We start from the raw sequence: 143,711 nt of genomic DNA, 5'->3' as shown, positions 1-143,711 counted from the left end.
ACTAAAACAATGATAACTAACCTGAACAACAGTATACAAGGCATATTGACATTTGAGAGAGACATACAGTGAGGCATAAAGTAATCACAGGTGTTGATTGGGAGAGCTAGCTAAAACAACAGGTGAGACAACAACAGCTAATCAGCTAACACAACAACAGCAGGTAAAATGGCGATGACTAGGCAGAGAGGGTCGGATTAACTACATACAGAACCTGAGTTTGCGGCTGGGGCCGACAGATGAAAAATAAATAAACAGAATGGAGTACCGTGATTAATGGACAGTCCAGTAGGCATCAGCTATGTAGCCAAGTGATCATAGTGTCCAGGGGGCAGCAGTAGATGGCACGGTGGAGCCCCACTACGCTAGCGACACGGCGTTAGTTAGTAGTAGTTAGTAGTTAGTAGCGTCTGCTCCGACGGAGGCCAGATGAAGGCACAGCGGATGGAGTACTCGTCGGCAGACCAGTCGTGGTGGTGAAGCGGGGCGCCGTGTCGACAGAGAATCCAAGCCAGATGGCGAAAGAGGTATTGTGGAATTTAGTTTCCTAGCCGGTAGATGTGCCTGGTTCACCGCTAACTGGTGCTAGCTTCGTGGCAATGGCGTTAGCCACTATATCCAATCAGTAGCAGCGGTGATCCGGTGCCAAGGTCCAGAGTTTACAGCAAGGATCCGGTGGAGTGTTGGGCTCTAGCCGTGTATGAGTGGGTTTCGGGTGAACAGCTGAGTAGGCCGGGAGGTGGGCCTCAGGGAATAGCTTCGGTACTAGGTGACACGGTGAGTGAAAGCTAGCTGTGAAGATCAGAAGTAGTGGTCCAGGGATTGCGGCAGGAATCCGGCGTTGTTGTGGAGAGACAGTCCGATATTGGTAGACAAGCGATATTGGTAGACAGGCGAATATTATCCAGGCTAAAAACAGCGCTGGTATCTGTGCAGAAGGTAAAAGCCGCTAGCAGTGGCTAACAATGACTAAATAGCTTGTAGCTAATTAGCTGGTTAGCTTCTGGAGATTCTTGAATGTGTTCAAAAATTGAAAATAATAGCGATTCCGTATCACATTGGGTGAGGCAGGTTACCAGAAGGTATAATCGAAAAAAAAATCGAGAAGAGATTGAAACTAAATTGAAATATATATACAAAAAATACGAAAAAATACAAAAGTACACGAGAGGACAAAACAAACACGTCTTCACTGCTACGCCATCTTGGATCAGTGTGCCCCTGATGATGCTTTAAGCAGACCGCAACACCCTCTGGAAAGCCCTGCGGTTGTGGGCGGTGCAGTTGCCGTACCAGGCAGTTATACAGGCCAACAGGATGTTCTCAATTGTGCATCTGTAAAAGTTTGTGAGGATCTTAGGGTCCAAGCCAAATTTCTTCAGCCTCCTGAAGTTTTCCACCTTCTCCACTGCGGTCCCGTCAATGTGGATAAGGGCATGCTCCCTCTGCTTTTTCCTGAAGTCCACGATCAGCTCTTTCGTTTTGTTGACGTTGAGGAAGAGGTTACTTTCCTGGCACCACTCCATCAGGGCCCTCACCTCCTCCTTGTAGGCTGTCTCGTCATTTTTGGTGATCAGGTTGTGTCGTCTGCAAACTTGATAATTGAGTTGGAGGCGTGTGTGGCCACGCAGTCATGGGTGAACAGGGAGTAAATTATGGGGCTGAGCATGCACCCTTGTAGGGCCCCTGTGTTGAGGATCAGTGAAGTGGAGGTGTTGTTTCCTACCTTCACCACCTAGGGGCAACCTGTCAGGAAGTCCAGGACCCAGTTGCACAGGGCGGGGTTTAGACCCAAGGCCCCGAGCTTGATGATGAGCTTGGAGGGTACTATGGTGTTGAAGGTGGAGCTATAGTCAATGAACAGCATTCTTACATAGGTATTCCTCTTGTTCAGGTGGGATAGGGCAGTGTGCAGTGCATTGGCGATTGCATCGTCTGTTGATCTATTGGGGCGGTAAGCAAATTGAAGTGGGTCTAGGGTGTCAGGTAAGGTAGAGGTGATATGATCCTAAACTAGTCTCTCAAAGCACTTCATGATAACAGAAGTGAGTGCTACGGGGCAATAGTCATTTAGTTCAGTTACCTTTGTTTTCTTAGGTAGAGGAACAATATTGGACATCTTGAAGCAAGTGGGGACAGCAGACTGGGATAGGGAGAGATTGAATACGTCCGTAAACACTCCAGCCAGCTGGTCTGCGCATGCTCTGAGGACACAGCTAGGGATGCCGTCTGGGTCGGCAGCCTTGCAAGGGTTAACAAGCTTAAATGTCTTACTCATGACGGCCACGAAGAACGAGAGCCCACAGTTCTTGAGAGCGGGCCGCGTCGATGGCACTGTGTTATCCTCAAAGCGGGCGAATACAGTGTTTAGCTTGTCGGGGAGCAAGACGTCGGTGTCCGCAACATGGTTGGTTTTCACTTTGTAGTCCGTGATTGTCTGTAGACCCTCAAACATCTCCAATCGAAAATCAAATCAAGAGTCGGCTTTCTATTCCGCAACAAAGCCTCCTTCACTCACGCCGCCAAGCTTACTCTAGTAAAACTGACTATCCTACCGATCCTCGACTTCGGCGATGTCATCTACAAAATGGCTTCCAACACTCTACTCAGCAAACTGGATGCAGTCTATCACAGTGCCATCCGTTTTGTCACTAAAGCACCTTATACCACCCACCACTGCGACTTGTATGCTCTAGTCGGCTGGCCCTCGCTACATATTCGTCGCCAGACCCACTGGCTCCAGGTCATCTACAAGTCCATGCTAGGTAAAGCTCCGCCTTATCTCAGCTCACTGGTCACGATGGCAACACCCATCCGTAGCATGCGCTCTAGCAGGTGTATCTCACTGATCATCCCTAAAGCCAACACCTCATTTGGCCGCCTTTCGTTCCAGTACTCTGCTGCCTGTGACTGGAACGAATTGCAAAAATCGCTGAAGTTGGAGACTTTTATCTCCCTCACCAACTTCAAACATCAGCTATCTGAGCAGCTAACCGATCGCTGCAGCTGTACATAGTCTATTGGTAAATAGCCCACCCATTTTCACCTACCTCATCCCCATACTGTTTTTATTTACTTTTCTGCTCTTTTGCACACCAATATCTCTACCTGTACATGACCATCTGATCATTTATCACTCCAGTGTTAATCTGCAAAATTGTAATTATTCGCCTACCTCCTCATGCCTTTTGCACACAATGTATATAGACTCCCCCTTTGTTTTCTACTGTGTTATTGACTTGTTAATTGTTTACTCCATGTGTAACTCTGTGTTGTCTGCTCACACTGCTATGCTTTATCTTGGCCAGGTCGCAGTTGCAAATGAGAACTTGTTCTCAACTAGCCTACCTGGTTAAATAAAGGTGAAATAAAAAATAAAAATAAAACTAAAAAACATACGTCTAGTGTCTGAGCCGTTGAATTGCGACTCCACTTTGTCTCTGTACTGACGATTTGCCTGTTTGATTGCCTTACAGAGGGATTAACTACACTATTTGTATTCAACAATATTCCCAGTCACCTTACCATGGTTAAATGAGGTGGTTCGTGCTGCCCTTCTTCCCGGAGAGTTTTTTATTCCTGTCTGCACAATGTACTGAGAACCCAGCTGGCTGTATGGACGGGGAGATCCATGATTCCTTGAAACAGAGTATGCTACAGTCCCTGATGTCTCTCTGGAAGGAGACCCTCGCCCTGAGCTCATCTACTTTATTGTCCAGAGACTGAACATTAGCAAGTAATATACTCAGAAGTGGTGGATGGTGTGCCCACCTGAGTTGGACTAGAAGTCCGGCGGCATCTTGGAGCAGCCTATGGGATAAGTTCAATTGCCCGGGGGGTGCGAACATAGGATCCAATTCATAATGCCGGTGAGTTACTGCTCCTCTGATATCCAAAAGTTATTTCCAGCTGTATGTAATAACACAAAAAATGTTCCTGGCTAATAGTGTAAGACATAGCACACAAAAAATAAAATACTGCAAAGTTAGGAGGAGCTGGAAGCAGATCGGCCATGTCTGTCGGGGCCTATACCTACAGGATCCATTGCTGTAAACATATACAGTGGGGCAAAAAAGTATTTAGTCAGCCACCAATTGTGCAAGTTCTCCCACTTAAAAAGATGAGAGAGGCCTGTAATTTTCATCATAGGTACACTTCAACTATGACAGAAAAAATGTGAATTGTTTTCAAGAATTTTATGATTATAGCCAATTCTGGTGGCCTATCTATCGAAAACCACTCAGTTCTGCCTCTAGGGCAAAACTCATGACAATAAATGCCAACCTGCGTAGATTTTCCCCTGGAGCCCTCCAGGCAGAGTACCTTCCTAGAGGTTCCCGGAGATCCACCTGAAAGACATGGAATTACTCATTGGATGGGGACAGATGATAAAGATTGTTCCAATGGCATTTTCTAATTCCTTATTGTGTGATTCCTTGGTTCTGTTTCTATTTTACCAGTGTTTCAATTGAACTCAGCTTTAAACCCAATGATAGAGGGGAAAGAGACGTTTATCACAGTAACTTGAGCATTGATTGATTATTTTACGATACCTCTATTCGGGGTTGAATGACATAAACTGAGATTTTTTTTAACAATAGATTGGCTGGACATTAAATTAAACTAACACAAACTATGATGAAGTATTAAAGCATACACTTCACAATAGTAACAGATCACAGATATAGCAGATAGATATAGCTGCCATGGGTGAGTGCTTTCCATGGCAACAGGAAACAATACACTTCCAGTGAAACCTGCTGACTACTGCAGACACAACCCAGCAAACCAAAATTGATTCTGTGAAAGTTCCCAGAAATGTTTTTAAATCGCTGCAAATGTTCTCATAACACAAAAACTGACCAATCGTGCTGATGATTATAAAACATTTGCCTAATGTTGCAAGAACATTCCTAGAACACATTTAATCTGTTCTTTAAAGGTTCCCTAAATCTTTCATTAGGTTGTGGAAACAGTTTGGTGAGAACATTGTGGGGTCATCAAAAAATATATCTTCCCAAAACACCAAAACTATCCAGTTGTGCGGATTATTCTACAATGTTTATTTTAGGGTGCAAAAAGCACAAAAAAAACATTCACCTGATGTTACAAGAACGTTCCCACACATTGCGTCTGTTCTTTAAAGGTTCCCAGAATGTTTCTTTAGGTTGTGGGAACATTGTGGGTACATTACAAGAGATAGGTTCCCAAAACACAAAATATGCTCAGTTGTGATGACATTCATACCATGTTTAAGTTAGATTTCACAGGACATTCATATAATGTGGTAAGAACGTTTACAGAACACCTGGTCTAAGTTATTTAAAGGTTTCCAGAACATTGGGAGTTGTCAGAGATGTTGCAAGAAGATTATTGTGATATTCACATTCAATGCATTCAGAAAGTATTCAGACCCCTTGACCTTTTCCACATTTTCTAAAATGGATTAAATAAAACAATTCTCATCAATCTACACAATAACCCATAATGACAAAGCGAAAAGAGGTTTAGATATTTTTGCACATTTAAAAAAAAAAAAAGTACCAGTAAAAAGTTTGGACACACCTCCTCATTCAAGGGTTTTTCTTTATTTTTACTATTTTCTAAAACTTTTGACCGGTAGTGTGTCATATTTCAGTTTTTAATACATTTGCAACAAATTCTAAAAAACTGTTTTTGCTTTGTCATTATGGGATATTGTGTAGATTGATGAGGGGGAAAAACAATTTAATACATTTTAGAATAGGGTGTAAAGTCACAACATTTTGAAAAAGTCAAGGGGTCTGAATACTTTCCGAATGCACTGTAGGTTGAACAGAACGTTCCCACAATGTTGCACAATTTCCAAATAAATCTGTTTTTATGACGTTCATATACTGAACAAAAATATAAACATGACATGTAAAGTGTCTGTCCCATGTTTCATGAGCTGAAATTAAATGAAAGATTCTAGAAATGTTCCATACGCACAAAAAGAGGATGTCTTTATTTAATCCAGATTTATAAATCCAGTCAGAAATGTAGAATTTTGACTAACTGTAAAAAAATAATGCATTGTGAAAAAATGTATTGTTCAACTTCTTAACAAACACACCCAATATAATTCCTACCTTGAGACGCTTTACATGGTCCCCCGTCTTGTTTTTCATTATCTGAAAAGCAAAAGTGATGTTAGATTAGCACGCATAGTCTTGGATACCAGTATATCTCTGGGTTAGTTATGTCTAAGAAGGCTAAAAAGGAAGCGTGAAATTCCTGATTGAACATACTGCCATGGCTATATACGGGGTACCAGTAGTGAGTCGATATGCAGGGGTACGAGGTAATTGAGGTAGATATGTACATATAGGTCGGGTAAAGTGACTTGGCAACAGGATAAATAAACAAATCAAATCCAATTTATTTATATAGCCCTTCTTACATCAGCTGATATCTCAAAGTGTTGTACAGAAACCCAGCCTAAAACCCCAAACAGCAAGCAATGCAGGTGTAGAAGCACGGTGGCTAGGAAAAACTCCCTAGAAAGGCCAAAACCTAGGAAGAAACCTAGAGAGGAACCAGGCTATGTGGGGTGGCCAGTCCTCCTCTGGCTGTGCCGGGTGGAGATTATAACAGAACATGGCCAAGATGTTCAAATGTTCATAAATGACCAGCATGGTCAAATAATAATAATCACAGGCAGAACAGTTGAAACTGGAGGTTGACTGGGGACAGCAAGGAGTCATGTCAGGTAGTCCTGAGGCATGGTCCTAGGGCAAAAGGTCCTCCGAGAGAGAGAAAGAAAGAGAGAAAGAAAGAATTAGAGAGAGCATACTTGAATTCACACAGGACACCGGATAAGACAGGAGAAGTACTCCAGATATAACAAACTGACCCTAGCCCCCCGACACATAAACTACTGCAGCATAAATACTGGAGGCTGAGACAGGAGGGGTCAGGAGACACTGTGGCCCCATCCGATGACACCCCCGGACAAGGCCAAACAGGAAGGATATAACCCCACCCACTTTGCCAAAGCACAGCCCCCACACCACTAGAGGGATATCTTCAACCACCAACTTACCATCCTGAGACAAGGCAGAGTATAGCCCACAAAGATCTCCCAATAAACAGTAGCAGCAGTGTATGTGATGAGTCAAAATAGTTAGTAAATTGAGGGTCAATGCAGATAGTCCGGATAGCTGTTTAGTTAGCTATTTAGTAATCTGATGGCTTGGGGGTAGACGCTGTTCAGTGTCACTGCCTGGTATAGAGGTCCTGGATGGCAGGAAGCTTGGCCCCAGTGATGTACTGGGTCATACGCACTACCCTCTGTAGCGCCTTGCAGTTGCCATACCAAGTGGTGATGCAGCCAGTCAAATTGCTCTCAATGGTGCAGCTGTAGAACTTTTGAAGATCTTAGTGATGTGGACACAGAGGAACTTGAAGCTCTCGACCTGCTCCACTACAGCCCCGAAGATGTGGGTGGGAGCATGCTTGGCCCACCGTTTCCTGTACTCCGCAATCAACTCGTCTTGCTGATGTTTAGGGAGAGGTTATTATCCTCGCACCACACTGCCAGGTCACTGACCTCTCTATTGGCAGTCTCATCATCGTCGGTGATCAGGGCTACCAACCAACAAACTTAATGATGGTTTTGTAGTAGTGCTTGGCCACGCAGCCGTGGGTGAACAGGGAGTACAGGAGGGGACTAAGCATGCACCCCTGAAGGGCCCGCGGGTTGAGGGTCATGTGTTGTTGCCAACCCTCACCACCCGAGGGTGAGGTGGAGCGATTTCTGCATAGTGCAACGTAACTTAAACATTGTATGCATGTCATCACAACTGAGCATATTTAGGGTTTTGGAAACCTATATTTTGAAAAGTATCCACACTGTTCCCACAAGCTAATTAAATGTTCTGGGAATCTTTAAAGAACAGACGAAGTGTGTTCTTGGAACATTCTTGTAACATGAGGTGAATGTTTTTTTACACCCTAAAGTTAACATTGCATAATCATCCAAATAACTGGACAGTTTTTTTGTTATGGTAACATATCTTTTGTGATGTCCCCACAGTGTTCCCACCAGGCTGTTCCCCAAACCTAATGAAACATTCTGGGAACCTTAAAAAAACAGACAAAATGTGTTCTGGGAACGTCCTTGTAAGTAGAGGCTGCTAAGGGGAGGACGACTCCTAATGATGGCTGGAATGGAGTCGATGGAATGGCATCAAACACATGGAAACTATGTGTTTGATGTATTTGATACCATTCCACCTATTCTGCTCCAGCCATTACCACAAGCCCGTCCTCCCCAATTAAGGTGCCACCAACCTCCTGTGGTTCTTGTAAAAAAAAAAAATCAACCTAAAATACATTTTGTAGAATCATCTGCACAACTGGACAGCTTTTTGTGAACATATTGTGAAGGGCATTTTTATGTTTGTGCTTTTCTAATAACCAATAGCAATCTACCATGGCGACTGTAGAGACCATAGATACTGTAGAGAGTTAGATACTGTAGAGACTACAGACACGCAAGTCTATAGATGTAGAGAGTATAGATACTGTAGAGACCATGGCAACTGAAGAGACTATAGAGGAACTGTTGAAGATACATATGACAGAAGAAGGCTAGAGCGAGAGCAAGTAACAGCTGTCTGTAGGCATTTATTTGATGTGTATACGTGGTCTGCAGCCACTGATAATAGCACAAGGTGTTATTGAGCACAAGGTGTTATTTTATATGTATAGGAACTAGCGATAAGTAATATCACAAGGTGTTGTTGTGTACCAGGTGTTATTTTATATGTATAGGAAGATACATATGTATGAATAGGAGGTAACAACAAAATGATTGTTGTTCAGTAGTTCTTCACCCACAAGGGTGCGTTCTGAGCCCTCTCCTGTACTCCCTGTTCACCCACGACTGCGTGGCCACGCACGCCTCCAACTCAATCATCAAGTTTGCGGACGACACAACAGTGGTAGGCTTGATTACCAACAACGATGAGACGGCCTACAGGGAGGAGGTGAGGGCCCTCGGAGTGTGGTGTCAGGAAAATAACCTCACACTCAACGTCAACAAAACTAAGGAGATGATTGTGGACTTCAGGAAACAGCAGAGGGAACACTCCCCTATCCACATCGATGGAACAGTAGTGGAGAGGGTAGTAAGTTTTAAGTTCCTTGGCGTACACATCACAGACAAACTGAATTGGTCCACCCACACAGACAGCATCGTGAAGAAGGCGCAGCAGCGCCTCTTCAACCTCAGGAGGCTGAAGAAATTTGGCTTGTCACCAAAAGCACTCACAAACTTCTACAGATGCACAATCGAGAGCATCCTGTCGGGCTGTATCACCGCCTGGTACGGCAACTGCTCCGCCCACAACCGTAAGGCTCTCCAGAGGGTAGTGAGGTCTGCACAACGCATCACAGGGGGCAAACTACCTGCCCTCCAGGACACCTACATCACCCGATGTCACAGGAAGGCCATAAAGATCATCAAGGACAACAACCACCCGAGCCACTGCCTGTTCACCCCGCTATCATCCAGAAGGCAAGGTCAGTACAGGTGCATCAAAGCTGGGACCGAGAGACTGAAAAACAGCTTCTATCTCAAGGCCATCAGACTGTTAAACAGCCACCACTGACATTGAGTGGCTGCTGCCAACACACTAACTCAACTCCAGCCACTTTAATAATGGGAATTGATGGGAAATGATGTAAAATATATCACTAGCCACTTTAAACAATGCTACCTAATATAATGTTTACATACCCTACATTATTCATCTCATATGTATATGTATATACTGTACTCTATATCATCTACTGCATCTTTATGTAATACATGTATCACTAGCCACTTTAACTATGCCACTTTGTTTACATACTCATCTCATATGTATATACTGCACTCAATACCATCTACTGTATCTTGCCTATGCCGCTCTATACCATCACTCATTCATATATCTTTATGTACATATTCTTTATCCCCTTACACTTGTGTCTATAAGGTAGTAGTTTTGGAAATGTTAGCTAGATTACTTGTTGGTTATTACTGCATTGTCGGAACTAGAAGCACAAGCATTTCGCTACACTCGCATTAACATCTGCTAACCATGTGTATGTGACAAATAACATTTTATTTTATTTTATTTGATTTGAAGATGCATAAGGAGTAATAAGGGAGATTACTGAGTGTGTTTTGAAATAGTACCAAGTGAATGTGGATGTGAGTATTGTGTGATTGACTAATTGTATAGGAAGTAACGTCAAGAGAATCGTTGAAGTATAGGAAGTAGCGGCAAGATAACCCTTTCAATACAAGGTCACATGATGAACAGAGGGATTGAGCCTTGGGACTGATTATATCAGAGGCTGCCATCTGTTTTTTGGGTTAGAGATAAACTTCCTGTGGACAAATAGATAAGACACCTGTGAAAATGAATAGTACTCACTGAACTCAAACACAGGGACACAGGGATATTTGGGACAGAGGTATGAATAATTGAATAAGATACTTTTTGGACAATTTCCAATTATTATTACTTAATTATATAGTGTGGGTAACACCAAGGATTTAAGTAAGAAGATAATGTCATCCAAAACAATAATCTGTTTCCATTACGTGGAACTGTGTCCAAAATTGAAGTAGATCCAAGTAAATGTTTTTTTGCACCGAATATTGAGCTGATAAGCCAGAACCAACTTTTTGAAAGACCTAGCAGATTTGTTAAACAGGTTTCATATTTTGGCTAGTTGATGTCACAGGGACAGTCAGTAGATGACATATGTCAATGTATAGGGAAAGAAAATGGAAAAAACACTTGCTTAAATGTCACACCCTGATCTGTTTCCCCTGTCTTTGTGCTCGTCTCCACCCCCATTATTATTATTATTATTATTATTATCATATTTCAACAAGGAACACAGACCTTGACCAAGGTCTCTTTTACAGCTGGGCCCTGCATATACATGTTTACACATACAGTTTAGGTACAGTGATTAAAAAAAACTAAACAAGACAAACAAAACCATCACAGATAATATATATATTTTTTAAATAAAATAAAATACAGCAACAGATTTAATTTACACACAGGTTATTCTACTAACAGGACAAGAACTTGCATTACCCGAAACAGTTAAAAGCAATACAAAAATACAAATGCTCCAATAAATATTTAAAATGAGCAAGACAAGAGTCTCAAGTTTAAGTTTAGTCTGCAGGCTATTCCATAGGCAAGGAGCGTAACAGGAAAAGGCAGCCATACGCAACTCTGTGGAAACCGCATGGGCCTAAAGTGTAATCCATGCTTGAGACCTGGTTTTAGGAATTATAATTATAATATTGATGAGTGATGATAAGTAAGAAGGTAGCTTATTCAGAAGTGCTTTATAGACAAACACGAGAGCGAAGTCCAACCCACATTATGATATTAAACACAGTGGTGAGTTCTGTAGCTAGCACCCGTAATAAACCTAAGTGCACAATGATAAGTAGCATCCAGCGACTTAAGTGTTGATGCCGTAGCATGCATGTAAATAATATCCCCATAATCTATAACTGACATAAAAGTAACTTGCACAATTTGTCTTCTATTTGTAGAGGATAAGCATGTCCTGTTTCTATAGAGGAAGCCTAGTTTGATTTTTAGCCGTTTAAATAATTCATCAATATGCATTTTAAGACAACCATATCCCTAAGCATTTATATGCAGAGACCTGATTAATTCGAGAACCATCTAAGCTCGTAAGTGCAAGTGTATTTTCAACCAACATTTTGAACCTATTAAAAATCATAAAATTTGTTTTCTTTGCATTTAAAACAAGTTTCAGCTGTATAAAAGACCCTTGTAATATCTTAAAATCCGTCTCCAATAGTGATAATGCTTGGTCAGCCGTTGAAGCGATAGAGTACATGACATTGTCATCAGCATATAAATGAATTTGACACTTTCTTATCTCATCACCGATATTGTTTATGTAGAGTGAACAGTAATGGACCAAGTATAGAACCTTGTGGGACCCCTTAAACCAACTCCAATAGCTCTGACTGGATGCCGTCGACTCCAACAGCCTGACTTCTATCCTTTAGATAGTCATGAAACCAACAACAAGCATCCAGTCCCAGTCCTATTGACGACAGCTAACCCAAAAGTTTTGTATCGTCTACAGTGTCAAAAGCATTAGATAAATATATGAACGAGGCACAGTACTTTCTATTATCTAGGGCATTAGTAATATAATTTACAACACGTACAGTGGCTGTAATAGTACTGTGTTTAGGTCTAAAGCCAGATTGATTACTAGAAAGAATATTGTTAACAGTAAAAAAAGATTGTAGTTGCCTATTCACCAGTGACTCTAGAATTTTAGCCAAACAGGAGAGCTTAGAGATGGGCCAATAATTATCCAACTCACTACCATCACCTCCCTTGAGGAGTGGTAAAACAAAAGTGTTTTCCCAAGATTTAGGAATCTTTCCTACGACAAATGTTTGATTAAAAATATGCGTCACTATACCAGCAGTAATAGGTGCCGCACACTTGAGTAAATATGGATCCAGATTGTCAGCGCCTAATGATTTCTTAGAATCTATAGCAGATAGTGTAGATAAGACCTCATCTTCTGTGACTTTTTGAAAATGAAAAACCGGCTTACTGTTTTCCTCATCAGCTAAAGGCAGAGGGACTGAAACAATAGACCAGTCAGGATCATGTTGGCCATTTTTTCTTTCAAAAAGAAAACCAGCAGAAATAAAATGCTTATTAAAAACATCACAAATTTCAGTTCGGTCACTGATGATCCCAGATTCCGATGTAATTTGCTTCGGCAGGGATGTCAAGGAGTTTCCTGGTTTAAGTGAGTTAACAGTTTTCCAGAATTCCAGATCACCTAGGTTTTGCCATTTTTATTCCTCCAGTCCATTTATTTCTCAATTGCCTAAAAAACAGCCAATCATCTGTTTCACCAGTTTTCCTTGCCAAGGCCCATGCTTGATTCTTTTGCAGAAAAATGATTTTCAAATTACGGGAGAACCAAGGATTAGTTAGATGTTTTACCCTAAGTCGCTTTAACGGGCGTGTTGATCAGTCATGAAGGTAAAAATTGATGAAAAGAAAGAGAACGCTAAAACCAAGTCCATTATGCAGTTTACGGATAAAAGCTCTGAATAATAAAGGTCATGGATAAAGGCTTGCTCTAAGAAGTGTTTATAATTTCTCTTTAAAATTATACATGGGTCAGGGTTTTTTAGCCTAGTATCTCTGATACATGCAATAGGGCAGTGGTCACTGATGTCATTAGCAAATAACCCACTAGCTATATATTTGTGACGTGTATTTGTTAAGATAAGGTCTATTAATGTAGAGTTTTGGGGGTCTTTTGGATTAGGACGGGTAATTCAGAGTTTAATTCAGAGTTTACATAATTAGACATTAACTCAAACAATTTGCTTAGTGCAGATACCGGAGCTGAGGGTGGGCAATAAACTCCCGCTAGCGTTAATAGTGCATTATGACCAAGGACCACATTTAGAACTAAGCATTCATACTGTTTCGGAACAGAAGTTGAAATGGACACAGTGACATCTAGGTTGCATTTAACACATATGGCAATACCTCCTCCTCTACCCACTCTGTCTGCTCTGTAGACATTATACCCAGCTAACAGAACATCTGGAGTCTGGAACAGAGACACACAGCCAGGATTCAGATATAATAATTATGTCAACATGTGATTGTGAGACCAGTATTTCAATCAAATCTAGCTTTTGGATCAAGCTTCTAGCATTCAAATGAATAATTCCTAGGCCACTATTTTGAGAGCTCATATCAGATGGAGCATTCAAGGTAATATTAGATGAGTGACGCTTCCTTGTGTAACTACTGACAGACCTTGAGTTGGATGGAAATAATGTTACTTCTAACAATACCCCTCTGCCTGTGCGAGGAAGTGGCAACAAGGTACCTTGACAGTAGTGTAACAATAACATAAAGTCCATCAAAGGTTTCATCCATGTTAGCAGCACCTGTAGAGCTATTTAAAGCTATAGGGGGAGCAGTCAGTATAGCCTGATGGGGAATCGGCCAATTCCGAGTATCAACCCCCAGTGTACCTGTGTTCTGAGTTTGTCTGTTGCCAGTTCGTTTTGTTCGTCAAACTTATGGACTCTGATCTGGATTACTGACCTCTCGTTTTGCTTGCCCCCTGTTCTAGTAAAACCTTTGTTACTTCAACACTGACTGCATCTGGGTCTTCTCCTGAAACATGATATTGAATGGGGTTGAATGACCTCTGACCTCTGTTCTGACTTTCTGGTGAGGCCTGATCACCCTCACTAGAAAGGCTAGAGACAATGGGTGAGATTTAAATGTAATATGGAAACAGTAATACTTAGGAAGAAGTGTATAATTTATCAATAGTCCTATATGTGATTGAACCACGAGAAGAACAGAGAGAGAGAGAGCGCTGCCCCTAAATGAGGGACACCGGTCTCTAGTCTATTTCACAATTTCTTGAATTACCTTATGGGATACAATTATCAAGTTATCAAGGGTTGTAATTCTAATTGTATTTGTTATTTTGATTTAACTGGCAGTGTTGTTGTTTTTCTTGTCTTGCTTCAATATAAATCTCACCAGATTGGATCTGCTGGATTGGCCCTGTAACTCCCTGACCATGTAACTCTGCGGTGAGGTCACTAATGTGATAGGGGAGTTTCAACAATGTGTTGTTGGTCTCTTCCACAGATGGTATCTAGATGCATGTAAGGGATAATACGAATGAGAACAGCGTGAGCCTCACCCCCTCTAACCAGCTGAAGTGATGGCTACAATGGCGTTCACTATGGCCCTGTCCTTCACCACTTCTACCTGAGACCTGAGTCAGTCAACCTGTGCACAGCATCCAGTCGAAGCTATCCACTGCCTTTTCTCTCAGGAGTGTGACAGGAGTCCAAGTGAAGTGAGCATGGAGAAAGATCCTGTCCAAACTTCTCTCATGCTGCTGGTGTACTGGTCGGTAAATGGACAAGACATAATGGACCGTAAAGGATGGTGGCAACTCAGGTGAGATATTTGTCTGCTTGGCATATTTGTCTGCAATATTCCCCAGATATTGGAATAAGGACATTATCAAGGGCCATCCACTCTGAACATGTGCCATTGGGAGGACAAACTGAAACACTACCTGAAGAAGAAAATGAAGAAATGCCAGAAGAATGAGTGCCAGGAAGGAGGGGGATGATCAACCGTGCCCGTAATTGATTTAGGCTTGTCCAAAATTGTTTGTTTGGGGTATCAGGTTGATTGTGGAGGTCTGCACACTGAGAAATGTATAGTAATTTAGAATAAAATGCATTGAGATACCGATCTGTCATTAACAGATCGCAACAAAAGCGCCAGCTGAAATATCATTGCCAGAATCCATCAATTCAATTGTGAAATGAAGCATATGTGTAACTGTATGAGCTATGGAAATAATCAGTCTACAGATCCCTTGTGTCTATTTTAAATTGTACAACACAGAGTGAAAGGTTTGAAAGGATGAAGTGTCTGGTTTTATGTGTTGATTTCACTTACTTTAATAGAAGTACAGAACCTCCTTTTGATAGAAGCTTTAATCTAATGCTTACCTTAATATTTAACGATAATGATCACATGGTGATAAGAGGAGGGAATGTGAAGGAAAATGTCATGTTTGTGTTTTTCTAATAACCAATTTGACTGGGTTAATGCAAGTGGCTGATTGATTGTGCCTGAGAGGAATCCTCACTATCAGTATAAGCAATTTAGCAGTACACCCAAGAAATTGCTTTGAAAACCGAAAGGTGTATCTCAGTTTCAAGGTCTCAACTTGGAGAGAGAAAGCCTCGTGGGGAATTGGTTGGTCACATGAACTTTCACAGAACCAATTTTGGTTTGCCGGGAAAACATTACTGGTACATTGTGTTATTACATTACCTGGAAACCTATCTGTGGTTGTTGTTACAGATGTTGTGTACAACATTTTTGTGAATATTCCAAGGATATTTAATTTAAAACACATTTATTTATAATTTTTTTGTACTTTTCCTCCTAAATTTTGTGATAACCAATTGGTAGTTACAGTCTTGTCCGATCACTGCAACTCCCCTACGGACTTAGGAGAGGTGAAGGTAGAGACATGCGTCCTCCGAAACACAATCCTGCCAAGCCGCACTGCTTCTTGACACACTGCTCGCTTAACCCGGAAGCCAGCCGCACCAATGTGTTGGAGGAAAAATCGTCCAGCTGGCGACCGAAGTCAGATTACAGGCACCCGGCCCATCACAAGGAGTCACTAGAGCGCGATGAGACAAGGAAATCCCGGCCGGCACAGGACCAATTGTGTGTCGCCTCATGGGTCTCCCGGTCACGGCAGGCTGTAACACAGCATAGGATCAAACACAGGTCTCTAGTGATGCCTCAAGCACTGTGCCTTAGACCGCTGCGCCACTTGGGAGGCTCTTAAATCATTTTTGGGGAGAGAAAACAAGATTGTCATCCTAATGTTAGATAAAACTCTAACTAGAAATGGAAATCTTAGCTAATGTTCTGGGAATGTTCCCGGTTTGTTGGGATTACTACTGACATTAAAAAAAAAAAAAATATTTCATCTTTATTAAACCAGGTAGGCCAGTTGAGAACAAGTTCTCATTTACAACTGCGACCTGGCCAAGATAAAGCAAAGCACTGCAACACAAACAACACAGAGTTAGTTACACATGGGATAAACAAACGTACAGTCAATAACACAATAGCAAAATATATATATACAGTGTGTGCAAATGTAGTAAGATTAGGAAGGTAAGCCAATAAATAGGCCATAGTGGCGAAATAATTACAATTTAGCAATTCAACACTAGAGTGATGGATGTGCAGAAGATGATTGTGCAAATAGAGATTCTGGGGTGCAAAGGAGCAAAATAGAAATAACAATATGGGGATGAGTTGAGGGTGGGATATTTACAGATGGCCTGTGTATAAGTGCAATGATAGGTAAGCTGCTCTGACAGCTGATGCTTAAAGTTAGTGAGGGAGATATAAGGCTTCAGTGATTTTTGCAATTCGTTCCAGTCATTGGCAGCAGAGAACTGGAAGGAAAGGCTGCCAATCGAGGAGTTGGCTTTGGGGATGACCAGTGAAATATACCTGTTGGAGTGCGTGCTATGGGTGGGTGCTGCTATGCTGACCAGTGAGCGGAGATAAGGCGGGGCTTTACCTAGCAAAGACTTATAGATGACCTGGAGCCAGTGGGTTTGGCGATGAATATAAAGTGAGGGCCAGCCAACGAGAGCATACAGGTCACAGTGGTGGGTGGTATATAGGGTTTTGGAGGCTATTTTGTTAATTACATCGCCGAAGTCAAGGATCAGTAGGATAGTCAGTTTTACGAGGGTTTGTTTGGCAGCATGAGTGAAGGATGCTTTGTTGCGAAATAGGAAGCTGATTCTAGATTTCATTTTGGATTGGCGATGCTTAATGTGAGTCTGGAAGGAGAGTTTACAGTCTAACCAGAGAAGTAGGTGGTGAACCAGGCGAGGCAGTCATTTGAGAAACCAAGGCTGTTGAGTCTGCCGATAAGAATGCAGTGGTTGACAGCGTCAAAAGCCTTGGCCAGGTCAATGAATACGGCTGCAGAGTATTGTATTTTATCGATGGCAGTTATGATATCGTTTAGGACCTTGAGCGGGGCTGAGGTGCACCCATGACCAGCTCGGAAACCAGATTACATAGCGGAGAAGGTACGGTGGGATTCGAAATGGTCGGTGATCTGTTTGTTAACTTGGCTTTCGAAGACTTAAATGCTCCTTTATTAAATGTTTAACTTACATTAAACCGCATGATGACTTGCTGCTCTTGAGTTTGAATACTTTGACAACGATATAGATGACCAAGTAAGAAAATATAATAATATCAAAGGATCTCTCAGATAGCATTTGGAGGAGTATTCCACTAAAAGGATTAAGGGGTGTTGCAAAAGTTCTCCTCCTCTGGGTCAAGGAATGTCTCCTTAATACGTGGTTTGGTAACATCAGTTTTTTTAGGTGTATAAACGCCATAGTGCATTACAAGCAAGAATCGCACGATGGTGAGTTCAAAGTGGGAATCAAAAAGAACCTGTGTTTGAGTCAAGGCTATAATATTTATACAGCTGGCACAGTTTAAGGCGACATGTTCAAGTGTGTGAGAGTTTGTGGTCTTAGTTGTGTATAAAAACTCTTTGCCCTGCCTCTGCTTTAGAAACTCAACTCTGCAATGTAACGAGTCGCTCTGTAATTCTCACTCCTAAATAAAAAAGAATGAGTGTTTTTGGCAGATCCTCCAGCAATCCTGTGGTTTCGAGACAGAACGGACGGGAATCTAGAGCACTGAAATTATACGAACGCTAGCAAGTTCAACTCTAAAAAATCTCAACCCAAGCTTATGATTCCCTATTCTAATTGTTGAAACCCTTTTGCTTTCAGATTCCTTGTTCCTGTTTGTATAATAAAGACTCATGTCCGCTCCACAGTATTGCTATAATGGCTGTCCAAAACAAACTGTTGAAGTTATTGCCTTTTGACTGGATCTCAGTTCACTCTCTCTCTAGCTTTTACCTCACCATCACGGGAAACGTCTCTGGTCATTGGACGTATGAGGATCCCCTCTTTCATATTTGTGGGATAACACCATAGCATTGCGTGACCACTATGGGAGGAGTTCTCAAACAGGGCCCGAAAGAGTTCATACAGATGTGTACATTGTTGACACACAACTCTGAGAGAAAACAGAAGGAAAACAGAAAAAAGTAAGCCTGTCTGTTTTCATTATTTCAATAGAAGGCCCCTTTTCACCTTGCGATAATGAAAACATTTCCAACAGCCAGGATTACGATATGTGTCCGTGGAAGACCTGCATGATTTGGAGTTTTAACAGCTAATAAAACTGCCTTATTCTCCCCAGTGAATAACCAAACCAATTAGATCCACATGCACCCACATGCACTCTCTAAAACATGCCAATCATGCAAGGCCTTCCGTGTTGTTCTGGCACGTCCTGTTTTGAAAGGGAAGGAGGTCTCCTTAGTGTGCAGCAAAAACAGACCTACACTGTAGTGTTTATAAAAATGCCCCAGTGTTTCACTCAAGTTCAAACCAGATACACATTTCTGAATTCAGATCGAGGTGCTGTTAAATGGCTAACCCTCCTGTTGAGTTTGCAAACCCTCCTCCAGTACACTGTCCAATTATCTGGGCCTTGTATAAATGGCCTCACACCTACGCACTACATTGAGTGGCTTAGTCCAATAAAAAATCCCCCCTTTAAATACTTAATAACCTCAAATTGTTAACAGACATGTGAATCCTTAAAAACATCCCAGAGTTAAACACTATAAAAGATGACAAATGAGGGACTTTAAAAAAATATAATATGTTGTTTTGGACCAATTTCACATATGAAACCATTCACTCAACTCAGCTAATAAAAAATAGTTACCTGGGGTGGTAATAACAGAATAGAAAATACACTAGTTGATTCATTTCTAACCTGTTCGCAGAATGGGCCCCTATACATTCCTTAAAACCATGAATACAGCACTGTATAACGGTAATGAACCCATCCAGTGCAACACACTACTCTCCCTCCCATTTATTATTATGTTTTTGGACACAGAGTCTCCAGCCTGCCTCAGCAACAGTAGAGGAATCTCTCACACAGACAGACAGACAGACAGACAGACAGACAGACAGACAGACATGGCGCATGAAGGATTCCCCCAGGGACACAAAAATGTAAACAGGCGCAACCACCAGTCTGACAATTATCTGTGCCACTGTGTCAGACAGAGATACTCTGAGAGAAGTGCAATTTAAGGCCTGGAAGAGCCGCTGAGACCCGCTCTGTCAGACTCTGTACATGTGCCAGGCCAGCCTTTTGGGAAAAAATCCATCCCCCTTTTTTTCTTCTTTCTTTCCTCCTCTCGGAGCCTGGCTGTCTCAACGCTATCATTCCCTGAATCCCTTTGAATCTGCCCGCGTGTGAGCAGGATATGGAGCCAAGCGGGCTTCCTGAGCGGCCCGGAGAGGAAACGCTGTAATAAGCAAGGGGTGTGTGTTTAAAAATAACCCTCCTATATAAGAGGCGAGCAGGAAACCCACTCACTCTCAGAACTCTTGATCGCTCTCTCCGGCTCTTGGCAGTGGCTCTCTTTCGCTCTCTCTCAGTCCAGCGCTCTCCATCTCCCTCTCCCCAAAGCGCACACACAGAAAACGAGACAGCCTTCCTGCCGTGCAGAGGTAGGAGGAGAAGGAGAGCAGGTGTTTCCAAGAAGTTTAACAAAGACATAAAATATGCACCGTGGGGGCCCACTTTATCCAAACCAGGCATTCATAACTCTCAGACAGTGAGAAAGTCAGAGCTGTTTCAAATAAGAAATCAGGACACAGATAACATGATTCAGCCTTTTGTAGAAATGCTTTGACATTGATCTCATTCACTTTGTACATAACCTGAGCCTTCTTTTTTTTTTTTAAAGCTGAAGAAGATGCATGGCAGCTTAGATAGTAGACCCTAGGGCTTCCAGTCCAGAGTTGTAAATCTATGTCAAAACTATGACATGGACACTGATTACCACATGTGTAAACCATCTAGCCTTTGGAGGCTCCAACCCTTTACACGTGGAAATCAACGCTGACACAAAGTGACATCACTCAAAAACACGCAAAAACATACTAAGTCAAAACCATTGGCCATCAAGTGATGTGGTGCTGCTGCCTTGGGACACTTAAAGTGCCTAAACGTACGGACACGATTATCAGTGAGGGCTATGAGGACAGATGCAGGTGGTTCAAATAGCAAATATACTCTTTCACTTTAATGAACCACATCGTTTGGAAACACAACACGGAGGACAGAGATGGGACTCTCTTCAAGAAGATATATTGAATCTCATATGACGTGCCAGGAAACTGCCTCTATGCCAGAGCTGTAAAGCACGTGCTGCAACCTCACATTCATATGGTGACCAACTGGGAAATGGTGTTCAACATGCTATCCATTAATAATACAAAAGATAGTGTCTGGGAAGTTAATTGTACATGGGAATGTACTTTTTTTTTTTTGCTTTTACAATGCTTAGCAGAGTATGTCATGTTCTGTCCTGTTGTGCCACAGCGAAAGCAGATAATTAGCTAGAAACCCAAATGTAGCATGAATGACTGGAGATCTCCAGTCATTCATGCTACATTTGGGTTTCTAGCTAATTATCTGCTTTCGCTGGTGGATGGCACTTGAATAATTTACATTAAGACACCACTCAAGTAGCCTTCCCTCTGAAAGGTATGTGCCTACATTCATGTAATCACGCTTAAGCACCGGGCAGTGAGTCATATTCCTCCTAATCGCCAACAGTTTAGGGTTTTACCATATCAGGTCATCTATCAGAAGTTGACACTCAGGGCCAGTGAAAAAGTTCATGCTTGCTGTCTGATACTACTATGTAAGTGCTTCTGAATCTTGGACTGTATGTCGAGATTGGCTTTGTGCTCTGCAATACTGAAATTCCTTATAACCTAAATAGGTTTTCAGAGATAAAAAAAAGGTCAGACTGGACATCATTCTAAGGAAACAAGTGAAATTGGATACACATGTGGTAACAGCTGTTACCGATACCTGTTAGCTATCAACAAAAAGATTGATACCTACCCTATGTGCTCTCCTATAGTAACTTTCATGGATAGATATAAATAAGTGAAACATTTCGAGTAGCCTAGTGACCGTAATATTCTATGGGTCATACAGATGCTTTGACTTGTGAGTCACTGATACAACTGCTCATCACTAATGTTGCACATCAATCTAACCACTCTACCAATCACGAGTTGAAGGATATATCAACTTATGTCCTGGTAGACGTGCAGTTTTCACCAACCGTCTTATACACTGAAAACAATGTCTGGCCGCCAAACAAAAGTTTGTAGAACATTGTTGCGAAACCTGATTTAATAGAGACATCCTTTCTAATGACGTTGGAATGTCACACATGTACGTACAGCATATGCAAACCACATCATCCCAGCCTATAATTAATACACCAAATTTATGTTGGCCTGAGGAAAGAACACATTGTGAAGTACAGATTAAAGCCTCACCGAATTGAGGTTGGCCTGAGGGAAGAACACGTTGTAAAGCACACTCCCCAGTCCCTGCCGGTGACAAGCGCAACCATAACATGATGCTGCCATCGCAATACTTGAAAATAAAGTAAGGATGTGTGAAAGGAGCAAAGCCCAGATATAAAGGAAAACCCGCCTCATTCTTCTGAAAACCTACAGTGCCTTCAGAAAGTATTCAATACCCCTTGACTTATTCCACATTTTGTAGTGTTACAGCCTGAATTTAAAATGGATTCAATATAAAATGTTTTACCCATCTACCCATCATACCCCATAATGACAAAGTGAAAACATATTTCCAGAAATGTTTGCTAATTTATTTAAACTGAAATACAGAAATACCTTATTTACATAAGTATTTACACCCCTGAATGAATACATTGTAGGAGCACCTTTGGCGGCGGTAACAGCTTTGAGTCGTCTTGGGTATGTCTGTATCAGCTTTGCATTTTGCATCAGCTTTTGATTTTCTCCCATTCTTTCTTGACGATTTTCTTAAGTTCTAAAATTAGATGGGGATTGTCAGTGAACAGCAATATTCAAGTCTTTCCAGAGATTTTCCATGGAATTCAAGTCTGGGCTTTGTTTTGGCCACTCAAGGGATTTCACATAATTTTTCTGAAGCCATTCCAGCATTGCTTTAGCAGTATGCTTGGAGTCATTGTTTTGTTGGAACGTAAATTTTCACCCCAAGTCTAAGGTCGATTTGCACTCTTGAAGCAGGTTCTCATTAAGGATTGACCTATATTTGGCTCCATTCATTGTTTTACTCTATCCTTACCAGTCTCCCAGTCCCTGCAGCTGAAAACCATCTCCATAGCATGATGCTGCCACCACCATGCTTCACGGTAGGGATGGTGTTAGAAGGGTGATGAGCTGTGCAGTGTGTGGAGACTGTTGTTCTTCTGGCAGAGTCTGGGTAGTTCTATATTTTTTTCCTTTTCCCAATGATGGAGACCACTGCGCTCTTGGAAACTTTCAATAGTCTAGATATTGTTTTATACCCTACCCTTCTTGGAGATCTATGGACAGTTCTTTGGACTTCACGTTATAGTTTCTGTTCTGACATGCACTGTCAACTCTGGGACCTTATATAGACAGGGACGTTTCTTTCTAAACTCAGCAACAATTTTAAAAAATCAAAAAACACCCTCTCACTGTCAACTGTGTTTATTTTCAGCAAACTTAACATGTGTAAATATTTGTATGAACATAACAAGATTCAACAACTGAGACATAAACTGAACAAGTTCCACAGACATGTGACTAACAGAAATTGAATAATGTGTCCCTGAACAAAGGGGGGGTCAAAACCAAAAGTAACAGTCAATATCTGGTGTGGCGACCAGCTGCATTAAGTCCTGCAGTGCTTCTCCTCCTCATGGACTGCACCAGATTTGCCAGTTGAGAGTGTTACCCATACTCTTCCACCAAAGCACCTGCAAGTTCCCGGACATTTCTGGGGGGAATGGCCCTAGCCCTCACCCTCCGATCCAACAGGTCCCAGACGTGCTCAATGGGATTGAGATCCGGTCTCTTCGCTGGCCATGGCAGAACACTGACATTCCTGTCTTGCAGGAAATCACGCACAGAACGAGCAGTATGGCTGGTGGCATTGTCATGCTGGAGGGTCATGTCAGGATGAGCCTGCAGGAAGGGTACCACTTGAGGGAGGAGGATGTCTTCCCTGTAACGCACAGCATTGAGATTGCCTGCATTGACAACAAGCTCAGTCCGATGATTCTGTGACACACCGCCCCAGACCATGACTGACTCTCCACTTCCATATTGATCACGCTCCAGAGTACAGGTCTCGGTGTAATGCTCATTCCTTCGACGATAAACGCAAATGCAGCCATCGCCCCTGGTCAGACAGAAAACTGTGACTCGTCAGTGAAGAGCACTTTTTGCCTGTCCTGTCTGGTCCAGCGACAGTGTGTTTGTGCCCATAGGCGACGTTGTTGCCGGTGATGTCTGGTGAGGACCTGCCTTTACAACAGGCCTACAAGTCCTCAGTCCAGCCTCTCCAGCCTATTGCGGACAGTCTGAGCACTGATGGAGGGATTGTGCGTTCCTGGTGTAACTCGGGCAGTTGTTGTTGCCATCCTGTACCTGTCCCGCAGGTGTGATGTTCGGAGGTACCGATCCTGTGCAGGTGTTGTTACATGTGGTCTGGCACTGCGAGGATGATCAGCTGCCCGTCCTGTCTCCCTGTAGCGCTGTCTTAGGCGTCTCACAGTACGGACATTGGAATTTATTGCCCTGGCCAAATCTGCAGTCCTCATGCCTCCTAGCAGCATGCCTAAGGCGCATTCACGCAGATGAGCAGGGACCCTGGGCATCTTTCTTTTGGTGTTTTTCAGAGTCAGGAGAAAGACCTCTTTAGTATCCTAAGTTTTCATAACTGTGACCGTCATTGCCTACCGTCTGTAAGCTGTAAGTGTCTTAACGACCGTTCCACAGATGCATGTTCATTAATTGTTCATGGTTCATTGAACAAGCATGGGAAACAGTGTTTTAACCCTTTACAATGAAGATCTGTGAAGTTATTTGGATTTTTACGAAATATCTTTGAAAGACAGGGTCCTGAAAAGGGGAGTTCGTTTTTTTGATGAGTTTAAATCATGTCCAAACAATTGAATTGGCCACAGGCGGACTCCAATCAATTTGTAGTGATCTTTCAAGGATGATCAAAGTAATTTGGATGCACCTGGGCTCAATTTGGAGTGTCATAACAAATTGGTATGAATACTAATGTAAATTAGATATTTCTGTATTCCATTTTCAGTACATTTGCAAAAATGTCTAAAAACATGTTTTCACTTTGTCCTTATGGGGTATTGTGTGTAGATGGGTGAGACAAAAATAAATGTAATGATTTTTTAATTCAGGCTGTAACACAACAAATGTGGAATAAGTCGAAGGGGTATGAATACCTTCTTAAGAAATTGTAACCCTGGGATAAAGTTGTATTTTTCAGCGGGACAATTACACATTTTTTTATACCAAAGACACACTACAATGGCTTTCCAATGCTGAGTGTTCATAAGTGGTGCAGTCTCAATACTGTCTTAAATTTGCTTGAAAATCAGAGACAAGGTTTGAATATTGCTTGCCCATGAATGACTCCCAACCAAATTTACTGAGCTTGAGAAATTTTGACAAAACCATTGGATAAATGTTCCTCTAAAAGTTATTCAAAATGATTCACAGCTGTGATGACTACCAAAGGTGCTTCCACCAAGTATTATTAACTGTGATGACATATGTGTGACCACCAAGTGTGCTGCACCAAGTGTGATGACATATGTGTGACCACCAAGTGTGTTCCACTAAGTGTGATGACATATGTGTGCCCACCAAGTGTGTTCCACCAAGTGTGATGACATATGTGTGACCACCAAGTGTGTTCCACCAAGTGTGATGACATATGTGTGACCACCAAGTGTGTTCCACCAAGTGTGATGACATATGTGTGACCACCAAGTGTGTTCCACCAAGTGTGTTCCACCAAGTGTGATGACATATGTGTGACCACCAAGTGTGTTCCACCAAGTGTGATGACATATGTGTTCCACCAAGTGTGTTCCACCAAGTGTGTTCCACCAAGTGTGATGACATATGTGTGACCACCAAGTGTGTTCCACCAAGTGTGTTCCACCAACTGTGACGACATATGTGTGACCACCAAGTGTGTTCCACCAAGTGTGTTCCACCAAGTGTGTTCTACCAAGTGTGTTCCACCAAGTGTGATGACATATGTGTGACCACCAAGTGTGTTCCACCAAGTGTGTTCTACCAAGTGTGTTCCACCAAGTGTGACGACATATGTGTGACCACCAAGTGTGTTCCACCAAGTGTGTTCCACCAAGTGTGACGACATATGTGTGACCACCAAGTGTGTTCCACCAAGTGTGATGACATATGTGTGACCACCAAGTGTGTGACCACCAAGTGTGTTCCACCAAGTGTGTTCCACCAAGTGTGACGACATATGTGTGACCACCAAGTGTGTTCCACCAAGTGTGATGACATATGTGTGACCACCAAGTGTGTTCCACCAAGTGTGATGACATATGTGTGACCACCAAGTGTGTTCCACCAAGTGTGATGACATATGTGTGACCACCAAGTGTGTTCCACCAAGTGTGATGACATATGTGTGACCACCAAGTGTGTTCCACCAAGTGTGTTCCACCAAGTGTGATGACATATGTGTGACCACCAAGTGTGTTCCACCAAGTGTGTTCCACCAAGTGTGTTCCACCAAGTGTGTTCCACCAAGTGTGTTCCAACAAGTGTGACGACATATGTGTGACCACCAAGTGTGTTCCACCAAGTGTGATGACATATGTGTGACCACCAAGTGTGTTCCACCAAGTGTGATGACATATGTGTGACCACCAAGTGTGTTCCACCAAGTGTGATGACATATGTGTGACCACCAAGTGTGTTCCACCAAGTGTGTTCCACCAAGTGTGTTCCACCAAGTGTGTTCCAACAAGTGTGACGACATATGTGTGACCACCAAGTGTGTTCCACCAAGTGTGATGACATATGTGTGACCACCAAGTGTGTTCCACCAAGTGTGATGACATATGTGTTCCACCAAGTGTGTTCCACCAAGTGTGACGACATATGTGTGACCACCGAGTGTGTTCCACCAAGTGTGACGACATATGTGTGACCACCAAGTGTGTTCCACCAAGTGTGTTCCACCAAGTGTGACGACATATGTGTGACCACCAAGTGTGTTCCACCAAGTGTGTTCCACCAAGTGTGACGACATATGTGTGACCACCAAGTGTGTTCCACCAAGTGTGATGACATATGTGTGACCACCAAGTGTGTGACCACCAAGTGTGATGACATATGTGTGACCACCAAGTGTGTTCCACCAAGTGTGTTCCACCAAGTGTGTTCCACCAAGTGTGTTCCACCAAGTGTGTTCCAACAAGTGTGACGACATATGTGTGACCACCAAGTGTGTTCCACCAAGTGTGATGACATATGTGTGACCACCAAGTGTGTTCCACCAAGTGTGATGACATATGTGTGACCACCAAGTGTGTTCCACCAAGTGTGATGACATATGTGTGACCACCAAGTGTGTTCCACCAAGTCTGTTCCACCAAGTGTGTTCCACCAAGTGTGTTCCAACAAGTGTGACGACATATGTGTGACCACCAAGTGTGTTCCACCAAGTGTGATGACATATGTGTGACCACCAAGTGTGTTCCACCAAGTGTGATGACATATGTGTTCCACCAAGTGTGTTCCACCAAGTGTGACGACATATGTGTGACCACCGAGTGTGTTCCACCAAGTGTGACGACATATGTGTGACCACCAAGTGTGTTCCACCAAGTGTGTTCCACCAAGTGTGACGACATATGTGTGACCACCAAGTGTGTTCCACCAAGTGTGTTCCACCAAGTGTGACGACATATGTGTGACCACCAAGTGTGTTCCACCAAGTGTGATGACATATGTGTGACCACCAAGTGTGTGACCACCAAGTGTGATGACATATGTGTGACCACCAAGTGTGTGACCACCAAGTGTGACCACCAAGTGTGTTCCACCAAGTGTGATGACATATGTGTGACCACCAAGTGTGTGACCACCAAGTGTGTTCCACCAAGTGTGACCACCAAGTGTGTTCCACCAAGTGTGTTCCACCAAGTGTGTTCCACCAAGTGTGACGACATATGTGTGACCACCAAGTGTGTTCCACCAAGTGTGTTCCACCAAGTGTGTTCCACCAAGTGTGACGACATATGTGTGACCACCAAGTGTGTTCCACCAAGTGTGTTCCACCAAGTGTGTTCCACCAAGTGTGACGACATATGTGTGACCACCAAGTGTGTTCCACCAAGTGTGATGACATATGTGTGACCACCAAGTGTGTTCCACCAAGTGTGATAACATATGTGTGACCACCAAGTGTGTTCCACCAAGTGTGATGACATGTGTGACCACCAAGTGTGTTCCACCAAGTGTGATGACATATGTGTGACCACCAAGTGTGTTCCAACAAGTGTGACGACATATGTGTGACCACCAAGTGTGTTCCACCAAGTGTGACGACATATGTGTGACCACCAAGTGTGTTCCACCAAGTGTGATGACATATGTGTGACCCACCAAGTGTGTTCCACCAAGTGTGATGACATATGTGTGACCACCAAGTGTGTTCCACCAAGTGTGATGACATATGTGTGACCACCAAGTGTGTTCCACCAAGTGTGATGACATATGTGTTCCACCAAGTGTGTTCCACCAAGTGTGACCACCAAGTGTGTTCCACCAAGTGTGTTCCACCAAGTGTGTTCTACCAAGTGTGTTCCACCAAGTGTGATGACATATGTGTTCCACCAAGTGTGTTCCACCAAGTGTGATGACATATGTGTTCCACCAAGTGTGTTCCACCAAGTGTGACCACCAAGTGTGTTCCACAAAGTGTGTTCCACCAAGTGTGTTCTACCAAGTGTGTTCCACCAAGTGTGATGACATATGTGTGACCACCAAGTGTGTTCCACCAAGTGTGTTCCACCAAGTGTGTTCCACCAAGTGTGTTCCACCAAGTGTGACGACATATGTGTGACCACCAAGTGTGTTCCACCAAGTGTGACGACATATGTGTGACCACCAAGTGTGTTCCACCAAGTGTGTTCCACCAAGTGTGTTCCACCAAGTGTGACGACATATGTGTGACCACCGAGTGTGTTCCACCAAGTGTGACGACATATGTGTGACCACCAAGTGTGTTCCACCAAGTGTGTTCCACCAAGTGTGACGACATATGTATGACCACCAAGTGTGTTCCACCAAGTGTGATGACATATGTGTGACCACCAAGTGTGTGACCACCAAGTGTGTTCCACCAAGTGTGTTCCACCAAGTGTGTTCCACCAAGTGTGATGACATATGTGTGACCACCAAGTGTGTTCCACCAAGTGTGTTCCACCAAGTGTGTTCCACCAAGTGTGACTACATATGTGTGACCACCAAGTGTGTTCCACCAAGTGTGACGACATATGTGTGACCACCAAGTGTGTTCCACCAAGTGTGTTCCACCAAGTGTGTTCCACCAAGTGTGACGACATATGTGTGACCACCAAGTGTGTTCCACCAAGTGTGACGACATATGTGTGACCACCAAGTGTGTTCCACCAAGTGTGATGACATATGTGTGACCACCAAGTGTGTTCCACCAAGTGTGATGACATATGTGTGACCACCAAGTGTGTTCCACCAAGTGTGATGACATATGTGTGACCACCAAGTGTGTTCCACCAAGTGTGATGACATATGTGTGACCACCAAGTGTGTTCCACCAAGTGTGTTCCACCAAGTGTGATGACATATGTGTGACCACCAAGTGTGTTCCAACAAGTGTGACGACATATGTGTGACCACCAAGTGTGTTCCACCAAGTGTGACGACATATGTGTGACCACCAAGTGTGTTCCACCAAGTGTGATGACATATGTGTGACCACCAAGTGTGTTCCACCAAGTGTGATGACATATGTGTGACCACCAAGTGTGTTCCACCAAGTGTGATGACATATGTGTGACCACCAAGTGTGTTCCACCAAGTGTGATGACATATGTGTTCCACCAAGTGTGTTCCACCAAGTGTGACCACCAAGTGTGTTCCACCAAGTGTGTTCCACCAAGTGTGTTCTACCAAGTGTGTTCCACCAAGTGTGATGACATATGTGTTCCACCAAGTGTGTTCCACCAAGTGTGATGACATATGTGTTCCACCAAGTGTGTTCCACCAAGTGTGACCACCAAGTGTGTTCCACAAAGTGTGTTCCACCAAGTGTGTTCTACCAAGTGTGTTCCACCAAGTGTGATGACATATGTGTGACCACCAAGTGTGTTCCACCAAGTGTGTTCCACCAAGTGTGTTCCACCAAGTGTGTTCCACCAAGTGTGACGACATATGTGTGACCACCAAGTGTGTTCCACCAAGTGTGACGACATATGTGTGACCACCAAGTGTGTTCCACCAAGTGTGTTCCACCAAGTGTGTTCCACCAAGTGTGACGACATATGTGTGACCACCGAGTGTGTTCCACCAAGTGTGACGACATATGTGTGACCACCAAGTGTGTTCCACCAAGTGTGTTCCACCAAGTGTGACGACATATGTATGACCACCAAGTGTGTTCCACCAAGTGTGATGACATATGTGTGACCACCAAGTGTGTGACCACCAAGTGTGTTCCACCAAGTGTGTTCCACCAAGTGTGTTCCACCAAGTGTGATGACATATGTGTGACCACCAAGTGTGTTCCACCAAGTGTGTTCCACCAAGTGTGTTCCACCAAGTGTGACTACATATGTGTGACCACCAAGTGTGTTCCACCAAGTGTGACGACATATGTGTGACCACCAAGTGTGTTCCACCAAGTGTGTTCCACCAAGTGTGTTCCACCAAGTGTGACGACATATGTGTGACCACCAAGTGTGTTCCACCAAGTGTGACGACATATGTGTGACCACCAAGTGTGTTCCACCAAGTGTGATGACATATGTGTGACCACCAAGTGTGTTCCACCAAGTGTGATGACATATGTGTGACCACCAAGTGTGTTCCACCAAGTGTGATGACATATGTGTGACCACCAAGTGTGTTCCACCAAGTGTGATGACATATGTGTGACCACCAAGTGTGTTCCACCAAGTGTGTTCCACCAAGTGTGATGACATATGTGTGACCACCAAGTGTGTTCCACCAAGTGTGATGACATATGTGTGACCACCAAGTGTGTTCCACCAAGTGTGATGACATATGTGTGACCACCAAGTGTGTTCCACCAAGTGTGATGACATATGTGTGACCACCAAGTGTGTTCCACCAAGTGTGACGACATATGTGTGACCACCAAGTGTGTGACCACCAAGTGTGACGACATATGCAATCAATACTTTTTTTATTCAATTTGGACAGTTTATATTTCTTTCACCTTGAAAATGTGCAGTATGTTGTGTAGATCGATAGGAATTCAATTAAATGTATGCATTTTGAGATGTAATTTTGAGGCAGAAAAATGTGAGGACTGTGCAAGGAAAATGTGAAGACTGTTCATCAATGCACTCCCACTAAATGCAGTGAGGACTGGAAGTGTAGAGAGAAGTAGATGTGTCTAAAGGTGCAGGTTTACTGGGAACCTTTAGAAATATCCTACAAACCTCAAGATGAGCAGGACAATGTTTCTAGAATCTAGCAAAAGCTCAATAAACCACAACTATTGCTGTCTAGGAAAAACCTATGTATGTAGGTACAAATAAAGGTACAGATAAAGAAAATAAATACATGTTTGTTTACTCCAGTCTATTCTAAAACATTGTTGCGACACCTAATAGTGATACAATAGGTATGACATTCTTACTAATGATGTTGGAATGTCACACATGTACCTACAGCGTATGCAAACCACATCATCCTCGCCAAATGCAATGATAATCTGTACCATACAACATGTTCTTTCCTCAGGTCAAATAATATGGCCTATGGCCTGAGGAAAGAACACACTGTAAAGTACAGACTAAAGCCACACCCATGTGTCTTTATTTGTATGGTTGTTGTTCACAATATAATTTATATAATAGAAGTGTAACCGCTGCTCCTTCGTGCCACAATCAGATCATTTCTATATGTTCTTTATATCTCTCATTTGTTGAAAGACTTTATAAGGGTTTTCATGCATGGTTGACTAGGGGTGTTTAAATTGAGGAACAGAAGCAATTACCATGTTTTGGTAACTGGTTTGCTGGGAACTCTTGAATAAATAAGAATAAAGTAATTGGCCAAAACCAAACTCTGAATTGCCAATCAGTTAAGCCAAAATGTAATGGCACAAAGGAACCAACATTAGCAGGAGCACTTTGGCATTTTAAATGAGTCCTACAAGATAAACAGGCAAATAAAACTTTAAATGGCAGTGGTTACTCGTTGTAGACTTACGGCATCGGAAGGACCATATTTGGTTGGTTGATTAGGGAAACTCAGATTACTCATTACATGGTGTTTATGGTTTAGGTTTAGAGGGATGTGGATTATGTAAGAATGATGATAAGGTATTCATTTACTGACCTTCCCCAACTATTCACTGTAAACAGAAGAACAGATAGAAAGTGAGAATAGTTTTCACACATGCACACAGTTGACATTGAACCAAAAACACTTCTGCCCAATTGTGAGAAAGGAAAGGTATCATCATAGAACCAAAAAAACTTCCGCCCAATTGTGAGAAAGGAAAGGTATCATCCTGGTACACCTGCATGGATATGGATGTTACAATATTCGTAACAAAACAATTATCTGCATTTAGCTGAAGACTGTTTTGTGAAACTGGCGCAAGAAACCCGATACCAATGTGAATGCATCGCTGGACAAAGCAGGCTCAGCAGCCGCTCATTCAGCCTCATTATTTGCACATGAATGGGGCTTCATTGAGGTTAAACGCTTTATTAGCGCGTGTTTACTGGAGAGTTTGAAGAGGTGAAAAGTTTCTGATGAAGGCCTACCTGGCGCCTGGTGGCTGCGCCGTTTCGAAAAGCCTGTTGGGTAACTGGGTTTATCACAAGCTGATAATGATTGGCAAATGACCTGAGAAGACGGAGGAGTTGATCAGGTGATGAGAAGCCAACTGATCTGCCAAATTAAAGGTATTATATATAGGCCTATGAGAAAAACGAATATGGGGTTATTTTTTTATATATATTTTTTGTATATATATACTTTAAATGTGACTTTATGCAGTGTATTCATATTACAATGTTTAGTCTATTATCGACAACGCAAAACATTACCAATAGCCTATCCTGTATATGCTGCTCGGAGAACATCCATGCATATGCACCTTGGACATGTCTGTCATATGTGTTTGGAGATAAAACATGAGTCTCGGTTTTTGTGTTTGTAGATTATATTTGGTTGAATGATAATTATTTAATATGAATTTCCTAATGTTAGCCTATTTTGAAAGAAAAGCTGTGCTTAATAATATTCTATCCAAATGGGTAACTTTGTCTCTAGTGTTCATATTTTGGTTACCTTACCCTATTCGTGACACATGCATTGACATTTCATATATCGTATGCTACTCTGATTATTACCTATGCATAGTCACTTTACACCTACCTACATGTAGATATTATCTCAATTAACTCGACTAACCCGTACCCCTGCACATTCTCTCGGTATCGGTACCCCTTGTATATAGCCCCGTTATTCTTATTTTATTGTGTTACTTTTTTCCCTTGAGTTTATATAGCATTTTTTTAAAACGTTTTTTTCTAACTCGACATTGTTGGTTAAGGGCTCGTAAGTAAGCATTTCACCTGTTGTATTCGGCGCATAATATTTTATTTTATTTGCCATAATGTGTTAATTGCTTACTAGATGAAGTTCTGCAAGGGGCTGTCTTTGCCTAGCGCGTCATTACGTGTTATACTTGTTAAACTCGTTTCTATGCAGGAAGGGGCGTGTGTATATGTGGCTTTAAGACTTTAAAGCTCGCACGAGCGCATGAGGGGAAGCAAAGAGACTGCAAGGCTCACTGGCTTAATATAGGTGCCTGTTTCCTCCGCTTCGTACAATAGGTCCAGCTTTTCAGCTACAATATTTATAAGGTATATAGGAACTCCTACCAATCAAACTTGCACATGACACTGAAACACTATTTCAAGTGAGGAGATATAGTGATTTACTACTACAACTAGTTTCTCTCGTGGACTTAACATCGCTTTTGCTGATATTCATAGACAGAAAGAAGGTTTTTTATTCAAGAAAAAAACGAATTTATTTTGTCATTACAACGTATGGAAATGTCCTTAACCGGGACCATTTTACCATCCATCGACACATTTGCGAACCAAAAGGAAAAATGCTGGGAATATGTAAGTATACTGGTTTATGTATTTAGAGATTTTTGGGGTTGTTTTACCTGTAGTTGATATATGAATCTAGTATATATTTGGTGTAGTTAGAATAAAGCAATAGCATTTCAGTCCAGATGTAGAGTGAACCCATATGTTGTATCAGTTAGGTTTCTTACTTATTATTTGGTTACATATTGCTTTTACAGTTTTTTTATGTAACAAATATGAATGTTCAATTTTTTTGTACAGAGTTTTTTTTTTACATGATCTTTTCACTAATGGCATATTGTACTATTACAGAGGTGGAAGGGCGAGATGGACAGGTCGGTTCATTCCAGCTGTGCCGTGGCTGAGGGCATGGACATCTGCATGGGCATAAAAGACGAAGAGGAGCTAGATAAATTCCTGGATCTGGAGTTTATTCTCTCTAACTCCACTGGCACAGACAGCAACACTCCATCCTCCGGGACAGAGGGAGACTACAGGCTAGCAGAGCAGAACAACATGTACCACTCCGTGATGCAGTCTACCTACACGGTGCCCGAGATAAACATTCCACCTCCGCCATACAACAGCCTGATGGCTGAGCTCCTGCGCAATGAGCTTGACAGCAGCTTCTGCCACCAGCCCTCTGGCAACAGCGTCCATGGGAGATTTCTAGTCAGTTCGTCTGCTTTCCCAAATCAGGACTTTCCAGACAACATTAAGGTCGAGCAATCCATGGACAGTTACCGACCAGTTATGGAAATGGTCCCTCAGAGCTGCCCAAAAATCAAGCAGGAGGGGAATGTTTCGTGCATGATGTCCTTCGAGCATCCGAGACTAGCCAACTCTCCGCAGTCTGCGGGGAACATGACACCACCTCTCAGCCCAGACGACCTGATGAGCTCCGAGTGTCAGACCCAGATGTGCCACTCCCTGACTTTCCCGCAGAGCTACCGTTCCGCAGCGTGCTACCCTCACTCTCACCCGCCCCCACAGATGCAGCTCTCGTACCAGAGCGCACACCAGTTCGGGATGTACGAAGACGGAATGGGTATACAGCACACCAATCAGAGAGCGCTGCTCACTCCACCGTCCTCTCCGTTGGAGATGATGGACTCAAAGCCAAAAAGGGGTCGGCGTTCCTGGCCAAGGAAGCGCACAGCGAGTCACACTTGCACTTTCGCTGGATGCGCGAAAACCTACACCAAGAGCTCGCACTTGAAAGCGCACCACAGAACGCACACAGGTAAGGAACATTCCTCAATGTCTTTGTGCTTATTGGAAACTAGAAATATTTGGCTATATGTTGCAAATGACTGTATTTTCTGTCAGTATACCCATGGTATTTTCCCCTTTTGTCGTTCAACAGGAGAGAAACCATACCATTGCAGTTGGGAGGGTTGTGGCTGGAAGTTCGCCCGCTCCGACGAGCTGACGCGCCATTTCCGTAAGCACACTGGACACAGGCCGTTCCAGTGCCACCTGTGCGAGCGCGCCTTCTCCAGGTCCGACCACCTCGCGCTGCACATGAAGCGACACATGTGAGAAATCACATACGATTGAGGACTTTGCCAAATGAACCAAGAACGACATCAAGAAAGATATCTCCAAAAATATGTATTTTGTATTTTTGTTTGTTTATTTAACGTTTTTTGAGGAATAGGAAAACAGCATATGAAAATAAAACATCGTCATAGGAATTCTATATACAAATACTATTTTAAAAATATGTAGCTGGTACTACTTTGTTATTTTTTATCGAATAATATTTTGTAAAAGGCTTTAAAAAGTGCATTACACGGAGTTGGCATTTGTGAATTCAAGTCAACAAATCAGGTTGGCTCTAAGTACACCCCTGACACAACTGGAATCTTACAATAACATTGTTTAATATGATGTGTTTTGATATTCAAGATAGTGCCTTCTATTATATGCATCCTACGAGTGCCATATTTTTTACTGGCAAAAAAGCAATGTTTATCTATGTGTTATAACTGTAAACAGCACATGAAATAAGCTTTAAGACAATGTTTTGATCTAAAACTGCCTTTCAGTCTTCAGAGGCTTGAATTGAATGTTCTGTGTGTGCATTTACCTCTTGAATAACATTTCATGTCAGGGTCTTTAAAACTATGGAAATAAGAGTAACCATCTCAACATGACAAAGGGCTAAAAGTCTTGTGACTTAATGTTCTTTTTGGTTTTCTGAGTAAATGTATTATTGCCATGTAAATATATTTTATATAATGTAAATAGTTTATTTTAATGTACATATTAAACTAATTGAACAACATAATTCTTCACTTTGAGTAAAAATCCTTGTGGCTTTGGAAAATGGAGCAGCCCTGACATCTGTGTATCATTATCACACCATACTGTAACATCACACCAGTCATAAACTCCTCAACAATACATCCATATCTTTACATCAACCATGATCTTTACATGAACCATGAGCCAGCTATCCTATAGCACCAGTTCAGGCATGAGCAGTTTATAATATGATTTCTGAGTGCAGGGTTTTCCAGCTGTCACAGGGCCACTGCCAGAGTCTTGCGGCTCATGCAGCCTATAAATACAAACATTACATTTACATAATTATAGAGATTCAATATAGATGTCCCCTCTCTGGGTCTGGGCACAGGGGCACACCGCACTGAAAGAGAGAGGAATCCTGGTCGCTGCCTAAATGACAAGACCCAATGGGACAGGATGGAAAGTTCAGTGGGGATGATAAGAGAGAGTGACACAAAGGTTATACATCTGGTAGCCTGAATTTGAGTCTCACAATGAATGTATTCTGTAAAATCAAAGCTTTCACTTCAAGTAGTCCCCTGGGTTAGGTCTTATTGTCTTGTTACTTCAATGTTCATAAAGCATGAAGCAGTATTAAACAGCTATCACTTAAACATGGTTGCATATTCTTAAAAGTGCATTTTAACGTTGGTATGCTACCCAACAACAAAGTACCTCCACTGTGGAAGGAGATAGATGTTAAAAGAAGAGGCTCAGAAAACCAATATTTTACCCATGATCCATCTCATAATCAGGGGCCTTCAGCCTGTGTATCTGGGTCACATGACAGCATCCCTGCACAATAAAGTTAGGTGTAGTTGCCTTCAGAATAAACTCCTATTCACTGTGTTAGGGGCCTAATCATGTCATTTGGCTACTGTATGTGTAAAAACAGGCAGAGAGGGAGAGAGAGAATTCACTGTGTTATGGGCCTAATTATGTACTTTGGCTACTGTATGTGTAAAAACAGACAGAGAGTGAGAGAAATAGAGAACGAGAGAGAGAATTCCCTGTGTTATGGGCCTAATTATGTACTTTGGCTACTGTATGTGTAAAAACTGAGCGAGAGAGCGAGCAAGAGAGAAGAAAGGGTCCACCTTTGTGAACTCTGAAAGTCCACAACAATTTCTTCACATTGGCTCTATGGGGAAGCATAAAAGAGAACCCTTTTCTTAAAGTGTTATAACTTTTTAGGGACCGCATCATCTTCTGGATGCCCCTGCCAGTTTAGAGAAAAGAGGAAATAAGAATGCCTCTATGAATAGCCCATATACTCAAGTGAAAAATGGAACATTCTCATTTCACTTTTTGCTCTTCGTGTAATAATAACTTCTGGAAGAGAGTGTGGGAAGATTGAACCATGAGTTAGGGCTCAGAGGTAATATCATATGGTTTATCCATTCGGTCAGCCATGCCTGTCTATCTATAAACAAAACAGATAGCATGTTTTCCGCATGCATTCATTGCTATCTGGTTTCCCCTTTAGAAGTCTCAAATTACAGGCTTTACTAAATGTTTACATTTATACCTCCTCATATATACAGCACAGTAATTCAGAATAATCTCTGAATCTGAACGATCACCCTCAAGTTACTCTGCTCCCGTTTCAACCGAAGATGATCTGCATTTCCTAGTATGAAACCATTCATAATCATAACACGCAGCATTCGCTGGCTCTTTGCCATGGCACACCTGAAACTCCATGACAGAGATCAAAAATACCATTAACAGAGCCAAGACAACCAAATTCTGCTCTACCTACTTTATTTGTGAATTAAGAGGGTGTATAAAAGCTGTAAATCCAGTGGCAAGGACTGTTCTTAAAGGTCACAGGAGGTCATTATCATAGTTTGGGGACTAATGTCAACATGATATAAGCAGATATCTCTTAAAGTTACCATCTTTTGTGCAAATGTATCTAGGCCTATTCACATTTCTTTCATATTAGATATACTTTAGTCTGAAGTGAGCACATTCATCAGGTCAGAGAAACTGTCCTTATCAAGCAGAAATACTTTACACAGAGTATCTTCAAAAACAACAGCATAATTTTAAACAATTCTACAAGGACGGTTACATAAAAAGGCAATAAAGAAGTAAGTCCGTAGAGAGAACATGGAGAAGACAGCTTTTTAAAGCTCTACAGTACAAGCTAGATACGTATGTTTGAGCTTTATATGAAATCTCTGAAAGAGGTGAAAGAGTATTAACTGCTGAAAATCAAGGGAGCAGTTCAGTGTGTGTGTGTGTGTGTGTGTGTGTGTGTGTGTGTGTGTGTGTGTCTGTCTGTGTGTGTGTGTGTGTGTGTGTGTGTGTCTGTGTGTGTGTGTCTGTGTGTGTGTGTTTGTGGAGATACATATCACAGTTGGCCCCCAATGGGCAACAGAACACACACAAATGCCCAAATTTCAGTTTCCAGTAATAACGCTCAACAGGATATTCACCAAGACTTTGAGAGACACAACAAGCCTGGCCTCCATATTCAGTGTAAAGCCCCAACATCTCATACTAAGATCCTGTCTGAGTCAAATGTATAACATCGATTTAACCAGGAAAGAGTTGATCTCCTAGACTTCACGGCAGCCAGGAGCCAATTACCATGTGTGGGAAACGTGGGAATGTCAAAGGATGAGTACACCATCTACTGGAGCTGTTTGGAAGCTCCTCAGTGGAAGATACTCATCTGGTCTATGGATGAACAACATGGATTAACATTGGTACTGGCTAAATACAGTCCTATGTAGAATGATACTGTGTGGAGTGAAAGAGTGGGGTCCTTTGCCAACAGACACATGGTGAGCACAGTCACCACTATGCACTTGAGGCCGGAAATAAACAACTCAATTTCTAAGGCACTTGATATATACAGCATATTTTTGTTCATTGATAAATATGTTCATGTCTCGGTTGATTTCGGGAAAAACACTTCCATACCAACATCAACTTCGTTGTATATTTACGATACAAAAACCATCTCCCCTCCCCAGCTGTATGTAGCGCTAGTACTGCTTCAGTGCATACCACAAGATATATTTCTCAAAGATAAGCATCAGACTAATGGTGAATTATATGGAGTGACAGAGTACCAGAGAGGGTCCATCTGGACTGTTTTAGTCAGCATTCCTCCCCTGACAGTCAGTCCTATTGGAAAACATGAACACTTTCCCCTGGTCTGTACCACAACATTCATGGGTCAGCCAGGCCAGGCAGCCCTGCTCTAGAGCAGCAAGCCCCACTCCTTCCCTCACCAACAGCTGATTAAATAGACTGGGCCAACGGGACTGGGTCTGCTACTCCTCAGGTCCAGGGCAGATTATTTATTAACTATGGCAGATTGGTTAAAGGAGAGGGGGTTTTCTTATCTGTTTTCCTAGGCTTTTCTAGCATTGGGGTGGCAGGTAGCCTAGTGGTTAGAGTGTTGGGCCAGTAACCGAAAGGTTGCTAGATCGAATCCCTGAGCTGACAAGCTAAAAGTCTGTCATTTTACCCCTGAACAAGGCAGTTAACCCACTGTCCCTAGGCCGTCATTGTTCTTAACCGACTTGCCTAGTTAAATAAAGGTTCAATTAAATTCTAGCTCTTGGAACTAAGGCTGAAAAACATAATGGCCCCCAGCTAGCTGTCAGAGAGTTGGGGTCTCCATGTATCGGCCCCAACAGGGAGAAGGCATACGGGAGATCCCCTTACAGATACCTCTGACAACTATGGACCCCCAACTCCCCTTTAAGGGTGTGTGTGTGTGCACATGTGGAGTGTAAGCATTCTCCAACATCATGAAGCATTAAACTAGCACTGGAGACCCTCCACAGCTGGCAAGGGATATCCCATTATTTCCAGAAATTCTCTTTAAAGAGGGGGTAGCACAATTGTCCTAGTGAAAACACGTGCTGAAATATGCTGCTAGTGACAACATGTGCAACCTTTCTGCTCTTAACATGCCATGTTCTTGTTAAGAAAACATGTCAATTCAGTCACTCGTTGAAAAAGTAAAAGACAACACTAGTAAATACCCCAAAAAGAATGCACAAATATAGATACAAATATTGGAGGGTTCAATTTGTGAGACGAGCATATCTTCAATACGTCTCCATGTCCCATTTTCATCCTTAAAGGGAAACAGCATTTCATTTCAGTACTTCCATTAGTATAAGGTAAATACAAACTTACCTAGGAATTTCCTGTTATTTCATACGGAGACAGTTAACATTCCGAACGCAGGACTTGCTTGGGTTTCAAGTAATATGTCCAGAAATGAGTGGTCTGTTGGCACAGAATTATTTTCACACGTGCAGCTGTATCCTTGAAATATAGACGGCTGTAATTCACAGCCCATTTTATTGCCTGGTGTTGCTTTTTGGCAGGTCTGGCGTTTGGGGGACCATCAATGAGCATCTTGTCTAGAGGTTTAGATCTACAGTATTTACTAATTTGAGGGAGTTTTAATTCAAAAGGTCAAGAAGTATGAACCAACACCCCTGGGGGGTAAATTAAGTCTATGAATCTTTGGCTGGTTCATATAAAAAAGTATATTTTGTATTTCAGATTCTTCAAAGTATCCACCCTTTGCCTTGATGACTGCTCTGCACACTCTTAGTATTCTCTCAACCAGCTGCAGGAGGTAGTCACCTGGAATGCATTTCAATTAACAGGTGTGCCTTGTTAAATATTAATTTGTGGAATTTATTTCCTTCGTAATGCATTTGAGCCAATTTGAGCCAGTTGTGTTGTGACATAGCCCTATTTGGTAAAAGACCAAGTCCATATTATGGCAAGAACAGCTCAAATAAGCAAAAAGAAACGACAGGCAATCATTACTTTAAGACATGAAGGTTGGTCAATACGGAACATTTCAAGAAGTTTCTTCAAGTGCAGTCGCAAAACCCATCAAGCACTATGATGAAACTGGCTTTCGTGAGGACCGCCACAGGAAAGGAAGACCCTGTGTTACCTATGCTGTAGAGGAGTTACCAGCCTCAGAAATTGCACCCCAAATAAATTCTTCACAGAGTTCAAGCAACAGACACATCTTAACATCAACTGTTCAGAGACTGAGTGAATCAGGCCTTCATGGTAGAATTGCTGCAAAGAAACCACTACTAAACGACACCAATAAGAAGAGACTTGCTTGGGCCAAGAACACAAGCAATGGACCGGTGAAAATCTGTCCTTTGGTATGATGAGTCTAAATTTGAGATTTCTGGTTCCAACCACCGTGTCTTGTGAGACTCGGATGATCGAGATGATCTCCGCATGTGTGGTTCCCACCGTGAAGCATGGAGGAGGTGGTGTGATGGTGCTTTGCTGGACACTGTCAGTGATTTATTTAGAATTAAAGGCACACTTAACCAGCATGGCTACCACAGCATTCTGTAGCGATACGCCATCCCATCTGGTTTGCACCTGTTTTTCAACAGGACAATGACCCAAAACATACCTTCAGGCTGTGTAAGGGCTATTTGACCAAGAAGGAGAGTGATGGAGTGCTGCATCAGATAACCGACCTCCACAATCACCAGACCTCAACCCAATTAAGATGGTTTGGGATGAGTCGGACCCCAGAGTGAAGGAAAAGCAGCCAACAAGTGCTCAGCATATGTGGGAACTCCTTCAAGACTGTTGGAGGGACCGCTGAGTGCTGAAGCACGAAGCAACACTCACTACCGATTTCAAAACTGGAAGCAACGTCAGCACAAGAGCTGTTCGTCGGGAGCTTCATGAAATGAGTTTCCATAGCTGAGCAGCTTTTTTCCGGATGTCCCAATCGGAAAGGGGATTCATCAGAGAAAATTACTTTACCCCAGTCCTCAGCAGTCCAATCCCTGTACCTTTTGCAGAATATCAGTCTGTCCCTGATGCTTTGTCTGGAGAGAAGTGGCTTCTTTGCTGCCCTTCTTGACACCAGGCCATCCTCCAAAAGTCTTTGCCTCACTGTGCGTGCAGATGCACTCACTCCTGCCTGCTGCTATTCCTGAGCAAGCTCTGTTCTGGTGGTGCTAAAGTTGAATCAACTTTAGGAGACGTCCTGGTGCTTGCTGGACTTTCTTGGGCGCCCTGAAGCCTTCTTCACAACAATTGAACCGCTCTCCTTGAAGTGCTTGATGATCCGATAAATGGTTGATTTGGGTGCAATCTTACTGGCAGCAATATCCTTGCCTGTGAAGCCCTTTTTGTGCAAAGCAATGATGACGGCACATGTTTCCTTGCAGGTAACCATGCTTGACAGAGGAAGAACAATGATTCCAAGCACCACCCTCCTTTTGAAGCTTCCAGTCTGTTATTCGAACTCAATCCGCATGACAGAGTGATCTCCAGCCTTGTCCTCGTCAACACTCACACCTGTGTTAACGAGAGAATCACTGACATGATGTCAGCTGGTCCTTTTGTGGCAGGGCTGAAATGCAGTGGAACTGTTTTTTTGGGGATTCAGTTCATTTGCATGGCAAAGAGAGACTTTGCAATTAATTGCAATTCATCTGATCACTCTTTATAACATTCTGGAATATATGCAAATTGGCATCATAAAAACTGAGGCAGCAGACTTTGTGAAAATGTATATTTGTGTCATTCTCAAAACTTTTGGCCACAACTGTACTCAGTGCACGTGCAAAAGGAAAATCAATTAAATAAAAAAAAACACCACAAAAAAACATGAGACCTATTTATTTAAATGAAATGTTTATTCTAGTAAACAATGACCATGTACATAGGATTAACATTTAAAATAAATCCAAGCATTTTTTTTCTCTTAGTGTATAGTCAGTCATATATCCTCAAAATGTTTTAAGTTGTACATTTTTTCACTTCTTATGGGACAAATATAACAGACATAATATACCGTTTAAGACAGCTTTGATTATTTCTTCTCATCTACAGCGGAAAGACAATTAAAGGCAGACCAAAAGAAAAAGGAATGCATCGAGCTTCAGAAGACAGATCAGTTGTCAGAAAAACAAAAGATAAGTCCTCTACAATCTGTTTAGGCTTGTATTAGGCCTCTGCATGTACCTCTGAATGTATGATCAAACTCAGCCAAGTTGGGGCAGAGGGCACTCGTATTAAAAGCATAGACATATTAAAAGTCCAATGGGATTCACATGTGTTTTCAGCACACGAACAACGAGAAAAATACGAAATAAAATCTATTGCACGATGTAGGTATCAAAGACAAAATACAGCATGAGTGGTAAGTATGTAGAGAACACTAGGTAGTGTTGGGCCCTATTTCAATACTCTCAAAATGCATCCTTCCATCCTGCCTCCCTAATCTGACATGATTGGTTGGGTGATTGGGATACATAATGGAACCCTTTCTTTCACCAATCCAACAGTGTCAGATCAAGGGAAGACCTATTCAGTTGCACAACTGACTGATTTCAAGCTAAATGTGTCATCCGCATTTAACCCAACCCCTCTGAATCAGAGAGGTGCTGCCTTAATTGACATCATCAGCACCCGGGGAGCAGTTGTTGTTGGGGGTTAACTGTCTTACTTAAGGGCATAATGACAGATTTGTTTCCACCTTGCCGGCTCAGGGATTTGAACCAGCAACCTTTCAGTTACTGGCCCAATGCTCTTAACCGCTAGGCTAACTTCAAAGAATGGAGCAAGAAATGATGGATGTATTTTCAAGGCATACAAAAAGGGCCATGAAATGACCAATGAACAGAGAGCTGTGGCTGAGTCTCCGGCCAACCAAACACCCTCACTGTGGATTTCCCCTAACCTGAAGGTACACTACAGGGGTTCTGACATACAGCATGCTGGGTAAGGGCGGGAGTGTTGGCATCCCAAGCTTCGAGTCTGACCTGTGATTAAAACACCACAGGTAGGGCCAAAAAGGTCAAGGGTCAAATGCAGACGACCACAGGTCACATGTCATTCGATTTATGTTAAAAGTTAGGGTTAGGGGTACTCTTAACTCCTCCTCCACATTTACTGGATTGGTTGAACAGTGCAGAAGAGAACCTCCCCCAACAGTTTTTTTTCTTCTCGTCAAGACCAGTGCATCTTGTTTCAGGCATTTCTTTTACCCCTGCTTCGTTAGATTACCCTATCCCGAACCCAAAAGACCAAATTCCCTCACGTTGATTACTTTTTTCTACGTTGACTCAATGTCATCACATACATTTTTTTGTTAAAATGGAAACAACATTGATTCAACGTGGAAACAACATTGATTCAACCAGTTTTTGCCCAGTGAGTCAGCTATATACAGCAGCACAGTTAAAGGTCAGATCTGTACAAGAACAGGTTCTTCACATATAATATAATTACACTGTTTTAACCACTAGAGCAAAGAAGTTTGATATGTAAACATTAACAAATAAATGTTACAGAGAGATGGTTTCTATTTCCACCTGGTGGCAGCGTTAACGGCCCATACCACTGAATTGTAACTTAAATCATGTCCTTTCCCAACCCAAAGGGGATGTAACTTTCATAATTCATTTTCACAACATCCCATATAGTTAGGTGAGGTCTTTTCCCTCAGACTAGTACAATAGTAGGTGACAACAATGACATTACATGGAAGCTTATAAAAGTCAATGTAGGACACATACAGTTCAGTACAACAGGAAAAGACAGAACACAGGGGCAATTCATGTAAGTGTCCTTTTCATATGGTTAGGACCTCAGCTGCTATTATCATCATCTCTATTTAGTTCAATTCAAAGCTTAATTAAGGTGAAAGTGAAGTAAAACCCACAGGTGTAATGTGCTAAGCAGGCAGTACCATCAGCAAGGAGTTTCAAGTAAAAGACAAAGCAGCTATAAATAAAAGTGGTTGAGCCCAAGTTGTAACATCAAACTATGACACACTGTACCGTAAACAGCGGAATATTCCAGTTATAGCTGTGAAACTCATGTGACCTAATGAACTTGCATATTATTGATGGTTAGCTGAAGAAAACCACAGGCCATTTCTAACTTTCTTTAACCTCTCTGCAGCTTGTGCTTGTAGGTTTGTAATTTTTGGCAGCTTTTTTCAACTAGAATCGTAATAAACAAAATGTTTCTGTCTTTTAACAAATAATACCTAAAATAATAAAAATAACACATCACATAGTGAAAAAAAATATCATAAAAAAACTCCATAATAAAACTTGAAATAATTTCCCTCATCTCGCCTTTTTTGGTTGTTGTTTGATATACATCACAGCTTTGTGAACTTACTTGAACTTTCAGAGGAGGCACAGCTAAGTACCCATTCCTTCTTCCTATGTTCGCTGAAGAAGCACTGAATTATTGTCAAAACAATGCATCTACTATCTCACACTCAAAGAGAAAGAAAATATATCTGTACAGTTTGTTCTGGTCCAAACAGACCTCTCTCTCACACAACACTTACAGTAGCCAGTCAAAGAAGAACCCTGCCACTGGCTTGCCACATTCACATAATAAACCAATACTAAAATAATGTCTCAATCTTAATAAGCATTCCAGCATAACCTTTAGGTATTCCCTTTTTCACATCTGTCAGAGCTCCAGCTGCGATTCATGCTCATTCACCAAACCAACACATATTATGTTCATCTTTACATCTTTCATGTTGAGCCAGCCTCTATAGTGCATTTAAACAGTGCATCAGTTAATTCTAAAACCACGGGTCATCATCTTTTCCCCTCCCCACCTATCAATTAAAAACAGTAAGAGAGATTGTGATTGTTGGCTTCAATCTCCCACTCCAACTCCAACCTACCACCGTAAAGTCAAATCCAGTTCCATTTCCACCAGTGATGTAGTGGTAAAAAAATAGGTTGGTCAACTCTGATCACCGGTCGTGGTGAAAAAAGTTATGCATTTGTCCGCAAAAGGTGGATTAACTGTCACAAAAAAATAAAAAAGGTTGGTAAACTGCATTTACTTGCGTTTCCCCTCCACTACATCACCACACCACTGGTTTCCACAGGGCCCAGGATAACCCCTAAAGTTCTGTTTTGTATTTTTTTTTGCTTTGAGAGTTTGTCCATCCAGAGATTGTGTGGTGAGGTGTGTGTTTCTGTGTGTGCGTATCAGATGGCGTGTGTATGTGTGTTGTGGCAGTGGTGTGTGTCTGTGTGTGTGGTTAAGGAAGCGGACATGTGTTGGGCACATCGGCCCTGAGAGAAATGGCCAGCTCCAGGTCCTTCACAGTGTGATGGGGTATGGTGTGTGAGTCGTACACGCATGTGTATGTGCACAAGTAATGCTAGTAAGAGTATGTCTATCTGTGTGTTTGTCTATATGTGTCTGTATCTCTATGTGCGTGGGCATCCCACTGGGCACAGAATTCAGTTCAACGTCTAGTTTTGATTTACATTTCTTTGAGTTGTCAACTAACGTGAACTCAACATGAAATCAACAAAAAATATGTCATTGGATTGGATTTAGGTTAAAAGTTAGTTGAAAAAAAAAACTAAATACCCTTATGTTACTGACTTTTTACAAATCCAATGAGTTTTCAACGTTAATTCAATGTCATCACATGTATTTATTTTTTGTTGAAATGATGTGGAAACAACGTTGATTCAACCAGTTTTTGTGCAGTGGGATGTGTGTGTGTGTGTGTGTGTGTGGGTGTCCAGTCCAGTCCAGGTCACCCGTGGGACATCTCGGCCTTGCTGAGAGCGATGGCCAGCTCTAAGTCCTCTTGCTCCTGCTGCCGGAGCCTCTTCAGCCGCTCCCGCTCCGCTCGCTCACTCTCTCTCTTCGCCCACTCCAGTTGCTGAGCCTCATTTCCAAACTACAGAGAGAACAGGAGAGAGGCATTTAACATACAAATGATTCATCCCTCACACCATATACAAAACACATACATTAGAAGGTGTCTTGACAGATTATTGCATTATAGTGAACCTTACACTGTATATAAAGGGTAAACTTCCATGTTTGCCTGGCTACAGTAAGAGGATATAAATGACTGTAGTTTTCATAGTCACCATCTACTCTTACAACGTATACACACATATTAACACACATCAGCACACACACAAAATATACACACCACTAGACACACACTAACTGACCTATCCCTATCCTTACTTTAATATTCAATTCAAGTGTGTTCTGCTGTTGGAGGAAAGGTGCTTCTTATTGTTAAACCTAAGTGGTTGTGCTCAGAGCCTAAAGTATGAGACCAAAACACAAAACAAGCCACTATTCAATTTGACCGCATGTTCAAACATTCTTACCTTAACCTTTTCTGGTCCTGCGAGAGAAAAATGAATGATAAAACACCAAAGAAATAATTCACCAATCGCACATCACCATCCATTTTTACACCGAGCACACTTCGAAACACCACAAGATACAACTAACTATGACAAAGCAACATGGAGGACTTTTCAGTTTGGTCCCAAGTGAAAATGAACCAGCAACTAAAAGCATATTTAAGATAACATGCAACAGTGACATGCAGGGAGAAAATGGAAAGGAAGAAAGTGACATTTTCCTAATCTGTTAAAGTGATAGTATGAGATCTAGCCTGTGTAAGGATCACAGCAAAGTAGAGCTAGGAACTCTCCCATGCATACCAAAACACACATATCTGGAGACACTGCTTTACCATCCTTAGATCTGATTCAGATGTCAGACTCAAATGAGCGCCTTCAATTCTGACTCACCAAAATAAGTATGGAACAGAATCCATTGAGGCATTTAATAGATACATTACATTTGTTTCAAATGATTCATCATTCAATTCAGGGGCCAAGTTAATATATGATTATATATTATAATTATATTATTATATGATATGGTATTTTTCTAGATAATATCTTTATTGTGGAACACCATGCCTCTTTAGTTTCAATAAAATCCAGGCAGCTGATTCTGTTCAAAATGTTTTGGTTACTTTGGGAGTAATTTGGCACAAGTCAGAGATGGTAAAGTAGGATCTATGCTACCAATGTCATGCAGCAGACCAACACTAACCAGGCTGAGCAAACTAAGCCTCAAGAAAAGACAAACTGATACTGCATCTACACACTAGTAGGACACACATCACTGATACACACCATAGACATGCTGGGTAAGAACTCAGGACTGAGAGCTGAGTAGTGATACTGCTGCTTCCCATGTCAACAGATCCCACAGCCAGACCAGTGACCTGGAGCTGTCAGTCACTAAACCACACCGGATTGGCTTCCCTCTCTGGCCTAGCCTGGCATAGGGCACACTGACTGACTTACTGACTCACTGACTTACTCACTGAATTACTTAATAAGGGACTGATGACACACTGACTGACTGACTTACTGACTGAATGACTTAATAAGTGACTGACTGACTGACTGGCTGACTGAGTGACTGACTGCTGATGATTGGAGCTAAGTATTCAAATATGAGTATGCTGGATTATGGCTTCACTGAGTACATTTACATGCACACTAACCATTTTAGATTAAACTGATTATGGTAGTAGGCCGAGTATGGTAATAGTCATGTAAACACTTTACTCTGTTTATCTTAATTGGCGTAAAATAAAAAACGAAGTAAGCATACGCCGATTATAACACCTAGTGCAAGCCTCCCTCTTATCTGCAAGTGAGTTCAAAAAACTGAATTATGCATCTTAGAAACACACTACATGGCCAAATGTATGTGGACACCACCTCAAATGAGTGGATTTGGCTATTTCAGCCACACTCGTTGTTGACAGGTGTATAAAATCTAGCAGACAGCCATGCAATCTCCATAGACAAACATTGGCAGTAGAATAACCTTACTGTAGAGCTCAGTGACTTTCAATGTGGCACCGTCATAGGATGCCACCTTTCCAACAAGTCAGTTTGTTACATTTCTGCCCTGCTAGAGCTGGCCCGGTCAACCGTAAATGCTGTTATTGTGAAGCGGAAATGTTTAGGAGCAAAAAGTGGTGGTAGGCCAAACATAAGCTCACAGAACGGGACTGCTGAAGTGCGTAAAAATAATCTGTTCTCGGTTGCAACACTCTCTACCGAGTTCAAAACATTCTCTGGAAGCAATGTCAGCACAAGAACTCTTAGTCAGGAGCTTAATGAAATGGTTTTCCATTTGGCCAAGCAGCCGCACACAAGCCTAAGATCATAATGCGCAATGCCAAGCTTCGGCTGGAGTGGTGTAAAGCACCCCGCCATTGGACTCTGGAGCAGTGGAAACGCGTTCTCTGGAGTGATGAATCACGTTTCACCATCTGGAATTCTGAAGGACGAATCTGAGTTTGGCGGATGCCAGGAGAAAGCTACCTGCCCCAATGCATAGTGCCAACTGTAAAGTTTGGTGGAGGAGGTTCAGGCTCCTTATTTCCAGTGAAGGGAAATCTTAACGCTACAGTATACTATTAGATTCTAGACGACTCTGTGCTTCCAACTTTGTGGCAACAGTTTGAGGAAGGCCCTTTTCTGTTTCAGCATGACAATGCACCCGTGCAGAAAGCAAGGTCCATACAGGAATGGTGTGGAAGAACTTGACTGGCCTGTACAGAGCCCTGACCTCAATCCCATCAAACACCTTTGGGAATAATTGGAACGCCAACTGCGAGCCAGGCCTGATCGCCCAACATCAGTGCCTGACCTCACTAATTCTCTTGTGGCTGAATAGAAGGAAGTCCCCGCAGCAATGTTCCAACATCTAGTGGAAAACCTTCCTAGAAGAGTGGAGGCTGTTATAGCAGCAAAGGGGGGACCAACTCCATATTAATGCCCATGATTTTAGAATGAGATGTTTGACGAGACACTACTTTTGTCCATGTAGTGTCGTTTTCACATACAAACTTTATATGTCCGAACTCAGAATCAAATAGGCTTTGCAAAAATAACATGGTCACTGTAGTAGAACATTTATTGTGATTGCCAATTATCTGTATTTATTTAAGTCCCATGAGGTAGCCTGATTTCAGATGTGTCCATGGAAACAGGATTATTAGGGAAATTGTTCTTCTTGCACAGCATGCAAACGTTTTAAACAAAGTATTATATTAATATGACTATCCACAATAATAGTATTATTGTGTGAATGTAACTGTACTCACAGACAGCCCAGGCCATAGCACCACACTGGCTGGATTATTCAACACTGATTTTAAAGCAACCATTGGCTGGTTGAATAATAATTCACACTCTGCCAGAATCCACTTATTGAACTGCCAGAGAGGATAGCCAGAGATATAATACTTTCCAATTGCGCTTGTTTTAGCCCTCAAACTCAACTCTGGACCTCAAAGCCAGTTCAACTGCGTTTTTTTTCATTGTTCCCCTCTAATCAGGGTGTAATTATTTATCAGGTAGAACAGAAAACCAGCAGGCTCCGGATCTCATAGGACAAGAGTTGAATACCCCTGCGCTATAGCATGCTAACTAGCAGCAAACAAAATATATTTGTATTTGTTTAAATGTTCCGATCGCAGCGTACACATCAAACCACAAAAATGGCTGACACCCTTGGCTGCATGAGTACTGGGTATCACTTATTCAATGCAGCTCCTGTGCTTTACTGCACAACATCAAATGCATTGTAGGTGGTGTGCAACCAACTACAATGCATGTGTTGAGAGAAATCCCCCCCCAGAATCAGAACACAGTACAGAAAAGTGAGCCTTCTTCAACAGGAAAGAGCTAGTGTCATCATCTTAGATATGAGGTAGGGTTGGAACGCACGCTCAGATGATCAGTGATCATGAACAGTAGTTATTGCTATGGATTATGCCATAGGTCTGAACAGTTAGCCTGTTACATGGTGGTTAATATGCCATGGGTCTGATTGGACAGATGCCTGGCTCTGGTCTTTGTGTGGAGTGAAGGTAGGTTATTCACAAACAGAGACATCTGCACAGTGAAGGGAGGCCAGGATGAGATGCAGCAGAAATGTCTAGATAGACAGGCTGAGCCTTGTCGTCTGCTCTGCTCTAGTTAAACGTTGTGGGAGCTAGAAGTAGCGAGGTAGTGGCTAGGTATATAAAGACTGGTCTGGACAGAGAGAGAGTATCACTGAGCTCAACTTACAGAACTGAAGTCTGCAAAACCCAAGGAAGAGTCTTTAGAGGCTTTACTTGAGGCAGAAGGAGCAAAAGGGTCTTTGCCACTAAAGGGGTCTCCGACCACCTTTTTACTCTGAAATGGGTCGATGGCGTCACTGCCGAACGGCTGGAAGGGGTCGCAGGGCTTGGCCAAGTCACCCGCTCCTCCAGGCAAGTTGACAGGGCTGCTTTTACCTGAAGACATTGAGACAGTAAGGACACAGTCATTTCCCCAACAGATATGGTGTACTCCCATTTGAACTATAAATGTTACACTGATGTCTCAAAGATTAAATATGTGGTTACGGGGACAACTTGAGGTATTAAGTGATGGTTTGATAACTTTTACTACAGAAATGTGAAGTTTTTCTTTATCACTGTCTGCACCAAAAGCCACACGCAGCTCAACTTAAGCAAAATAGAGAGAGTAGACAAATATCACCATCGCATGCACACAAAATTGTAATGAAACAATATGTCAGCATGGTATGAATTAAACACATTAAATGAGATGGGCGATATTGCATAAACCCAGTACCAAAATACACAGCGAGAGCAATTTCCTCTTTTATGCTGGGTTTTATGGTGAGCAGATGGGTAGAGTTTCTGCCCACATAACCAACAGAGGATTCAGTTCACAAGTTCATCAGATCTCTCCTTGGTGGGTGATGACATTCCAAGGCCCTAGGGACGGCAGTGTTTTCTGACTACACTTTTTTTTAAGATTCCAAAAGGGTTATTTGGCTGTCCCCAAAGGAGAACCCTTTTTGGTTCCAAGTAGAACCCTTTTGCGTTCCATGTAGAACCCTCTGTGGAAAGCGTTTTATATGGAACCCAAAAGGGTTCTACCTGGAACCAGTAAGGTTCTCCTTTTGGGACAGCCAAATAACCCTTAGGTTCTAGATAGCAGGTTTTTTCTAAAAGTGTAGGGAAAAACTCCTGGCCTTATTTATGCCAACGTATTGTATCCTCATACCTTTATTTCCACATATAAATATATAAATCATTTCACAAAGAACTGAAACTACTCTAAAATAGGCTCATGTTAACATGGTAGTGATGTTTCTCTGTAGGCCAACCTCGGCTGGCACAGTCAGTGGGCCATGGGAACATAGTGCTGGTTGTTGTTGCTTCTGAAGGTGTTGACCACATTTCCAATCGAACTGTTATTTATACCCGGCTTGTCAAGGTTAGCAGTTCACAGCCCCACTGAAAAACCAGGCATTCAGTTTCTCTTTCGCGTAATGGAACATAGTCTTTACCACATACCATCAGCTCCACCCTGTTCCAAAATACTAGCACATCATTAGTGCTACCTATCAATGTAATGCACAAGGCACACCTCAGAACCCCACAAACAAAGGTTCTGACACGATTCTCATAACATAAATCACATGGACTGTATCTCGTAAAAATCAAAAGTATTGCTATGTAATGACTTCAGAAACCACCTAGAAACATTAAGATATCAGCATCAAACTACCACACTACGCTAGTGACCTTTCACTTATCTACTGTATGTTGCAAATTCTTCTCTACCCATATCATTTCATTTCCATGGTTCTATAAAACCAGGTGTGAAAGGTGTTTATTGGCCAGGGCACAGAGTGTGACCCGAGTCAGACAAGAGGTCGCCAAAAAGCCACACTTCTCACCCGAGTATACACACACACACACACACACACACACACACACACACACACACACACACACACACACACACACACACACACACACACACACACACACACCACACACACACACACACACTGGAAAGAGAGGAAGTGGGGAAGGGTGGGGTTGAGAACATTGTTGTTCTTACTCATCATCTCCTGTGAGACCTGATGCTCTGTGTTCTCCCTGCAGCTTGGCATCAAATAATAATGTCAAGTAAGGATTCTAAAGATAGGGGATTTTTAGTTACAATTAATTTCTTAATTTTAATTTAATTTCATGCATGTAATTCAGCACATAAACCACTCATATGCATCTAAGTTCTACTTGTAATAATGTATACCTAGGCTACACTGCAATTACATTGCATATTGAATATATGGTTTACCATGAGGGGGGACCACTTTAATAATAGTAAGTGGTGAAATCACTTAAAGTCCATTCAACTTCCTTTGGGAGGCTTAAATGGTGACATAACACTTTTACTAACTAACGTTCTGGCTAAAAATGCATATTAGGCCTAGCTACATTGCTACTAAGTTGAGCAGAGATACTGCATAGTCAACTGGACTCATCCCTTTGCAAAACTGATCTGTTTATTCGATCTTCAAAAGGAGAATGAGATGATCAACTCTTCTTATCTGTTCTCATGAAGATCCTATCATGTTTTCTAAGCTGCATTGACCATCGCCCTTTGATCTATGACTACTGACTAGCATACTCTACTCATGCGGAGGTAAGAGAGGAGGCGACACCAGCTGAGTGTTACCTACGGGCACAGACGTCAATTCAACGTCTATTCCACGTTGGTTCAACGTAATTTTGTTGAAATGACATGGAAACAACGTTGATTCAACCAGCGTGTGCCTAGTGGGTATTCAGGGCCCTTACAACTCCTTCTAGTCAACTAGGCTCTAACAGTCAGAAGATATGTGATGAGCCACACCATTCATCCTCACAAGCTTCTTCTGAGTATGTCACTAGAAGATCCAAGCAAAAGAGGGCAACACTTACAATGAGATGAGAAAGACCATTAATAATCCTGACACTAGGGGGCACTATTTTTTTGGGGGGAAAAATAACGTTCCCAAAGTAAACCGCCTATTAGAAGCACCGAGCGGGAAGAGGAAAATGGTGTACGTATGTATGGGTGTGGGTGGTATGTATGTATGTGTGTGTATGTATGTGTGTACGCGTATATATGTGTATATGCATGTGTGTATGTATATATATATATGCATAGGTATGTGTAAGTGAGTGCTGTTTTTTTTTTTTTTTTTTGGTGTGGTTTGTCTCTGTTGTTGTATCTCTTAATATGGGTGAAAATTGTGAAATTCCAATAAAAATACTGTTACAAAAAAAAAGTAAACCGCCTATTTCTCAGAACCAGATGCTAGAATATGCATATAATTGACAGCTTAGGATAGAAAACACTCTAAAGTTTCCAAAACTGTCTAAATATTGTCTGTGAGTATAACAGAACTGATATTGCAGGCGAAACCCTGCAAACCCTTTTGAAACCGTTGTATTCCCATGCACCCCTATTGGCCATTGAAAGGGATATCAACCAGATTCCTTTGTCTACGTATTCCCTAAGGTGTCTACAGCATTTTGACGTAGTTTCACGCCTTTATGTTGAAGAATGAGCGTAAACGACTACATTGCGTAAGTGGCAAGCTGAGGGCTCAGAGTGATTATTGCGTAAAAGACAGAGGTAGTCATTTTTCCTCTCGCTCCTACTGAAAAGCCAATTGTCCCGGTTGATATATTATTGAATAGATATTTGAAAAACACCTTGAGGATTGATTATAAAAAACAAAGCTCATCAAAGGTAAACAAATCATTTGATTGCTTTTCTGATTTTCGTGACCAAGCTTCCTGCTGCCAGCTGGACATAATGCTATGCTAGGCTATCGATAAACTTACACAAACACTTGTCTTGCTTTGGCTGTAAAGCATCATTTCAAAATCTGAGATGACTGGGTGATTAACAAAAGGCTCAGCTGTGTTTCAATATATTTCACTTGTGATTTCATGAATATTAATATTTTCTAGTAATATTTTTTGACCGTTGCGCTTTGCTAATTAGTGTAGTTGATGACAATTCTCCCGGATCTGGGATGGGTAGTTCCAAGAGGTTCAGGGGAAGTGGCCAAGGGATACTAAACCATCACAATTCTATAACACAGAACCAAGATCAAATTAACCTATATTGCAAAATGTGGTGTTAATCAAGGTACAAGGTGTTAAGTAGTATTATTCATAGTGAAACCTAGAAGGTAGGCACTACCCATCCTTGGTTAACGCACTACCCGTCCTTGGTTAACCCACAACCTCACCCTCCTCTAGTTTTTTTCCTTCTCTTTCCCTCTCTCTGTTTCTCTATCTGCCCCTTTGTCTCTCTCTCTCTCCTACCCCTCCACTCCACCTCATTTCTCCGTTTCCCCTCGGGCCTCACTCACCACTGGGAGGTTTGGGTCTGGGGGGAACACTCATCTTGGGCGGCAGAGCTGGGCCGTCCTGATTCCTACTGAATGGGTCCTCCACAAACCCCGACTGGAAGGAGAGAGAGAGAGAGAGAGAGAGAGAGAGAGAGAGAGAGAGAGAGAGAGAGAGAGAGAGAGAGAGAGTGAGAGAGTGAGAGAGTGAGAGAGTGAGAGAGTGAGAGAGTGAGAGAGTGAGAGAGTGAGAGAGAGAGAGAGAGAGAGAGAGAGAGAGTGAGAGAGTGAGAGAGTGAGAGAGAGAGAGAGAGAGAGAGAGAATATATGAGTCTTCAGATGCCAAAGCTGAAGCTAATAGCAGTAACTTCACAACTATCCATAAGTTCCAAATCATATCAACACTGATGTGCAGTGAAGGTGTTAAATCAGGACGTTAGAAAAAATACCTCTGGATAGGAATTGTGCAGTCTAATGATTAAATAAATAAAATGTAAAAGTTCATAGTCTTTAGTAGAAATACCTGCTGGTATTCTGGGAAACCTCCTCTTCCTTCCATTGGGTCTCTGATCTTTGACATTTGGCTGAAGTCTGCGAACCCACTGTTACTGATACTGCCAAATGAGCTGTTACTGCCTCCAAAAGCAGTGCTGCTTCCAAAGGGGTCCAGAGTACCAAAGAGATCTGAGCAAATATCAACATGAGATGTTCAAGAAACGTTAGTCCAGGGTTTAGGTTACACAGCATAAATATTCAAAGTATTCGAACGGGTGCTGTATGAAACGTAATCAAAATGAGAACCCTGGCACTCTCCCAGAAGCTTGGCTGGTGGGTAAAAACCGCACATTCAGACAAACAAAAAAGTGTATTGGGTCATTACTCAAAAAGACATTGCATAAAGCTAACTTCATTATTAGAATTTTTTTTTTTTTAAACAAGACGGATATGAGTTGTGCTTCCAGAGTCATTGCTCAAAGGTTGGCACACTGTTGCATCTATGTTTCACTGTTTCACCCCTGACTGTGTAGAAACCCTGTGTAGTTTCAGTCAAGAGTGACAAAATGAGCTGGCGAAAAGATTTGAATATCAAGTATCCAACATGACACCTTTTCACTGGCTCATAAGTTCAATAGGCAAACTAACATGAAAACCTGATCCTACAAATATCCAACTGCCACAGCCTGCCCTGTGTTCTAGCACGGCGATGTTATTGCAGTACAGCATGGTGTAATGTGTTTATATGGACTACAGCAATTTCCTAGGGAAAATAAAAAGAGGACTTTCTTGCGCAACGCTAGAGAAGTGAAGGGGTTGATTGAGAATGGGACCTACACACTTGCACAGTTACAGATGGCCCTGGCCAAGGTCTCTCTGGGGCTATTTCAGTTGCCACGGGCCATCCTCTGGGCCCAAGCCACAATGCATCTCTTGTTTTCACAGGGACTGTTTCAAGTGGTTCATGTGCTGCTAAGAATGGGAACCTTAGGAAAATATCACATCAAACAAGAACCTCAACTGTTTCCCTCTTAAAACCATTAGGGTCAACATTTTACCCATCTTATCCATACAAATTCTATTTGAGGTAATGTGTTATTTTACACTGATATTTGTTAACCACCAGCACCCAAACACAGACTGAGACCTACCCTGTGTTCAAAAACTTGAAGGGGAAAAAAAGGGTTGGAGGGTTTAAACGGATTGTCAAAGATGGGAACTATTTTCAGTGCTTCTCGTCACCTGCTCTGCGGGTTAAGACAGCTCACAACGCCAAAGGCCTATAGGCTTATACACAGACAACAGTAGGCTGGGCCAAAAAGGTGTGGGTGCTCTTGTGCAACTCACCGGAAAATGAATCACCTTTATTCACCAAATACATTTGCAAGTAAAGAAGTGTGACTTTCCACATCACTAGTGTATATCTCTCTATCTCTGAATACAGAAAGCAGGCTTATACATGACAAAGAAAGAGATGGGGAGAGGGGGAGAGAGGTAGGCAAAAAACAACTTGGGGTGAGGAGAAATAGGAGAATAGGAAAAAGAGATTTGAGCATGTACCTGGTCCTGGGCCTCTGGTGGGTTTTGGGCTAATGGATAAGAAAGGGTCTGTGCTGCTTGTAAAATGACTTGTCTGCAAGAACAAGCAGAAAGAAACAGTTACATACATACACTGCGTATACCAAACATTAGGAACATTAGGAAGCTATGTCTATTTTATTTTGTTAAATCCACTTCAAATCAGTGTAGATGAAGGGGAGGAGACAGGTTAAAGAAGGATTTTAAGCCTTGAGACAACTAAGACATGGATTGTGTATGTGTGTCATTCAGAGGATGAATGAGCAAGACAAAATATATAAGTGCCTTTCAAACGGGGTATGGTAGTAGGTGCCAGGCACACTGGTTTGTGTCAAGAACTGCAAAGCTGCTGGGTTTTTCACGCTCAACAGTTTCCCGTGTGTATCAAGAATGGTCCAACACACAAAGGACATCCAGCCAACTTGGCACATCTGTGGGAAGCATTGGAGTCAACATGGGCCAGCATCCCTGTTGAATGCTTTCGACACCTTGTAGAGTCCACGCCCCGATTAGTTGAGGCTGTTCTAAGAGGAAAGGGGGGGGTTGCAACTCATATTAAGAAAGTGTTCTTAATGTTTTGTATACTCAGTCTATACACCCATATATAAAATATACTCAGTGTGGTTAGAAGGTGCCATGATGGCTTCCCTGTACCTTGGTGGGGAGGGTGGCACTTTTACTGAAAGGGTCGGTGGTGCTGAAGGGGTCTGCCTTGATGGTGGTCTTCTTGAAGAAGTCTTCTGACGAGGCCTTGAAGGGGTCCGTCTCTTTGAAGGGGTCCCCCCCAAAGGGGTCTGGGTGGAGAGAGAGATCTAGGAGAGCAGACTGTGGATCAGACATGACCTTTCCTTCACACAGGCCAGTCTGACTGGTCTGTAAACCTCACACAGCTACGCTATATGAATCAGGTGTACTGTGTAGTCTAAAGCATATAGTGGCTGAGATAATGTCTCATTTGGTTAACCTTTTCAGTAAGACTCATTTAACCACGTTCAGGCACTATGTTCTATGAATATTGTTTATATCAGTTCAAAATGATGTGTGTTCAACTCTCATTGACTTTACTATAGTCAACACTGAGAATGTAGCCATTCTCCATCACGCAAGACAAACACAACAAGTGTCTACAGATATTTGGCAATCACCATTTAGATAACATTCAATATCCAGCAAATATTTTATTTGGAATCTATCTTATAATTACAGTTAGGAGTAAACGAGGTGAGTGCTGCAATGAAAACATCAGTGTTTTTTTTCTTCCTCATCGTAAAGATAAGGGAACAGAAATTTCACAATATTACAAAGAGAGAAGTGTGAAGGTGAAAGCCTGTTTCACAGCTCCATAGTTTCATTAACATAACAAGAGGATGGCATTGTATGTCCATCAGTGGAGGCTGCTAAGGGGAGGACGGCTCATAATAATGTCTGGAACGGAACTAATGGAATGGTATCAAACACCTGGAAACCATGTGTTTGATGTGTTGATACCATTCCACCTATTCCGCTCCAGTCATTACCACGAGCCCCTCCTCCCCAATTAAGGTGCCACCAAACTCCTGTGATGTCCATGTATAATTAAACTCATGTGTTGTGAATAAATAAATACCTGCAGCGGCTGGTAGTGATGACTGCTTTGCAAAAGGGTCATTTTGGAAGGGGTCACCTATAGGAGAAGAATCAAGTGGGGGGGAATCAGAAGCTATGCCAAAGAGGACAAAAGCTAAAACGCTGGAATTGGTCATCTAAAGAGAGAGAGAGAGAGAGAGCGAGAGAGCGAGAGAAAGAGACGAGAGAGGGACAGCAGAGAGAGGGAGAGGAAAGAGAGAGAGGAAAGAGAGAGAGCGAGAGGAAAGAGAAAGAGGGAGAGGAGACGGAGGGAGTGGAAAGAGAGACAGAGAGGAAAGAGAGAGAGGGAGAGGAAAGAGAGAGAGGGAGAGGAAAGAGAGTGTAGATGGAGGGAGAAGAAAGAGAGAGAGGGGGAAAGAAAGAGGGAGAGAAAAAGAGAGAGGGGAAGAGGAAAGAGAGAGAGGGAGAGGGAGAGGAAAGAGAGCGAGGAGGAGGAAAGAGAGAGAGGGAGAGGAAAGAGAGGCAGAGGGAGAGAAAAGAGAGAGGGAGAGGAAAGAGAGAATCAGCACCTTTGAACGGGTCTGTCTTGAAGGGGTCTTCGGAGTGAAAAGGGTCTGTGTGCATCTCCTGAGGGACGCTATTGAACCCAGATGTATTCACCTTGAACGGGTCCTCCTGAGAAGGGGAGAAAAATAGGGATTTTGATGTCTGTCTGTCTGTCTGGCTCTGGAGAGCTTCGGTTTACTTACTCTTAAAATGCTGCCACCATCTCCAACCATTTTCCCCTCAGACAGGCATTAAGGAGATAAACCAAGTCAGATCGACTCCATTGTTTATTCAGTCGACCGCTAAGTCTCGCCAAGCTGCCAAACACGATGGCCATCAAATTAAATACTTCACATTCCAATTATGGCCCACTCAGGTTCAAGTGGAGGAATTTGAGTTCAACAACACTAACAGAGACCTCGGAGAGAGGAATGTGTGCCTTTAGAGAAGCCCCACTATGACTGGCTGGTTCCAGACCAGACCAGAGCCCCCTGAGCTTGAGTTTCACTTTAATAACACACAGGCAATTTTCATTCTCCTGCAATTTGTCCATTCGGTGTCTGCTGCGCCCCACTGCACTCAGCTGTTCCCAATGAAAAAGCCCCCGAGTCGGTAGGAAACACCTCTTATTAGGGCCCACATTCTTCAGGGTGTCTGTCGGGTTTCCCTAGAAAAAACCTGCCTTCACGGGCCAGACGAGCCCTGGCTATGAAAACACTTACTTGTTATGTTTCATTAGCAGGACTTCTCATTTCAATAAGAAGTCTGACCATGATCCCTGTATTCAGTCCACCATGACATTCAATGCTGCCCAGAATTAGGACTAAGAATAAGAGCTAAGTGTCCGAGCCCTTTCAAAACGCACAGGTAATAAAGCTTAAGATGGAATAACAGAGGGCTGCCAGGTAAAATAACTGTGCGAGAGTATTTAAGGCAAGATAATTACATTATGCGGAAAGCAAATCAAATACAACCAAACTATGGGATTAATCCATCTAAGATTGTGGAGTCGCACGTTTGATTGGAATATTTCTGATGCTAAATCATGGAAGTGATACCTCCTTTCTCTGCAGGTGAAGGTTTTGCATATTCCCATCATCGTCTCTTTAGCTGCAGCTTTCTGCAGCTGTTCAAAGTGGTGACAAGCAGATTAATTTCACACCCAGGCCAGCAGGTTTCAATGACTCATCATATTACCATGATCTGAAATTAACTACAACATTACACTAGGGCTGCAATCCATTGTTCAAGTCCAAATGTACCAGCTGTGTTCAGTAGAGTAGAATGAGAGCCTTTTGTAGGTTTAACCAGTTCTCCACTAGACACTAACCATTCAACCTCAATTTACCTCTCAGAAATATTACTTCTACAGGCTTGCAATGCACTTAGGTACTATAGGTTTACAAATAGAGCCAGATGACGTGGCCAGGAAAGAAACTCTGGGCCGTAGTAATAAGGACTTCATTCAACCTCCTGTCCTTTTAAACAGTGTGGTGTCCTCACCACGGCGCCGAAGTCTCCGTTCTCGCGGTCGGGGAATCCCTCGCTCATGTCAGCCAGGTTGGTCATGCTGCCTCTGTGTGTCCCATTTAAGGTGCTGTTGTACTGCTCAATGCTCTTATTCATCTCCTGCTGGCTGTCCTGGATCTGAGACAGCTTACTGCGAGCCTGGAGGAACAGCACAGCACATACACAGTAGGTTAATGTAGGGTTTCTTTCAACACAGAGAATGTCATGGTTGTTAGGGTAACAACACCGTCCTATGTGAATGCAGGATGCTGTGGTCCATGTGCTGAGCTGGCTCTAGACTTTTTGGGGTCCTAAGTGAGATTTGGTTGGGCCCCCCACCCAATCTCGTAGGTAAAATCCCGTGGCCCCCCTGTTGACCGCTGAGAAAACATTTAAAAGTTTTTAAGTTCATTTCCTGCAATTTTACACAATTTGCCATAAGGCAAGGAGAAAATGTTGCCCTTTTAAAGCAGGTTTTTTGAAATTCTACACATTTTGCCATGATTTTTGCCATGGTAAAATGATATCTAAGTGAGAGTAGCTAAGAAAATCCATGGGGGCCACCTGGAGGTCAGGGCCCCTGGGCATGTGCCCTTCATGTCTGGTCGGTAAATCGGACATGATTACTACAAGTTTTGATAATTGGCTAGACTAATTCACCAACCAAAAAAATGTTAGTGTGTGACAATTGAGTGACTGTCATTGACTAACATAACAAAAGGAAAACTGCTGATGCACAACCAAATTTCAAAACTTCACCTTGTGCATTCTACTATTCTAACTTGTGGCTGGGGCCCTAAGAGACCACTTACGTCACTTGTGCTTGGAGCCAGCCATGTCCAAGTGTTTGTACATAAGGTTGTGATTACTTTTTCCATTTTATTTCAATATGTCCTTGAGAGACTAAACCAAAAAGAGCCAACACAACAAAAATAATCATAAAGTGGCTACAGCTGAGTACTGGTATTCCCCTTGGCTCCTCACAGATGGTGGGCTGAGAATACAACATAAACTATGGTGGTGTAATCTCAATATAATTCAAATTTACTGAGAGAAGAGTGACGAATTCTGATATTAGAGTCAATATGATTTGGTCCTGATGAGCATGGAAGTGCTGCCATTTGTTCATGAGAGTAGATGAGAACGGATCATCTTTCACTTACTTCGATGCAATGGCAAGGACGTCCCCACCTATAAAAGACAACACAGCCATCTATGGCTCAGCATCCTTTCTCGGGTGATATGAGAGATGTGAGATCTGAGGCGTGGGCTGTGGCATGTGGAAGTCATGTCAGATATGATGATTCAGATGATGCAGAAAGCAGAGGTAAAACAGCTGGTTCTCTAACTGAAACTGCCACACCCAAACCTGGCAGAGGACTGAGAACCAGCTGATATCTCCAAATTAATTCAAGATGGGTTGACGACGATGACATGCACTTTAAAATATAATAACGGAATATATTACATTTCTCTCTAAAACAACTTCCCTAGAACTTCACTGAAAATGAAGTATGCCTTAAATGTCCAGTCTATGCTGAATATCTTTCAGAGAAATGAGAGGATAGAACTCAAGGGGGAATGAACCGAGCCCAAATTGAATCTGGTTGTTTCCGCCATTCATGACACAGTCTCCCCCTGGTGGTCACATTAGAAAGTGTCTTGCAACAGGTCCTCTCACATCCCAGACACATCAGCCTGGTTCACACCACAGGACAAAACAGAGCCAAGCCATGCTGAGCTGAATTGCCTGGTTATGCATCCACCATAGATAGCTGTGCTGAAACCATGCAAGGAAAGGATAGTGCGACAATGAAATATCAGAGCCAGCATGGTTCGGGTTAGATCTATTGTGTGAATCAGGTAAGGTTGTGGTCCTTGTCCTTAGCCCGATCCCCAACAGGACATCACTGTGTCTGGGACCTCTGCATATCTGACTGGGAACATTCCTGTTCCTTCTCCTCTCTCACTACCTGGCCCCAGTGGTTCTCTCTCACCTGGTTGATCTCGTCCTGGGTAGCTTTGAGGGACCTGATGATGGTCTCCAGCTGGAACTTGCCGGCAGTCAGGCTCTGTTCCATCTGGCTCTCCTCCAACTGCAGCCGGTTCAGGTCTGCTTTAGCTCGGCTCAGTTCCTCCTCCTGGCTCTGCAGGTCTGTCTCCTGGGAGTGGATCTGGTTCTGCAGAGATGAGATCTGAGGTAGAGAAAGAGATTGAGAGCAACAGACAGAGGGGAAGAAAGAAAAAGTGGACAATGTAAGCTTTGTCCACCAATGTAAGGATGGAAGGTCTGTCTACCAGATTGATAGTGAAAAGTAGCTATGGATATGTTTCATATTGATTCCACGGCTACTACATGACCATTCCATCCCTCTCACCATTTGGGACTCCTCGTTGCACTGGATCCTGACGTCGTTGAGCATGTCCTCCAGCTTGGCCTTCTGCTGATCCATCTCCTCCAGCCGCTCCTGGGCATCCTGCTTCTGGGCCTCCAGCTCCTGCAGACTGCACGTCTCTCTGTCCAGGTCGTTCTGCATCTCCTGATGGACAGATGGGGGGGAAAGAGGATATTGGTTTGGGGGAAGATTAATTTCATAATTGAAATAGTGTGTTTTGGATAAACTGTACATTCCTGATTCATCACAATACTTCAATTTGGAGAACCACCATATCACATTTAAATATTTAAATATACACATTCTAGACCTGAATGAATGAAATATTCTTATTAAATACTTTTTCCTTTACATAGTTGAATGTGCTGACAACAAAATCACACAAAAATTATCAATGGAAATCAAATTTAACAACCCATGGAGGTCTGGATTTGGAGTCACACTCAAAATTAAAGTGGAAAACCACACTACAGGCTGATCCAACTTTGATGTAATGTCCTTAAAACAAGTCAAAATGGGGCTCAGTAGTGTGTGTGGCCTCCACGTGCCTGTATGACCTCCCTACAACGCCTGGGCATGCTCTTGATTAGGTGGCGGATGGTCTCCTGAGGGATCTCCTCCCAGACCGGGACTAAAGCATCCGCCAACTCCTGGACAGTCTGTGGTGCAACGTGGCGTTGGTGGATGGAGCGAGACATGATGTCCCAGATGTGCTCAATTGGATTCAGGTCTGGGGAACGGGCGGGCCAGTCCATAGCATCAATGCCTTCCTCTTGCAGGAACTGCTGACACACTCCAGCCACATGAGGTTGAACCCAGGGCCAACCACACCAGCATATGGTCTCACAAGGGGTCTGAGGATCTCATCTCGGTACCTAATGGCAGTCAGGCTACCTCTGGCGAGCACATGGAGGGCTGTGCGGCCCCACAAAGAAATGCCACCCCACACCATGACTGACCCACCGCCAAACCGGTCATGCTGGAGGATGTTGCAGGCAGCAGAACGTTCTCCACGGCGTCTCCAGACTCTGTCACGTCTGTCACATGTGCTCAGTGTGAACCTGCTTTCATTTGTGAAGAGCACAGGGCGCCATTGGCGAATTTGCCAATCTTGGTGTTCTCTGGCAAATGCCAAACGTCCTGCACGGTGTTGGGCTGTAAGCACAACCCCCACCTGTGGACGTCGGGCCCTCATACCACCCTCATGTAGTCTGTTTCTGACCGTTTGAGCAGACACATGCACATTTGTGGCCTGCTGGAGGCAGTGCTCCTCCTTGCACAAAGGCGGAGGTAGCGGTCCTGCTGCTGGGTTGTTGCCCTCCTACGGCCTTCTCCACGTCTCCTGATGTACTGGCCTGTCTCCTGGTAGCTCCTCCATGCTCTGGACACTACGCTGACAGACACAGCAAACCTTCTTGCCATAGCTCGCATTGATGTGCCATCCTTGAAGAGCTGCACTACCTGAGCCACTTGTGTGGGTTGTAGACTCCGTCTCATGCTACCACTAGAGTGAAAGCACCGCCAGCATTCAAAAGTGACCAAAACATCAGCCAGGAAGCATAGGAACTGAGAAGTGGTCTATGGTCACCACCTGCAGAACCACTCCTTTATTGGTGGTGTCTTGCTAATTGCCTATAATTTCCACCTGTTGTCTATTCCATTTGCACAACAGCATGTGAAATGTATTGGAAATCAGTGTTGCTTCCTAAGTGGACAGTTTGATTTCACAGAAGTGTGATTGACTTGGAGTTACATTGTGTTGTTTAAGTGTTCCCTTTAATAAAAAGTGGTATGCCTGCTCACCTGCACCTCTGAGGACTTGTGTCTGATGGCCTCCTCAGCATCTCTAATGTCCTGCTCCAGGGTGAATTTCTCCCTGAGAGAGAGACAAACACACACAACCATCAACCAACAGGGTAGAACCAGACAGTCCCCCCTCCTCCTTCCTTCTCTCCTCCTCCTCCCTCTCCTCCTCATACCTCTCCTCCCACTTCCTTCTCTCCTACTCCTCCTTCCTTCTCTCCTCCTCCTTCCTTCTCTTCTCCTCCTCCCTCTCCTCCTCCTTCCTTCTCTCCCACTCCTCCCTCTCCTCCTCCTCCTTCCTTATCTCCTCCTCCTCCCTCTCCTCCTCCTTCCTTCTCTCCTACTCCTCCCATTTCCTCCTCCTCCCTCTCCTCCTCCTCAATCTCCTCCTCCTTCCTTCCCTCCTCCTCCCTCCTTCTCTCCTACTCCTCCCTCTCCTCCTCCTTCCTTCCCTCCTCCTCAATCTCCTCCTCCTTCCTTCCCTCCTCCTCCCTCTCCTCCTCCTTCCTTCCCTCCTCCTCCCTCCTTCTCTCCTCCCTTCTCTCCTATACCTCCCTCTCCTCCTCCTCCCTCTCTACCTCCTTCCTTCTCTCCTCCTCCTTCCTTCCCTCCTCCACTCCTCCCCCTCCTTTCCTTCCCTCCTCCTCCCTCTCCTCCTCCTCCCTTCTCTCCTATACCTCCCTCTCCTCCTCCTCCCTCTCTACCTCCTTCCTTCTCTCCTCCTCCTTCCTTCCCTCCTCCACTCCTCCCCCTCCTTTCCTTCCCTCCTCCTCCCTCTCCTCCTCCTCCCTTCTCTCCTATACCTCCCTCTCCTCCTCCTCCCTCTCTACCTCCTTCCTTCTCTCCTCCTCCTTCCTTCCCTCCTCCACTCCTCCCCCTCCTTTCCTTCCCTCCTCCTCCCTTCTCTCCTATACCTCCCTCTCCTCCTCCTCCCTATCTACCTCCTTCCTTCTCTCCTCCTCCTTCCTTCCCTCCTCCACTCCTCCCCCTCCTTTCCTTCCCTCCTCCTCCCTCTCCTCCTCCTTCCTTCCCTCCTCCACTCCTCCCCCTCCTTTCCTTCCCTCCTCCTCCCTCTCCTCCTCCTCCCTTCTCTCCTATACCTCCCTCTCCTCCTCCTCCCTCTCTACCTCCTTCCTTCTCTCCTCCTCCTTCCTTCCCTCCTCCACTCCTCCCCCTCCTTTCCTTCCCTCCTCCTCCCTCTCCTCCTCCTCCCTTCTCTCCTATACCTCCCTCTCCTCCTCCTCCCTCTCTACCTCCTTCCTTCTCTCCTCCTCCTTCCTTCCCTCCTCCACTCCTCCCCCTCCTTTCCTTCCCTCCTCCTCCACACAAAACAACAAAAGAAAAAGGACAGACTGTGACAGCAAAGAGAGGGTTACCTGAGAGCATTCCAGTGTGTAAAAGCAAGATTGCTGACGCAGCATGTAAAGTATGTGGTGAAAACAAAAGATTGATAAAATACACACAGTAAAGGAAGGTTGGAGGGGGGGATGAGGTGGGATGAGCGGAGATGAGGTGGGATGAGAGGGGATGAGGGAAGGACCACCAGCTGTGACCTGTCTTCTCCTTTGAAGTGTGCATTTTATGCCCTGAGTTCTAGTGTGTAGATAGCATAACGATATATTAAAACACAAAACAGTATACAGATGTAGAATCTTAATTCGAGTCAGTTTGCTGCAGCAGGAAAATAATCCTTTAGCAACAGGAAATTATTATTATAATTAATGGACTTATTATTGTATTTTTTACATTATATAAACAATACAAAACATACACATACAAATGACAACATCAAACAAACATCAACAACATCACACCTGCCCAGACCCACTAGCACACACCCACATCTTCAGCGTCCGCATCACTTTCTACCACATGGTGTCAAACTGCACCCCGTTGCCCACGCACTTTCCATTTTTAGATAATAAAGCAATTGACCTTTCCATTGCATTAATGACGAAGGATTGGTTGATTTCCAGTTTTTAAGAATATGTTTTTTTAAGATGATAATGAATGGAATTTAGTAGGTGGTTCTGCAGGGGTTGATACATTTTCGTAAGGGACATTTCAAAGTGGAAATGTCAAACTTCAGAAGCCTTTTAAAACCTCAAATAAACTACTAAGTTTAATATTTCTTGCATTGCAGGAAAGTTATCTTTCAACAGGGTGATCAAATTAAGATCCTACATCTGTAGTTGCTACTTTTATTGCGTTTAGGTTAAACTACAGCTGTAAAACCGCAATGTCTAACTATATCAAGTCAGAGCTATGTTGAGTGATGATTGATGAAAAGGAAATGAAGAGAGGATCTCATACAGGGTGACATAAGCTGGATATGACATAACAAAGCAAAAAATATCTGAAAAAACGACATCCCTAAAGACGGTGTGTTTTTAAGGTACGGGATTCTGGATCATTGTCAGTGGCACAAATGTTGCATGATGAGAAATAAATTACAATTTGAGATCACTTTGAAAGAAAATAACCCCTTTGATATTTCCACAGTGTTGTGAATTACCTCTGCAGCTGAGCGATCTCTTGACTGATGTCATCAAGCTCCTTGATTCCAGTGAACTCTGACCCTGACCCAACAGAACTGGAGCTGTCCTGTGGATGGACAGAAAGAGAAAAAGAAGAAGAGAAAGAGAAAGAGAAGAAGAGAAAGAGAAGAAGAGAAAGAAAGTTAGCCCTATTCTTAGATAGCCTGAGAGCCAGAATGCCACGACATCAAACCATCCAGACCAAACCAGAGGGTATATAGAGAGAGAGATCACAGGGAAGGAAGCATCACAGAGGGACGGGCGACGGGACGAGTGCAACAATGTCTGAGGGGAGCCGGTCACCATCGCCATGGTTAGGAAACTCAGGAGGTCAAGTCACACCACCATTCACAGCCAGAGTTCTCACAAATGCTTTTCATCATTGGGTTTCTGTCTCGTGAGCCATCGAAAGCATTTGTCGAGTTTTACCAGTTACCTACCCAGAACTTGAACATTATTTGCTGATACAGAGATATAACCCAGAAAGCGGCATTCAGCAGCGTTTAGGTTAGGGTAAAGAAGAAAAGAGTGTGCAGTAAGCTCCTGGTAGGGTCTAAGCACCAGACTGGAGCAGGATCGCAGCAGTCTACACACACAAAGCACATCACAATTCCGAACCACGGTTCCGAACCATATAAATATAATTTCACACCAAATCAATCAATGAATAGTTATGTCCATCAAGAGGATACTCTCTCCACAGCTCAATAATGTAGTTACATAACACTCCCTGGCTGCCAAAACAAGTATTTCTTATCAGAGGATCAAAGTCCCTCCCTCCACGCTTTTAAACCAAGCACCTGGAAGCAGGGCCATGGAAAATGCTCACACATTTTCAAAAAGCAAAATATGGGAGGATGTCACTCACCCGCCTCATCTCAGACAGAGCAGCCATCTCAGAGCTCACAGGGGTCACATACCCAGACATACTCTGTGGATAGAAACAAGGGATGAAGACTTCCTACTGAACACATTAATGATTCCTAGCCATGAGACAAATTGAGTGTCAATCCCAGAAATGAATACAGGATTAGATATTTTTTTAACTGTGTTATATGTCTAAAAGTGTATAAACTAATTAATTAATTAAAAATCCTACAATGTGATTTTCTGAATTTTTTTTCTCATTTTGTCTGTCATAGTTGAAGTGTACCTATGATGAAAATTACAGTCCTCTCTCATCTTTTTAAGTGGGAGAACTTGCACAATTGGTGGCTGACTAAATACTTTTTTGCCCCACTGTAGATTGATGGACCAAGTCAAATTGGCTAGCTAGCTAATAACAGATCACATCAATATGGCTAGTTAACAAGTTAACTTTCAGGGGATAAACTAGATGGCTATATCAACACATTGTTTGATTTGCTTGCCATTTATAGTGGTGATGACAGGAGTCCGACTGACAGCTTTACCAGGACGAGGACTTGTCGATGTCAAGCTCTTTTCAAAAGCCTAATGTCTGATGAAGCAAGCTAAATTATGTTGTTTGCTTAACTAGCCACATGCCAAATGGATAGGGCCCTTTACATATCTGAAATGACATGATAATTGATGTTTACTGATCATGATAAGAAGGCAGGTACTTTCTGTAAACTCTGATGACAGAGATAAATGTGCGCAATTGCTTTGCATGGAATAATCTGAAACTTGTAGTTCTGACTATGCGCAATAGGTGATTTATTTAAACCAAATAGTTATAACATTTATTTAACAATCCCTTGAAAGCGGTACATAGTTATCAATGCTTTTAGCGAAGCTGGGGGTCTCCTTGCCCCCCAACAGCCAAATCTAATGTATTGTGACGCTTTATTGAAAACAACCTATAGAAAGAGTGTGTATGTGTGTGTGTGTGTGTGGTGCATGAATGCGTACATGGGAGGGAGTGGTACACACTGGAACGGGAGTGCCTCTCTCTGAAGGAGGGATCATGTCAGGGGTCAGGGCCTGAGGAGGGTCCATGCCTTTGCTGACTTTCTGCTGGATGAAGTGCATGGCCAGAGCAAACTGCTCCCGCGTCAGCTTCCCCATCTGCCTGGTGTCTGCCAGGGCCCTGGACACACAATAATAACAACATGAGTAATACAGTCAACTTCAGTCCGGTAATCAGGTGGCATCAGTCATCAGTCAGTCTCTCCTACCATATATGTGCCAGTAGATTCTGGGGCAGCCCTGAGTGCATGAAGATGTCCTTGACTTCCATTCCGCTGACAAAGCCATCCAGATCCAAGTCTGTCTTCAGGAAGATTTCATCAAAGCGTCCTCTGTCTGTCACCGGGACCACCCAGTTCACTGAGTGCTGACATGGAGAAGAGATTACACGCATTATCACACACACATCTCACATGTTAAATGTGTGTGTGTGTGTGTGTGTGTGTGTGTGTGTGTGTGTGTGTGTGTTTACCTGCACAGATTTGAGTGTGTGTTTGGGGGAAAGGCTGCCGGCACTGTTGAGGGAGTTCATGCTGCCGTGGGAAGGGGTGGAGCGCAGGCTGTCCTTGGGGGGCGGGGGGCTGGCGGGCAGCACAGGCACAGTGCCAGGGAGGGAGCCAACCAGAGACTTCTTCCTCTTGTTAGGAGGGATGAGAGAGGAGGGGAGAACAGAGGGGACCGGCTCCTTCTCCAGGGCCCGATAGACCAGGTGCATGGCCTGGACAACAGAGGGGAAAGAACAAAGATGACTGAAGTTATTACTAGTCATTACAAATGCTATTACAAGTAAGCCTTATTACCAATGTTATTAGACAGTTATTATGTTTTACTATTGTGTCAGTTATAATCTTATACACATGTGAAGGTGAGCTGTGAAATATTTGTTTATTCAGATCTAGTCATTCCACAATTTACTGGAGTACACCTTACCACAGCAAACTCATCTCGATCCAGATGTCCATCTTTATCAATGTCACTAAGATCCCAAACCTTTCCTAACACGTCCAGAGGTAGTTTTGAGTTGATTAGAACTGGTTTTACTTTGTCACCAGAGAGCAGTCCACTGACTGGTGCAAGACTTTCAAATATCCCATCGAATTTACTCTTTTCTTCGGGCTGGAATAAAAAATGAACAAAAATAACAATGAGTGATTGATAAACAAAGGTAAACTCATTGCTGATGATTCTCTGAATTCTGTTCAGTGTTTTGGATGATACAATTTTTAAAAAAGTCTAAGATACAAAACTAAAATATGTCTGTATCAACCAAGCATATGGTCCTGGGGTGTTTCAACATGACTCACCCTCACAGCCCAGTGGGGTTCACTAGAGACCGATGATGTGCTGAGCGATGGGCTGCTAGTGTCCTTCTATAACAAAACAATTTTAAAAATAACTTCACCTTCACGCTTACTTTACAATCTCCCAACCAAACATATAAACATATAGAGTTTGAGAAAATAAACGCATCATAAAACTATCATGAAACGTGTGTAGTTAGGAATGTACTAGTTAGGAATGTACTAGTTAGGACTGTACTCGTTAGAATTGTACTAGGTAGGATTGTACTAGTTAGGATTGTACTTGTTAGGATTGTACTAGTTAGGATTATACTCACAAATTTTGGGGGAGGGATAGTGAGGTTCAGACTAGTGAGGCTGACGTCTTGTCCGCTCTGTGCACAGGCCACCAACCGCAGAGCTACATAGAACCCCTATTAGACAAGACAGGACAACAGCATTGTTTATGGGAACCATACAAATACCAGTTGAATTGCCCTCAAGGGCCACAGAATCAAAGGCATCGCACAAAGAGAGGAAATTATTAGTTCTCTACCTGTTTGTCCAAGAACCCTTTCCCATCTGGGTCTGCCAAATCCCAGATCTGAGGGGAGACAAACACAAACAAGATGATCAACTAAGGAAACATCAATTAAAGCGTCAATGTGCAACAATCATTATGGAATGTGTACAAAGTAAAGTAAATAACAATCAATGTGCATAACAGTCCCAGATAACCAGCTGAATGTGATGGTGAGATAGAATAGGCTAAGACTCAAAGCAGAGTATGACATAAACAGACCAAGGTAACAAGTAAAACAAAAGATGGGTACAAACGGTACACCAAATATAGCTGAAACAAGTACACATCCTAAAGGTTCTGATAAATAGAAAGGAACGACATTGATCCAATCAGACCAGGCAATGACGTAAGATGTGGTCATCTTTTCCAGTTATATTCCTCTGGGAGTACTGAAGCATGCCTGTGTGGAGGTGCTCATATTACTCCTTAATGACAGAGACACTCTAATAAACATAACTTCCTGCTGGTTGCTTTCAGAACAGTTTATCCGTCTACAGTGTCCGAGACTGTTCCCTTATGTCTGCCACTCTGCCCAAGGTTTCAGAGGCCGGCAGTGCTACACAGTACCAGTGCTACCCACCTTTCCCAAGGTGACATCAGGAAGGCCAGATTTCTTCAGGAACAACGCAGCTTCCGTGGGCCCTACTCTCCCCGTGTTTCCTGGGTCCACCTTGCAACAAGCACACAGCAAACCAAATGATTAAATGTTTCTATCCACACCTTCACTATATACTGTTGAATGTGTTTAGCGTTGTCTTAATGCATCCATTGAACAATAAAGACATTTAATGATCCCCAATCTATGTAGATAATATGACTATGTGATAACCAAACTTAAAAATGTATTTTACCTGTCTATAAAAGTTCTCGTACACAGGGTTCCCACTTGACAGCTGATTGGGGAAAGGTTTTTCAGATTACTATTTCAAATAGCTGCTGGAATCCATTGTCTTACGTCAAATAGCATGACACACCCCACCAAACTACTACTGACATCTGGACCCATCCTTTAAAAATGCACTTAAGGGTCTGTCAGAAACAATAGCCAGAGAGGGATTTCCTGTCCCATGACATCAAATATGAATGTCCTCTAATAGGCCATAGACAAGTTGTTGAGTACCTTTTGTGAGCTCTTTAAACTTAAAGCATTGTGTGAATTATAAGACGGCAAAAGGGGCTATAAATCCATGTTCTCCAATAACACTAAAAGCCTATCTTTGTCATGTTTTAATGGAATAACTAGAAGCATCATGTAGCCTAGCTAATGTGATTGACACAAAACTGGTCCTCTCTGCAATCTTACTTAAAATGCAAAGTACCCAGCATCGACATAAGCGCACAAGCTGGTCAGTCATCATTGATCACATCTAGTAGGTAGCTGCAGGCATACGGTATCACTACTCACTTCATAGCTATCACAGTGTAGCAGTGTAATAATATGTATATATTAATACACTGTTATTACAGTAACTGTTCGTGTTATTACAATGTTATAATAGTCAAATTGTGTAGCTTGCTAGCTAGTATTGTTCAGCTGGCAAGCTATCTAAGCTTACCTAGCTAACTATATATAGCTAGCCTTCTAGCTCGCTATAGCTAACTAACGTTGAAATATGTTGGTATGTTTTGGTTGCATACCTCCTGCTCTTCTGTCTTGTATCTACATCTAAATATTTATGAAACATATCTCAAAATATCTTTCCTCAAATGAGCATTAACGTTAGCTAGCTTGTTCATTTTTCAAGCAAGCTAACGGTAGCTAGCCCACTAGCCAGGCTAGCTAACTAGCTTTCTAACGGTACTCTCTTCAAGCTTACTGTCAAGGCCTTGTCCCATCCAGCTAGCAAGCTAAATACCTTCGGTATTTGTCTTCTTTCTTATACAAATTGGATAAAGAGCACACCACTAAAAACGGCAGGTCATCAGCATGCACACCAGCTAGACTGAAAGTCCACTGCATAATATTGAATACATTCCAGTAACATTACCTGGGTGAGAGATGTGAGTGCTGCCATCTTCCCTGTTGCTGCGGGAACGCACACACCCTCCAGTTCGTAGACAACACCACCTCCTAGTGGACAAACTTGTGCATGGCACTATGAAATTATAGTCTTTCAAACGTGTGGAAATTGTCATATTGTTTCAAGCAGTAATGTAAAGTACTTAAGTATAAAAAAATGTAAAGTACCACTTAAGTAGTTTTTAGGGTATCTGTACTTTAGTTTACTATTTTTTTATTTTTGACAACTTTTACATTTACTTCACTACATTCCTAAAGAAAATGTTTTACGTTTTAATTTATTTTCCCTGACAACCAAAAGTACTCTTCACATTTTGAATGCTTAGCAGGACAGGAAAAGTGTCTAATTTATGCACTTATCAAGAGAACATTGCTGGTCATCCTTACTACCTCTGATCTTACAGTCTCACTAAACACACATGCTTTGATTGTAAATTGTTGGAGTGTGCCCTGGCTTTCCGTACAATAAAAAAAAACAAGAAAGTGTTGCTATTTAATTTGAAACTATTTATACTTTTACTTTTTTAGCAATTATATTATATACTTTTGATACTTAGTATTCAGACCCGTTGACTTGTTCCACATTTTGTTCCGTTACAACCTTATACTAAAAAATCTAGCATCAATCTACACACAATACCCCATAATGACAAAGCAAAAGCTGATTTTTAGACATTTTTTGCAAATGTATAAAACATTTAAAACTGAAATATTCAGACCATTTACTCAATACTTTGTTGAAGCACCTTTGGCAGCGATTGCAGCCTCAAGTCTTCTTGGGTTTGGAGCGGCAGCGTAGCCTAGTGTGTTGGACTATTAACCAAAGGTTGCAAGTTCAAATCCCTGAGCTGACAAGTACAGTTCTGCCCCTTGTTCTGCCCCTGAACAAGGCAGTTAACCCACTGCCCATGAACAAGGCAGTTAACCCACTGCCCCTGAACAAGGTAGTTAAACCACAATGTAGGCTGTCATTGAAAATAAGAATTTGTTCTTAACTGACTTGCCTAGTTGAATAAAGCTTTAAAAAAAAAATGTTTTCTTGGGTTTGACGCTACAAGCTTGGCACACCTGTATTTGGGGAGTTTCTCCCAAACTTCTCAGCAGATCCTCTATTAGGTTGGATGGGGAGTTTCAGGTCTCTCCTAAGATGTTCGATCAGGTTTAAGTCCGGGCTCTGGCTGGGCCACTCAAGGACATTCAGAGACTTGTCGCGAAGCCACTACTGCATTGTCTTGGCTGTGTGTTTTTGGTCGTTGTCCTGTTAGAAGGTGATCCAGTCTGAGGTCCTGAGCTCTCTGGAGCAGGTTTTCATCTGTACTTTGCTCTGTTCATCTTTCCCTCAAGCCTGACTAGTCTCCCAGTCCCTGCCACTGAAAAACATTGCCACTGCATGATGCTGCCACAACCATGCTTCACTGTAGGGATGGTGCCAGGTTTCCTCCAGACGTGACGCTTGGCATTCAGGCCGAAGGGTTCAATCTTGGTTTCATCAGACTAGAGAAACTTATTTCACATGGTCTGAGAGTCCACATGGTCTGAGAGTCCTTAACTCCAAACAGGATGTCATGTGCCTTTTACTGAGGAGTGGCTTCTGTCTGGCCACTCTACCATAAAGGCCTGATTGGTGGGGTGCTGAAGAGATGGTTGTCCTTCTGGAAGGTTCTCCCATCTCAACAGAGGAACTCTGGAGCTCTGTCAGAGTGACCATTTGGTTCTTGGTCACCTCCCTGACCAAGGCCCTTCTCCCCCGATTGCTCAGTTTGGCAGGGCTGCCAGCTCTAGGAAGAGTCTTGGTGGTTCCAAACTTCTTCCATTTAAGAATGATGGAGGCAACTGTGTTCTTGGGGACCTTCAATGCTGCAGAAATTGTTTGATATCCTTCCCCAGATCTGTGCCTCGACACAATCCTCAACACAATTTTGCTCTGACAAGCACTGTCAACTGACATGCACTGTCAATATGTCAAATGAATTTAATTTCATGGACTCCAATCAAGTTGTAGAAACATCTCAAAGATGATCAATGGAAACAGGATACACCTGAGCTCAATTCCGAGTCTCATAGAAAAGGGTCTGAATAGTTATGTAAATAGGGTATTTAAAAAAAAAAAAATGTTTTCACTTTGTCGTTATAGGGTATTGTGTGCAAATTGATGAGGAAATGTAATTTAGAATTAGAATAAGGCTGTAACTTAAAAAAAATTGGAAAAAGGGAAGGGGTCTGAATACTTTCCAAATGCATTGTAAGTAAACTCAGCAACAATAAAAAAAAAACATCCTCTCGCTGTCAACTGTGTTTATTTTCAGCAAACTTAACATGTGTAAATATTTGTATGAACATAACAAGATTCAACAACTGAGACATAAACTGAACAAGTTCCACAGACATGTGATTAACATAAATGAAATAATTTGTCCCTGAACAAAGGGGGGGCGTCAAAATCAAAAGTAACAGTCTGGTGTGGCCACCAGCTGCATTAAGTACTGCAGTGCATCTTCTCCTTGTGCACTGCTCCAGATTTGCCAGTTCTTGCTGTGAGATGTTACCCCAATCATCCACCAAGGCACCTGCAAGTTCCCGGACATAGCCCTCATCCTCCGATCCAACAGGTCCTAGACGTGCTCAATGGGATTGAGATTCAGGCTCTTCGCTGGCCATGGCAGAACACTGACATTCCTGTCTTGCAGGAAATCATGCACAGAATGAGCAGCATTGTCATACTGGAGGGTCATGTCAGGATGAGCCTGCAGGAAGAGTACCACATGAGTGAGGAGGATGTCTTCCATGTAACGCATAGCGTTGAGATTGCCTGCAATGACAACAAGCTCAGTCCGATGATTCTGTGACACACTGCCCCAGGCCATGACGGACCCTCCACCTCCAAATCGATCCCGCTCCAGAGTACAGGCCTCGGTGTAACGCTCATTCCTTCGATGATAAATGTGAATCTGACCATCACCCCTGGTGAGACAAAACCGTGACTCGTCAGTGAAGAACAATTTTTGCCAGTCCTGTCTGGTCCAGCGATGGTGGGTTTGTGCCCATAGGCGACGTTGTTGCCGGTGATGCCGGTGACATTGCAATTTATTTCCCTGGCCACATCTGCAGTCCTCATGCCTCCTTGCAGCATGCCTAAGGCACATTCATGCAGATGAGCAGGGACCCTGGTCACCTTTCTTTTGGTGTTTTTCAGAGTCAGTAGAAAGGCATCTTTAATGTCCTAAGTTTTCATAACTGTGACCTTAATTGCCTACCATCTGTAAGCTGTTAGTGTCTTAATGACTTTTCCACAGGTGCATGTTCATTAATTGTTTATGGTTCATTGAACAAGCATGGGAAACGGTGTTTAAACCCTTTACAATGAAGATCTGTGAAGTAATTATCTTTGAAAGACAGGGTCCTGAAAAAGGGACGTTTCTTTTTTTTTGCTGAGTTTATGTTTAAAATCAAATACTTTTAGACTTTTACTCAAGTAATATTTTACTGGGTGACTTTCACTTTTACTTTAGTCATTTTCTATTAAAGTATCTTTACTTTTACTCAAGAATAACAATTGGGTACTTTTTCCACCATTGGATTCAAGATGCATAGTCTTGTGTAATCATAACCAATGACACAATTTTAAAGCTTTGAAAACCTATTTATTGTACATAACGCTGAAACAATAACCTTAAAAAACATTCAGCAAACCTTCAAGTGGTGCATTTAAGGCTAAATCCCTATGCATTATTGTAGTTTCAAATAAGAAAAAACAAAAAGTTAAACAACAAAACAAAATGATAAAAATCAATATCATCACTCCTGTGGTTCCACAGCATGCCATAGCTCAGCTTAAGTCTGTTATAAAACTCATGCAATCAACCAACCAACCTACATCGCTCAGAGCAACAGTCTTCACAATAAAGAGGCTTATTTTGCAAAAGCTGAAATCAACTCCATGTACATTATGATACAGAAAGTCAGCTGGGTCAATCTTTCTCGTCTACACACAAGAAAAAAGAAAAAGCAGAGGCCTGTGTTGCGTGTTGTTCACACAAAACTGGGTGGTTTCTAGCACTTCCAGAACTTCACTGCACTTTTAACACCCTTTATAGGATGGCTGTTTGATTATGATAGTCAATATAAATCCTATGGCACTCATCTATGAATAATTAAAATACACATTTTGACTAACCATGGACCTATAAAACAATCTGTACACAATTTTGCACAAACAAACAATTAATCTTCAACAAAATGAGACTAACCTCAAGGCATGGTAGAGTGGATAAAAAAAACGTACAGCATGATTTATTTTGACATGATACATTAAGGATCAGGGGCAATCAAAACACACAAGAAAGTGTTCAGGGAGAACAGAATTAGGTGTGCATAACATGCTTATGAAATAATAACAAAGGGCTCAAACTAAAAAATCAAATCAAAATATAGAGGAAAACTCTCTTGGTAAATAGTGTGGTCTACAGCTTATCATTAGAACTAGCTTTCAAGTGTTGAGCAAGTATTTGTAAAAAACAACTATGTTGCTCAAACGTCATTTAGTGCAGTCATATGGTACCTTACAGTGAAACTACACTGGGACACATCTGGAACCATGCTGCTACTCTCTGTTTTCCATATATGCATAGTCACTTTAACTATACATTCATGTACATACTACCTCAATTAGCCCGACTAACCGGTGCCCCCGCACATTGGCTACTGGACTATCTGCATTGTGTCCCGCCACCCGCCAACCCCTCTTTTTCGCTACTGCTACTCTCTGTTCATCATACTTGCATAGTCACATTAACCATATCTACATGTACATACTACCTCAATCAGCCCGACTAACCGGTGCCTGTATATAGCCTCACTACTGTTATAGCCTCACTACTGTTATTATTCACTGTCTTTCATTGTTGTTTTTTATTTCCTTACTTATCTATTGTTAACCTAATACCTATTTTCTACACTGATGGTTAGGGCCTGTAACTAAGCATTTCACTCTAAGGTTGTATTCGGCACACGTGACAAATAAACTTTGAATTTATTTGATCTGAAATCCAGGATTACTCATCATGTCTCATCTTACAGTGAAACTACACTGGGACACATCTGGAACCAAATCCAGGATTTCTCTTTATGTCTCATCTTACAGTGTTATCACATTTCAATATCAATAACATAACTTCCTTATCTTTTACACAAATGATTATACATAAACAATAGCAACATTAATTCTGTAAAAGTAAAATAAAGTGCCAAAATAACTTTCCAACATTGATATGACATTTAATTTACAAAATATCTGAGTTACCTTTATATGAAAAAACAAACAATAAACAAGTTCCATGGCCATTTTGCTGGTTTTGTCACTTTATCACGGGAAACTCAAGTATATTCTCCCAAGAGTTGAGGCCCACATAGCAAACACAAATCAAAGTATGTTTGGGGTTTCCTTTAAGAGAGGTTGAAAAGCAATATATGGTGAGGCAAACATCCACTGTAACTCTATGGATGGACACGGCACAAGCAGCAGTGATAACAGCAGTGATAGCAGCAGTAATAGCAGCAGTGATAGCAGCAGTAATATCAGCAGTGATAGCAGCAGTGATAGCAGCAGTAATAGCCACAGTAATAGCAGCAGTGACAGGAGCAGTAATAGCAGCAGTGATAGCAGCAGTAATAGCAGCAGTGATAGCAGCAGTGATAGCAGTAGTAATAGCAGCAGTAATAGCAGCAGTGATAGCAGTAGTAATAGCAGCAGTGATAGCAGCAGTGATAGCAGTAGTAATACCGCAGTGATAGCAGCAGTAATAGCAGTAGTAATACAGCAGTGATAGCAGCAGTAATAGCAGCAGTGATAGCAGCAGTAATAGCAGCAGTGACAGCAGCAGTGATAGCAGCAGTGATAGCAGCAGTGATAGCAGTAGTAATAGCAGCAGTAATAGCAGCAGTGATAGCAGTAGTAATAGCAGCAGTGATAGCAGCAGTGATAGCAGCAGTGATAGCAGTAGTAATAGCAGCAGTAATAGCAGCAGTGATAGCAGTAGTGACAGCAGCAGTAATAGCATCTGTAATAGCAGCAGTAATAGCAGCAGTAATAGCAGTAGTAATACAGCAGTGATAGCAGCAGTAATAGCAGCAGTGATAGCAGTAGTGATAGCAGCAGTAATAGCAGCAGTGATAGCAGTAGTGATAGCAGCAGTAATAGCAGCAGTGATAGCAGCAGTGATAGCAGTAGTAATACCGCAGTGATAGCAGCAGTAATAGCAGTAGTAATACAGCAGTGATAGCAGCAGTAATAGCAGCAGTGATAGCAGTAGTGACAGCAGCAGTAATAGCATCTGTAATAGCAGCAGTAATAGCAGCAGTGATAGCAGTAGTAATAGCAGCAGTGATAGCAGTAGTAATAGCAGCAGTAATAGTAGCAATGGTCGCAGTGATAGCATCAGTAATAGCAGCAGTAATAGCAGCAATAATTGCAGTGATAGCAGCAGTAATAACAGCAGTGATAGCAGCAGTGATAGCAGCAGTAATAGCAGTAGTGATAGCAGCAGTAATAGCAGCAATAATTGCAGTGATAGCAGCAGTAATAACAGCAGTGATAGCAGCAGTGATAGCATCAGTAATAGCAGCAATAATTGCAGTGATAGCAGCAGTAATAACAGCAGTGATAGCAGCAGTGATAGCAGCAGTAATAGCAGCAGTGATAGCAGCAGTAATAGCAGCAGTGATAGCAGCAGTAATGGCAGCAGTGAGCAAGAGAGACCACTGAGAGCTAACATACTCAGAGAGAATGGAGAAGGCATAGCTTACAGTAACTAAACATCACGTCTTTGTCCAATGACAAGTCACTTTTGGTAACCTTTTCCACTCCTTCCTTCCAAATCACATTTTGTAGCACTATCACTCGTTCTCTAGCCCTCCATTCTTCCCCTTCATGCTGACGCATGCACATTCACTCGTCATCAAATGTTTGTTGGAGCAGGAAATTAGCAGCTAAATTCTCGTTCTTCTCACATGCGAAATATGCTTGAATGACAAGTCCCTCTGGAAATCCCAAGGCTTTTAACTGTAATGAAAACACATAGGCAATTGTCAGCTCAGAAACACATAACCAATGACACAGCGAGCTTCGCATTGAGAAAGTGATATAAATGAGTTCAATCTCAATTATTAAACATAAATACTCATACCCTCTCGATGGCCTCCTTCTCTTGTGGGGTGACCTGGATGTAGTTAGTCTGTGGCGCCCCCTGGGACTGAACTCCCTCCTCTACCATCTCTCCTCCTTGGGGCTCGTTCAGCATCTGCACAAACCGCTCCTGGTGCTGGGTGATTTGCTGCAAAGAAAGAACATCATCATATAAACCCTTACGAATACAAATAATGATTTCCTTTTTAGTAGGTTAAGTCAAAACAGAATCTAAAGGGCAGAATATTTACAACCTCCCATAAAACCAGATTGGGTCTGGAAAGCCAAGCCGATGAGCATGGCTACGTGGATGGAGAGAGACTGCATGCAGTCACTGGGATGTCCAGTCTCCCCACTGACCTGCAGCAGCTGGGGGTTGTCTCTGCCTAGCTGCTGGAGCAGGGCAGGAAGGAGAGCTGGGTTCTGCTGGATGACCTGTCTCATCTGCTGGAACTGTGGCTGGTTCCTCAAAAACTCCAGGGGGTTCTCATCCCCAGTACTTCCACCAGTACCACCAGTAAGCCCACCAATCAGCCCACCAGACGAGGGGGGCTGCTGGGTTGAAGACACTGCGCCTGCTGCAAAACAAGAATTAATGGACATAGAGTTCAAAGACCTATATGAAACACAGTTCTGAGCTGACAATGTGCGTCCAGAGAAATTATTGGTTGGTATGAGAGACACATGGGCCTGGTAAAAGAACAAGAGTAGAGTGGGTGGGTAGGTGGTCTCACTCGTGGCTGCTGGTGGGGGCTGGGCTCTATCTGTGGCTGGAGCAGGGGCTGGGGCAGGAGTAGGGACAGTGGGGTTGAGGTTGGCCAGAGCTGTGTGTAGGAACGCCTCCGGTGGCAGAACGTCAGCCTCGGCTGGAATCCCCTGGATGAAGTAGAGATAAGAATTGATGATGCCTCGGGACAATTAAATAATAATAATGAAGTGCATTTATATTGCTCTCTCCTAAGTTCTCAAAGCGCTTTGCATTGTAAGGGAGACAGATGGATAAACACACAATGAACTGTATACAGCTTTGAGACTGAAAATCATGTTTTATCCCGTGCATACAGAATATGCACACTGTCAGTTTGTGGAAAAGAGTGTGGTGGAGCATAGGAATTAGCTCCACTGCTCCCAGGTCATAATACACTCATCTACCATTAAATCACTGATAGGATGGAAACTCACCATTAGCAGGTACTCCACGGCTCTGTCTGGGTTGTTGTAACTGGCTCGCAGCGCTGCAATAACCTGCTCCCTTTCATATCCCATAGACATGATTTCAGACACTAGATTCTCATATGCCTGTCCTGTCACTGTCTCATGAAGAGAGGGGGAAAATATACAGGGTCATAAATCAATGGGAAGATGAAGCATGATATTTTGATGTGAAAGATTAGACTAGTCTCTTGATTACCCAGTATTGACGCTGCTTCTTCCAGGAGACTTAAGTCATCAACAAGGCTGTGAGAGAATTTTTTGTTGTTGATCAAAACAGACACATTTATGAACTAAAAACATGTTTGCCATACACATCTTTAAACAATCTAAGATATAAAATATTTTATCAGAAGTCAATACCTGGAGGAGGAGAGGGCTGGTGGTGTAGCAAAAGGCTGTTCAGGGTGCTCCCCCTCAGGCTTTACCTCTGAGAGGGAGGATGCTGCTGCAGCTGGGGCTGCACTCGTCCCCAGGGCTGCAGGGGGAAAAGAAGCAGGGGCTGGTACAGGGGGTGTGAAGAACTCCACTGCTTGTGTGAGGCTTGAGGTAGGGGCAGGTGTGGATGTTGGGGACAGGGTGGAGATCTCCATGGGGGCAGGGGATGAGGTAGGTCGGGCAATGTCAGAGAGGGACAACCCAGAAACAGCAGGAGGTGCAGGGGCAGGAGCAGGGGTAGAGGCTGGGGCTGCCAGAGGAGAAATCTGTGGAGTAGCTGGAGGTTTGGGCTGTAGGGAGACAACAAACAAGACTGCCCAGAGATGACCACTGTGACTACAGACAACTACCTCATCTTTAGACATCAATAAATAATATATTTCTACAAATACAAATTACTAACTACTGCTTCCACTGCCATTAATGCTGTAATGACAGTATCATAAGCACACACATAAATCTTGTATGTCCTTTGTTAAAGTTTACTATCAATTAATCAATAAAATAAGGAACTCGTATAATATCCTCACATATGAATGGCTACCAAGAAAATCCATTAAAACAGTGTTGAAATCTTACCTTTGTAACCATGACCACCAGAAAGTTGTTCTCATCAATTCTGTAGTCTTTTAGAGGTATGTCATCATTCAAGATTTTGCCTACCAAAACACAACAAGAAGAACCTGCTCAATGACACTGAACAAAAATATAAAATGCAACATGCATGCAAAGATTTTACTGGGTTACAGTTTATATACGGAAATAAATAATCTTAAATGAATTCATTAGGCCCTAATCTATTGATTTCACATGACTGGGAATACAGATCTGTTGGTCACAGATACCTTAAAAAAAGGTAGTGGGTGTGGATCAGAAAACCATTCAGTATCTGGTGTGACCACCATTTGCCTAATGCCACGCGACATACAGTGTGGCAAAAAAGTATTTAGTCAGCCACCAATTGTGCAAGTTCTCCCACTTAAAAAGATGAGAGAGGCCTGTAATTTTCATCATAGGTACACTTCAACTATGACAGACAAAATGAGAAAAAAAATCCAGAAAATCACTTTGTAGGATTTTTAATTAATTTATTTGCAAATTATGGTGGAAAATAAGTATTTGGTCAATAAAAAAAGTTTCTCAATACTTTGTTGTATACCCTTTGTTGGCATTTACAGAGGTCAAACGTTTTCTGTAAGTCTTCACAAGGTTTTCAAACACTGTTGCTGGAATTTTGGCCCATTCCTCCATGCAGTGATGTTTTGGGGCTGTTGTTGGGCAACACGGACTTTCAACTCCCTCCAAAGATTTGGAGACTGGCTAGGCCACTCCAGGACCGTGAAATGCTTCTTACGAAGCCACTCCTTCATTGCCCGGGCGGTGTGTTTGGGATCATTGTCATGCTGAAAGACCCAGCCACGTTTCATCTTCAATGCCCTTGCTGATGGAAGGAGGTTTTGACTCAAAATCTCACGATACATGGCCCCATTCATTCTTTCCTTTACACGGATCAGTCGTCCTATTCCCTTTGCAGAAAAACAGCCCCAAAGCATGATGTTTCCACCCCCATGCTTCACTGTAGGTATGGTGTTTTTTGGATGCAACTCAGCATTCTTTGTCCTCCAAACACGACGAGTTGGGGTTTTACCAAAAAGTTATATTTTGGTTTCATCTGACCATATGACATTCTCCCAATCTTCTTCTGGATCATCCAAATGCTCTCTAGCAAACTTCAGACGGGCCTGGACATGTACTGGCTTAAGCAGGGGGACACGTCTGGCACTGCAGGATTTGAGTCCCTGGCGGCGTAGTGTGTTACTGATGGTAGGCTTTGTTACTTTGGTCCCAGCTCTCTGCAGGTCATTCACTAGGTCCCCCTGTGTGGTTGTGGGATTTTTGCTCACCGTTCTTGTGATCATTTTGACCCCACGGGGTGAGATCTTGCGTGGAGCCCCAGATTGAGGGAGATTATCAGTGGTCTTGTATGTCTTCCATTTCCTAATAATTGCTCCCACAGTTGATTTCTTCAAACCAAGCTGCTTACCTATTGCAGATTCAGTATTCCCAGCCTGGTGCAGGTCTACAATTTTGTTTCTGGTGTCCTTTGACAGCTCTTTGGTCTTGGCCATAGTGGAGTTTGAAGTGTGACTGTTTGCGGTTGTGGACAGGTCTTTTATACTGATAACAAGTTCAAAGAGGTGCCATTAATACAGGTAACGAGTGGAGGACAGAGGAGCCTCTTAAAGAAGAAGTTACAGGTCTGTGAGAGCCAGAAATCTTGCTTGTTTGTAGGTGACCAAATACTTATTTTCCACCATAATTTGCAAAAAAATTAATTGAAAATCCTACAATGTGATTTTCTGGATTTTTTTTCTCAGTTTGTCTGTCATAGTTGAAGTGTACCTATGATGAAAATTACAGGCCTCTCTCATCTGTTTAAGTGGGAGAACTTGCACAATTGGTGTTTGACTAAATACTTTTTTTGCCCCACTGTATCTCCTTTGCATAGAGTCATCAGGCTGTTGATTGTGGCCTGTGAATGTTGTCCCACTCCTCTCCAATGGCGGTGTGAATTTACTGGAAATTGGCGGGAACTGGAACATCGTCGTACACGTCGATCCAGAGCATCCCAAACATGCTCAATGGGTGACATGTCTGGTGAGTATGCAGGCCGTGGAAGAACTGTGACATTTTCAGCTTCCAGGAATTGTGTACAGATCCTTGTGACATGGGGCCCTGCATTATCATGCTGAAACATGAGGTGATGGCGGTGGATGAATGGCACGACCATGGGTCTTAGGATCTCATCATGGTACCTCTGTGCATTCAAATTGCCAAATTGCCAAAATACAATTGTGTTCATTGTCCGTAGCTTATGCCTGCCCATACCATAACCCCACCACCACCATGAGGCACTCTGTTCAGCAAACCGCTCGCCTACACAACATCATACACGCTGTCTGCCATCTACCCAGTACAGTTGAAACCGGGATTCATCCATGAAGAGCACACTTCTCCAGTGTGCCAGTGGCCATTGAAGGTGAGCATTTCCCCACTAAAGTATGTTATGACACCGAACTGCAGTCAGGTCAAGACCCTGGTGAGGGCAACAAGCATGCAGATGAGCTTCTCTGAGACGGTTTTGACAGTTTGTGCAGAAATCCTTCGGTTGTGCAAACCCACAGTTTCATCAGCTGTCCGGGAGGCTGGTCTCAGATGATCCCGCAGGTGAAGAAGCCAGATGTGGAGGTCCTGGGCTGGCATGGTTACACGTGATCTGCGGTTGTGAGGCCGTTTGGACGTACTGACAAATTCTCTGAAACGACGGTTTATGGTAGAGAAATGAACATTCAATTCTCCTGCAACAGTTCTGGTGAACATTCCTGCTGTCAGCATGCCAATTGCATGCTCCCTCAAAACTTGAGACATCTGTGTCATTGTGTTGTGTGAAAAAACTGCAAATTTTAGAGTGGCCTTTTATTGTGTCCAACACAAAGTGCACCTGTGTAATGATTATGCTGTTTAATCATCTTCTTGAAATGCCACACCTGTCAGATGGATGGATTATCTTGGCAAAGGAGAAATGCTCACTAACAGGGATGTAAACAAATTTGAGGGAAATACTATTTTCGTGCATATGGAAATTTTGTGGGATCTTTTATTTAGGCTCATGAAATATAGGACCAACACTTTATATGTTGCGTTTATATTTTTGTTCAGTCTAGATCTATAGGCTACAACATTCCTGATGTGTCCGATAGATATTCAAGATGCAGTTAGTGATTAACTGCTGTTTTACCTGCGTAGATTAATTTTTGCCCTGTGGCTGGATAGCCATCCTTCCCTTTTTCAGTCTCAATCTTCTCCTTCAGGGCTTTTACCTGCCAATAACATAACATAATGACAAGCTGTTAAATAGGACTAGAGATAGAACACATTTAGTTTGATCTCTACGGGCAGGGCATTCTTCTGATTAGTTCTCTGAGGAGAGCACCTCTCCTGGACCTCCTGGACCTAATGAGGTGACACATTATACTGTATGTCTCAGCTCCGTCATAAAGCAGAATCTTTGAGGATTATGGGATTGGAAGTGGAAAGCTGTGAGCCTGTGATTCACATTCTGCCATTACTTCACCTTGTTGTGAGTGCTTCAAGGCAGTACACAGATATTTTTTATAGACAGATGCATTTCAATGGCTCTACATTCCCTTATGTGATACACCATACATGTATTTTTAAAGTTGACACACTATACACAAGTTAATGATACAGTAATACATGTTCCAGTTCTAAAACTGAGCTGTAGAGTTGCTCACCAGACAGTGTTATTACCAGCAATGTAATATATCTCTCAGTCAATTAGCAATACAGGCCTAGGGAAAGAATTTGTAAAGCAGATGCCATAGCTTGTACACAGTCATACTACTATTTACATTTATCTAAAGGTTGAGTGTTACTCAATCTTGGTCCTGTGGAACCTCAGGGGATGCAGGCTTTTGTTCCATCCCAGTGCTACTGCTAATTACTAACACACCTGATTCAACAAATCAGGGTCTTGCTAATCAGATGTTTGTATCTAAACCATTTTCCCAGGTGAGTTGACTGAGAAAGCATTCTCAATGACAGCAGAAAGCTGCTCTAAAGGTAGAACCCTAAAGGTCACTGCTATGTAAGGGGCTATGGTAGTTGCATTCTAAAGGGGAAACGTCACCTGTGAATTAAGCCAAATATAGAGCAGATAAATATGCAAAGAGGATGTGTTGACATTGGAAAGGTATTGAAAACAGCAAACAATCATAATATTGTGTAAGAAACCATTTTAAAATACATTTTAATAAACAAGAGCCCCCCAATGTATAGTCTACGTTATTTAAAAAAATACAATTGTTGTAGAATATCTCAAATGCATTAAATAATGTATATTGTTATTAACCTTATCTTTGTATTGTTAATTGTACAGCCTCTCAAACTGTTTTTTCAATGGTAGTGTATAAACAAATATAGCATAACAAATGTACATAACGCCCCCCTCCACCCGATTCCTATAGTCCAAAAAAGGGGGTATACGAGATCCGCTCTATGGTATCGAGACCTGGGCTTGTCAAATCTTGCGTCATCATTCATGAGAATACAGCCAGGCAATCTCAGGCGCCACGAATATCGCCATTTGACAACAACACCTGTTAAAATGTGACATGAAGAATGACAACATTATATAAAATAGCATCCCCCTCTCCAGATTAAATCGCATTGTCCAAGGCCCTGGTTGCTCCCAGCCCCTCGGCCTCAAGCATTTTTACTGGAGTCACTAACTTAACTTCCACTACTTACCGTTAGTTCTGGATCTATTTCTATTTTAAACGTTTGCTGCTGAAGAGTCTTCAGCGTTATCGACAGCATCTTCAAGACGATTCCCGATAATTGCCAGACGCTAAAGGGCTCTACACCAGTTTCTGTAGGCTACTGTTGCCACAGTAGGACCTAGTTGTGTGACTCAGCTATCACTGTATTGGTTGTGTTGTAGTCAGACGCCATCTACTTGCTGCCTGAGACAAGACATACTGCTGGGGCTACGGCTATACCACGTGAATCTAAATGATTGTGCATATGATTTACCCAATATCAAATGCTGTTCTAGTCTCACCTCATACAACAAAATGACTTTGTAAATTATTTAGTGGGTTTTCAACAAGCATTTAAAACATGACTGACGGAGACATTCATTTACAAAATGATCAGTTACGGAATTGTACAATTATTAGAAAGCAAACAATTTCAGTGGTTTCTTTCTACTGAAAATGTTGTGTACTGTTACTGACAAACTTGCATGTATTGCTGTATCTGGGTATGGATTGTTCCAGAACATGGTTTAGAGAAAAGGCCCACCGCCCTGTCCCGAGTGTCCTCAGAGAGGCAGAGACCTGCCATTGCCCTGTCCTGAGTGTCCTAAGAGGCAGTGACCTGAAATAAAACACACGGTCAAGAGTACCTCTCCTCATTGTGTCTACAACACCAAATTAGAACAGTTACAGCAAACCCATCCATATCACAAAATCAGTAAGAATCTAACCTTTCTGGAATGTAAGTCTCCTGAAAATACTTATTGAAATAAAAAGCTTAATTTATTCACTGAAATTTAAACAGTACTCTGTGAGGACAGTGACATGTTTAAGATTGTGAGTCACAGTTTAGATCCTTTAGTCTGATAGTCATGTCTGCGGCTGCCATACAACTAAAGCAAGGTCTGAGACAGCAACATGTACAAAATAGATCATGGGAGAGTTATGAATGGTGGACAAACAGGATGATTGTAACGAGGGAATAAATTAAAAGGATGTTGATTATAATAATTTATAGTACAGTACAGCATACAACTGTATAAAAATAAATCAAACAAACTACAACTGATATGCACCCAATTTGTTTCCCAAAATAGACAATATCAGATAAGACTGATGACAATAATGTGGGGAATAATCCTTTGCTTTGACACTGAAGGGATGAACTGATGGTAGCTGATGATAAAAGCAAGGAAGCCAGTGGCAGCACCACCTAGAGCAACTGTAGGACACATGGACAGGACAGACCACATTCTGAATAAAGGGGGAAATTATCCTAAATTAATCACTCACAGAAACATAAAACTTAAACCCAGTTATTCAACCCTAAACACCTATTTTAAAAAAAATGTTTAAAAAAAATGGAACCTCTAAGGCAAACATTGCCTGCCCCTTTCCCACCCCTACACCTGAAAAATAGGTTGCCACAGGAAGGGCAAGTCCATAGGGTATTACTCAATGTGATGATGCACAGCAGTCAGTCCATTGGAGAGAAGATAGGGCGGGACAGAAACATCTTCTGTTCAGTTTAATTTACAACTCGTCCTTGTCCTTCTTGGGAGTTTCCTCTTCCCCTTCTTCCGTTGGGCTGTCCTCTTCCTCCTCCTTTGACTCATCCTCCTCATCATCATCATCATCTCCCTCATCGTCAGCAGTGTCCTTCTTGCTCTTCTCCTCCTCTTCTCTAGCTTTCCTCTCCTCCTCCTCCTGTGCATCTTTCATTTTCTTTTCTGGTTCCTATTTTACAAATAAGGAAAATGGGTCATTGAGAGAGCACTGTGGGTCGGTTGTATTTTGGTCTAACATTTGAAGAGGAATAGCAAATTGAACTCATACTAACTTATGCAAAATAGAAACGTATCATGAAAATAACAAAATCTTACCTTTGTAGTTCCCCAGGTTTCATTTCCAAACTCCTCCGCCTCCTTTACATCATCACCAATCAGGAAGTTGTCAAAGATGGTGCCAGACTTCACCTATAGAAAGACAGACAAACAAATGTAACATCAAGCCCATAATTACCCTTCAGCTACAAATTTCTCATTCATTGTCTAACATACCTGCCACAGGTCCAGACCCAGCACTCCAATGTTGTCAAACTTGTAGATGGAGGTGTCAGCTGTGTAATCAGGGTTATCAATCTCAGGATGCACCCAGGTACCTTTGTAGTCGGGGTTTTCAATCTGCTTTGGATTCCACTCTCCCTGAAAAGACAAGGCCAGATATTATACTACCAGTGGTGACCAACTAGCTGTATAATGCAGCTCATGGAAGGATAACACTCTGTCATGACTGTCTTGATCAGGTCAGGTTACAGGAGACCACAACCCTACAGATTATCTCTCATCCCCAACAGAGGAGGAGAGATCTAGGGGTCTGAAAACGTGGGGGTTTTATGGCCCCCACTCCCCTGGTAAATCTCAGGCCACAGACAAATCCCTTTGTCCTGTCACTATGAAGAACCAGCCTCAGAACATTAAACATGAAATAAAGGGACTTTGGAACAATGGTTTCCATCAGCCACAATGGTGGTCATGACAATAGATGGACTATGAAAATGTATGTCATTTTTGTTCGGTTATTAAAGGTTAATAGATTATGTTATTACGAAAACATTGTAATGTGAAGGGTTTTCCTAGTATACGTTTGATGTTTATACATTGTACGTTGTATGGAAAATATCCAAATCAAAGAGAATGTTTTGGGGAAGATGAAATGTTAAGTTAGTTGTCTAAAATGGGATTTGAGAAAAATCTAGCCCTTGCCTCATTAACTTGGTACGCCCAGTATAGAATTTACAACAGGACTGCGTGACCCCAGCTGCAGCAGGGTCTTAAAAAGTAAACAAACCCAGAATGCAACGCAAGTTTGAGGACAAAGAAATCCTTTTCTACCCAAGCTACGGATGAGTAGCTGTGTCTAAGCGGGTGAATTCAAGTCGAACCACCTAGCCTCCATCTCCCATCGAACCGTGGTATCTAAAGGGTTTTATTCCTATGCTGTGAGCTCTGAGCTACAGAGCTGTCTGTCCTCAGAAGACCCCTTCCAGAGAAAGGGGTGGGGGAACAGACTCCTAAGCCAAAAAGGACACTCACACCAGGAGGACGCGCAGGAGAAGTGCGTCATCGAACTGCGGAACGGTCCACGCAGAGAATCCCCGGAGATCATCACCACGTAATTACATCATTATATTCTGACCCATAAGAGCGGCAGTTTGAGGCAAAGCTAGGGTTAGAATAGCATAGCTGACAAATTCACCCAAATGCATATTTCTCGTGTACTTCTTTCTGTTCCCTCTCTTTTGAAATTCCCATTGTGGGTAACACGCGCCATAGTGTGTTGGCCCGTTATACTAAGTTCTAATCAATAGCCTAAAAATGTGTTTTGTCTATGTGTATCTTTTATCATCATTTTAGCTTTTAGTAAATAAATATTCCATTAAGATTGGTGTGGTACGATTTCATTAGTGGGACCCGGGTCCGTGCTGATTCACGTGCTATACGACGTTCAGAACGAGATTGTTAGAGGCAACTGGTTAATTAGCGGCTGTTGTAAAATCGATATTCTGATATTCTTTGAGTTAATTTGGGAAATAGAATCTCAATAAAACATAGTTTTCCCATGGTGCCCCAGGTTAATGAGTTAATAATTGCTTGATTCAGTTAATCACGTAATTAGAAACTTGTAATCATTCGATGAGCAACAGTCGTCACATTAACTAATACAACAACTCTATAATAACTTGTATTAAACTATTTGTAAGTATTGCATATGCTATGAATGCATGAAGATTCTAGAGTATATTAACATAATAAGCTTAATCAGCATTTACATAAGCTGTTATAAATGCTTATAAATTAATAATTGAAGTTATTTAAGTGTTGTTAGCCACTGGTTCAAACTCAGTGTGTACCTGATACTCCGGGTTGGGGATCACAGGAGGCTCCCACTCTCCATCCATGTCCACATCCCAGTCATCAGGCTTCTTAGCATCAGGGTCAGGGATGTTCTCAGGCTTCTCCCAGCCCTAGTGAGAAAGTTCAAGATTAGTTGGCCAGTGACAGAACTTAAAGTACTTTGGACAAAGAGAGAGAACTCCTGAAATGGTGTAACTAAACCAGGATCACAGAAAGCTCAAGCTCTTTGGCTTTAATAGTCAAATTACTGTTAATATCAGGAAGAAAGATCATACAACATGTTCTAAGCACAATGGGCCAATATGGTAGAATGAAATGTGATAGCCATCAAATTCTTAAAAATGGTTTTACCATTATGTAAGAGTAACTAGCCTTGGGGAAACTTTGGGATCTGTCCATTTTACAGTGGATTGATGGAACTGTGTTTCCTGACTAGATGCATTGGGCCGAATAGGGAAACAGTGCTGACTGGACACCAATGCAAAAAAAGGTCTGAGCCTCTTCAGCACATTGTCATTCCCAGTAACAGCTTATAAACTTCTTTTAACTTGGATTACGTTTCTCAATCGGGATTCTGATATTCCCTATATGAATGCTGGTTTACTTTTGATCAAATGTCTTCAATCAAAGAGGCTCACCTCTGGCTTGGTGTCTGTAGGATCGTCAATCTTGGGCCTGTCGTCCCAGTCCTCTGGCTTCTTGGCCTCAGGGTCCTTGATGGTCTTTGCGGGCAGAATGTCCCAGTCCTCCTCCAAAGTGCCTGACTCCACCTTCTCATTGTTGATCTTCACCTCGTATGTCTGGTCCGGGTTCAGGATCAGAGTGTACAGGTGTGTCAGCTCGTCATCCTGAAGGGACAAAGTGTAGAACAGCAGGGGTCAGGTTAGAGGCAAAGAAAGGCCTGATGGGTAATATGCAGTAACATAATTCAATGCTGAGGAATTTAAAATGTCTTACCTTGCATTTGATTTCTTTCTTGATGAGGTGGTTCTTGCCTTTATAGTTAAAGATGACGTGAACCTTCTTGGTGCTGTAGCCACAGATGTCTGGCCCTGTGGGATGGATGGGTAGAAAGCATTTAATATAATGATTGTTACATCAATAAAACACAGAATCTACCTTAAACTCCACACGTTTCTGAAAATGACAGAGGGTCACAAAATCAAATTTTATTGGTCGCATACACATATTTAGCAGATGTTATTGCGGGTGTTGCGAAATGCTTGCTTGTGTTCCTAGCTCCAACAGTGTCGTAATATCTAACAATTCACACAAATCTAAAACTAAAAGAATGGAATTAACAAATATACACAGAGGGATTAATCTCTGACCAAAAATCATTCCTCAGTCAGAAAAACTAGTGGTGCTCTGCACCCACTCACCAAACATGATGTAGTACTGCGAGTCTCCGTGCATAGCTGCCTGGTCTAGGTCTGCTGGGAAGATTTTGACATATCCGCCGCCACAGTCGATCTTCTGCTCGTGTTTGACAGTGAACTGGACCACCAGGGGCTTGCCCTCGTTGCTGAAGGGTTTAAAGCGGCTGGACATAGCATAGAAACGGGCATCCTGGCTGGTCTGGAGGCCTGTGGAACAGGTAAGACGATAATACATTAACATCAGTAGGTATAAGGTATAGGAGGCGAGTGATGTATAGTGAGTTTACAGTACTGTATGTAATGTAGATTACATTTTGATTAGTGTTGGCGAGAATACGCTGTGCATTTACAACAATCCACAATCTAAGGGAGCCATTTGCAACCATTTGGCATATGCAAACTCAGACTCAGTGAAGGAATTGGGCATAATTCCATATTGAAACATCTTGTGATCAAACTACTGTATATCCCTATTCAGCTCACCTTTATCGGCCTCAGCATCGCCATAAAACTTCCCAGCAGTCAGTTGCCACTCTCCATAGTCAGTCTTGTGCTTTGATACAAGCCACCGGCTCTTCCATGCATCTGAAACCAACATTTACATTCTTATCAGTCAGGATCTAGGGGAAGTTACATGGATGAGTAAGGATGGTAGGAAATCAACGAACAAATCAAAAGTGAAAGAATCAATCATGACAATAATGGATTTCACCTTGAGACTATGTCAAAAGTTATCTTGATACATACACAAATGGTGCGTCTTCTACACACTGTGTAAAAATCTGACCATAATGATATTTTATGTCAATTCACTTTCAAATAGATTTTATGCAAGAACAAAAAAATCCAATAAAACTCAAAAACTTCCTTGACGCACAAGGTGTAATCTCATGTTCCACATTACAGAAAACTTGTATTTTAACAGAAACTACACAATGGAGCTTTTTCCAAGCAATAGCCTAGATACCAAAGTGATTGACTACTTACTACATGCAGGAAGAACATTGAAAATGTAATTAAAGACCGTAAAGACCAAAACACTACGTTATAGGGTACGGTATGGGCACTTGATTAGATCATCCCCAAAACATAATCTATCACATATAAACGTTTAAGCAATGATCAGTAAGACAAAAGTCACATTTACCTCCATCCTGAAATTGTTCCTTGAAGTATACAGTAGCGTCGATGATGACAGCTACCGATGCAAAAACTGAAAATATTGCCACTGCGACCCTCATGCTTCCACCGTCCCGCTGTCCAGGTTAACTGTGTCGTTTAGCTCCTTGAAACCCAGTAATAAACGCTCAAAGAATAAGGAAACAGGTTATATGATCATTTCTAACGCCGTATTCCTTCACAGATGGCCGCAGCTCATTGGATGTGATCCTGTCCAATGAAATGAGACCACGAGTTATTTTTCGGAAGTGCTCGGATTACACACAGAGAGGAAGAGTCAAAGAGAGAGGCCCAACTCGACGGAAAATCTGTCTCCCTCCATCCAGCAGGTTACGTTTTTTCGAACACCAAGCAAGGAGTTTTTGTATGGAGGTCAATGAGCGAGTGTCGAATTTGGTCAACAAAAAACGAATGATTTATTTGCTACGTGAAGTTTATTTGATCGAATAGAAGTTTTGTAATGTTTAGGTTGTCATGAGTGTAGTGATATAAGTAGGACACGTGACATTCCGACATCTTGCGTTGTCTCGAGATGGTTATATGCATATTTAATGTATGAGGCTAGTAGCATAGCATCTTTCCATCCAATACAGGCGGTTGACGTCAACAACCCTCGTCAAATATTCAAGTGTTAAAATAATTAGATTTATCAGCAGCAAGATTTGTGACCTGTTGCCACAAGAAAAGGGCAACCAGTGAAGAACAAACACCATTGTAAATACAACCCATATTTATGCTTATTTATTTTCCCTTGTGTACTTTAACCATTTGTACATGGTTACAACATTTGTAATGTCTTTATTGTTTTGAAGCTATGTGTAATGTTTACTGTTCATTTATATTGTTTATTTCACTTTTGTATGTCATCTACCTCACTTGCTTTGGCAATGTTAACACATGTTTCCCATGCCAATAAAGCCCCTTGAATTGAATTGTATCCACCGATCCAAAGAAAGGATAGACGGGAGCTTTGTTGTCCACAAAGCAGCCCGCTATGCTGCTTTGTGGACAACAACTGCCACTGTTAGGGGGGAGAGAAGCATCTTATCAGTATATCCATCATCTTTGTTTACACATCGGCTCGAGGTCTAGGGTCAGATTGCCCAATCCCAAACCCTAGATTTAACGGCATGGGGGATAAAAAATATCTGACTCTGAACCAGAGGTTAGAGGCAACCTCTTCAACACCGAGTTGGCCATATTTTCAATAAAGTCTCTGAATTTGTAAGAGCAGCAATAATAGGGGACGAGAGGGAAACAATTTAGTTTATGTTGTGGATAGGTTTGTAAAATTGTAAAAAACATGTTCACCTATTCCGAGAACCAAGTGGGCTATTCAAATGTGCATGCTATAGTCTAAATGCACCTTTCCACACAGTTACATAGCAAAATAAACGTCCCTCCAACGTTGACACACACATCCACTAGGCTTACCAAATGCCTTGTTTAATGCAATAACAATAAAATATGGACATTGCATGACATACCTCTGAAAGCCCGTGCCTCTTAGCTTTCCGTAGAATGGCGCGTTTAAATTATGTCATGTGACTCATGTGAGTAAACTGCGATTCGTCCCATGGATACGAGGGACGCTGTTTACGGTGAAACGTTGGATACGTTGTAGCGATCGTGGCTGATCGATCCATGGTCAAATCATGTTGTTGCTACAATGTTAATTTGAAAACGGACACATCTAATCAAGTGCATATGTCGTATGCACTCGTCTACTTGTTTAGTACACGACTGCAAAGCAGATATATTCTTGCTAGCAGCCCAGTGTAAATGTAGGTCACTGTGTTTTTTTAAACTGCTTAGAACTACTTACGATGAACATAGCTTTGCTGTTTTTTTTTATTTTTAATTCCTGCATTTATTTTTCTATTTCATATGATAAAAAATGACAACGCAGATGTTTTGAAAATATCCAATTGTTGAACAGCTAATCTAACATTCATTTGAATGTGTTTCTAACAAACTAATAGATAGAATGTGGAATCGTTGTGGCAGGAGTTCAGCTCTGGAAAGAGCACAGGCACAGCTCTCAGAGAGGAGAATTACCAAAAACACTGCTGACTCGAAGGATAACCCAGAGCGTTATGTGGCCAAAGGAACAGTTAAAACCCATGGAGATCCAGTAAGTTCAAGTTAATTTATTTTATACCTTACACCCAATGGTTGTTCATTAGCTAAGCTACCCAGAACTGCAAGAATGGTGAGTGCAAAGTATTCACAGAATGTTTTGCATTTCTATTGCAATTTTCTCCCTAGGGAAATGTGGACACCATTGCCAATAGGAGAAACACCTCACAAGCCAGACAAACCCCACTCCAGGACCTGAGCGACCTAGCGTTATCCTTAGAGGACGACCCACCACCAGAGAGCGTTGGGGCTGGTTGGGGGAGCAGGTTCCTCAAGAAAGCCCCTCCACCTGCTACCAGCCAACCTCCAGCCCAGAGCAGGACCCAGACACAGCCGGTCGAGCCCAAATATGTGACCACATGCCAGAGGAGCTCACAGAGCGCGGCCCTGAGCCGACTGGCCCTCATAGAGAACCGCATCCGAAACCGGCAACAAGCCAGGGATGGACCAGCACTGTCTAATAGGAGTACACCACCAGCCCCCCAGGAGAGGGAGACGCCCCTGACCCTATCTGACCAGTCCAGCAGTGACCTCAGCATGAAGGGAAAACGCTTCCTGAAGAAGTCAGTGAATGCATCACCTACACCTGCTGTAGTTCACAAGGAGAAAGGCCCACATCTGGATCTCATGCCATTGGGTGGTTTCAAAGCCCCTACTCCTCCAGTCAGGGTGGCCAGTCGGGGTGTGACTCTAGACAGTGATGAGGAGGATATGAGGAAGCTCCTGGGAGGCTCTTTTGAGTTGTCAGAGGATAGCCTGCACAAAGAAGCAAGAGTGTCCTCACAGACAACTAGAAAGGTACCTCACTGCCTTACTAAGAGTGGTATTATGTATTAATAGCAATTTAGTACCAGCAATGTGCAAATTAACCACCATCTCTCCTTTTTCTTGTATTCCACAGTCCTTCGTCAAAAGAAGCCAAAAGGTTTCACCCTCACCCCCACTGGTAGACTGGCTATCCTCAGTCAGAGCACTGTCCCGCTCCCCACCCTTTCCTCAACGACTCGGGTCCCCCAATCGCTTCTCCAGCCGAGCCCTGGCACAGCACAGCCCTTCTCTCTCCATCCGCAGTGCCTCAGTGGTCCTCTCTCCATCGCCTTCTCCCCCCAACACTCCCACCCCAGGCAGACAGGGCTCCCCCCGGGCCAGACACCTCAGGTGCTCCCGGTCCTCAGTGTCAGCCCTCAGCGAGGTGCGCTCCCTGGAGGAGCTCTTCCCTGAGGCCTTGGGCTCCCTGGTGGAACTCTACCCTGAGGACCTGCCCTCTGACGATGCCATCAGTGAGAAAAGTGGGGTCTCTGATGGTAAGATGTCATGCGTTAAATATCTGTAGTCTGAGTTGTAGTGAAAAGCAATATAGAAATGAGTAGTGTTTTTCTATTTTGTTTTGAGTGTGAAGGCCTAACAGTGATGCAGAGCGCTTTAATATAATTTACAAAATTCAGTTGATTTATTAAGTCATGTTTTCTCTACAGAATTCAAGCTTAACATTATGTCACTAGACGACCTGGCACCGGTCATCACGCTTGGAATGTCTGAGAACAAAAAAATGAATAAGGTTGGTAATAATGGCAGCCAGCCACCCCTGGAGCCATACAGGAAGAGGCTCGCAGAGCTACAGCGCTCTGTACAGGGCCTGATAGTGTTGAAGCACAGATCCCATACTTTGTTTTAATTATGAAAATACTTCATGTTTTGCACTCTTTTATATTTAGTAAGTAGATGCATGAATATTTTTTTTTTCATTTCTGATGAGGTTTTGTTTTCCAGAAAGAAACCAAAGCGGTCAAGGACCCTGCCGCTAAATCATTTATGGTGGAAGTTTCCAGTGAGGAGCAGATCCCATCAGAGGAGTCCAGGAATGACTATGAGAGTGACTTTGAGAGTGAGATCAGGACTGAGACAGACAGGAGTAGGGTGAGTGAGATCTCTGAGCACCTGGGATACGGGGACAAGGACATGTCGGAAGTCAGGAACTACATTGTCTCGGACACATCCCGGCAAGACAAGTACTCCAGCGTCTCGGAGGGAGACAGTCACGTCACCCACACAGACTACAGTAGAACCGCTAATTCATTCACTGGCAGAAGCAGCAAGGGTTCCTATTCCCGATCATCATCTCGCTCCCACTCTGTGGCTGACACCATCACGCCGTCTAGTGTGTGGAAAAGACGCTCGCCCAGCAGAAGGAGCGTGAGAGAGGCTGCGGTGCAGACCCAAGCAGACGGACTGGCCTACACCTGGTCCTCTGGTTTGTCCACTAACTAACTGCAGTAATATTTGTAACAGCAAAAACAATATTGCCATTTTAGTCAGTGTAATGTAGTAATGGCTACTTGTCTGTCATACCTATCCTTACATAACTGTCAGTCTGTGTAGGTATGGCCACCCTGGGGCCAGCGGTGGGGATGGCCTACGTGGATCCAACCCCTGTTGCAAGTCACACCGTCAGTGCAGAGGCTGTGGAGGGTATGTCCTTACAGCCACGGTTCAGTGACAAATTCTCACTCATTTAAGTTAAAACATATATTTTAATAAAATGCCTCAGTTGAGCCTCAATCGCTACACTGCGACTCATGCTAGTCGACGCATTGTTTCACCCACCTCACTGTCACCATCGTTAACACAATGCCTGAGGCCTAATCTCTTATCTACAGGAAAGGCTCAGGTCTTCAACCTACTGACCACACCTATATTGTGTCTACCTCCTCCCAAGCCCTCAGTGCGTACAGCCCTGCTGTGTTTGCCCTTAACGACATGCTGAGGCAGCAGCTGGCCCTCACCAAACACTTTGTCCAGACCAGTCGCCACCTCCACTCCTCCTTGCTGCAGTCCCTGGGCCCTGCAGACTACACTTACACCACTCTGGAGGACACCAAGGAGGTAGGCTACTCTATTGCCCAATCCTAAATTCATTCCTACACATTTACAGAGTACTGAAGGTATAATTGATAGTCAAACATCCCCCATTGATACCTATCCTCTTATGAGAGGCTCTCAACCATTGTTAAATATTTGCTTTGGCCAGAAGATAGCGACCCTACCTGAACGCGATGTGCCATTCCATAATAGCTGCGGCTACTGGTAACTACCAGTATTTCAATCTTCAATGTAGCAGTGTGGATAAAAGTCCAATTTGAAGTACAGTGGCATATCCCATCCCTGAATCAAGATGTTTTCCGACTCATATCTCGCGCTGGCTCGTGTCTTAATGTAACCATGATTGTGTTCTGACCTCCGTGTAAACAAGCATAACTGTGGTTTTCACACTTCTTACACTGTCCAGTTGTAGTCATAATCCAAGACAAAGATTGGCATTTTCAGATTTTGTTCAACTTTTCCTTAGTTGTAGTGGGATTCAATCAACCTGTGCGATCTTTGTTATAGTTCATTCGCTGTCACAAGTCTCCCCAGCTGACCATGGAAGAGGCCTTGGAGGAGGTTCTTCAGGAAATGAGAGAGTATCACTATATCTGACAACCAGGAGCTGCCTTGATTGCACTCAGCACTGGAAATGTATGGACACTTTACATGGTACTATTAAAACATTTTATACCAGATCATTTTTGTAATGAAATGTATTAGTTGGTGCATGTGAGATTGACCTACAGATCAGGACATCCTTATGACAAGATAATTTACTGAGTGTCATGTTCAAAAGAATGTACCGCTTTTATATTCAGATCAATGAGGACATGTAATGCTGTTCAATAAAAAGTTTAAGAACTGGAATCATGTTTTTTTTTTAATCTTGATATTAAATGGACCATCTTTGATGCTTGATTCTGAAGGGACCATTTGTCTTATTTACAGTGTACATTTAAGCTCAAGCGGAGACAAACAGTGCATTTATTCAAACATTTAAAAAATCTTTACAGCGTGTGGTTAGAGGGTAAATTTGATTCACATTTGACATTACATCAGTGGGTGAATTCCACAAACGTATTTTATTTTTCTTACAAAAGAGCAACAATAGTTTATATCCATTTCCAAGTCATCAAACACTGGAACATAAGAAAACACATGAATGAGTATCACAAAAAAGCAACATTCAAAACATACTATAAGAACATTATTCTGTACAAAAAACTGACTGAAGAGGTATGTTCTGGGTTAGGTTTGTTTGCTTTACGATGCACATTATTCAGTAGGAGGGGGCTCTTGTGGTTCCCGATTCACTGAAATAAAGAAGACCTTGTTATATTTTAGTTTGTCATATCACCTAAAAAATATACCTATCCACTACATCAGGATTTCATTGCAACAGTTTAAAAAAAAATAACACTCCTACCTTCCTCCCTTGCTTTCATGCGAGCTACAAAGTTGTAGCTCTTGTTCCTGCGGTAGTTCTCATAAGGGTCATCCAGAGACACCCCCACTCCTTTATACTGGTCCCACTTGTCCCGGAGCTCTCCCCCCTTGATGGGGTCCTGGATGCCCTGCTCCTTTGCTCCAAGCCCCCCAGAACCACTCCAGCCCATTTTCATGAGCAGCTGATGGCCCTTGTTCTCCTCTCCCAGCCTGCTGTCTGGAGGCAGGACCGAGGGGGCTGCGCCCAGACCAGACGTAGCTCTGTGGAGATCACAACCAATACATTCAGTAAAGACAAAATCTACAGCAGGGTTCCCAACACTCTCCTCGGGCCCCCTCAGACGTTTCACATTTTTGTTTTAACCCTTAACAATTAGTCAAAGGCTTGATGATTAGTTGACTGAATCAGGTGTGCCAGTTTAGGGCTAAAACAAAAATGTGAAATGTGTGGGTGGGGCCCAGAGGAGAGGGTTGAGGAACCCTGATCTACAGCCTTCAATGCTCTGCTTTAACTTTTCAATGTGACAGTGACGGCCTCGATTATCTCAATGGCGTTACTATTTGGTCTCTACCTTCCCAAAAAACCTAGCCCTATTATATACACAGATATGCAAGCAATATGTCAGAGGGAATAGACTGTGTGGACAGCAGAATACAGTGCATGCGGAGATGAGGGACTTACGGAGGAGAGGGGCTACGGGACTTCTGGGAGGCAGGGGCAGAGGCGGGGGCAGGCCTCTCTTGCCGTCTCTTGTCAGGAGAGCGAGATCTGGAGCGAGACCTAGAACGAGAGCGACTGCGGGACGACCTGGATCGGCTCATGCTCCTGTGGAGGTGAAAGACAAAAAGCATCAATGTCTCCTTAACGGTCTGTCATGTTGGTGGTGCAATTAGACATCAACTATCATCTAACAAAATTTGAATTTCAGAGGTCAAGAATTCCTGTTAAAAATCAGGAAGAATCCTATCTGTGCGTACCTGGAGCGAGATCGGGAGTAGGAGCGAGATCGGGACCGGGAGGAGGAGCGGGAGGACTTGGAGGATCTTGAGCTGGATTCAGACGAGGAGCGACCCTGACTATGAGAACGGCTGTGTGAACGACTACCGTGTGCACTGGGAGAGACAGAGAAACCACATTGTTAACACACTCACCTCTCATACAGTTTTTACACTTACCACAAGCGGCCAGCTGCACATTAATTGGGGAGGACGGGCCAATAATAATGGCTGGAACGGAATAAATGCTATGGCATCGAACACAAACACATGGTTTTCGATGGATTTGATACCATTCTATTCACCCCATTCTCCAGCCATTATTTTGAGCCGTCCTCCCATCAGCAGGCTCCTGTGACACAGATGGGAAAAAATACAGACTTACAAAGCATTTGTATTTACCTGCTGATTTCAAAAGGCACATTTATTTTATGTTAATAGACACCCAAAGTCTCCTTATACTACAGATACGTGTGTCTGTGTGTGAGACATAAGGCTGGTCAGCAGGCAGACGGTCTCACCTGTTGTGTTTCTCCTGGCCCTTTCGCCTCCTGGCTCTCATCTTAGCTCTGAAGAACTCATATAGGCCGTTCTGTTCCCAGCCCTCACTGACAAACACATTACAATCAATAGAGCACATATTGCATCGATCACATAGTGAAAATGTTTGCGTTTTACCTGTTCCTGGGTCCGTCATGGGAGGGGGGGCTGTAGAAGGCCTCCACAGCAGCTAGCAGGCGTTCACTGGGGGGCATTGGGGGAGGCAGACGGATGTCTTTAGGATCCAGTGCTTTGTAGTCATGGTCTTCCAGCTAATGCACATAAACAGGTAGAGAACACAACTGTTTAGACCACTGTGGTCAAGAAATATATGCATCTCCATAGTGAGCTGTGGAAAAAATGTATCCTTGAAAAGAAATAGACATCTTCATCCCTTTCTACTCACTTTGACTAGAGGGGCCATGAGTCCGGCGGGCAGGTCAAAGTAGGGTACGTTGGGGACCAGGCTGGGGTCATCCTGGTTAACGTGAGCCGGGGCCGGACGCTGTCTCATGTGGGGGGACTGGCCGTTGAAGCCGTGGGATGGGGGGCCGAAGTCTGGGTGCTGGTTACCCCCCCAGGGAGGGTGCTCCTCCCCCCCCATACCCAGAGGAGGGATCCTCTGGCTAGGGTGGTGGTGCGGAGGGCCCATGTCTTGGTCAACACGCAGGGGCATGGGGAGATACTCAGTTAAATTACATGTTGCAGCCAGTACTTTCAGTTACTGATGTAAATCACTACGTGATGGTGGTCAGGGAACTAAACCAGAGAGGTGCTCATATACAATAGTCATAGAAAAAAACAGTGAATTTTGAGCTCCCATGGTGGGACCTGTCCTGGATTCTTACCTCCAGGGAAGTCTCCCTGTGGGTAGTCAAAGTGGTGTGGAGGGTAGGGCGGCCTTTCAAAATGGTGCCTGGGTGGAAAGTCATCCTGCATGTAGCGCGGCGGGAACCGGCCAAAGTTGTGGGGAGGCGGGGGCGGCTGGTTAAAGGGAGGGGGACCTGGCTGGTGGGGCGTGAAGGGCCCTCTGAAGTGGGGGGGCCTCTGCATGCGGGGGAAGGGGTGCTCTCTCTGGCCCCAGGGGGGCTGGTCAGGTCCCTGGTTGCTCCAGGGGGGCTGGTCGTACTGACCGCTCCAGTTGGGAGGGGGCTCATTCTGTCCTCCCCCTCCGCTCCAGGGACCCCCCTCCCCCCTTGGAGGGCCTCCGCTCCAGCTGGGGTCCCCCCTCTGCTCATTCCAGATGCCCTCGTGGCTGTTCCAGGGGGGGCACGGTGGGGGAGCCTGGGTGGGGTCGAACGGAGGCTGAGAGGGGACAAAAATAAAACTGGTGTTTAGACGGAGTCTCATCTTCCATGTTACTGTACCTTCACCACCACTCACTCATCAACTCAACAGTTTGTTATCATGGGACTGATTCAATAGATAGGAACATCAGTCATTCTGTTCAACTCTACGACAACAATAAACCTGTAAGTATATCCACACAGAATATTCCTTATAGTTTTACATAATAAGGGAAAAGTCACACTACACACAAACACATTAGGAGAGCAGCTTACTGGCTGATTGGGGTTCCAGCCTCCAGACATGTGTTGTGGGTCGAACCAGGGTTTAGAGGAGGCGTTATCAGAGTGGCCACTGTTGGCACCGGGGTCCGATCTGGACTGGGCGCCGTCATAATCACCAGGAGGGCCAGACATGGACGACTTCACCTCTCCTGTGGTTTTAAGTTTTGTCACATGCACAAGTACAATGAAATGCCTTTCAGTCAGAAGTCAGAAGGATATTTGGTTAAAGGGTAAATATGGCTACAGATGAAGAATCTACCCATAATCAACATGTAAACAAAATCCTGAAGTGAAGCCTAAAAGTCAATCAAATCTTTCACCCACTTCTCTACGGTGCTGTTTTGCTAACAATACCCTCAACATAATGAAGTGCCTGGTGTGTTTTTGTGTGAGAGAAGTGGTGTAAATTACTTAAGTAAAAATACCTTAAAGTACTACTTTAGTAGTTTTATTGAGTATCTGTACTTTACTATTTATATTATTTGACAACTTTTACTTTACTACATTCCTAAAGAAAATAATGTACTTTTTACTACATACAGTGCCTTGCGAAAGTATTCGGCCCCCTTGAACTTTGCGACCTTTTGCCACATTTCAGGCTTCAAACATAAAGATATAAAACTGTATTTTTTTTGAAGAATCGACAACAAGTGGGACACAATCATGAAGTGGAACGACATTTATTGGATATTTCAAACTTTTTTAACAAATCAAAAACTGAAAAATTGGGCGTGCAAAATTATTCAGCCCCTTTACTTTCAGTGCAGCAAACTCTCTCCAGAAGTTCAGTGAGGATCTCTGAATGATCCAATGTTGACCTAAATGACTAATGAGGATAAATACAATCCACCTGTGTGTAATCAAGTCTCCGTATAAATGCACCTGCACTGTGATAGTCTCAGAGGTCCGTCAAAAGCGCAGAGAGCATCATGAAGAACAAGGAACACACCAGGCAGGTCCGAGATACTGTTGTGAAGAAGTTTAAAGCCGGATTTGGATACAAAAATATTTCCCAAGCTTTAAACATCCCAAGGAGCATTGTGCAAGCGATAATATTGAAATGGAAGGAGTATCAGACCACTGCAAATCTACCAAGACCTGGCCGTCCCTCTAAACTTTCAGCTCATACAAGGAGAAGACTGATCAGAGATGCAGCCAAGAGGCCCATGAACACTCTGGATGAACTGCAGAGATCTACAGCTGAGGTGGGAGACTCTGTCCATAGGACAACAATCAGTCATATATTGCATAAATCTGGCCTTTATGGAAGAGTGGCAAGAAGAAAGCCATTTCTTAAAGATATCCATAAAAAGTGTCATTTAAAGTTTGCCACAAGCCACCTGGGAGACACACCAAACGTGGAAGAAGGTGCTCTGGTCAGATGAAACCAAAATGGAACTTTCTGGCAACAATGCAAACGTTATGTTTGGCGTAAAAGCAACACAGCTGAACACACCATACCCACTGTCAAACATGGTGGTGGCAGCATCATGGTTTGGGCCTGCTTTTCTTCAGCAGGGACAGGGAAGATGGTTCAAATTGATGGGAAGATGAATGGAGCCAAATACAGGACCATTCTGGAAGAAAACCTGATGGAGTCTGCAAAAGACCTGAGACTGGGACGGAGATTTGTCTTCCAACAAGACAATGATCCAAAACATAAAGCAAAATCTACAATGGAATGGTTCAAAAATAAACATATCCAGGTGTTAGAATGGCCAAGTCAAAGTCCAGACCTGAATCAAATTGAGAATCTGTGGAAAGAACTGAAAACTGCTGTTCACAAATGCTCTCCATCCAACCTCACTGAGCTCGAGCTGTTTTGCAAGGAGGAATGGGAAAAATGTCAGTCTCTCGATGTGCAAAACTAATAGAGACATACCCCAAGCGACTTACAGCTGTAATCGCAGCAAAAGGTGGCGCTACAAAGTATTAACTTAAGGGGGCTGAATAATTTTGCACGCCCAATTTTTTAGTTTTTGATTTGTTAAAAAAGTTTGAAATATCCAATAAATGTCGTTCCACTTCATGATTGTGTCCCACTTGTTGTTGATTATTCACAAAAAAAATAGTTTTATATCTTTATGTTTGAAGCCTGAAATGTGGCAAAAGGTCGCAAAGTTCAAGGGGGCCGAATACTTTCGCAAGGCACTGTACATTTTCCTTGACACCCAAAAGTATGCACTACATTCTGAATGCTTAGAAGCACAGGGAAATGGTCCAATTCACACACTTATCAAGAGAACATCCTTGGTCCTCCTCACTGCCTCTGATTTGGCAGATTCACTAAAGACAAATGCTGTATTTGTAAATGATGTCTGAGTGTTGGAGTGTGCCCATGGCTAACCATAAATATAAATAAAACAAGAATTGTGCTGTCTGGTTTGCTTGATATAAGGAATATTTTATACTTTTGATACTTAAGTATATTTAAAACCAAATATTTTTACGCAAGTAGTATTTTACTGGGTGACTTTCACTTTTGAGTCATTTTCTATCAAGGTATGTTTACTTTTACCACCACTGTGTGTGTGCATGCATGAGAATGTGTGTTTATGCATGTGTGTACGAGTATGTTCTTCTCTCTCTACTCTCTCACCAGGCTGAGTGGTGACTGCCTTAATGTCAGGCTCTGCTGCAGCTAGCTGGCTCACTGCTGCTGCAGTCTGCTGCTGAACCGCCAGGTTGGCCACAAACTCCTCATGCTGCGTCTTCAGGGTCTGGATCTGTTGCTGGAAGGCCAGCTGAATGGGCTGCACCACGGCAGCGTACTCTGTGATCAGAGAGGCCTGGGAGAGAGAGGAGATGAGCAGGAAGATGGCATTGTTAGTGCTGCAGACAACACTATTGGTGAATGTCCTGGCTGGAGTGAATAAAGTAATTACAATTAAACCAATACGCTGTAAATGTTTTCTATTTTGATGGACCTTCTTGTGCGGCATGGGGCAGGATGCATATACAGTGGGGCAAAAAAGTATTTAGTCAGCCACCAATTGCGCAAGTTCTCCCACTTAAAAAGATGAGAGGCCTGTAATTTTCATCATAGGTACACTTCAACTATGACAGACAAAATGAGAAAAAAAATCCAGAAAATCACATTGTAGGATTTTTTATGAATTTATTTGCAAATTATGGTGGAAAATAAGTATTTGGTCAATAACAAAAGTTTATCTCAATACTTTGTTATATACCCTTTGTTGGCAATGACAGAGGTCAAATGTTTTCTGTAAGTCTTCACAAGGTTTTCACACACTGTTGCTGGTATTTTGGCCCATTCCTCCATGCAGATCTCCTCTAGAGCAGTGATGTTTTGGGGCTGTTGCAGGGCAACACGGACTTTCAACTCCCTCCAAAGATTTTCTATGGGGTTGAGATCTGGAGACTGGCTAGGCCACTCCAGGACCTTGAAATGCTTCTTATGAAGCCACTCCTTCGTTGCCCGGGCGGTGTGTTTGGGATCATTGTCATGCTGAAAGACCCAGCCACGTTTCATCTTCAATGCCCTTACTGATGGAAGGAGGTTTTCACTCAAAATCTCATGATACATGGCCCCATTCATTCTTTCCTTTACACGGATCAGTCGTCATGGTCCCTTTGCAGAAAAACAGCCCCAAAGCATGATGTTTCCACCCCCATGCTTCACAGTAGGTATGGTGTTCTTTGGATGCAACTCAGCATTCTTTGTGACCTCCAAACATGACGAGTTGAGTTTTTACCAAAAAGTTATATTTTGGTTTCATCTGACCATATGACATTGTCCCAAACTTCTTCTGAATCATCCAAATGCTCTCTAGCAAACTTCAGACGGGCCTGGACATGTACTGGCTTAAGCAGGGGGACACGTCTGGCACTGCAGGATTTGAGTCCCTGGCGGCATAGTGTGTTACTGATGGTAGGCTTTGTTACTTTGGTCCCAGCTTTCTGCAGGTCATTCACTACGCCCCCCCGTGTGGTTCTGGGATTTTTGCTCACCGTTCTTGTGATCATTTTAACCCCACGGGGTGAGATCATGCGTGGAGCCCCAGATCGAGGGAGATTATCTGTGGTCTTGTATGTCTTCCATTTCCTAATAATTGCTCCCACAGTTGATTTCTTCAAACCAAGCTGCTTGCAAGTCTACAATTTTGTTTCTGGTGTCCTTTGACAGCTCTTTGGTCTTGGCCATAGTAGAGTTTGAAGTGTGACTGTTTGAGGTTGTGGACAGGTCTTTTATACTGATAACAAGTTCAAACAGGTGCCATTAATACAGGTAACGAATGGAGGACAGAGGAGCCTCTTAAAGAAGAAGTTACAGGTCTGTGAGAGCCAGAAATCTTGCTTGTTTGTAGGTGACCAAATACTTATTTTCCACCATAATTTGCAAATCATTTCATTAAAAATCCTACAATGTGATTTTCTGGATTTTTTTCTCTCATTTTGTCTGTCATAGTTGAAGTGTACCTATGATGAAAATTACAGGCCTCATCTTTTTAAGTGGGAGAACTTGCACAATTGGTGGCTGACTAAATACTTTTTTGCCCCACTGTATGTGGTTGACTTCTAAGTCCAAGGCTTTTAACTGTCAGCCAACTTGCAGTATTTTCCTTTACTAGGCCACTAGCCTCAGTCCTCACCTGATACTGGCCCAGGCCCACAGCTGGACTCTGTAACTGCTGGATCGTCACCTCGTCGAAGTAGCCATTCTTTTCCCAGAGTTGTAGAAGCTGTGAGAGAAACAGGAAAATAGAGGGTGTCATTCAACCACAGGTAACATCTATATGGCGCAATGTCTACATTGAACAGGCAGCCCACTGACACGTGTGATCTTCTGCTGCTTGTCCTCCTCTACAGCCAAGAAGCTGGTGCAGTAGATGGGCACCACCACCTTCTGTAGCGCTGCTAGCAGGTCCCTCTGCTGCTTCCTCTGACTGGTGGTACACAAAACAAGTATCATGTAATTAACCATGAATACAATGCATGACATTATAATTACTAACATTATCTATAACAGGTGTATTTTATCAGTTTAAAATGCACATAGATTGACACTCACATAATGAAAAAAATGCATTATGAGGATAAAAACAAAGCCTCATTTCCACCATGCTTTTACCAGTGATGGAGGACATCATTGGTGAGATAGATGAGGTGTAGGCGGAGTTCAAAGTGAGCTGTGTCGGCTGTGATGCGGTTCCGGAGGTGTGAGCACATCAGCTCACAGTGCAGTGGGCCCTTGGCGTTGTTGAACATCCAGTTCTTACCAGCCTGGGAGGAACCAGAGAGAAACATACCACTGACTAAACATACCAGACCCTTCTCCTGCTCATGTTGTGTTAACCTGGTGTCATGAACCTACCGAGATGGCGTCTTTAGTGCAGGTGTCAATGATGGGCTGCAGCAGGTTGTCAAATTCAGATATGTCCTGCTGAGTCTCCGCCAGCAGCTTCTGGGTCTGCTGCTCCATGGCCAGAGCTATGGCTGCAGTCACTTGCTCCTGGAATCAAACGACAACCAGTTCATTTTGGACATTAGGAAAAACAACAGCTGTCAAATGTATTTGCTTTGAAACTTCATGTACTCGGTCTCATACATTTTATGACCAGAGAATGTAAGATATGGTAACGTTGGTCAGTCTGCACCATGGAGGGCCAGTGTGTGCAGGGATTTTCTCCAGCCCAGCACTAACACAACTGATTCAACTAATTATGGTCTAGAAGACTCAACGACCCTGGGGTAAGGTGACCCGTACCTGTCTGAGAGTGAGCAGCTGCTGTTCTTGCTGCTGCAGGTTCCATTGGCTCTGCTGGATGAGTTCATCTAGAGATGGCGTGGCAGGGGCGATGGGGGGCGGGGCCAGGATGGCGATTGGTGGAGGGACGTCTAGGACTTCCGTACCAGGTGGATTATAAAGATCTGCAAAACAAGGTCAAAATATCTAATAAAAGACAAACACGATAAGAAACATTGTAGTGGTGATGCCTTTTGTCATTTGCACAGGCAGACGTCTATGTGGCCTAAACATTTTTTATTCATAATTGAATGAAATTCTGGAAAAGCTAAGCCAGTACCAGAACAATACAATTTTGACATGCAACTATCTTCATGCAACGTCAAGGAATGTTCTCATCTTCATTTAACTAAATTCCTTTATACTTCAAAGAAGTTGATATTGAAAAACATATCAAGCGTTTTGCAGCACCTTCGAAACTGAAATAAAAAACAGGAGTGTGTGGATTATTAAGTCACAAAAACTTTGCAGCAGCATTGAAACAATCACAAGCGACAGACAACAATTATCTCAAAAAGCATTAAGAATATCAAGAACAAGAACTTTCTCTAAAAACTGACATACATAGGCATCGCAAAGTACAAACTTGAATTGTGGTTGAAACATCAAAACTACAATGTTTAGACAACGACTAAAATATAAGTATTTTTAGATGAACACCAGCAGTAAGGGTAACCCCCCTATCTCAAAATCATCATGATTGAAAAATATCAACACATTAAACGCAATACAAAAACAAAGCCTTTGAATCACTGCTGATACAACATGTGCAGGTTGGTACTATAATTGCACTTTTCTATCCAGTAAATACCTTCCAACTTATACTCCTCACATTCGTGGGTAGTAGGATCTATGTGGAGAGAAGCACACATTACAATACAGCTGGCAAACAAACAGCCACACATCATAATACAGCTGGCAAACAAACAGCCACACAATTAAAGTGTTGTCCATAACTGCAGGAAGTATGGGTGCTGCATGGTGTTGTCACATTACTAGTATCAAGATAGTACGAATCTACGATACAAGATTTTACTTGGCAAAAAGAACACAGACGCTGTGAAGCAGACTTTACTCTATGATCCTTTATAACTTTTTTGGGCTTCCAAGTGGTGCAGCGATTTAAGACACTGCATCTCAGTGCTAGAGACCCTGGTTCGATTCCAGGCTGCATCATAACCGGCCGTGATTGGGCGTCCCATAGGGCAGCGCACAATTGACCCAGCGTCGTCCGGGTTAGGCCATCATTGTAAATAAGAATTTGTTCTTAACTGACTTGCCTAGTTAAATAAAGGATCAATAAAAATAACCTAATTGTGTAAAATATTGGGTGCTATAGCTTGTTAAATAAACACATTTGACTGGTTGACAAAATAGGGACTGTTTTCCATAAGAAATGAAGTCTGCTTCATGTTGTGTTTCCTTCCTTAGCCTACTTCCTAGTATCGTGATACAAAGTATAGTAACAACCCTATATCTAATTTGACAGAAATACACGGAGGTCTTCTTCCTGCAATGACTAGAAAGATGGGAGCAGATGTCACAAGTTATGCGACAACATCTGCATGTGGTGGTGGTGGTTGTGCTCCAAAACCTGCTTCAAAATGGACTAAAGACTTTTTGCAGTCACTTCGCCCCCACCCACATGTACAGATTATCTCAACTAGCCTGCACACGGACTCGGTACAGGTGCCACCTGTATATATCCTCGTTATTGTGTCACTTTTTACTTTAGCCTACTTGGTAAATATGTTCTGCTTCTTGAACTGCACTGTTGGTTAAAGGCTTGTAAGTAAGCATTTCATGGTAAAGTCTACACTTGTTGTATTCGGCGCATGTGGCAAATACAGTTTGATTTGAATCTAAAATAAGACTATTTGAATGGATAGCTAGCTATATGTGCTACATACGCTGGTGTTGTTCCATTGCAAGCTTGCACCGGTAATAGGCGAAGAAGTCCCCTCCAAACAGAAAAGAGAATTTGGAATTGTCCTTCTGTTTCTCCATTGTCATCTTCTCAAACTCAGGGCCATTTCGAGCCACAAACTGGGCCAGTTTGTCAATTACATTTTTCAGCTCTTGGTCTGTGGAGGAAAACAATACGGACATTTGTATGGTGAGTCACATACACCATACATACTACACATACTGTCAAAGCAGAATTACCCCCAGTTATGTACTGCAAAAGGTAACTGTGTAGGGGAGAAAAGTAGTCAAGCAAAAGGGACATTATCGACGCATGCGCGACTAACGTTATAGCTAGCTGTAGCCAGGCGTATCAGTCAAAACAGTCCAGATAGTTCCCTAACCTAAGTATAAATATTAATTTACTGATCAAAAAGCTAATAAAAAGCATAGCATTCTAGCTTAGTAACGACAACCATGTGCCTGACTAGCTTTGGATAAACTAGCTAAGTTAGATGCGTAGCTTAATTGCACAGCATGCTAAATTAGCTAGCACATTGGCATTGCTAGTTATTCAAAATTAAAGATACAAACCCTCAGGAGCTGTAGGAATATCCATGTTTGTCTTCAATAAATTAACAGCGAGTCCACTGAACCACAAAGACACACAGATTAATTTGTAAAAATGTTATCTAGCTATGTGGTTTAAGGAAAATACAAAGCATTTCCAAAATGTTATAGACATTCCGGCACCGGAAGTACTTCGATGACTTCATAATTCAGGGCGCCACTGGAATAAAGCAGCTACAACGCTCCCCCAGTGGCGTACCAAGCACTTGTAGGACTGACAAGATACACAGGAAGTTTAGCAACAATAAAAAAATAGTTATGATCAATTGTTTTCACCCTCCCAAAACTATGATGACTCCAGTTTACTTTTACCTTCTTTTTTTTTGCACTGCCTACATAAGGAAGCAGTCACATATGTTTGTTCCCCTAAATATTCCTAAGAAACTCTCTAACTAGTCTAACACACTGTCCTTTGATTACATGTACAATGAGTATATTTGTGTATATAGACATAAGTGGTCTTGAAACTCTGTTCCACTCAGCTGAGCGGTGTCTTCTGCTCTGTCTTTCAGCGGTCCCTGGATACATTGGAAATTCCATCTCTATGTAAAAAAGCTATTGTTGTACCTGTACCAAAAACCTCTCATCCATCTGCATCAAAGGATTACAGACCTGTCACTCTTACCCCTCTCTTGATTAAATCTCTTGAAAAGATCATCAAGGCATACATAATCAACACCATCAGACACCTTCTTGACCCCCTCCAATTTGCATACCGGTCAGAGAGAGGGACAGATGATGCCACCCTCGCTCTTACATCTGGTGTACATGCATTTGGAGGGCAGTAAAACCCATGTGCCTATCAGGTTCGCAGATTTCTCCTCTGCATTTAACACAATCAATCCGTTGGACCTCGCGGACAGACTGAAAGGAGACTTCGGATTGATGCTATGCTTATCACATGGATCACCAACTTCCTAACTGATAGGTCTCAGCAGGTATGAGTTGGCAACACACTCTCTGAGGTGCGCACTACTTCAGTATGGAACCCCACAGGGCAGTGTTCTTTCACCAGTACTATACATACAGACAGCTGCCGGAGCCGTTTCCCAGGGCGTCACCTGATCAAATATGCCGATGATACTGCTTTGGTCAGTCTTCTCAAAGGGGATGAGACGGAGGACGGACCTGCTCTGAATGATTTTACTGTCTGGTGTGAGTCCTCCCATTTAAAATTACATACAGAAAAAACAAAGGACACAGTGATTTACATTTGAAGGAACACTACCATACACACAGTCAGCCGCATACCACCCTGCTTCCCATTTTTGGCTTTCTTCTGAAGCTAAGCAGGGTTGGTCCTGGTTGATTGCTAGATGGGAGGCCAGATGCTGCTGGAAGTTGTGTGCCTCCTACTGGAGGGCCAGTAGGAGGCACTATTTCCTCTGGTCTGAAAAATAATATCCCAATTCCCCAGAGCAGTGATTGGGGCCATTGCCCAGTGTAGGGTGCTGTCTTTTGGGTGGGATGTTAAACAGATGTCCTGACTCTCTGTGTTCATTAAGGATCCCATGGCACTTATCGTAAGAGTATGGGTGTTAACCCTGGTGTCCTGGCTAAATCCCCAATCTGGCCCTTGTACCATCATATTCACCTAATCATCCCCAGTTTACAATTGGCTGATTCAACTATTCCCCATGTCATTGCTGTAAATTAATGTTTTTTCAGTCAACTTACCATGTAAAATAAGGGTTAAATAAAAACACCATCACTGATAAAAGGTGAGCCCATTGAAATAGTGGAGGAGTACAAATATGTTGGGCTAGTCAGTGACAACAAGCTGTCCTGGGATCATTTTACTGATGCTATTTTTAAGGAAGGCCAGCAGGGACTGTATTTCCTACGGACGCTGCACTTTTTAAATTTTGATCTAACCATCATGGTTCTCTTTTATGAATCATTTATTGAGAGCATTCTGTCCTACTGCTTGACCTGCTGGTTTGGAAATGTCAAGGTTGCACAGAAAAATAGGTGGGCAAGATCTGCCATCTCTCTACCTGGGGAGAGCCCTCCATAAGGCAAATAAAATAGCGGTTGACTCTTGCCATCCACTAAACCCTGAATTCCAGCTCCTTCCCCCTGGCCATAAGTACAGACTACCTAAGGTAAAAAAAAGGGCCAAGTACTCTTTTATTCCGAATGCAATTCTTCAATTTAACAAAAAATGTGCTCTTAGCACTTGCACTATGAAACTGAAGTTACCCTGCCTATTTGCTTGTAAATATCCTTTGCTATTTATTTACATTTTTTTACATGTTATATGTTTTCTGACTGCTGCAAGATGAATTGCTGAGGACAATAACGTTTTCTGACTCTGAATAGACAAGTGAGTGATATACCATACATTGATATTTACAATCTCAGCAAATTAGTTGAATATAGGAGATGTTTTCCAAATGCCAACCATAGTTGGCGCTAGTAATCTCTTTTACATGCTGTACAGTCTGGTGGCCAGAGCAAATACCCTTGGCAATTAACATAGTTCACAAATGTTAATTCAAGTGGATATAAAATGGAAAACCAATATTTTGAGGATGAGATCTTTCATATTCTAGTTGTGGGGTGAGGAGAATGCATGTGGATTATATTTTTGGATTTACTATAGTGTCGACTGAATAGCTTGTCTGTCTCTCCTCCCCTGTGATAGATTATAGTGTAACCAGATTATACAAACACAATGAGCAAACCAATTATATCAGGTGTGTTTTCCTGAACAGTTCCTGCACAGTGCATTATGGTGTGTGTGTGTTTGTGTTGCGCACATGCATGTGTGATCTACATTCGAAACAATCTGGGATTATCGGGAGTTGTTTCACATGCATTATAATAATTGTTCTAAAATAGCAGAGCAGAAGTGACAATCTCACACCGAATGTATAGCAGGCCCTTGCAACAGCTTATCCAAATGTGTGCTTTCTGGTGAATGAGAGCCTATGAAGGTGTCCAACAAGATACAATACCAAAAGTATGTGGACACCTGCTCATCGAACATCTCATTCCAAAATGATGGGCATTGTCATGCTGAAACAGGAAAGGGCCTTCCCCAAAATGTCCCAAGCAGGGCAGAAATTTGATGAACTGACGTTTTGGAAAGGTGGCATCCTATGACGGTGCCAAGTTTAAAGTCACTGAGCTCTTCAGTAAGGCCATTCTACTGCCAATATTTGTCTGTGGAGATTGCATGGCTGTGTGCTCGATTTGATACACCTGTCAGCAATGGGTCTGAAATAGCCGAATTCACTCATTTGAAGGGGTGTCCACATACACAAGTGTGTGTGGGGGGGGCGACAACAAACACTGGCATCAGCCAACATATCCTCCGCTCACAACCCCCTATCTCATACTGACTTCCAATTATGTCATGTGAAAAAGCTGTGTCCCATTGAAAAGCTCCCTTAATCAAACCCAATTAATTCTGCTCCTTTCCCTTATTATCCCCACTGAGGAACGCGTCCTCCCAATCAGCCTGTTAACTCCAGCTCTGGGCCCTTTAGAGGCAATGGAGTAAGGAACAAAATAATATATTATGTAATTATTTAGTCATTAGAGACTTAATTGTTCTTAATGAATACAATAGGTCTGTGAGTAGTAACAAGTGAGTGAGTGATTCATGGAGTAAGCCTTGTTTTTTTTGGTGCGCTCCACTAATCTTGCCAGTCAGCCACCTTCGGGTTTCCCATCTTTATTCCATTGCTGTAACGATGACATTTTGAGAAATGTTGTCTTTTGTGTTTACAGAGCATAAGATACGGAGATAACAAGGGTCAACGAAGAGGGGATCCGCAACACAAAAAACTTTACAGATTGGAGAACTGTATCCTTGGGCAAAAGACAGAAGCATCATGTGAGAAAAGATGAATAATGATGCGTTAAAAATGTATACACAGTACCAGTCAAAGGTTTGCACACTTACTCACTCAAGGCTTTTTTTCCTTTTTTTTTTACTATTTTCTACATTGTAGAATAATAGTGAAGACATCAAAACTATGAAATAACACACATGGAATCATGTAGTAACCAAAATATATTTAATATTTGAGAATCTTCAAAGTTGCCACCCTTTGCCTTGGTGACAGCTTTGCACTCTCTTGGCATTCTCTCAACCAGCTTCTGGAATGCTTTTCAATTAACAGATGTGCCTTGTTAAACGTTAACTTGTGGAATTTCTTCCCTTACTGTGTCTGAGCTAGTCAGTTGTGTTGTGACAAGGTAGGGGTGTATACAGAAGATAGTCCTATTTGGTAAAAGACCAAGTCCATATTATGTCAGAAACAGCTCAAATAAGCAAAGAGAAACGACAGTCAATCATTACTTTAAGACATGAAGGTCGGTCAATACTGAACATTTCAAGAACTCTTAAAGTTTCTTCAAGTGCAGTCGCAAAAACCATCAAGCTCTACGATGAAATTGGCTCTCATGAGGACCGCCACAGGAAAAGAAGAGTTACCTCTGCTGCAGAGGATAAGTTCATTAGAGTTACCAGCCTCACAAATTGCAGCCCAAATAAATGCTTCACAAAGTTCAAGTAACAGACACATCTCAACATCAACTGTTCAGAGGAGACTGTGAGAATCAGGCCTTCATGGTAGAATTGCTGCAAAGAAACCACTACTAAAGGACACCAATAAGAAGAAGACTTGCTTGGGCCAAGAAACATTAGCAATGGACATTAGACCGGTGGAAATCTGTCCTTTGGTCTGGAGTCCAAATTGGAGATTTTTGGTTCCAACCACTGTGTGTCTGTCAGATGCAGAGTAGGTGAACGGATGATATCTGCATGTGTGGTTTTCACTGTGAAGCATGGAGGAGGTGTGATGGTGTGGGGGTGCTAAAGCTGGTGACACTGTCTGTTATTTACTTAGAATTCAAGGCACACTTAACCAGCATGGCTACCACAGCATTCTGCAGCGATACGCCATCCCATTTGGTTTGCGCTTAGTGGGACTATCATTTGTTTTTAAACAGGACAATGACCCAACACACCTCCAGGCTGTGTAAGGGCTATTTGACCAAGAAGGAGAGTGATGGAGTGCTGCATCAGATGACCTGGCCTCTAGAATCACCCGACCTCAACCCAATTGAGATGGTTTGGGATGAGTTGGACCGCAGAGTGAAGGAAAAGCAGCCAACAAGTGCTCAGCATATGTGAGAACTCCTTCAAGACTGTTGGAAAAGCATTCCAGGTGAAGCTGGTTGAGAGAATGCCAAGAGTGTACAAAGTTGTCATTAAGGCAAAGGATGGCTACTTTGAAGAATCTCAAATATAAATTATATTTTTATTTGTTTAACACTGTTTTGGTTACTACATGATTCCATATGTGTTATTTCATAGTTTTGATGTCTTCACTATTATTGTAGAATGTAGAATATAGTCAAAATAAAGAAAAACCCTTGAATGAGTAGGTGTGTCCAAACTTTAGACTGGTGCTGTATACTGTATTTTTTTTAAATGAATTGCTGGGGGTCAGTTATAGAAACGTTCCCAACACTCGTGTGAGGACAACTCAGCATGTTGACTATAAATCAGAGACATACGGAAGGCCTAAACTGTGTTGAGCTCGGATTCAAAATGTGAACGACATTGGAGGAGATGGTTGAATTTTGCACAACAAAAGCTTCTACGTTGATCTGCTGCTCTTTTCCCATCCTTTTCTTTGTGCCACTCACTCCATCTCAACGCATGCCTACCCCAGCCCTGGCTGCGCCGTGCCAAGATGTCCAGCAGTCAGTGTCTGCTCAGGCCCGGCCTGGCCACTAATCCCTGAGCTGTCAGAGAACCACGCTCTGAACTCATCCTGGTCCTCAGGAAAAGGCTCTAATTGGGAGATTTTCTACATCATTAACTCTGATGAGCAGCCATCCCACCCTTACTACAACCCTTCTCTCTCTCTCTCTCTCTCTCTCTCTCTCTCTCTCTCTCTCTCTCTCCCTCTCTCTCTCTCTCTCTCTCACACGTCTACGCGCTCTCTTTCTTCTTGCTTCCACACTCACACTCTTGTCTCTCTCTCTCTTTCTTTCTCTCTCTTGCTTACACTCTCTCTCTCTTGTTCCCTCTGCCCCATCCACCCCCACCCCCACTCTATCCCCTCACGATTAGGAAGTCCTCCCACGGCAAGAGAAAAAACAGTTTTACAGTGCAGTTTTCTCATCCACACGGTGTTGTTTGTTTGAGAACACTGGATAGATAGGATCTCCAAGAACAATATAACAGCATGTGTGCAGTGAGCTGTTCTTTAATGATGAGAGAGACTACTACTTGTTGCCATCAAAGGAAATCCTGTTTTATTAAGAATTCCCTATAACCACACTACTTTTGAAGATTAATCTTTTGGCTTACTTGTTCATTTGATTGCCAAATCCTAACACTTTCTCCAAAGTTTTGCTTAGAATCAGTCAAAGGACGTGAGTCATTAAATTACCTCTATAAAAACACACCAGGTAGTTGAAATGTATAACACACACAGATCCAAAAAGAACCTTCATAGCAAAATCATTTTTTTTTTCTAACATTCTGTTGTGTTCACTCTTTTTTGGCCCCAGATGGCCCCCAGATGACAGGGAGTGTGGTTCACACGATGGGGAGGCGAGTGCGGCAGGACCAGCCCACTGTGAACATGTGCTGCAGCGGCAGCGCCCGGGGGCAATTAGGGAGCAGCGGCCCCTGTAGCCCCCCCCCCCTGATTGAGCCTGATTGATTGGAGCCTCATCATTCTAACGGGCTGGCACCAAGCCACCAGCCAGAGATCAGGGGACATGAGGGTGTGGGAGGGAGGCTACTATTCACTGTGTGTTAGATCCCATCTCTATCCTATCCTCTATACTACAGTAAGCCTACTGCTACAGAGCTGTATTATCCTACTTCAGAAACGGTACTGTAGTGTCAACCGTTTACATTCAAAGATTACAGTAGATCGATATTCACAGTCAGTGGATTTATAGAGTAGGTAGGATAACGGGGCCAGGAGACAAAATTGATATCAAACTAGATTTGTTTATTTTTTAAGTAGATATTACATTTTTCCATAACATGGACATCAACATTTCAGACAAAATCAAAGTAAACAGTAGGAGAACAAGAACACATTACAAATGGATTGTTATACAGGGAATTAAAAAGTGTCCTGTATATTTTCAGATATAAATCTAAAATGAACTTCTGAAGTTTCTAGTGCATTTTTGAAACAATATCTAAACTTTGGCTTATTCTTGGTCCCAGTACCACATAATGAAAAAACATTTCTAAACATATCTTTTAATGTGCAAACTAACCCTGTTTCTCTGTTGGGCGTGAGGTCCCAAATATTTCTGACAAGAGTTAAGAGCTAAAGAAAACAACATAAAACATAAAAACTAGACAACTGCAAGTAAATTGGGAAAAAATGAACAGCCTATTTACAGTTGAAGTCGGAAGTTTACATACACCTTAGCCATATATATTTCAACTCGGTTTTGCACAATTCCTGACATTTAATCAGAGTAAAGATTCCCTGTCTTAGGTCAGTTGGGATCACCACTTTATTTTAAGAATGTGAAATGTCAGAATAATAGTAGAGAGAATGATTTATTTCAGCTTTAATTTTTTACATCACATTCCCAGTGGGTCAGAAGTTTACATACACTCAATTAGTATTTGGTAGCATTGCCTTTAAATTGTTTAACATAGGGAGAAACATTTTGGGTAGTCTTCCACAAGCTTCCCACAATAAGTTGGGTGAATTTTGTCCCATTCCTCCTGACAGAGCTGGTATAACTTAGTCAGGTTTGTAGGCCTCCTTGCTCGCACACGCTTTTTCATTTCTGCCCAAAGATTTTCTATAGGATTGAGGTCAGAGCTTTGTGATGGCCACTCCAATACCTTGACTTTATTGTCCTTAAGCCATTTTGCCACAACTTTGGAAGTATGCTTGGGGTCATTGTACATTTGGAAGACCCATTTGCGACCAAGCTTTAACTTCCTGACTGATGTCTTGAGATGTTGCTTCAATATATCCACATAATGTTCCTCCTCATGATGCCATCTATTTTGTGAAGTGCACCAGTCCCTCCTGCAGAAAAGCACCCCCACAACATGATGCTGCCACCCCCGTGCTTCACGGTTGGGATTGTGTTCTTCTGCTTTTTCCTCCAAACATAGCGATGGCCAAACAGTTCTATTTTTGTTTCATCAGACCAGAGGACATTTCTCCAAAAAGTACGATCTTTGTCCCCATGTGCAGTTGCAAACAGTAGTCTGGCTTTTTTATTGCGGTTTTGGAGCAGTGGCTTCTTCCTTGCTGAGCGGCCTTTCAGGTTGTGTCGATATAGGACTCGTTTTTACTGTGGATATAGATACTTTTGTACCTGTTTCCTCCAGCATCTTCACAGGGTCCTTTGCTGTTGTACTGGGATTGATTTGCACTTTTTGCACCAAAATACGTTCATCTCTAGGAGACAGAACGCATCTCCTTCCTGAGCCGTGTGACGGCTGTGTGGTCCAATGGTGTTTATACTTGCATACTATTGTTTGTAAAGATGAACGTGGTACCTTCAGGCGTTTGGAAATTGCTCCCAAGGATGAACCAGACTTGTGGAGGTCTATAATGTTTTTCTGAGGTCTTGGCTGATTTCTTCTGATTTTCCCATGATGTCAAGCAAAGAGGCACTGAGTTTGAAGGTAGGCCTTGAAATACATCCACAGGTACACCTCCAATTGACTCAAATTATGTAAATTAGCCTATCAGAAGCTTCTAAAGCCATGCCATAATTTTATGGAATTTTCCAAGCTGTTTAAAAGCACCGTCAACTTAGTGTATGTACACTTCTGACCCACTGGAATTGTGTAAAAATTACTTGTGTCATGCACAAAGTAGATGTCCTTACCAACTTGCCAAAACTATTGTTTGTTAAAAAGACATTTGTGGAGTGGTTGAAAATGAGTTTTAATGACTCCAACCTAAGTGTATGTAAACTTCCAACTTCAACTGTATTAGGGCATAATTAGCAATACAACAATTATGATAGTGAGAGTTTATCATAGAATCCCATAACACACCAGTAAAAAATATATATATATTATTTTAAGTATTGTCCGATGGTGCTATTACCGTCTATGACAAAAAGACAGCTTTATAGGTGCAGTAATAGATTGAAAATACTTTGGAAAATTCACAGTAAGTTGGATGAATTGACAAGTCTGGTGAGTCTGCAACAGTTGTTCTCTGTTAGTCTGGCAGCAAAGCCATTTTGAGTTTCCTTTTAAATCAAATGCTGCAACAATGTACATTTTGTGTGAAGGAATTGACCCTAATTCTACCTACAGTGCCTTGCGAAAGTATTCGGTCCCCTTGAACTTTGCAACCTTTTGCCACATTTCAGGCTTCAAACATAAAGATATAAAACTGTATTTTTTTGTGAAGAATCAACAACAAGTGGGACACAATCATGAAGTGGAACGACATTTATTGGATATTTCAAACTTTTTTAACAAATCAAAAACTGAAAAATTGGGCGTGCAAAATTATTCAGCCCCCTTAAGTTAATACTTTGCTGTGATTACAGCTGTAAGTCGCTTGGGGTATGTCTCTATCAGTTTTGCATATCGAGAGACTGACATTTTTTCCCATTCCTCCTTGCAAAACAGCTCGAGCTCAGTGAGGTTGGATGGAGAGCATTTGTGAACAGCAGTTTTCAGTTCTTTCCACAGATTCTCGATTGGATTCAGGTCTGGACTTTGACTTGGCCATTCTAACACCTGGATATGTTTATTTTTGAACCATTCCATTGTAGATTTTGCTTTATGTTTTGGATCATTGTCTTGTTGGAAGACAAATCTCCGTCCCAGTCTCAGGTCTTTTGCAGACTCCATCAGGTTTTCTTCCAGAATGGTCCTGTATTTGGCTCCATCCATCTTCCCATCAATTTTAACCATCTTTCCTGTCCCTGCTGAAGAAAAGCAGGCCCAAACCATGATGCTGCCACCACCATGTTTGACAGTGGGGATGGTGTGTTCAGCTGTGTTGCTTTTACGCCAAACATAACGTTTTGCATTGTTGCCAAAAAGTTCAATTTTGGTTTCATCTGACCAGGGCACCTTCTTCCACATGTTTGGTGTGTCTCCCAGGTGGCTTGTGTCAAACTTTAAACAACACTTTTTATGGATATCTTTAAGAAATGGCTTTCTTCTTGCCACTCTTCCATAAAGGCCAGATTTGTGCAATATACGACTGATTGTTGTCCTATGGACAGAGTCTCCCACCTCAGCTGTAGATCTCTGCAGTTCATCCAGAGTGATCATGGGCCTCTTGGCTGCATCTCTGATCAGTCTTCTCCTTGTATGAGCTGAAAGTTTAGAGGGACGGCCAGGTCTTGGTAGATTTGCAGTGGTCTGATACTCCTTCCATTTCAATATTATCGCTTGCACAGTGCTCCTTGGGATGTTTAAAGCTTGGGAAATATTTTTGTATCCAAATCCGGCTTCAAACTTCTTCACAACAGTATCTCGGACCTGCCTGGTGTGTTCCTTGTTCTTCATGATGCTCTCTGCGCTTTTAACGGACCTCTGAGACTATCACAGTGCAGGTGCATTTATACGGAGACTTGATTACACACAGGTGGATTGTATTTATCATCATTTAGGTCAACATTGGATCATTCAGAGATCCTCACTGAACTTCTGGAGAGAGTTTGCTGCACTGAAAGTAAATCGGCTGAATAATTTTGCACGCCCAATTTTTCAGTTTTTGATTTGTTAAAAAAGTTTGAAATATCCAATAAATGTCGTTCCACTTCATGATTGTGTCCCACTTGTTGTTGATTCTTCACAAAAAAATACAGTTTTATATCTTTATCTTTGAAGCCTGAAATGTGGCAAAAGGTCGCAAAGTTCAAGGGGGCCGAATACTTTCGCAAGGCACTGTAGCCCTATATTTGACATATTGTCATTTTACAATGTGCAGTATACAGGGGTGGTTGGAGTAAAAAAAGTTTTACCATACACAAACCAGTTAATGGGGACCCAATCTCCCCAATGCCATATTAAATATACATGCAGTCATTATCAAAACATAATGCCACAATGGACCTGTACACCCCATGTAGTAGCTCATCTCTTTGACGTAGAATTACAAGAAAACATTCATGATAAAATAGACAAATCATGCTCTTTTTTCATTCCCAGAGACCTATTTAGTGCAGTCTGAGACCATTTCCCCCCTCGAACTTTAGACAAAGAAGATGGTCTTGGATCAGTTGTGCCAACAAAGACAAAACTATGAGTGGCGACATCAGACCATTCTCCTTCTGCTGCTCTGCATGTACACACAGTGACGGAAGGCCAAGCTGCCTTCTCCAACAGCCACTGAGACAAAAATAGGTTACTTTAGTGGCCTCTTCGCTCTGTCCCCTTGTCCTCTTCCAAACCCTACTGTGTGAGAAGGAGGTCACCTGGCTTCCATTCTCTCTCTGTACGAGGCTTACGCCATAGAACTCTCTGTTTGACTGACCCAAACATGTTTAGCAGCTCCAATCCAAAACTAAAACAGATATTTTCTTCCTCAGTTAATCAAGATGTCACACACTGAGGGTGCCATACAATTCAGAGATTGGATTTTTATATGTACCACTCCTCAAGACCCATTCTCAAGGAACAAGAGCCTCACGTTGTTTGACTTGCCAGCACTTCTATGAAAGAAGTGATTGATATCAGTGTGTGTGCTGTCTGGAGTGTTTGTGTGTGTATGCAGTCTGGAATTAGTCTCAGGACAATCATAATTTTAGTCAAGTAAGACTAAATCACTTTCAGTTGAGTTGATTGAGTGTTAAAACATGTTCACGTCTTTTCAAATGAAATAGCATGACAGATTGTCTCATGCATCCTCAGCTGAAAGCGTAATCCAGCCACAACCAGGACATATCAACCAAGACCCCACAACCCACAGTGTGGACAGAGGCTCTCCACTGTCACTGCAGTTACCACAGACAGAAATATAGTGTTCTCCGTCATCGGGGAGGTGGCCCTTGTTTTCTTTTTCTTCAGGTGTTGAAATAACCTGACCATCATAACTAGATGAATGATTATGTTTTTCAGGGTCATAGACATAGTGATTCACACCGCCGCAACCTTCAACTACTATTATGGGAGACATGGCATGTCCAATCACAAATACTGAGAGAATGACTGGTTAATTGACCCATAACATTCATGACAAATTAGACAATTGGATTAATTACAAAAATACACAAACCTTAATTTGCAGAGTTAAATGTGACCGTGTGTGAGCACTCTACAAAATGTATTTTGTGAAAGGATCTGGAGGGGACTTCATTATTAGATTCATGGCTAACAGCAAGGTACAAAATATTAAAACTACTCTTACAAAAAGTTAAATAATGAGTAACAAAATTAACACATGGACAGTCTGAGTTATTTGCATTACAAACTTAACTAGCGTGTACAGGGTTTGCATTTTTACAGGAATACTGAGGAAGTATTTGTTGCCTTGGTTACGGCATCCAAACTTTGAGATAAGGATCCAAATCAAAAAGTTGCCATAAAGGGCAATTAGTGTCTAGTGGAATCGTTGTTCCAGTTGCTTCATAAAAGTTAATCTTAAAAAACAACATAAAAAATCAAGTAACACTTGTGTCTCGCTGCCTTCCACCATAACTTAGTTAACTTGAGTAGTCCTTGCAATCCTTTTGGAAAATGCTTGCTTGTTCATTTACATTTGCGAGGCCTTTCTTGACATTCTGAGTCATAGGGTCCTTTCTGGGTGGTGGCACACAAAATATGCATCAATTTCCAATCCTTCACATTACTAGTAGAAAAGGAACTCAAAACAGAGACCAAGAACCATTCTAATATAAAGGTCGCTGGTGCTGGAAATCTTAGATATATCAGGAGTCATAACTGTGCATTTCTCGGTGCCATCACTGCAATCCTGTCGCATGGAAAAAGGCATTAGCATGGACCCAAAATCCCAATCAGGCCTGCAAACACAGTGTCAATATCCCATCACATGGGCTGCCAGGTTTTGTCCATGGAATGGATGTGTTCCTTGGCTTTCATCCTCAGCGCTGCGATGCTGGAGCTCCTCTGGTCCACGTCCTCCATTGGATACTTGTCGGTGAAGGGACCGGAACACTGGTACGGAGGAGGTGTCATGGATTGCATCCCCTGGCCCATTGGTGAAGGGCTGTTGAGGAAGCTGTGGCTGGGGTAGCCTCCCTGCAGTCCCTGGCCTGTGCCCATGAAGCCTGGGATGCTGTGAACTGGGGTGACGCTGGACAGAGGGGAGGTCAGCCAAGGGTCCAGGGGGAGGGAGTTGCTCATGGGCCCCATATTGCTGTGCATGGGCGGCCGGTTAAATGAGAGCATGGGTGAGTCGTGCAACTTCATGGTGGTGGCGTCAAGCTTCTCCTGGCGCCTCCATTTGGCTCTGCGGTTCTGAAACCAAACCTAGAAGGTAGAGGGTTTGGATTTATAGGGTAGAGTATTTACAGCACAGAGCATTTCAACTGATGCCAAATGGGATTAGTTTAGTGCTAATATTAGCATTATCAAGCTACCTATTTTGGAGGCTTGGTATCAAATAAATTAATAAACTATTACTGAATTGAATTGTTCTGAGACCAGTTAGGGTTGCAAAAAGGGAATTTATTGAAAGTTCCTGAAATATTGCAACACTAAGATACCTTCAATTGCCTTGGCCTTCACGTTTATCCTCCCCCCTGCTGTAACACTTTGCACATTTGTTGGGATGTCCCTAAAGCAGGGTTTCCCAATTCTTAGAATTTTCATTGTTGGACATAAAGACTGTAAAAACACCTGGAAATCAGTGATTTTATTCCCACGCATGATAGAGAGACGCGATCATATACAAATGCAAGCAAGGCTTGAAATTATTATGTTTTAGTCAAATATTATATCTGTTTGGGCTCCATGCGGTCAATTTGCAGTCTGCAAATTATGTTTAATTATGTTCCAGCCCCCCGATCATCCGCTCAACAAAAAATCATCCCGCGGCTGAATCTACTTGATGATCCTTGCCCTAGAGAACCTGGGACCCGATCCATTGTCAGCAAGGCTTGGACAGTGACACTTGAATGTTTGGCACCTACTGGAGCCTCTGAGCACCTATGGGCATGGTAATCTGCTGATTTTTTATTTTTACCTGTATTTATTTTTTTTACATCTCATTGAGATAACATCTCTTTTCCAAGAGAGACCTGGTCCAATAGCAGCAAGGGGAACAACGTTTCAGACAAAACAACTTACATACACTAACACAACATTAAACAAAACTATAAACACACATACAGTACAACAATTACATTTTACATTGAAAACACAAACATCTTGACTAAAAACAGCTGGCCTTAGAGGCCTTAACAGGAGCATCTTAGAGGCCTTAAGTAAAATGTCCTATCATTACTCAGCAGCAGAAGACCATAATGTCAATGGGGCCTGTGTGCACAACAGCTATAGTTATATTTACAGCATGAGGTATTTAACCTGTACAGGCCAATCTTAAATCATTTCAACCTGCTTTAATACTTTGCCCTTAGACTCTACTATAAGACTGCCCTCTGCCATGCTAAGACAAGCTTATAATGTCTATCCTCAGGAAACCAGAGACCTGAGCCATTGGGGACACGACATGGCTTTCTTTGTCACTTGTATTTATAGTGCAACGTATGCTGTGAGAGACCCCGAAACTCCTGAGGATCTAGAAATCTGCCCTAAAGTCCTGTCATCACTCATGATTATTATCTAAAGATTGAAAAAATGTATTTCTGACCCAGTGATGTTTTTTATACGAAAGCATAAGCAATTTGTCCACTGTATTCAGCTCTAAACAACTTAACTAGGGGAAAATTTCACATTGGACCAAGGTTGTACCTGATCAGATTTGTACGAATGTGAGCTCACTACTGACTGCTGTTGTCACAATGATTTGCTAGAAAGTCAGAGGAGTTGACCAGAGCACAGCACAGTAACAGTAACAGTAACAATTGTGGTGGACAAACCTACCTGAACTCTGACTTCAGGGAGGTTAACCTTCATGGCCAGCTCCTCACGGCTGTACACATCAGGGTAGTGGGACTTCTCAAAGGCACGCTCCAGCTCGTGCAGCTGGTAGGTGGTAAAGGTGGTGCGGTTGCGCCGGTGCTTCTTCTTGGGCCGCTCTTCCTCGCAGGGCACTGGACTCTTCCCACCGTTGCTGTCCACATTCTTCCTCAGTTCACTCATGTCCCCATCACACTTATCTGAGTACAGTACTGAATCTGTAGAGCCGATAGGGAGAAAGAAGAGATTCAAATATGCTTAATCCATTAACAAAGTTACTTTGACTCCTTTTGATTTACCCAAACAAGCTTGTTTGACTTTCTCTGTGTAAATGTAAGTTGTTATTTTTTAAGCTTTACCCAGTTAAGTATCCTTAGCTTGTTAGCCAACTGTTGGCTTTAAGCTCCCCTATCATCAGCCTTATGTTATGTCTAATCAACATGTCTGTCTTGACTAGACAGAGATTTTTCACAATTTCTGTAATCACGTGTGAGTGAATGGCCAATGGGAATGACCATTCAATGAAAGGTCTAGCTGTTGAAGGGTTAGGGTTGGACAAAAGCTGAAAACATGGGATATTCAAATGAGCTCCACAACCCATTATCAACTTGACCAGTGTATGTTCTGACAACTTTCCAGTAGAGCACACATTGATTTGACACCTGCAACAATAGGCTACTGTAGGTCATTGAAGCTGAAGTTGACAAAAGGAGGTTGACCAATATACTTCAATGTGACACTTAAAAACACCCCTTAGCAAATTGATGGAGATTAAAATTGTCTGTGGTAGACCTATAGGCTGGTATCTAGGTTAGCAGTAGCACAGTACAGAAAACCAGTGGAGAAGATGAAGAGGCAATCCCAGGTTCCTGTAAATCTAAAGAAATGAATATTATCTGATATGGATATGTTGTAGTTTATAACGAGTTATGTCAGATTACTGTATGTTGCACGTGTCAAAGCAGTGTGTCTTACTCTATGCATGCAAAGACAAGTTGATGCATGCTTGCACAGCATACAGATGTAGGATCTTAATTTGAGACAGTCCTGCAGCAATAGGAAATGTGAACTGTTATGTTGATTATAATTCATGGACATTTTTGTAAGGGTTGATGTATTTTTCGTAAGGGAAAATAAAGTCTGACATTTCTAAGTGGAAATTACAAACTTCTGAATTATTTTTAAACCTCAAACACACTACAAGTTAGAAATTTCCAGCATTGCATTTCCTGCAACAGGGTGATCAAATTAAGATCCTACATCTGTACGTGGCACTGACTTGCTAAGGCCTTCACTGCAGATTTCCCTCTTCAGAGGGAAACAGATGCACCCTGTTATTTCCTCTTATGGCGTCCACATATACTTAACTCTAATCTACGTAGGACATTCATTTGTATCAGTTTCATAACTGATAACAGGAGAATACTGTAATCATTACAAGGAAATGGGTAAAGCCGTAACATGCTGGCTGAATTAGCTTTAGTCAAAGGGTAATCAAATTCAAATCGGGCACAAAGATGACCATCAGATCAGTTGCCCCCTCTACGCATCTGCCATCATAGCAGTGATCTATGCATTAGTCCTGTACTGTATAATAAATTATTGGTAAACAAATTATCTATTGGGACACTTCAAACACGTCAATTCTGTAATTTTCCCCCGACATAAAAGTAAGAGTGTGTCAGTTTGGGTTAGTATTGTGGGTGATATTCATTATCACTTCACATTGACCATATAACTTTATAACTACCCATTTGGCACATGGAGGGAAAGGGATTCTTTGGGGGCTTCGTTTTACAATACTTAGCCAAAACTTTCTTGCTCCGTCACCAAACCAAATATGGCTAGCCCCAGCCCAGTTCAAACCCATGACCCAGTAGGAACCAACTTTAAATCCACTAGTGGATTCTGACCATTATCAAATCCTGCTAAATGAATCTTCATATCAAAGTGCCTGATAGATTCCAGACAGAAAGCCAAGCAAAACCTTAAATTAACAGACAGGGGCAGCTAGAAGTATTTTGGGGTCCATTGATCTTTCTCTCATTAACAGCCTATGACAATGCCCATAGTGACACAATGGAGAGGTCAGGCTGGGTTCAGTGACCAGCTCACTGCCTGTCAGCCTGTTGGAACCACCCCGTCTAAAGACCTTGACATGTTAACAGTCCAGCAGTAAACCTCAATGTGGAGGGAACAAAGTGATGCAATGTAGTACGAAGTGCCCATTCAGACGGAACAGGGGTGACTAACAAGTTAGTTATGTGTTAAGGACATGTAAATTAGTACTGAATACCAAGTGCTCAGTTGGTAGAGCATCTCACTTGCATCTCCAGGTTTGTGGATTCGATTCCTACGGGGACCAATACGAAAGAGCACGAAAATATATGCACTCAGTACTATAAGTCGTTCAAGATAAGCGCATCTGCTAAACGACTAAAATGTAAATGTAATGTAAATTAAACATTAATGATAATATTTTATAGTCAATTGGTACAACCATATCAAAAGACATGAGTCATGACAAATGCTGATTTGTGCTGCATGTTTCATCAAACTTTTTGTTTTTTTTGATCCCATAGAACCAGAATATCAAAACAGGCAGAGATAAAAAGATGTCCCACATTTCATGCAGAGATAAAATGTTAATAAAATGTAACTGCACTACTGTACAATATCATGTGTCCAACAGAAGATTAGGGGAATTCCACAAGGGAATAGGGTTTGGGACGAAACACCCTCACCATCTTGTTTTGTAGTTTATCTCTCAATATCAGCACGATTTCACAGTTTTTGCAAGGTACAGCAACATGTCATGTACAATACCCCTATAGAGATACAATATAATGTGAGAGAACCAGACTGTCTGCAGGGCTACAACTCATGCAGCCATTGAGGTCATCGTTGCCTCAATGCATTGATGGAATGGAAATAATAACATCTTAATGACTTAAGTAAATCATTACATCACTAAAAGGGGAGTGTGCAAGGTCAGGCGTTCTCCTACGCACATTGTGGTCCACTAATGAGAAATGAAGGGTTAGTATTAAAGGTTTGGTTTAGTTTTTTCCATTGGTTGGACGTTAGCACGTTGGATTCGCCAATTGGTGTCACTTCATTAGTCAGTATGTGATACACCTGCGCTGATCTCGTTAATCAGAAGGTGTTGTGATATAGGCTAGAGGGCAGTATTTTGATGTTTGGATGAAAAACATGCCCAAAGTAAACTGCTTATTTCTCAGGCCCAGAAACTAGAATATGCATATAATTGGCAGATTAGGATAGAAAACAATTCACCGGATGTAGACGAAAATGATCCCGCTAAAGGGATCTGAGCGGCAAGAGGATTTATTAAGAGCAGCTGGCCCAGTGCTCCAGTTGGCTTGAGCGATGTGGAACCTTTTAGTTGGCTCTCCCTATTTGATTTCTAAAAAAAACAATCCTGTATCTGATCTTCCCTGTTCTAATTTTGTTCTACTTTTTGGATTGCTTCCCATGGGTGGGTATAATTTGTGGAACGTTCCAACAGGAATCTGTTCCAAAATCTTTGTAAATAATGATGCCAACAAACAACGCACACAAAGTAGCATGATCAATTCACCTAGCTAACTAGCTGCCAAATAGGCCTCAACTCACCACATAGTTAATTCTTAATTTTTCATTATTGTTGAACCTTTATTTAACTAAGATTTACAATGACGGTCTAGGAACAGTGGGTTAACTGCCTTGTTCAGGGTCAGAACTACATTTATACCATGCCAGCGCAGGGATTCAATCTAGCAAACTTTCGGTTACTCGCCTAATGCTCTAACCACTAGGCTACCTGCCGCCCCAATAATGTTTGTCCATAGGCTACCAGAGTGAGGACAGACATTTTTCTGAATAGATGTGGTGAGTGAAAACTTAACAAAATTGCCCACTCCCTACCTGGTATCTTATTCTGCCACTATACAACTTTGTATGCGTTGTTTGTTGGCAACCTTGCTATTTACAAAGTAAAGATTCCTGTTGGAACATTCCACAAATTATACCCACCCGCTTCCCATCTTTAAATTTGGGGTGGGTTTTAATTTTGTTTGCCTCTTGGGCAAATTTTGTGGCCGCTCATGGTGGGTGTCTTTCAGGTCCCATTTGTTGCTAATCAACTTTCAAATCTAGAACTCCACCTGTTTCGTTGTGGTTGTTTTTTGTTAGTTCCCCCATCTCTTTGAGCGGGAACAAAAACAGCTGTACTCAAATGATTATGTTTGGTATGGTTACACAAGACAGAAAAAACTCAAGTAGAACATCTAGCAACCCCAAACGGGTTGCATGTTCGAATATCATCTGACAACTTTATTATTTTTGCAACTACTTACAACTTTTTTTGTTATTTTGCAACTACTTAACATGTCAGCTCTTCCCCCAACCGTAACCCCAGTGTTGCCATCTCTCACTCTCACGTGCCACACCTCTTATTTCTCACGCATCGAAAAGAGTACTGCTTTAATTTTCTAATCAATTCAGTGAGTTCTTTCAACTGTACCTCCTAAGCGTTTTGATATCGGAGCATATACCCCTACAATTCTACATCACAAACATTATAACCGCAGCAGCTTCTCCTAAGATAGACATAATTTTCCTGCCACTGCACTGAACCGTGGCAGACTGAAGTGTCTGATTAGTTTAGTAAGGGTCCGGGACCAAAGGGATGTGATGCGCCAAATAAAACACCCTCACGGTTAGAGTGGAGCAGACAGCCATGGCAGACTGGATAGGCACATTCGTTCTACTCTAGGCCTACTTAACCAAGTTTATGAACTCAATTTTCAAAAGAGCAGCATGGCAACTTGTAGTGTGGTTTTTACACAATTGTCAACATTATTTCTGTCACTCCTGTCCCAGAATGCTTTCTTTTGACAGCATGTGATACTAGCGATGTAATCCACCAGTTACATGAGCCCAGATCCATAGGCTATATTATTCATCTTGTTTGGTCTGTCATTGGCAATTTAGCACTATGTTCATTAGGCTGTAACATTGAAAAGGCAGCATTCAGCATGAATTTTGTCCGAGTGACCTGATTTGTCTGACTATGAACATGATTTTTCCCAAACAGATTGTGAACCCAAATGTGTAACTGATTCTCGTAGGCGGACAATACATTGAAAGATAATTTGGGTTGTATGTAAGGGCAGACTGTGGCTACGTCATATTGTCTTCAGGAGATTTACTTTTAAATTATTTTGCTCTTTCACCATAGCTGATGTAAGTCATTAGAACAATTCCAATCCCCTATAATGGGCTAACATATATAATAATTAGTGTGAAAGAACAATATTGTTATTCCCCATACTGGTATTATTTTATTTGTATTAAAAAAATCTATTTGGAGATGGCAATGCATTCTTGTAAAATTTGAAGGAGAGCAGCACACTCTAATAATAACCTAATATCGACAGACAAGCTGTCTTCATCAGGGTATATATATAATGCATTATTGTAAGCATTTATGGACAGTGTTGAATATAGGCTACATAAAATGAGAAAAGGCTATTTTGAAATACCCCTTGCCTCAAATATCCTGTTTTGTCATTTTAGTATTGTGCACAAGCTGCTAGACAGAAATGGCAGGCATACATGCAAAATATCTTGCCTATGTAAGATGTTGGCAAGGTTTTACAAGCCTCAACCACCTGAAAATTGATATTCATTCGATTTTTATTGAATGTGGGGTAATTTGTAAAAAAAAAATCTAATATCACATGAACATATTCAATCCCAGAGGATTTGGGAAACATAAATCCAGGGTGGCCTAAAGCCTCATGGAGAGCTACCTCTATTTTAAAGGGATGAATTACATGTTTGTTTCTTGTGGACTAGGAGAGACTGCAATCCATCCTATGGTTAGCCACTGCCACCACCTGTTAATATTAGCATTTTCTAACAAAAACCAATGTAAATCAATGTCCCTCAATTAGCATACTCTAAATCATGCTCAAATAATCTCAAAGTATCTTCAAACCAAGTGGACCCCCAGACTAGGGGATGGAGCCACTGACATTCACGATAGGAAATTTCACTCCAAGCGATCTTCAAAAGTTGGCAGCCCTGTAACCCTAACCTTAGCCCTTTAACCTAACTCCTAACCTTACCTAGCTAACGTTAGCCAATTGGAATTCGGGACGTATACATTTTGCAAATTCGTAACATATTGCACGAATTGCAATTCACAACATATACGAATTGTAATTCGTATTATGTATGAAATGGATGATGGACATCCACAAATTAATCTATACAATACAAAACATATAATACTAATTGGAGTATACCGGATCTACTACTGTATATTACGTCTACCCCTGAGTCCAGGTTGGAATAATGTGAGCAATATCTCTCATGCCATCTTCCCCTATCCATATTGTATGTGTAAATGTTTTTATAAATGCATTGTGTGTTATTATAATGCCTATGACAGATACATTTTCCCCTTGGGCTGATGGTAAATGAAGTAAATTCCTTGCACTTATCCTGTATTAGCTTGTCAGTTTGTTATGTCCTTATACATTCTGAGCCATGCGTAAATGCCACAGAATCAGAACTGTGATGTACAGTTTGCCCAGTGGAGTGTTTATCTCTCTACTGGGAGACTCACCATGGTAGGACCTCTGTTCTGAGAGGTGCCCATAGGGGTGTGACAGGTCCTGCTTCCCAGGGTCCCCAAGGCCATCCACGCCCACTTTGTGTGGTCCTGGACCCTCAGAGGGGGTGAGCAGGGGGTCCTGGTCTTTGCTGAAGCCCAGGATGACATCAATGCTGTGGACGCGGCCGCCCATCGCCACCCCCCCTCCTTTCACCATCTCGTGGAAGTTACTGGGCGAGAGGCAGCTGTCATCCACCACACTCATGGTATCCAATGATAAATGCATTCGAACGTTCAGACGATTTCTCTATTCTTTAGCAGGGAAAAGTAGACTTGGCTCAGCTTCGTGAATGAACAGGTCCAAGGATGAGTTTTAAAGTGATGTCCTCCACAAGTTCTCTGCACATGCAAAACACAGTCCAAATCATCACATGATCAGAAGCAAGTCTGCCGTTTAGTAGAGCCACATGAAAATATTCAAACACTCTCACAACCACTACTATTCTGATTATAATAATATATAATCATTTGATTAACATAGTCTATTCAATATCAACAAAATTTCAGACACAAAATGGTTTTGAAACTCTGAGCAATAGTTAAAGGGGTATATGGTATGTGTGTTTATTAAAATATGTATCGATCACTGGAGTTGATCTTTTAATGAGACATATTATTAAATTAATCAAAAGCAGATCATGTAAGACAGCCACTTTATTCTATTGCATAAACTCATTATCAAGCATATTGAATGAATTGAGATTGATAGAAGTGTGATTGATTGACTTTACTGTATTATGGATCCTTCTACGAAAATGGTGTCTTTCCTGTCCCACCACCAGGAAAAGCACTTAAAAATGTCAGATAATGACACAAAATATGTTTTTGTTAATTGTTATTTGATAACAAAACATATGTTAGACAAATATATTCCAAACAATGTTTTTGAATCAGTTTTACCATAGAACATGGCAATTTGATGATTCATTTGGTAGTTTCATGTAAAGCCTTCAGGTCACACTGGTATAAAGGATTTGGAGACAGGCGCAGGAATACGCAATAGGGGTTTTCAATACACCCAAAACAAACACGTATACAAAAACACTGGGCTGTACCTAAACAAAAGAGTGAGGGTAAAGATTGTTGAACGAGACAGGACAATACCTGTAATTCACCATATACAGTTGAAGTCGGAAGTTTACATACACCTTAGCCAAATACATTTAAACTCAGTTTTTCACAATTCCTTACATTTAATCGCAGTAAAAATCCCCTGTCTTAGGTCAGTTAGGATCACCACTTTATTTTAAGAATGTGAAATGTCAGAATAATAGTAGAGAGAATGATTTATTTCAGCTTTTATTTATTTCATCACATTCCCAGTGGGTCAGAAGTTTACATACACTCAATTAGTATTTGGTAGCATTGCCTTTAAATTGTTTAACTTGGGTCAAATGTTTCGGTTAGCCTTCCACAAGTTTCCTACAATAAGTTGGGTGAATTTTGGCCCATTCCTCCTGACAGAGCTGGTGTAACTGAGTCAGGTTTGTAGGCCTCCTTGCTCGCACACGCTTTTTCAGTTCTGCCCACAAATTTTCTATGGGATTGAGGTCAGTGCATTGTGATGGCCACTCCAATACATTGACTTTGTTGTCCTTGAGTCATTTTGTGGTCAAATGGCTTGTGGACATTGTCCATTTGGAAGACCCATTTGCGACCAAGCTTAACTTCCTGACTGATGTCTTGAGATGTTGCTTCAATATATCCAAGGCTATCGACTCTGTCAATCGCCACATTCTTATTGGCAGACTCAATAGCCTTGGTTTTTCAAATGATTGCCTCGCTTGGTTCACCAACTACTTCTCTGATAGAGTTCAGTGTGTCAAAACGGAGGGCCTGTTGTCCGGACCTCTTGCAGTCTCTATGGGGTTGCCACAGGGTTAAATTCTCTGGCCGACTCTCTTCTCTGTATACATCAATGATGTCGCTCTCGCAGCTGGTGATTCTCTGATACACCTCTACGCAGACGACACCATTCTGTATACATCTGGCCCTTCCTTGGACACTGTGTTAACTAATCTCCAGATGAGCTTCAATGCCATACAACACTCCTTCCGTGACCTCCAACTGCTCTTAAATACAAGTAAAACTAAATGCATGCTCTTCAACCAATCACTGCCCGCACCTGCCCGCCCGTCCAGCATCACTACTCTGGACGGTTCTGACTTAGAATATGTGGATGACTACAAATACCTAGGTGTCTGGTTAGACCGTAAACTCTCCTTTCAGACTCACATTAAGCATCTACAATTCAAAATTAAATCTAGAATCGGCTTCCTATTTCGCAACAAAGAATCCTTCACTCATGCTGCCAAACATACTGACCATCCTACCGATCTTCGACTTTGGCCATGTCATTTATAAAATAGCCTCCAACACTCTACTCAACAAAATGGATGCAGTTTATCACAGTGCCATCCGTGTTGTCACCAAAGCCGCATATACTACCCACCACTGCGACCAGTACGCTCTCGTTGGCTCGCTTCATACTCGTCGCCAAACCCACTGGCTCCAGGTCATCGACAAGTCTTTGCTAGGTAAAGCCCCGCCTTATCTCAGTTCACTGGTCACCATAACAGCACCCACCCGCAGCACGCGCTCCAGCAGGTATATCTCACTGGTCACCCCCAAAGCCAATTCCTCCTTTGGCCGCCTCTCCTTCCAGTTCTCTGCTGCCAATGACTGAAACGAACTGCAAAAATCTCTGAAGCTGGAGACTCTTACCTCCCTCACTAGCTTTAAGCACCAGCTGCCAGAGCAGCTCACAGATCACGGCACCTGTACATAGCTCATTTGTAACTAGCCCATCCAACCGACCTCATCCCCATACTGCATTTATTTATTTATTTATCTTGCTCCTTTGCACCCCAGTATCTCTACTTGCACATTCATCTTCTGTACATCCTATCATTCCATTGTTTAATTGCTATATTGTAATTACTTTGCCACCATGGCCTATTTAATGCCTTACCTCTCTTATCCTACCTCATTTGCACATGCTGTATACAGATTTTTCTACTTCTATTTTTGATTGTATGTTTGTTTATTCCATGTGTAACTCTGTGTTGTTGTATGTGTCAAACTGCTTTGCTATGTCTTGGCCAGGTCGCAGTTGCAAATGAGAACTTGTTCTCAACTATCCTAGCTGGTTAAATAAAGGTGAAATAAAAAATTATAATAAATATCCACGTACTTTTCCATCCTCATGATGTCATCTATTTTGTGAAGTGCACCAGTCCCTCCTGCCAAAAATCACCCCCATAACATGATGCTGCCACCTCCGTGCTCACGGTTGGGATAGTGTTCTTCGGCTTGCAAGCGTCCCCCTTTTTCCTCCAAACATAACGATGGTCATTATGGCCAAACAGTTCTATTTTTGTTTCATCAGACCAGAGGACATTTCTCCAAAAAGTATGATCTTTGTCCCCATGTCCAGTTGCAAACCGTAGTCTGGCTTTTTTATGGCGGTTTTGGAGCAGTGGCTTCTACCTTGCTGAGCAGCTTTTCAGGTTATGTCGATATAGGACTTGTTTAACTGTGGATATAGATACTTTTGAAGTTATTTATTTCCAATTTAAGAAGTGTGGTTTGAGTTACAGTGGTCACCATCTTAGATATTATATATTTTCTGCAGATTTGTCACTGGTGTTACCATCACTGGTGTTACTGTTCCTGCTGCTTTTAACAGGATAGTTTGAAGATTTGTCACTGGTGTTACCTTCACTGGTGTTATTATTATTAAGTAAATTATTACTCATCCAAAACATTTCTTAATATTATCATGAACCTTTTCTGTCTTTGATTAATTATGCAAATTATATAGTCAAATAACATTCTGGAAAGCCTGAATTGTCATTAAAATATAGGTAACTCCAGTGACAGAGGCAACACAGGCATTTTTTACATTTTAATTTAATTTATTTAAGCTGTCATTCATGTTGATTTACATTGTTAAGGGGTTTAATGAACTTTTATCTGACATTTTTGTTGACAAAAAAACAATAATTTATATATTAAATGTACAGTACCAGTCAAAAGTTTGGACACACTCATTCAACTGTTTTTCTTTATTTGTACCATGTTCTACATTGAAGAATAATAATGAATACATCAAAACTATGAAATAACACATGTGGAATCATGTCGTAACCCAAAAAGTGTTAAACAAATCAAAATATATTTTACATTCATCAAAGTAGCCACCCTTTGCCTTGATGACAGCTTTGCACACTCTTGGCATTCTCTCAACCAGCTTCACCTGGAAGGCTTTTCTTGAAGGAGTTCCCACATATGCTGAGCACTTGTTGGCTGCTTTTCCTTCACTCTGCAGTTCAATTCTTCCCAAACCACCTCAACTGGGTGATTGTGGAGGCCAGGTCATCTGATGCAGTACTCCATCACTCTCCTTCTTGGTCAAATAGCCCTTACACAGCCTGGAGGTGTGTTGGCTCATTGTCATGTTGAAAAACAAATGGTAGTCCCACTAAGTGCAAACCACATGGGATGGCGTATCACTGCAGAAAGCTGTGGTAACCATGCTGGTTAAGTGTGCCTTGAATTCTAAATAAATCATAGACCGTGTCACCAGTAAAGCACACCCACACATCACACCTCCTCCTCCATGCTTCATGGTGGGAACCACACATGCAGAGATAATCACCTACTCTGCGTCTCACAAAGACATGGTGGTTGGAACCAAACATCTCACATTTGGACTCATCAGCGCAAAGGACAGATTTCCACCGGTCTAATGTCCATTGCTCGTGTTTCTTGGGCCAAGCGGTCTTTTCTTCTTATTGGTGTCCTTTAGTAGTGGTTTCTTTGCAGCAATTTGACCATGAAGGCTTGATTCATGGAGTCTCCTCTGAACAGTTGATGTTGAGATGTTTCTGTTACTTGAACTTTGTGAAGCATTTATTTGGGCTGTAACATGAGGTGCTTCGATCACACCAACAGCGTCATTGCATTTTGGTACACCAGAATTACATTAATTTCCAATGAAACGCTGTGTTTGCCTTGCAGCATTGCGTTGCAGAGGCAGTTGCAGTGCGTTCTGTGTGGTGCATACGTTGGACTTATCGAACGTATGCGTCAAATTGTATGCGTAGACGACTTGACAGAAACGGTAGCAGAAGGTGAATGTTGAACTTTTGTTGCATACATATCCAGATGATGCTGCATCTATTTTGCACAATGACGCTGTCGGTGTGTTCAAAGAGTAATGAACTTATCCTCTGCAGCAGAGGTAACTCTGGGTCTTCCTTTCCTGTGTCGGTCCTCATGAGAGCCAGTTTAATCATAGCAGCTTGATGGTTTTTGCGACTGCACTTGAAGACACTTTCTTTTTGGAAATGTTATGTATTGACTGACCTTCATGTCTTAATGTAATGATGGACTGTCATGTATCTTTGCTTATTTAAGCTCTTCTTGTCATAACATGGACTTGGTCTATTACCAAATAGGGCTACTTCCTGCATACCACCCCTACCTTGTCACAACACAATTGATTGGCTCAAACGCATTAAGAAGGAAAGAAATTCCACAAATTAACTTTTAACAAGGCACACCTGTTAATTAAAATGGATTTCAGGTGACTACCTCAACACTTTTTTGGTTACTACATGATTCCATATGTATTATTTCATAGTTTTGATGTCTTCACTATTATTATTCAATGTAGAAAATAGTAAAAATAAAGAAAAACCCTTGAATGTGTCCAAACTTTTGACAGGTACTGAATATATATATTTTTTAATTGGCTGGTCAAAAGGACACCATTGTCGTAGAACCACCCAGTATTACTGTAACATGTCAAATCACGTCTATTCCAGTTGCTCTTTGAAATATCTTATTTAGGGCTACATATATTTATAATGAAATTGACAGGTTTACAAGTTTATAATGAGATTGACAGGTCTACACCTTGAAGTTTAGGACAATAGTTCAATTTGATGGAGAAAAAAAAACGTATTCGGCAAAATATGGGTGTAAGGAACCATACATAATTTTTTGTATTGTCATAAATGGCTTTGTACAGTAGAGATAAGAGACTATTTACTGATTAAATATGCAAAAACGTAAATGGCCCAAATGTGAAATTTAATTAAGCTTTACATATTAGAAATGTGCATAGTTATATTGTATTCAATATATATACAGTTGAATGACATTCAAGAGCACATGTTTAGAGTTTATTTAAGCACTAGTGTCATTACTGTAGTAAAATATACAAATTAGCCTACAATGCAAAGTTCTTAAAATGCACAATCTTTGTGTTTATATTTCACTGATAAGTTACTGTAAATCAAATATATACTCTGTGGAAAATAAGCGTCGTTTCCAATGCTAACAACATTCTCACTGTCAGTGTCCATTTCATAATATTTAAATGTCATGTAGAGACACTCTGTATGGCGAATATTGTTTAAAATGTTCATCTTTATTTTATGGTAGGCTAAATGTCACAACAAAGGAAAGAGTAATTTCGGTTTGAACCTACCTCTTAAGAAATGACGTGCGTTTAGCACGGACTGTCAAAATTCCACCTGTTTCCTCCAATACTGCATTCTTCAATTACTGAGGCGGCTCATGCCGGCGTCCTGTACACTGCACACCAAAGCCGTGCAAGTCTCACCCCCGGTCTATTCTTGGATACCTTGCATCTCCTCTATATTCTCTCTTCACAAACAGTGTGCATAACATGCTGACACAAAACGTGTGTGCATAAAACAAGCTTGACAACTAATGTGGTTTTGTTGCAGGCTATAACTTAGTCTTTCCAAAGCTCGGAGAGAGTAGTTCTGGTTGTGCTGGAGAATGGAAATAAAACGAGGGGATTAAAGAGGTTTATTAATCAGAATCCTTCCCCTTTAAGAATGATTGACAGTTGTTTTCTAGTCAAGTAATTGCACTAAATGTAGCTTGCATTCACCCCACAGGAGGAGGCCAGAGCTAATGAAGCCATGACAAGACTTTCTTTCAGAAATCTATTGTTTTAAAGACAAAGGTCTGACTGAAAGTTTTCACTAATCCCCTCATTATTAGACTACATAAAAAGTCTGGTAGGGAGAATTTATACATGGTGCACAAGAGTGGGGGAGAGAGGCATCTGAAAACATGAGGCTTCTAATGTTGACACTATTTTACCATTTTGAATTGGAATTTGAAAAAGTAAAATATAAATACCTAATGTTATTAAAATATCAAAACATATGTCAGTCAAAGTATGCAGTTACAATTTATTTCAGATGTATTTAAACTACAGGCAAAGTGACAGAAGATATCATCAACATTATTTATTTCACATCATTTTTGTCAAATAGCAAATAACAGTAAACAACAAGTAATCATTAAGGATTTAGACGATTTATGCCAATTGGCTTGGACTAATTGTTGCAAGTGTTCATTCCACGAAGATTAAATCACTGTGACACATAGATCAAATGATTTGGTTTAGATCGCTAGACCCGCTGGTGTCTGTGAGAGAGCATAGGCAGTGCCATTGAGGCCATCTCCATTTTGAAGAAGTCAATTTTAACTACAAGACGCTCTGTTGATTTGTTTTAGGTTGCCAGCCTTGAAGAAATAAAAAAGCAGTTCTGGAAAAATGCCTGACCAAATCAGTTGTTCTCCGTCTGCCATATTGTCATTGCATAGAGCTGGATAGGGGAAAACAAGCTGTTTCTGGCTTCAAAATCTCAATTTAATGCACCATCGCAGTCCAAAATAAAATGTAAAGGTCATTTGGCCTGGATATGTTTAAACTGTAGATATTTAATATTGAACCTACTTAGGAGTTATTACAATGCCCCCTGCCAAACCCCAATGGACAGTTAGTTAAACTAATTAACAGATTTTCACCATGTTGGTCTGATTAGTTGTTGAGTCAGTGTCACGGTTTTCTTTATGTGATAAAGAGTCGGACCAAAATGCGGCGTGGTAAGTGTCCATGGTAAATCTTTAATAAAGAAAATACTGACACTGCATACAACACAATAAACAAATGACGACCGTGAAGCTACAAAATAGACCTGTGCTGACACAAGCCACTGACATAGACAATCACCCACAAACAAACAGTGCAACCCAGGCTACCTAAGTATGATTCTCAATCAGAGACAACTAATGACACCTGCCTCTGATTGAGAACCATACTAGGCCGAAACATAGAAATAGACAAACTAGACATGTAACATAGAATGCCCACCCAGCTCACACCCTGACCAAACAAAACATAGAAACATACAAAGCAAACTATGGTCAGGGTGTGACAGTCAGAGTACATGGCAAGTGTGGACATGAATTAATTAAGAGTGCAACTGTCTTACCTTGTACACAACTAAATACCTCTCACTCCATTGTTTATGTTTTTGTTATAGAAGACTTTGTATTGCTTCAAATATTTGTTTACACTATGCCGGCTAATGGAATTTCCTTGCATACTACTAAGTACTATTTTATTTTCTTTGGGCAGTCCCACTCCTTACATATTTTATTGTTTATTGGGTAAACAATGCCCGTACTCAAATTCATGCTGGCAGCGGTACATGTGTTCTGGAGGCAGCGGCCTAGACCACTAGCCCACCCCAGGCCACACCAAGTGCTGTTTTGATGTGAAAATGTCGGAATGCACCTTATGTTTTTGATGGTGACCCCATAGAGATAGTTAGAGGACACACAACATAGTATATGTCCAATTTTGGAGTCTGTGAGAGCATGGGCAGCGCCATTGAGGCCTTCTCCATTTTGAAGTAGTCAATTTTCTTATGGTTCATGAGAAGAAGGTTTTCCATAATTTCCAAGATGGGAGGACAATCTATTCTGACTGACCTTATGGGTCCATGAAGCAAACTTTGTTCAGCATGAGAAAGACACCCACATACAACGTTTCAAGTCTCTAGGTCAAACTGGGAGACAGATATGAGGGTTTAAGTGAGACTGCTTATTACAGCACCCCCTATAGGCCATTTATTTTTGACCACGTTACTCATGGCCTCTAGTTTCTGTGGGCCAAATTAGAAAAAAAATAATGAATTCAGACAATAACAGTAGGTTTTTACAGCTTTGTTGTGAACCCACAAATATGATGGTTGGCAGATCTATTCAAGAGGAGTCACCTCGGGCATGTTTAACAGCTCATTAAGGATTTAACCTGACTTTTGTCAATTGGCTTGGACTAATTGTTGCAAGTGTTCAATTACATGATCATATCATGGCCAATCCATGTAGGTTAAATCACTGCGACACAAAGATCAAATAAATCACATTTCTTCACATAAAGCCACTTTCGGTGGCTACTTAAAATAAAATGTGTAATCACAGTGATAATGATTTTTATATGACTAAACTAAAAAGTCTATACAATACATTTAAACAAAAACAATGAAAGGATTTACTGTAGTAACATAATTAATATTGGTCCATCTGTAGCTTTAAACAAATAAACATGTACCTGTGTCACTGGGGATATTTGGGAGGAATCTGTTGCTTTAAGAGAGTATTTGCACCAGTAGGACACTGAAGTCTTGGATGGGCTTAGAGAGGTAAGTGTCACAGAGATCAACCCTGCCTTTAATGAGGCTAAGGTCTTCTCAGGAGATTTCCTCTGTCCTCAATGAAATCTAAAGATAAGTTTAAGATGCTCTGTTGATTCGGTTTAGGTTGCCCAACTTGAAGAAACAAAAAGCAGTTCAGGAGAAATGCCTTTGATCAAATCAGTTGTTCTCCGTCTGCCACACTGTCATTGTATTGATCTGGATAGAGGAAAACAGGCGGTGTCGAGTCAGAGTTCATGGC

The 143,711-nt window shown here is 42.3% G+C and overlaps 7 protein-coding genes across 32 annotated transcripts; 2 read left to right on the top strand and 5 right to left on the bottom strand.

Annotated features, from left to right (window-relative positions):
- Positions 1-33,682: 33,682 nt before the first annotated feature.
- On the top strand, positions 33,683-36,355 carry klf2a (KLF transcription factor 2a). Its single transcript, XM_021578727.3, has 3 exons — positions 33,683-34,092; positions 34,375-35,305; positions 35,429-36,355. The coding sequence occupies exons 1-3, from the start codon at positions 34,015-34,017 to the stop codon at positions 35,602-35,604; spliced, it is 1,185 nt and encodes a 394-aa protein (XP_021434402.2). The 5' UTR covers positions 33,683-34,014; the 3' UTR covers positions 35,605-36,355.
- A 6,654-nt stretch (positions 36,356-43,009) lies between these two features.
- eps15l1a (epidermal growth factor receptor pathway substrate 15 like 1a) lies at positions 43,010-73,732 on the bottom strand. Of its 11 annotated transcripts, none has more exons than XM_036962367.2 (26): positions 73,651-73,732; positions 72,514-72,555; positions 72,243-72,332; positions 71,636-71,683; positions 71,418-71,513; positions 71,104-71,169; positions 70,730-70,915; positions 70,272-70,517; positions 70,009-70,166; positions 69,743-69,920; positions 68,739-68,801; positions 67,849-67,937; positions 66,710-66,742; positions 65,334-65,406; positions 63,513-63,674; positions 63,132-63,329; positions 61,129-61,293; positions 59,649-59,754; positions 59,120-59,176; positions 58,168-58,325; positions 57,496-57,568; positions 55,964-56,124; positions 55,465-55,558; positions 51,315-51,523; positions 47,526-47,542; positions 43,010-47,077 (listed from the first exon to the last, which is right to left on the bottom strand). In XM_036962367.2, the coding sequence occupies exons 1-26, from the start codon at positions 73,675-73,677 to the stop codon at positions 47,008-47,010; spliced, it is 2,865 nt and encodes a 954-aa protein (XP_036818262.1). In that variant the 5' UTR covers positions 73,678-73,732; the 3' UTR covers positions 43,010-47,007. The 11 variants fall into 11 exon arrangements, with proteins under 11 accessions (XP_036818262.1, XP_036818134.1, XP_090057475.1 ...); XM_036962239.2 differs by having other exon boundaries at positions 51,362-51,523; XM_090201349.1 differs by having other exon boundaries at positions 51,362-51,523; positions 69,764-69,920.
- A 3,569-nt stretch (positions 73,733-77,301) lies between these two features.
- Positions 77,302-88,121, bottom strand: rad23ab (RAD23 homolog A, nucleotide excision repair protein b). The gene is made up of 10 exons (XM_021578349.3): positions 87,844-88,121; positions 86,312-86,393; positions 83,092-83,171; positions 82,438-82,802; positions 82,274-82,320; positions 82,045-82,172; positions 81,597-81,738; positions 81,223-81,440; positions 80,864-81,010; positions 77,302-80,739 (listed from the first exon to the last, which is right to left on the bottom strand). Exons 1-10 carry the CDS (start codon positions 87,910-87,912, stop codon positions 80,626-80,628), a joined length of 1,392 nt encoding a protein of 463 aa, XP_021434024.2. The 5' UTR covers positions 87,913-88,121; the 3' UTR covers positions 77,302-80,625.
- A 49-nt stretch (positions 88,122-88,170) lies between these two features.
- On the bottom strand, positions 88,171-96,107 carry calr3a (calreticulin 3a). 4 transcript variants are annotated; one of them, XM_021600208.3, is made up of 10 exons: positions 95,814-96,107; positions 94,295-94,432; positions 93,631-93,732; positions 93,151-93,354; positions 92,726-92,820; positions 92,407-92,616; positions 91,765-91,878; positions 89,912-90,055; positions 89,735-89,827; positions 88,171-89,588 (listed from the first exon to the last, which is right to left on the bottom strand). In XM_021600208.3, the coding sequence occupies exons 2-10, from the start codon at positions 94,386-94,388 to the stop codon at positions 89,385-89,387; spliced, it is 1,260 nt and encodes a 419-aa protein (XP_021455883.2). In that variant the 5' UTR covers positions 94,389-94,432; positions 95,814-96,107; the 3' UTR covers positions 88,171-89,384.
- On the top strand, positions 94,571-100,197 carry c1h19orf44 (chromosome 1 C19orf44 homolog). Of its 11 annotated transcripts, none has more exons than XM_090200528.1 (9): positions 94,571-94,655; positions 96,309-96,460; positions 96,595-97,263; positions 97,367-97,769; positions 97,941-98,023; positions 98,236-98,716; positions 98,836-98,934; positions 99,182-99,348; positions 99,853-100,197. In XM_090200528.1, exons 2-9 carry the CDS (start codon positions 96,314-96,316, stop codon positions 99,940-99,942), a joined length of 2,139 nt encoding a protein of 712 aa, XP_090056654.1. In that variant the 5' UTR covers positions 94,571-94,655; positions 96,309-96,313; the 3' UTR covers positions 99,943-100,197. The 11 variants fall into 11 exon arrangements, 7 of the variants coding, with proteins under 7 accessions (XP_090056654.1, XP_036817877.1, XP_090056436.1 ...); XM_036961982.2 differs by having other exon boundaries at positions 94,574-95,040; XR_016486804.1 differs by having other exon boundaries at positions 94,586-95,040; positions 98,845-98,934; positions 99,123-99,348.
- Positions 100,198-100,393: 196 nt separating this feature from the next.
- On the bottom strand, positions 100,394-112,377 carry LOC110500387 (calcium homeostasis endoplasmic reticulum protein). 3 transcript variants are annotated; one of them, XM_021577848.3, is made up of 18 exons: positions 112,150-112,377; positions 111,561-111,734; positions 110,462-110,500; positions 109,612-109,775; positions 109,219-109,356; positions 108,976-109,127; positions 108,679-108,790; positions 108,497-108,586; positions 106,483-106,672; positions 103,875-104,032; positions 103,161-103,617; positions 102,719-102,966; positions 102,451-102,584; positions 102,294-102,380; positions 101,755-101,889; positions 101,459-101,602; positions 100,757-101,037; positions 100,394-100,643 (listed from the first exon to the last, which is right to left on the bottom strand). In XM_021577848.3, the coding sequence occupies exons 1-18, from the start codon at positions 112,172-112,174 to the stop codon at positions 100,606-100,608; spliced, it is 2,766 nt and encodes a 921-aa protein (XP_021433523.2). In that variant the 5' UTR covers positions 112,175-112,377; the 3' UTR covers positions 100,394-100,605. The 3 variants fall into 3 exon arrangements, with proteins under 3 accessions (XP_021433523.2, XP_090056269.1, XP_090056217.1); XM_090200143.1 differs by lacking the exon at positions 102,294-102,380; XM_090200091.1 differs by lacking the exon at positions 110,462-110,500.
- Positions 112,378-121,607: 9,230 nt separating this feature from the next.
- On the bottom strand, positions 121,608-140,712 carry LOC110500307 (retinal homeobox protein Rx1-like). Its single transcript, XM_021577648.3, has 4 exons — positions 140,416-140,712; positions 133,869-134,255; positions 127,196-127,449; positions 121,608-125,620 (listed from the first exon to the last, which is right to left on the bottom strand). Exons 2-4 carry the CDS (start codon positions 134,140-134,142, stop codon positions 125,177-125,179), a joined length of 972 nt encoding a protein of 323 aa, XP_021433323.1. The 5' UTR covers positions 134,143-134,255; positions 140,416-140,712; the 3' UTR covers positions 121,608-125,176.
- Positions 140,713-143,711: the final 2,999 nt, after the last annotated feature.

This window comes from Oncorhynchus mykiss, chromosome 1, assembly GCF_057628025.1.
Source record: "Oncorhynchus mykiss isolate SJ-2025 chromosome 1, ASM5762802v1, whole genome shotgun sequence".
Taxonomy (NCBI): domain Eukaryota; kingdom Metazoa; phylum Chordata; class Actinopteri; order Salmoniformes; family Salmonidae; genus Oncorhynchus; species Oncorhynchus mykiss.
Note: the sequence above shows the minus strand (reverse complement) of the source record. Positions and strands in the feature narration are given on the sequence as shown.

What these genes read in the sequence shown, in the direction of transcription:
- eps15l1a (XM_036962172.2), bottom strand. Translation starts at nt 73,677, where the DNA reads ATGGCAGCACTCACATCTCTCACCCAG. An exon ending in TGTGTACCACTCCCTCCCAT is followed by an intron (nt 68,802 to 69,742) that starts GTACGCATTCAT and finishes TTCTATCCACAG; the next exon opens with AGTATGTCTGGGTATGTGAC. An exon ending in GAGATCGCTCAGCTGCAGAG is followed by an intron (nt 66,743 to 67,848) that starts GTAATTCACAAC and finishes ATGCTGCGTCAG; the next exon opens with CAATCTTGCTTTTACACACT.
- LOC110500307 (XM_021577648.3), bottom strand. Translation starts at nt 134,142, where the DNA reads ATGCATTTATCATTGGATACCATGAGTGTGGTGGATGACAGCTGCCTC. An exon ending in AGAACAGAGGTCCTACCATG is followed by an intron (nt 127,450 to 133,868) that starts GTGAGTCTCCCA and finishes TCGGCTCTACAG; the next exon opens with ATTCAGTACTGTACTCAGAT. An exon ending in TCCCTGAAGTCAGAGTTCAG is followed by an intron (nt 125,621 to 127,195) that starts GTAGGTTTGTCC and finishes TCTACCTTCTAG; the next exon opens with GTTTGGTTTCAGAACCGCAG.
- klf2a (XM_021578727.3), top strand. Translation starts at nt 34,015, where the DNA reads ATGGAAATGTCCTTAACCGGGACCATTTTACCATCCATCGACACATTT. An exon ending in AGGAAAAATGCTGGGAATAT is followed by an intron (nt 34,093 to 34,374) that starts GTAAGTATACTG and finishes GTACTATTACAG; the next exon opens with AGGTGGAAGGGCGAGATGGA. An exon ending in GCACCACAGAACGCACACAG is followed by an intron (nt 35,306 to 35,428) that starts GTAAGGAACATT and finishes GTCGTTCAACAG; the next exon opens with GAGAGAAACCATACCATTGC.
- calr3a (XM_021600208.3), bottom strand. Translation starts at nt 94,388, where the DNA reads ATGAGGGTCGCAGTGGCAATATTTTCAGTTTTTGCATCGGTAGCTGTC. An exon ending in GCAGTACTACATCATGTTTG is followed by an intron (nt 92,821 to 93,150) that starts GTGAGTGGGTGC and finishes TCCATCCCACAG; the next exon opens with GGCCAGACATCTGTGGCTAC. An exon ending in AAACCTGGGGAACTACAAAG is followed by an intron (nt 89,589 to 89,734) that starts GTAAGATTTTGT and finishes TTTGTAAAATAG; the next exon opens with GAACCAGAAAAGAAAATGAA.
- LOC110500387 (XM_021577848.3), bottom strand. Translation starts at nt 112,174, where the DNA reads ATGGATATTCCTACAGCTCCTGAGG. An exon ending in AGCTGCTCACTCTCAGACAG is followed by an intron (nt 109,357 to 109,611) that starts GTACGGGTCACC and finishes GTTTGATTCCAG; the next exon opens with GAGCAAGTGACTGCAGCCAT. An exon ending in GCACTAAAGACGCCATCTCG is followed by an intron (nt 109,128 to 109,218) that starts GTAGGTTCATGA and finishes GGTTCCTCCCAG; the next exon opens with GCTGGTAAGAACTGGATGTT.
- c1h19orf44 (XM_021578124.3), top strand. Translation starts at nt 96,041, where the DNA reads ATGCACTCGTCTACTTGTTTAGTACACGACTGCAAAGCAGATATATTC. An exon ending in TTAAAACCCATGGAGATCCA is followed by an intron (nt 96,461 to 96,594) that starts GTAAGTTCAAGT and finishes TTTTCTCCCTAG; the next exon opens with GGAAATGTGGACACCATTGC. An exon ending in CAGTGCAGAGGCTGTGGAGG is followed by an intron (nt 98,935 to 99,181) that starts GTATGTCCTTAC and finishes CCTCCTCCCAAG; the next exon opens with CCCTCAGTGCGTACAGCCCT.
- rad23ab (XM_021578349.3), bottom strand. Translation starts at nt 87,912, where the DNA reads ATGCTGTCGATAACGCTGAAGACTCTTCAGCAGCAAACGTTTAAAATA. An exon ending in CCGTGGAGTACCTGCTAATG is followed by an intron (nt 81,739 to 82,044) that starts GTGAGTTTCCAT and finishes TACTTCATCCAG; the next exon opens with GGGATTCCAGCCGAGGCTGA. An exon ending in GCCCCCACCAGCAGCCACGA is followed by an intron (nt 81,441 to 81,596) that starts GTGAGACCACCT and finishes CTTGTTTTGCAG; the next exon opens with CAGGCGCAGTGTCTTCAACC.